Source organism: Gossypium arboreum, chromosome 5, assembly GCF_025698485.1.
Source record: "Gossypium arboreum isolate Shixiya-1 chromosome 5, ASM2569848v2, whole genome shotgun sequence".
Taxonomy (NCBI): domain Eukaryota; kingdom Viridiplantae; phylum Streptophyta; class Magnoliopsida; order Malvales; family Malvaceae; genus Gossypium; species Gossypium arboreum.
Genome location: NC_069074.1, coordinates 20,057,760 through 20,173,243, shown reverse-complemented (window position 1 = coordinate 20,173,243; position 115,484 = coordinate 20,057,760). Strand labels below are relative to the sequence as shown.

The following is a 115,484-nucleotide window of genomic DNA, read 5'->3' as shown; positions in this document are numbered from 1 at the left end:
AGAGATCTCTTCATATTTTCTCAGCCAAAACGACATAGAAGGTCTGGAGAAAGCTTTTTTTTCATATTTTTACATCATGTGAGTTTAATTCTTGCTTTTTCTTGATAATTTTTATGTTTTTACGACATTTATAATTAGGTCCACTCATAGAATTCATTAGTTTTTGAATTTATGGGTGAAATTGGAAGTTACCCTAGATGGGTAAGGGAATTTTATGATGAATTGTTATGAAATTTAAGTTCTAATTTCATACTAAGGTGGTTTTATTAAGTGATTTTGATAGAAAATGGTATTCAGATCTAATTGTGAAAAAGTTGTGAATTGAAGGTTGGTGTTGAAATTCAGAATTTCAAAGGTTTTTAAATAGTTTATAATGATAAAATAAAGTGTTAATTGAGAAAAAATGGTTCAATTGATGGGTGAATTGAGCAGGGACTAAATTGTAAAAACTAAAAATTTTGGGGTAAAAGTGAAATTTTGAAAGTTGAAGAGCATAAATTGTGAAGAGAAATAGAAATCAAATAAATGCTAATGAGTGGAAATATTTTATATTATAGATCAAGAATCCAAAGGAGAACGAGGAAAAGAAAAAGTTGTTGAATAGTCCCTAAATTTTAATATCTTCTACAAATTAGCCGGGTAAGTTCATATGGTTGAATTTTGATGTTTATTTTTGAATGATTGAATGATATAACGTGTTAGTATATATGAATTTGTTGTGGGATTGTGAAAATTTTGTTAATGAAAGAATAAATGTGGAAAATGCAAATTAGGAAAAACGCAGGAATTGAGTACATTCGTATTGTGACATGTGATGAATTGACGGATAAGACCATGGTTGTTCCATGAAAAAGTGTGAAATGTAGGTATGGTATCATCCATACTGAGTTGTGAAATGTAGGTATGGTATTATCAAATCCATACTGAGTTAAGAAATGTAGGTATTGCATTTCCCATACCGAGTTGTAAAATGTAGGTATGGTATTTCAATGAGGAAAACCATACTGAGTTTATGAATTGTGGAACTGAACAACGACGTACTCAATTTCGTAAGCCGTTTCCTAATTTGATAATAAGAAATACAAGAGAAGTGAACCAAATGAAAGAGATTGAGTAGTTGTTAATGTTGAGCTCAACTATGTGAAGTATTATAACAGTGGTTGTGAATGGCAGGAAACTTCAGTAAATGTTTTTATATTGTTTGGAAATATTATGTTTGATAAGCATTACTTTTAAACCTATGAACTTACTAAGCTTCAATAAGCTTACTTGTGTGTGTTTGATATTTTTATGTAGATTGAATTGAAGAGAAGTTGGTAGATCGGATCAACACAACAAATCACACTATCCAAATAAATTCCTGTAGTTTTTGTTTTATGTTTAAATGAATTGAAGTAAAGATGTTATAAATTATATGGCATGTATAGAGTTTAAATGAATTGAAGTAAAGATGTTATAAACTAGTTAACAATATTTTATACTAAAACAGTTTTTTGTTAGTAGCAGTACTTTGAATTTGAAAATTCACCATAAATTATGAAAATCTAATTAGAGGTTGAATAAAATATGAAATTAAATCTTATTGAATCTAGTTTCACATAGAAGAAACGGTGTAACAAAAGACTTTCATATCAAGAGATATTTGAATTTTTGTGAGATAAGGTCAGAGTGATTTTGAGCTCCCCTGTTCTGATTTGTAAAAATCATTAAAAATTGTAAAAAAATAATTAGAATTCATAATGTATATTTATGGATTCCTTATTGAGTCTATTTTTAAGAGAAACAAATAGCATGGTTATTTGAATTCTATATAGGGAGAAATTTGATTCGTAGTGTACAGGGGTCAGAGTAGCCGAACCTTGAAGCAGGGGAGACTTTAACTAATAAACTGTACTAATTGGCCCAACCAAAAATTCTAGAAAAAAATTAGTAACTATATATATGAGTCTAGATTAGGGGAAAATTTATGGATTTGGATTTCTAGTTTTTAACTCAAGATATGATTTTTTTAGCGACCATGATGCAGTTGGACAGCTTGTCTAGAAAGTATGATATAAATTGTCTGAATTTGTTTAAGTGCTCAAATAAGTTTAGTAATGCCTCGTGCTCGACTCTAGCGACGGTCTCAGGTAAGGGGACGTTACATTTCTAGCTTAAAAATCTATCAATTTAATCCCTAATACTAAAACTATTCAACATTAACAACATCCAAAATCTTAATAATTGCTAAAATTTTGACATGGGTGGGGTAGTACTTAACACTGGGATTCCAAAAATATAAAAATTACAAGAAAATAGACTAAATTGACTAACCAATTGAAATTTGAAACCTAAAAACCTTATGGTTGTGCGTGGTTCTTCCTTTCTTTCTTTTTCTTTCTTAATTTTGCATGTTTTCTTTCTTTTCTTTCTTATTTTTTATTATACTTTATTTTATTATAATTATAATATATATACATATATATTTCTTATTATATAATATAACATATAACATATAATTATCATTAATGTCGTCCACTTAATGGAACAAGGCATAATTGCTTCTTTAGTCTCCTTTAATTAATTTTTAATCTATAATTTAACCTTTATCTTATACGCGATTTAGTCCTTATACTCTAATATTTCTTAATTCAAGCAAATTCGCTTAACCAAAACCTAATTAACTATACAACTAACTTTGTAAATATTTATTAAAAATATCACAAGTCTGATTTACAGGAATAAAGTCCCGGGAATGCACTATCTGACACCTCTAACTATCGGGTTGTTACAATTCTCCCCTTAATTAAATTTCGTCCCTAAAATTTACCTGAAAGAGGTGGGGTATTGAGATCTCATCATCTCTTTCGGTTTCCAAGTCGCTTCCTCGACACTATGGCTACGCCATAGCACTTTTACTAATGGAACTCGCTTGTTATGCAACTCTTTCACCTCGCGAGCCAAAATCTCAACTGGTTCTTCTTCATACGACAAATCGGGTTGAATTTCAATGTCTTTTGTCAAAATAACATGAGACGGATCCGATCGGTATCTTCTAAGCATTGAAACATGAAAAATGTCATGCATTTTCTGTAATTTTGCAGGTAAAGCTAAACGATAAGCAACTAGTCCCACTCTTTCCGTGATCTCATACAGTCTAATAAAACGAGGACTCGGCTTCCCTTTCGGTCAAATCTCAAAATTTTCTTTCAAGGCGAAACTTTAAGAAATTCTTTGTCGCCAACAGAATAATCAGTATCTCGACGTTTCAAATCTGCATACGACTTCTATTTATCAAAAGTTATCTTCAATCTGTATCAAATTTTCTTAAAAATATCTTTCATTTTTTAAATTAATTTCGGCCCGACCATTCTTCTTTCACCCAATTTCATTCAACAAACAGGTGTTCGACACCTACGATCGTATAAGGCTTCATACGGAGCCATTTGAATACTCAATTGAAAGCTATTTTTGTATGAATTCGACCAAAGGTAAGTAACGCTCCCAACCCAATTCAAAATCAATAACACAAGTATGAAGCATGTTTTTCAAAATCTGAATAACAAGCTCAGATTGTTCGTCTGTTTGTGGGTGAAAAGTTGTGCTAAAATTAAGTCGCGTACCAAGAGATTCGTGCAACTATTTCCAAAATCTCAAAGTGAACCGCAGATCTCGATCAGAGATTATCAACATAGGGACACTATGCAATCTCACAATTTCTTGAATATAAACTTTAGTTAGCTTCTGAAGTGACCAATCAATCTTTACTGCTATGAAATGAGTCGATTTCATGAGTCAATCAACTATCACCCAGACAACATTTTTCTTACTTAATGATATAGGTAACCCCACTACAAAATCCATCGTGATATGATTCCATTTCCATTCATGAATAGAAATAGGCTGAAGTAATCCAATGGGAACCTGATGTTCTGTTTAAATTCACTGACAAGTTAAACATTTCGCCACATGTTCGACCACATCTCTTTTCATTCTTGCCCACTAATAGGATTCTCGCAGATTGCGATACATTTTCATTTCTCCAAGATGCAAATCAAATGGACTATCATGAGCTTCGCGAAGTATCAACTCGTTTAATTTAGAAACATCTGGAACTTATATTTGGTTATGAAATCTCAAGCAACCACAATCACGAATGCTGAAATTTTCTATTATGCCATTTTGAACCATTTCTCTTTTCTTCGCCAACTTGTCATCATCTAACTGCACTGACTTTGTAACACCCCTTACCCGTATTCAACGACAGAATAGGGTTACATAGCATTACTGGACTTATAATACATTTAAACATACTTTTTACATACATTTCATCAAATCATACAATCGTCATTCAATCTCAATTAATTTGTCCCTAATATGAGCCTACGAGGCTCTAAACATACTTTGGGAGTGGTTTGGGACTAAACCGATAACTTAAGAAACTTTCAAAAACTCAAGTTTTTCTCAATACAGGGGACACACTCCTGTGTGGCCAAGCCGTGTGTTTCACACAGTCACCAGACACGCCCGTGTGACAAGTCGTGTGGACATTCGAAATGGGAACACATGGTCGTGTCCCAGCCCGTGCCCAACCTCTTGTAACGCTCTGACTTGGGTCACATGGCCAACACACATGCTCGTGTGGCTAGCCCATGTTCCATAAGAATGACCACACACGTCCGTGTGCCAGGCCGTGTGCTAGGCCGTGCCAAACCTATAGGGTATACTAACTTATACCATACGGCCAAGTCATACACCCATGTGTGAGGCCGTGTGGAGCATACTGACTTGATTCAATTTCAACACCAAAGTACACACAGTTGTGTACTTGGCCATGTGTCACACACGGCTGAGACACACGCCCGTGTCTCTGCCCGTGTGAACAAAAATAGGCTATTTACCAAGCCATTTCACACACCTACATCATAATTCAACATTAAATCCACCTCAACCCAGTATCATTTAAACCATTTCAATGCCAACAATATACAAGACACATAATATTCCAATTTGACCTTTAGTTCATACCAAATATCAGCTACTTCAAACATCAAAATTACCAAACTCAAATATGCATTATTTGTCCTAATTTCACAAGCATACCAACATCCACAAATCATTAATTTAACATTCATAATACCTATTATCATCAATCATCACACAACTATCAACCAACTCAATTCACAAGACATAATCATACATATATGTACATGAATTAAACATACCAAATATACCAAATTAAGCCATCACTCATGGCTATTTATACATACCAAAACATATACATTTACAAGCCAATTCATTTGGCCAAAATCATTATCAAGTCATAACCAAAATTATCAAAATCCCTATATATGCCATATACTTAAAATACCAAGTTCATAGGTACCTAGAGATAGGTGAATAGTGTGACGATGTCTCCGATGATCCCTGAATCCAAGCTAGCTTTGAATTCACTATAAAACATAAAAAAATAAATAAAGTAAGCTATAAAGCTTAGTAAGCTCGTATGACATAAATTCGATATAATCATAACAAATAATTCAACCATTGATCATAATTATAAGAATTCATATCAACTAACACACCTTTCAATAACTCATTCACTAAACTATATATTTTCTTCACCATTTCTTTGATTCAAAGCTAATATGGTTTATGCACATGCCTGTACCATCTCGTACTAATCTCATACACATTCTCCTCTTTCATTTACCCATTGAACCATTCAGAATAAAAGTTGGATACTCAAGGATCTCACACGATAAGTACATATACCATGGCCCGTAGCCAAATCAAGATAACTTATCTACAACGTACTGATATCATGGCCCATAGCCAAATCAATCAATATGCATGGCCCGAAGCCAAATTGGTATAACTCGTACCCGAAGTGCTATATCATGGCCCGAAACTAACTCAACATATCCCCTAATGACATGTTACTAGCATCCTAAACTGTTCCTAAGGTTCAACCGGGATTTCGAATGTCGAATCGTCGTCGAATCACTATCATTCATGCCCACAAACTCGTATTTGCAATTAATACAATATCAAGCATATGAAATACATTTGTATTGAAATTTATTACATACGAACTTACCTCGGATGTGAAAAATGACGAAATAAGTCGTTTAGTCATAACTTTTATTTTTCCCCGATCCAGATCTAAATTCTGCTTTTCTTGATCTAAATATATTCAAAAATTAACTTATTTAACCATTACTCTATTCAATTTAATCCAAAACACACATTAGGGTTATTTTACACATTTGCCCCTAAACTTTCACGTTTTTACAATTTAGTTATTATTACACAAAATCACAAATTCATGCAAATTTAAAAATACCCATGCTTAGTCAAATTACTATTATGCCCCTAGAAGCCCATAATTTTCATTTATTTCACATTTTATCCATAAATTTTCAATATTTCTCAATTTAATCCCTATTTTGCAATTTCACTAAAAATCACTTAACAAAACTTGTATATCTATCAACAAGCATTCATAATCTATCAAGAAGCTTTAAAATACACATGTATTCATCAATGGCATTATTTAAAATCTTTAACAGTCTTGCAAAATAGTCTCTGGGCTAGCTAGTACTAGTTGCAACGATCACAAAAACATAGAAATCATTAAAAATGTAACAAAAATCATACCTTAATTAACTATCAAAGCTTGGCCAAATGAAAAACCTAAGTTTTGGCTATTCTTCTCTTCCAAATTCGGATAAGATGAAAGAATAAGAATGATAATATGTTCTGTTTTAATTATTATTAACCTTTAATTATTAATTTACCTTTTTAACCTTAATATAAAACAATTAAAATCACATAATGGTTGTCCATAATTGTCCACTCATACCATTAGTGGTTTAATTACAACATAAGGACCTTTACTTTAAGGTTCTATAGCTATTAGATACTTTTAGCTAATAGAACTCCATTTTTACATTTTACGCGATTTAGTCTTTTTTACTGAATTAACCAACCAAACGATAAAATTTCTTAACTAAACTTTCACACAATCACATTATCATGTTGTAGACATTAGAATATAATAAAATAATAATTTTGACTTCAGATTTATGGTTCCGAAACCACTGTTCTGATTTGACTAAAAACGGGCTGTTACAAACTTGATCTAATCATACATAACTGGTTTGATCTTTAGTTCAGCTAACAAACTTTTATCGTCATTGATATTGTGCTGAGCAAATATTGCTTGAAAATCAACTGCTACTTTTCTACTCAACGCATCAGCTACGACGTTAGATTTATTTACATTTAGGTTAAAATTAATTTATTATTATTCATCTCTATTGGGTACGACCCTCGGAGTACTTACTCTCTCCGTTGTAACTATATTACAACCTATACTCGTGGACATCGCCTCGATTCCATATCTTTTAACTGTAATTTTCACACTTTAAACGTTTGTACGTCTAGAGTTAATCACATACAAAATCAGCATTGTCAACCAACCTCTTCCAATTGTAATCTAAGTTTATTTTGTAAATTGGCAGCTAACCACTCGTGTAACCCCTCATATAAAAAAGCATTAAACTTAACTACTAGTATTATCCGAGACCATATTTCCTTAACTGTAGGATAATCGCGAATGACGTGTAAGGTATTTTTAGAAGCCCATCGACAAAGAACCATCCGACCCAACCCTTATCTTCAAACGTTTCGAATTAGTAAGTAAACGTGTTTGAGAGTGAGCCAAATAAAATATTTAACCCCCTGAGAACCTTGAAACTTCAATAGGAATTGCCAAATGGCATCTTTTGAATTCCATGACCCCTCTCAAATTTTCTAATAAGTACTCTTTATAAAAAATGATTCATTTGAAGACTCAGCCTAAATGATTCTATCATAACCTACTTCTGGATGGGGCAAAGGAATACCCATTATGTAACACCCCCTACCCGTATCCATTGTCGGAATAGGTACGAGGCATTACCGGAGTTTACTGAATATTTTCAGATAATTCTGAGTCATTTATTATTCATATTTTGAAAATAATCATAACGTCTCTCTAGTGGGCCCTCGAAGCCCTAAACATACATTAAAAACCAACTAGAATTAAATCGGGATCATAAAAAAAATTTCGCAAAATCTTAAATTTTATTTTTATCTAAGTACTTACCATTTCAATGCTTCTTATAATTAAACATGTTACCATTCAATCAATAGCTTAGCACTTGTCTAAGCGTCAAACAACATCATTGTTAGTATACTAGCACATATTTCATAAAAATTCAACATTAATATACTTATTTTCTCGACATGTCACACTTGAGTTTAATAATTGTCTTTACTTACATAATTTCCTTGTATCAACATATCAAAGACAATCATATGTACATGTCATGAAACATATCATTCTCTTACCGTTTCTTCATAAGTATATATCAATCATTTCATTATATTTATATTTCATGCTCCATCATTTCCATATATTTTATGCATATTAATTCCGATAAAGTTTATATCAAACTTAACATAAATTATATTCCATGTACTTATTCTTATTTCGTTTATCTATCTTCATAATTATTTCATAAAACTATTTTGTACATATATTTCCATATGACCAGTTCTTGTAAACATTTCACAAAACCATTTCATATAACCATTCGTCATCTGATACATATTACCTGAATATCAATTGTTTAATAGATGTCATCGCGTCTCCCATCCACGGTCTTATTTATCTTTAACATGATGCCATAGTGTCTTTCAACTATGGTCTTACTCATTTTCTGTCATGTTGCCATGGTATCTTTCAACCATGGTCTTATTCATTTCATGTCATGCTATCATGGTATCTTTCAACCATGGTCTTAGTCATTTCATGTCATGCTGCCATGGTATCTTTCAACCATGGTCTTATTCATTTCCCGTCATGTTGCCATGGTATCTTTCAACCACGGTCTTATTCATTTCATATCACATTGCCATGGTATCTTTCAACTATGGTCTTACACATTTCATATCAGGTTGTCATGGTATCTTTCAACCATGGTCTCACACATTTCATATCAGAGAGCACACTCCCGCAAACCTTATCCTTACAGTGGGATTACTAGTCCAGGCTAAATCCCCTATAATATAAACTCATAGAGTATTGTCAGGATTACCAGTCCAGGCTAAATCCCCTGCAACGACAATTACTCTAATAAGCTTGGATCCGAATTACGGTCAAAGCTAAATTGAACTCGATTCGGATTACCATCCGGCTAAATCCATTTACACGTATTCTTCGGGAGGGCTATATCAGGTTAGGATCACCCATCCGGGCTAGATCCTTTTTATCGTCAATTCCTTTTCAGAGATCCATCGAATTTTCCTTTCGTTCAACCGGGATTTCTTCCCCTTTTTATCAAATATGTTATTGTTTCATCAATTTTCATACAATGAACATTCAAATCATATTCATATCAAAAACATACATTTCAAGCATTTAAGAATATAATTCAAGTTATACGAACTGACCTAGCGAAATTGCAGAAATATCAAGATTCAGGGACATTTTGGTAATTTACCATTTTCCCAATTTTCACCCGATCTTAAATTGACAATTTCATTCAATTTATTAATTTAGATAATAAAACAATTCATTCCCTTCAATTTGGTCATTTGACATTTTTACAAAATTGCCCCTTAAAATTTTACTTTTATTCGATTTAGTCCTTAGGCCTAAAACATGCAAATTAGCCATGCTAGCTGAATATTCATATATATTTTCCTTCTCCTCCTCTCCATTCCACATCCTTAATGTATATAACACATTTGTAAGTAACATTATCTATAAGCTTTATTATTTACTTTTATGAATATTCAAGCTATCCATTTGCGTTATAGTCACTAAATCATTTATATCTTGAGATACAGAACTCTAAATTAAGATCCGCTAATTTTATATGAAACTATACTTATGTTTCTTATTACCATAAAATTTTCAGAATTTTTAGTTTATTCAATAAGTACATTTTATTCTTTAAAGTTACCCCTGTTCTGCTGTCTGATAGTTGTGACCCTTCTTCACTAAAAATTAAGTATCTCCTCGTACAGAATTCTAATGATGTTCCCGTTTATTTATCTTGAAAATATACTAATTCAAGATTATAAAAATATAAATTTAAGCCCATAATTATTTTTATCCAATTTTTTATGATTTTTCAAATTTAGAACAGGGGAACCCGAAATTATTCTGACCTTATCTCACAAAATTTATTATATCTCATGATTTACAATTCCATTGCTTACATAATTTCTTCTATAAGAAGCTATACTCAATAAGATTTAATTTCATATTTTATTCATCCTATAATTCGATTTATACAATTTTTAGTGATTTTTCAAAGTTAGACTACTGCTGCTGTCCAGAACTGTTTTAGTACAATATATTAATTACCATGTTTATAACACCCTTATTTTCTTTTTCTACACAATTTCTCATCACTTTCTCTTATTTTCTCTTCACTAACATGACAAGAACATAAGACCATATATAAAAAAACTCTAAATCAACATCAATTCCATGCTTTTTCAACAATATTAAACTTAAAAATATATTGAAATCTTGATGTTCTTACCTTTTCTTATTGACTTCAATCTTTAACTTGATTTTTCTCTCTCCTCCATCTTCTATTTCTTGAATCCAACTTGATATTCTTGCTCCCCATCATCTCCTTGCTATCTTTCTCTCTTGATGGCTATGGAAATTCTTTCAATTTTTAGGTGAAAATAATAAATTTTTGGTGGAAGGACTAAATTGTAAAGAAAGAAAACTTATTTTCTTCTTCTTCTCTTACGTTGGTTTGCATGGGAAACGAAAGATGATGATAATTCTTCATCTTTCCTTCCTTTTATACTAAATAAATAATAATATAATAATAATAAATATCTCATAAAAATATTAATAAAATAATATTTATCCAATTAATTAATTTAAAATATCATCAACATAATCATTACATTCTAGAATTCTCTCTCTTACTAATTGACCATTTTCCCTTCGTGATCTTTTAGAATTCCATCCTTGAGTCATCACTTAATTTGGTAAAATTGTGATTTAGTCCCTCATAATTTTTCACCTATTCAATTTGGTCCTAATTTATCAATTTTTCTTGGTTTCTAGATCATTCCACCCTTAAAATATTTGCACCACTAGTCCTTCAACTTTTTTATATTTACACTTTAACCCCTTAAATTTTGAGTATTTACTCTTGTGCAACAAGACTTTTCTCATCTTTGCAATTTAGTCTTTTCTTGAATTAATATATCATAATATTCTTCCCAATATTGACATAACTCAAAATTTCCCTTTTTGTCACTTTATTTCTTTATTTTACTATATCACGGATAATATTTTACTGTAAAAATTTTCGGGGTATTACACATTATATGCCTAATCACATCTTCCGACACCCATAAACAAAATAGTCAAGATTCCAAGAGTCTTGTAATGGCCTAAATTCAAGGTTATCGGAACAATGGTTTCGTAACCATAGATCCGATTTAAAGAAAAATTTATTTTAATATTTTTGCTTGAAAATTTATATGATAGGAAAATCGTATGAAAATATTGATAGGAAAATTTTATCGATTTAGTGATTAGTTCGAAAAAGAAATTATTGAAGAAATTGGGTAAAATAAGGTATCGGGACCTCTATCTCGTAAAACCGAGTCAAAAAATAATTTTATAAATATTTATGAAATGTTATTAATGTGGTATTAAAATTTCGTTAGGAAATTTTAATGTTTGGGTGGTCAATTAAATGAAAAGGACTGAATTGTAATAGGTGTAAAAGTTGCTAGAGTGATTAAATAGCTTATTAGTCTAATGAGAAAGGATTTAAAAGGTAATTAGACCCAAAAGTTATTTGGACTGGCCGGCAAGGGTATGCAATCAGCAGAAAATTTGATAAATTAAGGGTAAAATTGGAATATTGCAAAATTAACTAAATAAAACTAGGACTAAATAGGAAATATCTAGATTTCTCTTCATTTCTCTTCAATTCCAGCAGATAAAAACGCCATAGGAGGGTTCTCTAAGCTGGTATTTCATAATTTTGCACCAAGTGAGTTAATCCTTGCCTTTTCTTGTAATTTTGTGTTTCTAAGACTTTTACAACTAGATCCTACTATTAAATTCATTAGTTTTTGATTTCATGGATGAAATTTAAAGTCACCATGGCTGAGTTCTGTAAGTTTATGATGAAATAGAATGAAATTAAAGCTTTAATTTGTTTATGAGATGATTTTATTAGGCAATTTCAATGGAAATTGATTTTGGGACCTAATTGTGAAAATGTTTGGAATTAAAGTCTATTGCTGAAATTCTGATTCCTAAAGGTTGTAAACTAGTTTAATGTGATAGAATAAAATGTTAATTGAGAAAAATCAGCTCAATTGAGAGGCTAATTGAGTAGGGACGAAATTATCATTTATTAAAAGCTTAGGGGAAAAATGGTAATAAACAGCTTGCACTAAAACAGTTTGGACAGCAGCAGTAGACTAACTTTGAAAAATCACCAAAATTGTAGGAATCGAATTAGAAGATGAACAAAATATGTAATTAAAGCTTATTGAGTCTAGTTTCTCATAGAAGAAATATTGTAAGCAATGGATTTGTAAATTTTGAGATATAATGAATTTTGTGAGACAAGGTCAGAATGAATTCGGGTTCCCCTGTTCTGACTTTGAGAAATTATAAAAAATTGAATAAAAATAATTAGGGACTTAAATTTATATGTCTAGAATTCTGAATGAGTCTATTTTTAATAGAAACAAACAAGAACATCATTTTAATTCTGTATAAAGAGATAATTTATTTTTAGTGAAGAAGGGTCAGAACTGTTAGACAACAGAACAGGGGTGACTTCGAAGAATAAACTGTACTGATTGGCTAAACCAAAAATTCTGAAAATTTTATGTAAAAATATATATGAGTCTAGTTTCAGGGAAAATTAACGGATCTTAATTTCGAGTTCCGTAGCTCAAGTTATAAATAATTTAGTGACTATGACTCAAGTAGACAGCTTTGAATGAACTATAAATAATAGTTGAATTATAGAGAATGTTGCATATGAACATGAAATGTATTAAATTGATAATTAAATTTATTTATTTAGATCCAGAAGATTCAAATACGAAGCTAGATCGAGGAAAGGAAAAAGTTCGGGATTAATAGATTTTTACTGTTTACAATCAAGTATTAAGGTAAGTTCGTGTAACTTGAATTATATTCTTAAATTACTTGAGATTGTATGTTTTTGATATGAATATGATTTGAATGTTCATTGTATGAAAATTTATGAAACATTGATATATTTGATAAAATGGGAAGAAATCCCGTTTGAATGAAAGGAAAATTCGATGGATTTCGAAAAGGAATTGACGGTAAAAGGATCTAGCCGGACGGGTGATCCTATCCCTGATATAGCCCTCCGAAGAATATGTGTAAAATGGATTTAGCCGGACGGGTAATCCAATTAGGGTCTGAATTTAGCTTGACTGGTAATTCAGATCCAAGCTCATTAGAGTAATTGTCGTTAGGATTTAGCTTGGACCGGTAATCCCGACAATACTCTATGAGTTTATATTGCGTGATTTAGCTCGACTGGTAATCCCGCTGCAAGGTTGAGGTTCATGGAGTGTGCTCTCGAAATGGAAATGTGCACATGAATATGAATTGACGGACCGGAATTGTACACTAAAAGTGTACCTCTGAAAATCCACTGAAATTCGATAAATTCAACGGGATAAATATGAAAAATAATAAAGGAATGAAAATCATGGTATTGATGAGTACATCAATCATGGTATATATATATTATTGATACATGGAAATTATTGTACTAACTTGAATGTTGAGTTTGTGCATGTTAGGGTAATAATGCATTGAATGGATATATGAATGTTTATTATATTGTATTGAAAATATTAGGTAAGTATAATTCTTGTTACATGAGCTTACTAAGCACAAAGTGCTTACCCGCTTCCTTTTTCCTGTTTTGTAGTGTTAAGAGCTCTGAGGTCGGATTTGGTGGAGACACATCACATCATCAACCTCGTGGATTTCGGTATATAAAGAAACTTTATTTTGGAAATCAATGGCATGTATAAGCTAACAAAGTAAATGTTAACGTGAAATGAATGTAAAGTTAGCCATTAGTATGGTTAACAAACCTGGTTATAGATATGTGATGGCGTTATTTTATATAAATGCATGAATCTATCATAAAAATATGTTGAATTGATTTGGTTGATGTGGATTGGTCTCGATTTAATATTACAGGGAAGGTTAGATATTTATAAAAGGGCTATATTGAATATAAAAAAAAAAATTAATTCGTAAACTCCGGTAATGCCTCGTACCCTATTCCGGCAATGAATACGGGTAGGGGTATTACAAGTCTTCCTCCGTAACCATTTCACAAAGTATGCACTCTCCTTCCATATTTGGGTGTGTAGGGATATGATTAATCAAATGACCATAATTCGGAATCCAAAGATCTTACCAACAATTGATTAAATTACCATTCCCAATAGACCATAAAAGATTTTCCTGTACCAGTTGCCAGACTTTAGAAAAACTTCTCCAAAGAAAAAAGCATAGCCACCAGTTTAAGGAGTGTGACAATCCATTTGGAACCCCATACTTCAACTTTAGGACTAAAACCCATAAAGTGTTGGAGTTGGACATAATATTAAATCCAAGCTTCATCAGAAATAACATATTATGATCTTTCAAACGCCTAAAACAAATACCACCACAGGACCGTGGTTGACAAACAGTCTCTCAAATAACAAGCGACATCTTTTTTTTTTCCCTCTCGACGAACCCCAAATGAATTAACCAACCTCTACTGACATGAGTTAGTCCCAACACCCTATTTATTACATACTAGGACCGTCATTAGCTTATTATACCGGTTTCAATCAGAGTATTAATGAGTTCTACCACAAAAATTATCAAATCTGAAAATGAAACTTTGGTATTTTTAGCAGCCTTAAATCGCTTTCCACTGTTCATTATAATTTTATTTAAGACCCTATCTTTCTGAACTGAAGTACCTTTACCTATTGAACCACACACTTTTGAATATGATAGACCGAAAATAGAATTAACTAAGTTTCCGTCCTCTAAAAGACTAACGACATTTGGTCCAAGATTTTCTTTAAAAACAACTATCAAGTGTTTCCCAAGATCTAACAAGTTCAAATTTAAAATTTCCCTCGTTTCAATTGGACCCTCAAAAGTAGGATTAAAATGTGAGGTAGCATTTAATTGAAAGCCTCCAGTGAAATTGGACCCTTTCTTGATATTTTCTACGCAATCAACTATATTTTACGAACAACCAACATTTTCATTAGCCAAATTAATTTTGTGAAATGAAGGAGACTTACTAGTTGTGTCTGACGAGTCATTGACCAATTTGAGGTTGCCATCAACTTGGCCATAAGCTTCTAAACCTAGCTCGATAAAAGCATCCTTTTTCCCAACCTTAACAACCCTAACAATAGCTAAGGCCCTATTAACTTTAGCTACCCATTCGGCTCAACTGCCAAATAGTCAACATCCACATTTTAGGATGACCCCCAAGTCTAGAAATGCATCTATGGCCTGCCTTAACGAAACCCCTTTCTTTAATGACTGACCCAACAACCTTATCCTATTTTCCAATTTCAACATGTTTAATCAACTTAATAAAATCCCCCTTCTTAAAATTGAACCTCGATAAATCAGCCATGGTATCTTTTTTCCCTAAATTGGTTATCTACCAAAACTAACGGCCTAAATATGGAGCCATTTTCATCACTACCCAAAATTTTGGCCGTCAATTTATGCGAATCTCTAAGGTTCCAGCGGGATTATCTCTCCACGATCATCTAAGGGCCAAACTTCATCGCCTCCTTCACCGAACCTCTAACCATAGGTTCAACCTCAACCAAGCCCTCAGTTTCTCCAGCGTTCCCTTCAGAATCGGTCGAAAAATAGCAAAAATCCCTAACATGGCTATAATGCCCGCATGAAAAATAGATGGTAATAAGGACCAGTACTTAACTCTTTAAGGTTTGTTGTTTACCAATATCTGTGAAATTAGAGGCTTATCTACATTAAAGAATATTGCCAATCAGGAAAATCATCCCCTCAACCTCTTATTAGTACTAAAATCAAGCTTCACTACCCTCCCTATCATTCTTCCTATCTCCTCCAGAATTTTTTTGTTGTACAGATAACCAAGTAGTCCTAGCAGTCGGATCCAAATCACAACGACCATTGGGAAAGGTTGGAGTGGATTAAAATCCAGTGACCACGGTTGAACCATGAGGTATTGACTAAAGACAGTCCAAGAACCTTGAGTAAACACTTTCTCATATTTCTCTTTACTTTGAAATTGGACGAAAAAATAGCCATTCTCTACATCCATAAATTGAAATGACTTAGACGGCCACCATAAACTTGAAACCTATTCTAAAAAGTAGTGTATCTAATGCTCTACCTTAAAAGTTTAACCACAACGATGGTCTCCGTGCCCTTTAATAGGTATTCTTATACCTGCTTGGAAAAATCGATCGCGGGGTATTCTGTTGACTATGGTCCTAGTGAAATCTCCTTCTTCAAAATCAAAATTTGCCTTCCGTCTCTCCCAGTTCCTTCCATAGTTTTGACAAAATTCCCCAGGAGCAAATCCTTCCAAGATACAATTTGTGTCGATACCGAAGCCGGATCTACTATCAATTTTGGTGCTATTCTCTTTTTTTTCTTTAGATCAAAATTTTTTGATATAATGACCACCCGTCAAAAAAGCCCATTGGTCCTCATTGTTATTGGAAGTTGACATTCCAGAGCTTCGTTTAGCTAGCTTTCTTATAAATGCAGGGTTAGGATTTAAAATATCAATTTAAGATTAAAGGTATATTTGAAAAACACAAAATAATTTAATGAAAGTGTAATTATTAGCGTTGTGAGTATATTCTTTTGTAATTACATATAATTTTAATTTTTTAGACGTGTTTGGTTAATAGAGTGTAATTACATCGTAATTCCTTATGTCATATCGGTAGTACAAATTATAGTTACACACTTACATAATTTTTAAACAAGTAACAAAAAATAAAATTAGGTTGTTATATATATTATGTTAATCTAAAAAAGTAGTTGATAATACGATTACTAAAAATAGCAAGAAAAATAAACAACATAATCAATTTTATGTAATTACTCCAGTTCATATATATTGGGTTATTCCCTTTTTTATATTTAACATATGCTACTTATTATCATCTCTTGGTCCTTAACTGAGTTCATCATCATCATCTCTTTCATGTATTATTCGAAGTATGGATTATCTCAAATCCACCTATTATTAAAGTTATGAAATATGCAACATACTGTTATATCCAACATTGTTTTTTTATGTTATACTAAGGTTATGTTACCTCTCACTCGTATTCAATGTCGAAATAGGGTTATGGAGCTTCACCGAACTTATTGTACAATTAAACATACATTTCATATACATTTTCCATTTCCATACAAATGTCATTCACAAACAATTACATTGTCCCTAATATGAGCCTACGAGGCCCAAAACATGCATTTGGGGTGGTTCGGGACTAAACTGATAACTCAAGAAAATTTTTACAAAAATATAGGGGACACACGCCCGTGTGGCATGTCTATGTGTCTCACACGGCCAAAGGCATGCTCGTGTCACAGGCCGTGTGGACATTCGAAATGGGATCACATGGTCGTTTCTCAGCCCGTGTCCTACACCATGTAACTCTCTGATTTGGGTCACACGGCCAACCACATGCCCGTGTGACCAGCCCGTGTGCCCTTTGAAATGGCCTCACAAGCCCGTGTGCCAGGCCGTGTGCTAGGCCGTGCCAAACTTGTAAGGTATACTGACTTATACCACACGGCCAAGTCACACGCCTGTGTGCTAGGCCATATGTAGCATATTGACTTGATTTTTAATTAATCACAAGGGACACACGGCCGTGTAACCTGACCGTGTGTCACACACGGCTGAGACACATGCTCGTGTCTATGCCCGTGTGGACAAAAATAGGCTATTTACCAAGCCATCTTGCCACCTAAATTTTCAAACACCTACACAAAACACAAATGGCACACAAAATGGCATAATTAGGCATTTAAAACAATCTCAATCAAGCTTAAATCATGCATATTATATACCATCATCCACAATAAACACAAATATCAAAATAACCTATTCCATTCATGCCAAATTCAATATTTTCATATCACCTAAATGATCATTTTCAATAATGCACTATTTGACCTAAATTCACAAACATACCAAATTCAAATCTCAACCATTTAGTATCCCTAATTACCAATTATCAACAAGTATTACATATCCATCATCAAACACATTACTAAGCCATATGCACATAGATATACATGAGCAAAACATGCCAAATATAAGCCAAATCACATGGCTAAATACATAACACACCGTTCATCAATTACAAGCCAACTCAAATGGAAAAATCCATTACCAAAATGACCATAACTCTTATTCATGTCATATAACCAAAATACATAGATTCAAAAGTACCAAAGTAATAGCTTGATAGTGTGATGAGGTCTCCGAGGATTCTCGAATCTGAGCTACCTTTAATTTCACTATAAAACACTAAAAAATAAACAATGTAAGCTATAAAGCTTAGTAAGCTCGTATGAAAATAATAATCAAAGCTCACATTCAATTATCATTCAAAATATGAACATAATATACTACAAAACATTCAACCACAATGTTAACATATATTCAATTATATAATTTTAACCATAAACTCACAACTTTCATATATTCGATGCTTATATAGTTTTCGTACATACTTGTACTAATACATATCTATTTCTCACCGTTTCATAACTTCGATATACCCATTGAACCATTCAGAATACTATCGGATACTCGGGAATCTCACACCCTCAGTGCCACATACATAGCCGAAGCTATCTGAATCTCGTATCACATATAATACTCGCTCTTGAGCTATCAACGGGTCTGCTCACACAAGCTGACAGTCATGACAAAGCTACACGGTGCTGCTCACACAAGCTGATGAGTATCAGCAACATATGCCGGATAACGCAGCCACCGATAGGACGTACGGGCCAGCACCCAAATCACATAATCCCTAATGACATGTTATTTGTATCCTAATCTATTCCTAAGGTTCAACTAGGATTTCACACTTGCCGAATCGTTGTCGAACATATTCGCAAGGTTGTATTCGCAATTCATTCAATATTAAAGCATTTAAAACACAATAATAGTAATGTTTATTAGCATACAAACTTACCTCGAATGCAAAAACGGTGAAATAAGTCGACTAGTCTGAAACCTTGTTCTTTCCCCAATCTAAATCCGTATTTTGCTTTTCTTGAAATGCAAAGAAGTAGCTTGGCTGAAAAGAAGGAGCTTGACTGAACTTATCTTCCCCTTTAATGGTGTCTTTCGGCCATGGTTGAAGGAAACAAGAAAGATGACAACCTTTTCATCTTTTAATTCTTTTACATTTTCAATTATTTATCAAATTACTTTAATAACCTTTTTAATTAAACTTAAAAACACTTAATAATGTGTCCAAATATGTCCCCTTATACTATTTATAGTCTAATTACAACATAAGGACCTTTACTATTTAATTTCATAGCCATTTAATACTTTAAACTATTAGAACATCACTTTTACACTTTACGCGATTTAGTCTTTTTTATCAAATTAAATACTCAAATAGTAAAATTTCTTAACAAAATTTTCACACAATCATTTTGTTATACTGTAGATCTCAAAATAATAATAAAATAAATATTTTGACCCTGAATTTGTGGTCCCAAAACTACTGTTCTGATTTGACTAAAAACGGGCTGTTACATATGTTGTTGCTATGAGAAATATTTTTTAAGAATAATAAATGTATTTTTAATCACATTTTGAGGCTTTAAATGTCTCAAATTAAAGACTTTGTGACTTGTTTATAGTACTTGTGTCTGGCACCATTATCTCAAATGGCATTATATCCCACGATATGGTGCAAAAAAATATCTTTTCTATGCATGATTAACATCAGCCTTATAGTATTTGAGTTCACATTCCAAATATCGCTTTCATTATAAAACATTATATAAACTTAATTTAGAGAAAAATTATCCTTTTCATAATACGTAAATTAAGTAAAAAGTAATATAAAATTTATAATATAATTTTTGACATAACTTTATAAAATTATTTTTCATAAAGAAGTTATAATAAAAAAAACTATAACAGCTTTTTATAAATAGGTATATTATTTTTATAATATATTGCATGAGCACAAATAAAACTCATACTTTGGCCATAACTTTTTATAAATAAATATATTATAACATTTTTATAACATATAATTATTTTTATAATAAAACTTTTGGCTAAATAAAAAATTATGATTTAAATAATATAATTTTTTGTTATAACTTTATAAAATACACAAAAAATTTTATAATATAATTTTTCAGGATTTATAATACAAGGAATTTTTGTCATAATCATCCCAAATACTCATACATATTCATGCTTATAATATAATTTTTATAAGTTGTATAAAAGTAATTATTTAAATTTGAATTTGGGTGTGACTTACTATGTAATTACTCCAATTCTCACCTTCCCTCCTAAAAATTGGAACATTAATTCGGTGAGATTCATCAATTACAATGGTTATCCAAACATGTCATCCTTGTGTAATTACAAGCAATTACACTCAAATCTGATTACTAGTTGACTTTTCAAACACTACCTTAAAATTTAGGATTTAAGTGTTTTAGAGTTTTATAAAAAATGTTAAATTAATTTTTAAAATTATGTTGAAATAAAATTATAAATTATAAGTAAGAAAATAGCAGTAATAGATACTACGAAAAAACAAAATACCAAATCAACCGCGAGGGTATCAATGCCCAAAATTTAAATTGTGTGGACCAAAATCATTAACTCCAAAGTTAGCTCATGACAAATCAGACTTATTGAAGCGGACAAATAATTTAACACCAGAAGATAAATTCGAAATAAAAATAAATTGTAACATACGATAGGGTTAAGAAATTTAGAAATCAAGTTATTAATGAAAGTAACTTAACCTAGAAGGTAAAAACAAGAGAAGATCTGAGTGATAGCAGGCAGGGAGACAAAGCTCTGATGACGTCCTTCCCATATTCCACTGCCTAAAACGCAAGGCTGTGTGTGTGAGGGACCAACTTCCGAAAACGACACTTTGCAATTCGTACTTGAAACACAAAATTTACTCTCCCCTCTCTTATTGTGAAAAACCAAACCAAAAGCTGATGATGTTGCAAAGTTAAGGAAAGCAATGGAAACGATATGACGGTAAAGAGATGGGACATTTGGCTTCTTTCAGACACCATTTTGGAAGGTCCTTTTTAAGGCAAAGGGAACATCTTCAACCACTGTTCTCTCTTACGGATGTTCCTTTAAAGCCGCCCCCCCCCCCCCAAACCCTTTTCTGTAATTATTAATACAAGCAATGCCAATGCCCAACCCTGTGTTATCCATAATAAAAAACTTTCAATGAGATTTGAGAGCACAGTTGAATAACTTTCAGCTACTTTGCAATAATTGCTACAAAAGATTTTTGGAAAGTGTGGATTAGCTACTACTATTGCAAATCTGTTTTTGTTCATGGATGAACTTAATTTTGTAGCTAATTTCATTTAAGCCACATCACAAATTGACTGGAATAATATCATGCCATGGAGCAAGTTTTGGCAAAACTTGTTATGACAAACTTGGCTTATATGAGTCCATTCTTATGGAATGGTGAACCGGGAGGTGCGATCAAACCCAAACCTTGCATCACTCTAGTTCTTCGAGCGCCAGACTTGGGAGATTCTCCGGGTGAAGATCCTTCCTGAGAGATACAATTTAGTATTAAGAACAAAGTAAAAACTTGTAGGGAAATTTTTTGGGGAAAATCAACTGTATACTCACAGAGCTTTGGTCATCAGTCTCCTCTAATAGCTTTTTCTCTTTGGATGTTCTGCTCTTTGAGTCAATGGAGTTCGGCTTATTTCGCTTCGGCTTTTTCTGTTCCTTGCCTTGCTTCGAAGCTTTGCTCTTTTTCTGTTCCTTGGAAGTTGAACTTTTAGGCTTTGCCTTGGCACTTCGACTATTTGGCTCCACAGTTTGGTTATTTTTCTTTTGTTTCTTTGGGGGCCTCTCTTGCTCATCGGCTTTTTTCTTACCCTGTTTATCGGTATTAGGGCTCTTTCGCTTGAGCTTCTTACTAGCTTTCTCCTCGACATTCGATCCTTTTCGCTGGTGATTTTTCTTTTTTGCGGTCTCTTTCTCTTCAGCTCTTGTGTTTGCTAATCCACAATATAAATCTTCAAAATATCAAATGTATACTTGGAGCTAATGAATGTAAACTTCCAGCAAGTTTAATCCAAAATGTTAATTCAATAAACATGAGATGTGAACATCGAAATCTGTTTCGAATATGGCGAACCTTTGAATATTATGAAACATCTTAGAAACAACTCAGTGAGCATATCGTCATAACATGCTGATTTACTCATGAGTCTAAAGTCTAGAGAGTGATGGCTTTATGAAGATTTTATAGTAAAAAAGAAGGCATATTAGGAAGGTATCAACTTTTCTTTATTTAAATATTTGGGAAACAAAAGAGAAAGATATCGGTTCTCTGAAGTCCAAAGTTCCTAAACAGTTGTTAATGACCATGTGAAGAACCAATAGCCAAGTTCCATGGAACTGCAGCAACGGTACTTATTGAAGTCCACAGCAGGTTTCATTTGCAACATTATCATACCGAGGGAATTTGTGAAAGCTGATTATATCAAAACCGGAAAGTGAAGCTGATTTCTGTTTCGGTGAAAAAAGGAAAAGCAATGTCTGTAATGCTTGGTTCTTAGCTTCTATAAGATTCTCTCAGGATAACCAAGCCACAGTATCACTTCGAATATTATACAGAATATATTGACAGTCAAGGTATTTATTGCAATAAAGCTATACTAACTTTATTGCAATAAAGCTATACTAACATATCGTAGAACTGCAGCACAGTACACAATAATCTGATTAGGAAAAGAGATAAGCAAACTAAAGAAGCCAAACCTGTAGCCTTAGATCCTTGGCCCTTTGGTTTACTAGATTTCAGGCGAGAGCGGAACTGCAGCCATATCCAAAATGATGTGAGAACCATATATTACGAACATGAGGAACAATTTGCTAAGTATGACAGGCTTCGGATTGTTGAGAAAAAACAACATGGATAGACAAGAAGAAATCTATTACCTGCTCCAAACCTTTTTCAAGAATGTCATAATAACTACCGTTATTCTGCTCTAGAATCTGTCAATGTAGAAACATCATGTGAAGATAATCATTAAAAAAGTTTATTACAATAACCATGCAATTTAATTAACATAAACGCTTGAATCAACAAAAGACGGAAGTACAAGATGGGTACTTACCGTTTTAAACTCGGAACGATATTTCATAGGGTCTGCATATGAGCTGCAGAGGGGACAAATTGACAGGTTTAAATCCTTACATTTTTTTTAGTTGTCAAAATTGAACAAATATCAAACAGCTTTTTCAATCTTTCTTTCCTCTAAGAACTACAATCTTCAAGTAAGGAAATAGAGAACTAACTACTCATGGCTCCCGTATAGACGCACGAGCACCTCCCCCTTTGATTTTTTTCCAGGTTTACTGCTCTTACTAACACTTCTCTCATCAACAACCTGAAAAATATCGACAAATAAAATCCACAGAACTTTCTGCTCCAAATGCTAATTAATCTTCAGAAGGCCGGAAAAAATAACTAGTTGCAAGATCAAACAACCACTGCAATAGGCATACCACTGCAGGCCACCATGTCTTCCCAAGGAGTTTGAGCCATATTAAATCTCCCAGTGAGACTTCCCCTTCAAATCGCACAGCCGCAGATTCCTCTCCTCCATTGTTATCATGAATTCTGATACCAGCACCACTTTTATGTTCTGCAGGTAGTCTTTTTTGTGACTCAGACACAATCTACTTTCAAAAGCCAGTATGTTTGAAGACATATACATGAACACACCAGGATCAAAAAGAAACATCAGCCTTAAAGTAGATATCCCAAATCCAATAGTATAGTATATTTTAACAGATCATCTAATGGGATTTTATTAAAAACAATAAATAAAGAGTAAAAACTTCAGCGCATGTTGCTGTCTTTCCAAATACTCAAACAGTTTACACATCTCAAATTCAAGTCCAACAGAGTTCACTGAAATGCTGATCCTTAAAGAAAGCGTCACTTCAAAAAATAAAAAAGGGGTTACCGATGAATGTCATAAACCCTAATAATTAAGTAAATTGTATATGCAAACCTCATAGATACTGGAAAATAAGATTCTATCTTTACCCTTTGTTTGGTCAGTAGGAAAATGTGAAACAAAAAGAAAATCAACCAAGCAAAACCCAAAACTTTCAGCTACTTTTTCCTACACTTCCCATTTAACCAAAATCCAAATGAGGAAAAAGAAAGATCAAATGTATAAGACCTTACCGTCTTAGCTAAGATGGAAAATAGGTGCATGATGAAAGACAAATGGATTCGATGCAAGTGAAAAGGGTAAAAAAAGAAAGGAGGAGAAGATGAACAATTTTTAATGGAGAAACCAAAGAAAGTTCTCGAAAAATAAAAACCCAAATAAATTTTCCTTTGGGGTACTGCGTCGATACAGTGACTTGATGACCCTACAGTAATTCCATAATCGCCTTTTTTAAATACCCCATTAAACCTCTAATTGTTATTTTTTTTAAAATTTTCACTTTCAGACAACTCTTTTTTAAAAACAAAAAAAAAAATTGGCTGCAAAAATAGTTTCGGACAGAGCTTGAATTTGTGTTTAATGATGTTTGGTTCATCTTGTTTTTAGTTTATGCGTGATGATAATGATGATGAGACTTTACTTTTCAGAGTAAGAGACCTTTCATTAAGAAACTAAGTTATTTCCAAATTGTAATTTACAGAGTTATTATTATTTCCCTCAAGTATTATTCACTTAATTTTGTATTTTTCCTTTTGTTCTTCATTCCACTCTGTATTACTAAATAATAGTAGTATAATTAAATACAACAATTAATAACTTTTTATTGTTTTAAATTCATATTATTACTGTTGCATAATTGGAATTTGAAGCATCGTGTGTTTAAAATTAATTTCAACAGCAAATAACAAAAATTTATACAATAATCTTAATATATATATATATATATATATATCTATTCTATACCTACTTGCTATTATTTTCATTTAATAAACTCTTTATACTTTTTACAAATAATCAAAAGCCGAATAGGTCATATTTTTACTTGGGTTAGGCTGAGTGGAACAAAAATAGTGTCAAGGGTATCTCTATTCTCAAATGTTTTATAGGGAAAGAGAATGTTTTTTAAACTGGAAGGTTGAGTGATGTTGTTAAATCTAAGTTCTTTGGTCGATTTATCGATTGAATAAATTATAAAAATTAAAAATTAAAAAAATTAATTTAATCGTTAATTAAATAAATTTAATTAGTTCAATCAATTTATGAGTTAAATAATTTAATCCTTTATTTCAAATTAATACTCGATTAATTTTTAATTCAACCAATCACTCTACTTCAAAAATCAAAAATAAAAGTCGTCCATGATCAAATTCGAAATAAACGTCAAACTGACAAATTCCTTGCTACGCTACATATGATTCAAGAGGAAAAAATTTGTACTGTTTAGCGATAGTGTAACAATTTTCCTTTCCAAATTAACGCGTAAACAATATCATGTGTGTTACAAGGTTTGTTGACTCTAAATTCAATGAGTGAAAATTACAAAACTCTCCAAGTTTAATAAATTATGACGTACTAAAATCATTGCCCAAATTATGAATCTATCTTAAATTTTAAAAGCTTAAGTAAGTTCTCAATATATTATACTAATTTAGGTCTTAAATGTCAATTTAAATATGACATAAAACATATTTAAATAACAAGAACCAAACTATGAATGCTATATACCTATGATATAAAAAGTTCAGAATTGATGTGTTAAATAGAAGAGAAGTCAATAAAATTTATAAGTGCTATTTAAAAAAAAAAATTCTAAATTGTCTTAAAATATATTGAATCGACATTTAACACCCATATTATAGCAGACATAAGTATCTAATTCACGTCACATTCATACCTTAAAAGAGATAAATAAAACATTTTGAAGTTCGAAAATTAGTATAGATTTTAAACATAACTTTCAGATGCAATTATTTTTTTTATAAAAACAATATCCACTCCGCTGGGTCCGTTATGGTCTAAATAAAAAGTATCCGATTTGCTTTAGAGAAAGTATGAGCCAAAGATGGAACCACATATCAAATTCGAAGTTAACTGCGCTGTAGGAAACCTACATTTATATATCACGCATATATGCCAGCTGTTGTGTTGGAGAAAGCAGCGATTACTTGTAACCCCCTTCTAGAGTCTTTTATCATCCTCCTCTCCGTGTCATCCTGAGAAAGATGACTCTTTCCGGAAAGACGAATTGACTAGTCTCACTTCCCTTTTGTGTCATAGTTCACACCAACTTACAAACTCAGCACTTCGGCCCATTGAACCTTCCAGTTTTGCATGCAAGGCATTTCAATATATGAACACTTGTGTCCCAAGACCAACTCTAGTGCACAGCCAATTGAAGGACTTGTGACTGGTCTCTAAAACCCTCAGCCAGTCGATAATTATTGATCATCGTATGCTCTACTTATTTTGAATCACATTTTTCAGGGTAATAACAATGTAATAGAAGATTAAAGAGCTATTGCAAATGTAGTTAAGTCTCATGTATCTTTTCCTAACTTCTTGCTTAATTTCTCACCTAATTTTGTCTTATTAGAGAAATATTTCTAGCTCAACCATCGACCTAGAAGCCATATGCTTCTATAAAATTCAGAGTTTTAGCTCAAAGTTCAAAAGTGCATGATCACCAAGTGAGGCAAACATACCTGATCGAACGAACAAAAAGACTGGCTTGGGATCAATCTCGCATTGCTAGGCCAAGGCATTACGAAGTGCTCCGATAACTAACAAAGGCCAAAATATAAAGAAAATGCAATTGGATTGGCTAAAACGAAGATTCACCAATCGAACACTAACAAAACAACCTATGAAATATGGAATGAACACACAATAATTATGGTAAAGTTCTAAAACTTGTCATATTTCTCAATTGCAAGAAGAAATTTGTATCAGCATCACTAAAACTTTAGTCCAAGGAAAAATGCACCGATTTGATCAGATGCCGAGTAGCAAAACCGCTCAAAATCAATGGTGAAAGAACTTGCTGACTTGACATTGCTGAATATATCATAATGTTACAATGATAGCCTATGTGCTAGTCAGTACATAGAAAACAATCTACAAACAAAATAATTAACAACTACAACAATACCTACAAATTTAAGCCCCAACCGTTGCAGTGTTTCAGCTTCGGCCTTATTCTTCTTTCTCGGTTCATCGAAATCCTCTGGTACCCTCTGTTACCACCTCGAAAGTTCCTGCATTACGATCAGGTTCATTCTAAACCAAAAAGCTACAAAAAAGTACCGAATTTCATTACCGATCAAACCTCACAGAGGATTCTTCCTCGGCCTCCCTCTTTTCCTTGAGCCCGAATTCGACACATTCCGACCTGAAACCACTGCCACGTTATTCATATTTTCTACCACCTTCGTTGCGGTGGTCGAAGGAATAAATGAAGGCGGCGTTGGTACTGGTGCTGCCGCTGAAACTGGTGCCGGCATGGGGGCAGGCGGTGTAGCTTGCTCAATGCCTCCATTTCTTTCACTCTCATGCGGCGGCACTGCTGGAAACGTAGGTTGCATCCAATTGGGAAAGCCGGTGGGGGCTTTTCCTTCACTTTCCGGACTGCCAGACACAAACCCTAACGGAAAAAACGCCCAGCAACAATAATAAGCTTCTTTTCCCGGAACCAACGGCGGCAATGTCGGAATATCGACCGCGTGAAAAGCTTTCTCACAATTCTGGCACCTTAAACAACAACTTTCGTAAGCCCTCGGGTACTCAAACAATCTATAACAGTACGGGCAAGCTGTCCAAAATGTCGCCATTCTCGACCTTTGGTTCTCATTTAGGGTCTTTGGATTCGGCGTCCGGCTTTGTCCTTTTCTCGTTACGGGTAATTTTCCAGCTTGATTCGAACGGTCCCCGCCGCCGCTGCTTAAATCAATTCTCGTAAACAAGCTCAATTCTTTGTCGTAAAGAGATTTCTTCGAGCTGTTAGATAAAACAGCCCACGCATCGGCCACAAGCTGGAACGCGTGATCGGCGAACGGGAACTTGTTTTTGTCTGGGTGAAGGAGGAGAGCTAGGCGACGATACTGTTTCTTTATGAGATCGTTGTCTTCTGATCGGCCGTCGATTTGTAAGATGGAGTACCAATCTTGGTGGTTGTTTATTCTCTTCTCGCCTGCGAGGATAACGTCGGCGACGGCTAGGATCTGATCCGACCCGTCCAACAGCGGTTCGGTCTCTTGGGCTAAGATTGCGAAGTCTCTTGAACCGTTGAAATCACGATTCTGGAGAAGCTTCTCGGCAATTCCTAGAAGACGAACGGCTTCGGCTCTGTTACCGTTTTCCTCCATTTTCCAAAAGGGGGAGGGTAAGGGGGTCTGTTTGGAGGGCGAGAAAATGATTGGATCTTCGATTTTGTAGGGTAAAATACGAAATTTAAATTTTTGTTTATGTAGGAAATTTGAAAGCCAGATGGACGAAATTAATCCTAGATTTTTCTTTATATTACAAACAATTATTTGATATTATGAGATTGAAGAGAAGGCTGTTTTTGGTGTTTTGGTCATGAATCATGGATTTTCTGGCGATAATACAATACTGCTTGTTCTGCCTTTTAGGATTTAACTTTCTGTTTTTGTGATTTTGGCGAAGTGAAACGGATTCTTGTGTTAATTTAAGACAAAGATTTTAGCTCTTACAAATAGGATAAAATGAAAACATTATTATTTTTAAAAAATCATTTTTCCATTTTAGAAAAGAAAAATAAATGTTTCAGGGTTATTTGGATTTCTTTTTCCTTTTTACTCGTTGAATATAAATTAGAAAGTTAAAATGTTACCTCTTTGGTCAATAAAATAAAGTTAGATCCTTTTTTTAAAAGCATCACTTTTATGTGAATCCGTTATTAAAAAAATCTGAATTTTTTATTTACAAGTTTTTAATTAAAATATGGTAATTAATAAAAATTAGATTAAAAATATGTCATGAGTTTATACTTTTAAAATTTAGAATTTAATTTCTATATTTTGATTTTTAAGATTTTTTTACTTTTTAAATTTCAAAATTTAGATCTATCTGTTAACATTATTAAAAAATTTTAGTTAAATTTATTAGTATAATATTTTGAAATAAAAAAATACTCAATTAGTATCTATGTAGTTTAAACAATAATATTGTAGTAAAATTAAATTTAACGAAAAATTAACAAAATTAATAGTTTAACCTACCTTTTGAAATTTGAATAATAGAATGACTAAAATTCTTAGACAAAATTAAATTCTAAATTTTTGAAATGTACATGAACTTATAGCATATTTTGACCTAATTTTTATAAATTTTAAATTGAAAATGTATAAATATTTGTATAAGTTAATTTTAAACTTTTATTATCTATTGAAAATGTCAATACTCAATAAATATGATTTGAGCACGCTAAAATGTATTTATCTCTATTTTAAGAGGAAAAAGATGAAACTCAATGTACCAGAGGGTGTTGAGTGTATAAAAAGAAAAAGATGAAACCACATTTACACGAATATTTACAATAAGTCTTTTTTAAGAATAACCATAAATACAATTGTCACGAATTTTCTTATGATATGCAAGTGCACACAATTGTTAACAAAAAACATAGTAGTAAATACCAGAGTTATCAACTCTATAGGGGTTGATTTAAAAACATAAATTGCATAATTAACAAATGACGACTTGGAAAGTAAAGTAAAATATGGTTGAATGAAAAAAAATATGTAAAACAATTTAAAAACAGTAACACAAATTAATGGCAAAGAAATGAAGAGACAGAATAATTATTTCCCCCTAATATGCAACTACTGGTAACAATATTGCGGCATTATAGCAGTTTATTAATTTATCTTGGAGTCACTATATTCAATCATTTAACTAGTTTAACATATGTCTGTAACATTCCGAAATAGGGCCTAAACGGAACAGTGGTTGCGAAACCACAAATTTAGGGTAAAAAAAATATATATATATATATATATTATTATTTTGAGGTTCATGGTATGATTACATGATTGTGTGAAAATTTTGTGATAAAATTCTATGCATAAAGTGCTTAAATTGAGGTTAGGGACTAAATCGAATAATTTGCAAAACTTGCATTCTAGAAGTTTTTAGTATGAAATTATTTTGGAATATTAATTAGGAGATCTTAAATGGTAATTTGACCAATTTTAAGTTCATGGACAAAATTAGGACATGGAAGGAATTTTGAAAGTTTAGTAAGGAGGGCATTTTGGTCATTTGGTTATTAACATTAATAAAAAGGTGAAAAAGATGATAAAATTGTATCATCTTCTTCAAGTTACCAGCAGAACCTTACCTCTCTCCATAGCTGGGGTTTATTCAACTTTCAAGCTTCATAATCAAGAAGAGCGAAATTCGAGAGTAGATCGGGGAAAAGAAAAAGTAAAGGACTAAATTGTAAAGTTTAGTCACATTTTGTATCGAGGTAAGTTTACAGTAAATAAATGCAATATTCTTTTATTTTACATTATTATTGTCAATTTCAGCATTTATATATTTATGTTATGAAAATATTTAAAGTCGAATTTAAGGTGAAGTGACGAGAGGAAAAGTGTTAGAAAGCCGGTTGAACCCTAGGAATGTTAGGATATTAGGGTTGACAGACAGAACGAAATGAGCCATGTAAGTCCATATTAGAAATATGGCTTTGGAGATGAGATTGAGCCATGTAAGTCCATATTATATATGGCATTGGAGCAGGAATAATTCATGTAAGTCCATGTCAAAGACATGGCATTGGCGAGATATTGATAGCGAGGAGCGACCCTAGTATCCTTAGTATTCCGAGTGGTTCAACGGGTCAGGATACGAGTTAAATTACAGTGAATTAACAGCAAAGGAAAAGTAGATTATACTTATGAAAAAGGAAAGGTCAGGTAAGAAATAAGGTAAGGGAATAAAGAAGAAGATAGAAATTGAGAAGTAAAGAAATTTATGATGTTAGATGATATTATGCATAATTAACCATTATGTTGAATGTTGTGATTTATTTGCTTGTAAGCTTACCAAGCCTAGTGCTTAATCTCTTTATTTTCTTCTTCTTATAGTACTTATCTAGCCACTCGGGGATCGAAGGAAGCGTCGGAGGCCGATCACACTATCAAAGAAATAACTTCAGTATAATTAGACGTTTTGTTTTGTGTATGGCATGTATAGAAACTTAGCCACTTTTGGTATAATATGAACAATGAATGATGTGTAAATACTTGCTAGTGATTAGTTAATAAAATTGGCCGATGATATGCATGTTTATTAATATGTATGATTGAATGGTGATTATCACATGAAAATTATGAAAAATGTGAAAGTAACCTAAAAGCAGATTCAAGTAACAAAGAATGACGTAACTTTGAAAAATCACTAAAATTTATAAACATAGTTTGAAGATGAATAATATATGAAATTAAAGCTTATTATGTCTATTTTCTTATGGAATAAGAAAAATAGGTAAAGGTATTATATTTCATGATATATCGAGTTTTAGTGAAACAGGTCGAGCAATTTCTGGAACCCTATTTCAACTTTGAAATTCACCATAAATTGTACAAAACTAATTAGAAGGTATACTTTATATGGTTATAATCCTTGTTGAGTCTAGTTTTAAGAGAAACAAACGGCTTAGTGATATGAATTTTGTACAGGAAGAAACATGGTTCGTAGTAACAAGAGGTTAGTGCAGTCGAGTTTTGAAACAGGGGAAACTTTAACTAATAAACTGTACTAATGGCCAAGTCAAAAATCTATGAAAAATTTAGTAGATAGATATATGAGTCTAGTTTCAGGAAAAATTTACGGATCTTAATTTCGAGTTTCGGAACTCAAGATATGAATTTTTAGGCGACTACGACGCAGAATGGCAGCACATTCTGAAATGCTTAAATAAACAATTTAAACCTATATAAGGGATAGAATAAGTTTAGTAATGCCTCGTGCTCGATTTTGGAAATAGTCTCGGGTAAGGAGTGTTACATTTATTGGTATCAGAGCAGGTTTAGTCGGTTCTCGGAACAGTTAGTGTGAGAAAAAGTCTAGCTATACATGCCATACTTGTATTTTGATAGTGTGACGACTCCTGACGATTTTTTTAAATATTTTGTTTTATAGTAATGGATCCCGGCGCAGCCGGTGATGATGATGTAGAAAGTAATGCTGCTGCTTCACGAAGGCGGCGCCATCGAGAATAGGCGATAATAGTTGATCGGGAGGAGTGACTCGAAGCTCTCTTCCGAGCTTTGAATGATTTATTTGCCGAGTTCGTTTATACGAATCCCAGATTAGACCTCCACCCCTCATGATTCTCGGGCTACCCATGCAGCTCAAGCTTCCCGATCCACAGTGCAGTGGTAAGAGAAAACCACCATTGATAAAATCAGAAACAAGGGCGGAAGAGTTCGAGCAACAAAAGATGATGATGCAGAAAGAGCGAATTTTGGTTAGAAAATACTATCGAGTCTTTGACGAATTATCTTGTACACCGAGGAATGTATGAAATGTGTAGTATCACTTCTTAGAGACTCGACCTACTACTGGTGGAAGACACTTGTATCGGTTGTACCGAAAGAGAGGTCACTTGGGATTTCTTTCGGAAGAATTTCGTAAAAGTACATCATCGAGGTTTATTGACCGAAGAGAAAGGAATTCCTGGAATTGAAACAAGGCAATATGACGGTGACCGATTATGAGCGTGAATTTGTCAGGCTCAGTAAATATGCTCAAGAATGTGTGTCCACAGAGGCTATCTTGTGTAAAAGGTTTGAGGATGGGTTAAATGATGATATCCATTGTCGGTGGGTGTCCTAGAAATAAAAGAGTTCGTTATTTTAGTTGAGAGAGCACTGTAAGGCGAGGAGCTATTAAAAGAAAAGGCAAAGTTGAGACAGAGACACAAGATACAAAGAAGAGACAGATGAGCGAGATCATTTCAGGCTACATCCAAGAGGCCCGAGAGTTTTCTACCGGATCTAGCTTTTCGGCAGGCAATCTAGTCGAATAGAGGTAGCAGATTTAAGGATCCGAAGGCTCGGACCACCTCGACTACGAGTGTAGGTAATGTCGACGGGGTAGATCAGGTGTCCACGGTGTGGTAGACTTCATTATGGTCCTTGTCGGGCAAAGCGAAAATGTTTGCTATAAATGTGGTGCTCCAGATCATTTTGTACGAGAATGTCCGAAGTGGCTAGCCGAGAGGTAACACAGAGTGCTAGATCCTAAATGCTCCTACTAGAGGCGGATCATCGAGGCAACCGGGAGTAGGAGCAAGTAATGTGAGGTACCTCTAGAGATTCGGTGTGAGACCGGATGTTAGAGCCCTGCAAGGACTTATGCTATTTGTGCACGCGAAGAGGCATCCTCCCCGATGTGATTACGGTACATTTTCTCTACATGATATTAATGTCATTGCTTCGATTGATCCGGTTCAACTCATTCTTATGTTTGTATGAAATTGATGCCTAGTATAAGTATGCCTATAGAATCTCTGAATTTGTGATTAAAGTATCGAATCCATTAGGCAAGCATGTATTAGTAGATAAGGTATGTAGAAATTGTCCTTTAATGATTAGAGGCTACTGTTTTCCGGCCGATCTCATGCTATTGCCATTTGATGAGTTTGATGTGATTCTTGGTATGGATTGGTTGACTACACATGATGTGATAGTGAATTGTGGAAAGAAATTCATTGAGTTGAAGTGTGAAAATGGTGAAATTCTTCGGGTTAATTCAGAAGAGTCAGATAGTTCATTTCCTATAATTTCTGTTATGTCTGCTTAGAAATACTTGAGAAAAGGGTATGAAGCTTATCTTGCTTTTGTGTTGAACACTAAAGATCCAGAATTGAAAATTGAATCAGTGCCTGTGGTATGTGAGTTTCTCGATGTGTTTCCGGAAGAACTACCAGGTTTGCCTCCTGTTAGAGAAGTTGAGTTTGGTATTGAGTTGATTCCAGGTACCACGCCCATTTCTATTGCTCATTATAGAATGGCTCTATTGGAATTGAAAGAATTGAAAGCTCAGTTGCAGGAATTAATGAGATAAAGGCTTTGTAAGACCCAGAGTTCACCATGGGTGCACCAGTGCTATTTGTGAAAAAAAGACGGATCGATGAGATTGTGCATAGATTATCGGCAACTTAACAAGGTAACAGTAAAGAACAAGTATCCATTGCCTAGAATTGATGATTTGTTTGATCAACTGAAGGGAGCTACTGTGTTTTCCAAGATAGATTTGAGATCCGGATACTATCGATTTGAGTTAAAGAGTCGATGTCCCAAGACGCTTCCGGACTAGGTATGGTCATTATGAGTTCCTTGTGATGCCATTTGGCTTGACTAATGCTCCTGCCATTTTATGGACTTAATGAACCGAATTTTTAGACCATACTTAGATAAGTTTGTAGTTGTGTTCATTGATGATATTTTGATTCATTCTCATGATGAGGCCGAGCATGCGAGCATTTGAGAACAGCTTTACAAATTCGAGAGATAATCGGTTGTATGCCAAGTTCAGCAAAAGTGAGTTCGTTACGAGAAGTTGGTTTTCTTGGACATATTGTCTCGGTGAAGGTATTAAGGTTGATCTGAGTAAGATTTCAACCATTGTTGATTGGAAACCTCCTAGAAATGTATCGAAGTTAGAAGTTTTCTTGGTCTTGCGGATATTATAGGCGATTTGTGGAGGGATTTTCCATGATAGCTACCCGATTGACGAGACTGCTACGGAAGGATGTTAAGTTTGAATGGACTGAGAAGTGCCAACAAAGTTTTGACAAGTTAAAGGCATTGTTGACGGAAGCTCCTATCTTAGTATAGCCGGAACCGGGTAAAGAATTTGTGATTTACAGTGATGCATCCTTGAATGGGCTCGGTTGTGTACTCATGCAGGAAGGAAAGGTAATTGCTTTTGCCTCTAGACAATTGAAGCCACATGAGAAAAATTATCCGACACATGATTTAGAGCTAGCTGCTATTGTATTTGCATTGAAGATTTGGAGACATTATTTGTATGGTGAAATGTGCCGGATATTTACCGATTATAGAAGCTTGAAATACTTGATGACTCAAAAAGATTTGAATTTGAGGCAAAGAAGATGGTTGGAATTGCTTAAAGATTATGAGTTAGTGATTGATTATCACCCAGGTAAGGCAAATGTAGTTGCTGACGCTTTAAGCAGGAAACTTTTATTTACATTGCGAGCTTTGAATACCAATTTAGCCATGTCAGATGATGGTTCTATTTTAGCTGAATTTAGAGCTAAACCGGTATTTCTTGAAGAGATTTGTGAAGCTCAGAAAGATGATAATGAGTTACAAACTAAAAGAGTTCAATGTGAGTCGGGCATAGAATCGATTTGGATTGGTTCGATGGTTGTTTGATGTTTAGAGACGAATTTGTGTACCAAAGAATGATGAGCTTATTCGGAAGATTTTACTGGGAAGCACATAGCAGTTCTTTATCTATTCATCCAGCGGTACAAAATGTATAATGATTTAAAGAAATTGTATTGGTGGGTAGGAATGAAAAGAGATATTTCGAGTTTGTTTCTAGATGCTTGATTTGTCAACGGTAAAGGCCGAACATCGGTACCCTCGGGATTATTGCAACTGTGCTAGTTCCGGAATGGAAATGGGACGAGTTACTATGGATTTTGTGACAGGATTGCCGTTAACACTTGAAAAAGAAAGATGCAATATGGGTTGTGATTGATAAGCTAACTAAGTCGGCTCATTTTATCCCAATCCGTATGGATTATTCACTTGACAAGTTGGCGAGTTATACATTTCGAGATAGTTAGACTACATGGAGTGCCATTATCGATCATTTCGAGATGAGATCCAAGATTTACTTCACGGTTCGGAAGAAGTTACAAGAGGCTTTAGGTACGAAGTTGAGTTTTAGTACGGCTTTTCACCCTCGGAATCGATGGTCGATCGAGAGAGTTATTCGTACTTGAAGATATGCTTAGATGTTGTGTATTAGAATTTCAAGGTAGTTGGGAAAATACTTACCATTGGTAGAGTTTGCCTACAATAATAGTTATCATCAAGTTTGAAGATGGCACCTTATGAAGCTTTGTATGGACGTAAATGCCGCACACCTTTATATTGGATGAGCTTAAAGAAAGCCGATTTACTGGGGTTGATCTAGTTAAAGAAACGGAAGAAAAAGTGAAAGTTATCGAAATTGTTTAAAAGCGACTTGATGTGCGAAGTCATATGCGATTTAAAAGAAAAGAGATCGAATATCAAGTTGGTGACAAAGTTTTTTGAAAGTATCCCGTGGAAGAAAGTTCTCGATTTGGCAAGAAAGGCAAACTAAGTCCACGTTTTATTGGACCGTTTGAAGTGATTGAGAGAGTCGGACCATTAGCATATCGGTTAGCTTTACCGATTGAGTTAGAGAAGATTCATAATGTATTTCATGTGTCTATGCTACGTCGTTATCGTTCAGATCCGTCACATGTGATTTCTCAAACAGAGGTTGAGATTCACCAGACATGACTTACGGTGAAGAACCAGAAAGATTCTAGCTCGAGAGGTAAAGCAATTAAGGAACAAAAGTATTGTACTTGTGAAAGTACTATGGAATAGACATGGGGTAGACGAGGCTACACGGGAACCCGAAGAGGCTATGCGAAAACAGTACCCATATCTCTTCACAGGTAAGATTTTCGGGACAAAAATCCCTAAAGGGGGGGAGAAATGTAACATTCCGAAATAGGGCCTAAACGGAACAGTGGTTGCGAAACCACAAATTTAGGGTAAAATATATATATATATATATATATTATTTTGAGGTTCATGGTATGATTACATGATTGTGTGAAAATTTCGTGATAAAATTCTATGCATAAAGTGCTTAAATTGAGGTTAGGGACTAAATCGAATAATTTGCAAAACTTTCATTCTAGAAGTTTTTAGTATGAAATTATTTTGGAATATTAATTAGGAGATCTTAAATGGTAATTTGACCAATTTTAAGTTCATGGACAAAATTAGGACATGGAAGGAATTTTGAAAGTTTAGTAAGGATGGGCATTTTGGTCATTTGGTTATTAACATTAATAAAAGGTGAAAAGATGATAAAATTGTATCATCTTCTTCAAGTTACCAGCAGAACCTTACCTCTCTCCATAGCTGGGGTTTATTCAACTTTCAAGCTTCATAATCAAGAAGAGCGAAATTGAGAGTAGATCGGGAAAAGAAAAGTAAAGGACTAAATTGTAAAGTTTAGTCACATTTTGTATCGAGGTAAGTTTACAGTAAATAAATGCAATATTCTTTTATTTTACATTATTATTGTCAATTTCAGCATTTATATATTTATGTTATGAAAATATTTAAAGTCGAATTTAAGGTGAAGTGACAGAGGAAAAGTGTTAGAAAGCCCGGTTGAACCCTAGGAATGTTAGGATATTAGGGTTGACAGATGAACGAAATGAGCCATGTAAGTCCATATTAGAAATATGGCTTTGGAGACAGGATTGAGCCATGTAAGTCCATATTATATATGGCATTGGAGACAGAATAATTCATGTAAGTCCATGTCAAAGACATGGCATTGGCGAGATATTGATGACAGAAGCGACCCTAGTATCCTTAGTATTCCGAGTGGTTCAACGGGTCAGGATACGAGTTAAATTACAGTGAATTAACAGCAAAGGAAAAGTAGATTATACTTATGAAAAAGGAAAGGTCAGGTAAGAAAGAAGGTAAGGGAATAAATAAGAAGATAGAAATTGAGAAGTAAAGGGAATAAATAAGAAGATAGAAATTGAGAAGTAAAGAAATTTATGATGTTAGATGATATTATGCATAATTATCCATTATGTTGAATGTTGTGATTTATTTGCTTGTAAGCTTACTAAGCCTAGTGCTTAATCTCTTTATTTTATTCTTCTTATAGTACTTATCTAGCCACTCGGGGATCGAAGGAAACGTCGGAGGCCGATCACACTATCAAAGAAATAACTCGGTATAATTAGACGTTTTGTTTTGTGTATGGCATGTATAGAAACTTAGCCACTTTTGGTATAATATGAACAATGAATGATGTGTAAATACTTGCTAGTGATTAGTTAATAAAAATGGCCGACGATATGCATGTTTATTAATATGTATGATTGAATGGTGATTATCACATGAAAATTATGAAAAATGTGAAAGTAACCTAAAAAGATTCAAGTAACAACAATGACGTAACTTTGAAAAATCACTAAAATTTATAAACATAGTTTGAAGATGAATAATATATGAAATTAAAGCTTATTATGTCTATTTTCTTATGGAATAAGAAAAATAGGTAAAGGTATTATATTTCATGATATATCCGAGTTTTAGTGAAACAGGTCGAGCAATTTCTGGAACCCTGTTTCAACTTTGAAATTCACCATAAATTGTACAAAACTAATTAGAAGGTATACTTTATATGGTTATAATCCTTGTTGAGTCTAGTTTTAAGAGAAACAAACGGCTTAGTGATATGAATTTTGTACAGGAAGAAACATGGTTCGTAGTAACAAGAGGTTAGTGCAGTAGAGTTTTGAAACAGGGAAACTTTAACTAATAAACTGTACTAATTGGCCAAGTCAAAATCTATGAAAAAATTAGTGGATAGATATATGAGTCTAGTTTCAGGAAAAATTTACGGATCTTAATTTGAGTTTGAACTCAAGATATGAATTTTAGGCGACTACGACGCAGAATGGCAGCACATTCTGAAATGCTTAAATAAACAATTTAAACCTATATAAGGGATAGAATAAGTTTAGTAATGCCTCGTGCTCGATTCTGGAAACAGTCTCGGGTAAGGAGTGTTACAATGTCTATGTCAATTTAATGTCAATAATACTATTGCAAACACCATTCATACGTGGTTATGTACGATAACAATATATGTCTATATCATTACACTTTTAAAATCAAATAAACTAAACATGCATCATTCGAGTTTTACATGCACTAATCACAACATTTTTAGAATCAACAATTAACTCAGTTACCCACTAATGTTGATAAAGCAATAGCAAGTATTAAACATGAAAAACACTTGTTAGGTCAACTCCCTTTTTCTATTATTTTCTTTTGCCTTTTTGGGAGTTTTTAGACCTTTAAAATTTTGCAGAGCTTTATACATTTTGATTATAAGTCATCATCAACACTTGATTAAGAGATGAGTTAAACCCGAAGTTGATGTTCTTTAATTATGAGATTTCCAGTATGTTCCTGTCAAGCTAGATGCTGCGATTTTGCTATAGCATTAAGGTTTTAGATGTCGAATTTCAACATATTCTTTTCTCCACTTTTTCAATGTTCTGTTAATCACCTGTAAGAATAAAATTTAACTTTTCAAGATCTCATTTGATAAAAATACATTATTAAAATAAAAGCTTTAAAAGTTTACTACTTAAACATAACTAAAACAACTGGAATTGGACAATACTTATAGATATTAATATACGATTATAAAATTAGAATTATTGATGATATGGTGCGATATAATTGGTCGATGGTTTTTTAAACAATATTGAGATTTTGAGATGATTTAAGTAATGAAGAGATATAATTTAAGTACCAAATTAAATAAAGAGATGTAATTTAAGGTGCAATTTAATAATTAATATATATATATATATATATATATATATATATATTTATATATGATCCATAGCCTGATTTTTAACTTTATTGGCATACTTCATTGGATCACAAGTCACAATTAAATTATTAAGATACGATCATTGTTGGCATAATAATGATTTTATTGATTAATTTGTTAGGATTTAAACAAATACCCATTATAGCTGATTTATTGGCATTTTAATTGACCGTATGTATTTTCTTATTAGTATTTTAAATAAATAACATTATATGTTATATTTTATAAATTATGTATAGAAATATAATTATTTATGATTTAACAACATTGTTTCTAAAAAAATGTACTTAATAATATATATTTTTTATGAAAAGTAAATAAAATTATATCAAATTAATTGTTTAAAAGTATTATTAGTTTTATTTTGTTGAACGACTCTCGTCACATTATAAAGAAGCACATTGAAAATTTATAAGCTTGACTTCCATAATAATATATGTTTTTCAATCAATAATAATATTGTGATATTATATTATTGTAACTTTCACAATTAAAAATAAATTAATACTTTTTATTTTGAGTAATTAATTAAGAACTAAAGTTACTTTATTGATTAAATTATTAAAAGATTATTGTAGTAAAATAAATATAGTTATTTCATATTTAATGATTTGTATGTAATAAATATTTTTCCAGTTCTATCAATATATTTTAATGTTTTAATTTAGATAAAATAAATTATAATATTATTGTTTACATATATATATATTTATAAAACATTGATTATATTCATCCAATAAATTATTAACACATTTATAAGTTTAAATATTGTTAATTCAATTATTTCATTTAACTATTTTAATAAATTTCTTTTACCTCTTTTAATTTTAACAGAAAATATAATTATGATCATTAAAACTCAAGTTCATATTAAAAATATTTTCAACAGCATTCAGTTAAGATGTAATTTGAAGAATTGTTAAATTACAGAATGAAATTAGATTCTGCTAATATCTGCAATACATTTTAAGTGTCAATAAAAAATTTAATTTTGAATGGATGCGGATATGAATTTTATATGATGTTAATATAAATTTTAATAACAAATGATCAAACAATACTTGAAGAAATGTGGAACATTGTGAGGATAAAGATTAAGTATTCGAAGTATGTAAAAAAAAATCAAAATTAGTGACTAACTTCGTGTTATTTATTTAAAATATTGTTATTAAACATGAACAAGGTTTGATAATTGAGCTTCAATTTTCAAACTTCGCCTTGAATTTTTTTTTGCTAAGATAAATAATGTTACTAATGGTAGTTAATCATATAAAGTTTAAAAAAATTAGGAGCGATCAGTTTCATATAAATCCCTTTTATTTGTCAGATTAAATTCCTATTGTGCAAACCCGACGCGCAAAGAAAAGCGTTCGTTAACTTGTTCTCTCAACTGACCGAATCGTGTTAAGCAATCTCCAAACTTGCGCGTTATTGATTAATCCCAAAGCCATCACGTTTTCCCATATTTTTCCTCCCTCGAGCTGCCTTGTTTCCCTCTAATTGGCTCATTTACTCAAAGAAATTAGGGCATTGTTTCTAGGAAGATCGCGGGTAATTCTCCTCGACGTTCAACTCATTTGAGTTCTCATTTCCAACTCACCGAGTTGCCAACTCCTCCTCCGGTTTTACCTTGAATCGTCTCACGCTCCGGTGAAGAACGGTCTCGAGGTGTTCGACTTGAAGGAGGACGACTGGATTTTGGAATTGGCAGCTGATAAGTACTCGAGCGAAGTGAAAACCCTAATTTGGAAAACCCTGCAACTCTGAGATACAAAATTCTTGAATACGGTACGCTTCTAAAAGAAAAGAAGGGAAGTTTAACTTTATATTTATTATTATTTTATTCGAAATAAGTTTGATTAGTAGCTGAAAAAGCCGCTACTTTATTATCATTTTTTTCTGTCTGATTTTAAATGATCAGAATCCTTTCCTTTTCGGTAAGTTTAAGGCGATATGATGGAAATTATTAAATCTTAGCGATTAATTGTATGATTTGGATCTATATTAAGGTCTCAGTTGTTTCCCGGTGGTTTATCAACGAGGTTATGGGAAACATTTTGCTTCACTTTCTTTCTTTTATTGATTTTAATAATCAGTAAATGTTGAAGCTCTTTGTTCACATTTGAGGTAGCTCGAATGTTTCCATGTTATCAACTTGTGGAAATATTGTGAACTACTAGCTTTATGGATGATTTGATCAAACATGCTTGATAAGTTTTAGTTGTATCCAACACGTCGATGCTCTTATTTCTCACTAGCATGATAACGTGTAATTCTGTTCGGGTTGCTTGTGTTTGGGTTTACTGTTTCCTTACACTGGTAGCTTAATAATCAACATGCAATTTGCAATGGATCTTGTTGTTTTTTCTTCTACTTCATGCATTCAGGTGGTAATGGGGGTTAGATAGTGTACATCATATTCTCTTTAAGGTAATGTTACGTGCAACATTCATCCGCAAATTTGTATTATAGGATAATCATAAGATGCGTGGACTGTGGATGCTCCATATTTATATATAACTCTGCTGTTCTGATAGCAGTTCTTTTACATTTGTTTCAAGTTGGCCATGGTGCTGCTGTTCTAAGAAAGGAAATGGACAACATTCCTTGTTTAGATGTCGATGCAATTGACGGTGATTGTAGTTGTGATGTTACCCCTGTTGCCTCGCTGGGTAGTGATGAAAAGGATTGCATCTTAAAGGAAGGGAATCCCAAACTGAATGTTTCCCCAGAGTCGAAGTCTACGCTTTCTGAACAACAGGCAGACTTAGTAAAAGATAGCCATGAGCCTAGATGTACCTTTTCTGATATGGAGCCAAGAGATTCATGTCCTGAAGTACCTTCACCTGGAAAAAGACAATTAAACTGTGCCCTTTCTAATTCTCCATTAATTGTACTTTTCAAGTTTTTCCTGAACTACATTTTGAATACAATATTTTATAATTTGGCTTGGGCTTAGATTGTTTTAACATTGCAGAATAAGCCAGTTGATATGGCTTCAGATGCTAATGAAAGCATGGCTGAAAGATCTCCAACTAGTCCTTCTTCAGATGTAGCAGAGGATGATGGTATTCTTTCAGTTTTGAAATTTTATGTTCATTTTTATCAATGGTTTGTATGTTCTAAACATAATTATCTGCATAATTTCAGTTTCTTTGAATGGCGACATGTCAGACCATTGCTTTGGCCATATCCCTATGGTAATTTCCTTTTCATATAAATATATTAATTATTAATTAATGGTAACTAGCTTGGAGATGCTGTACAGTGTATTTCATCTTTAAGGAGTTTCATCATATGCCCAGTGTTCATTAACCAATTTATATAATCTCTCTGGTTATTGATTCTCTGAATATTCCCTGTCTACAAGTAATTTTAGGGTACACTTTGGTTGACACACAGTCTCCGTTTACTTATAAAGCAATGTTTCCTTCATTCCTGAAACAATGTTGCTTTTTTAGCATTGAAACTCCAATTGTTATTTGCCCCTACTTTCATTTGCTGTTGCTTGGTCTAAGAATGCTTTACCTCTAATTGTAATGGAATATTTACCATGCTCACAATGAGCTGTAGGTTTCTATGGTTTGGATTTGTGAATTCAACTTGGAGGTTGAGTTCGAAACTTGTGGTGGGTGGCGAGTTTATGAAGAGAGAAATACTTTCTTTGTGCAACCTAAAGGCTCGATGAGCTTCCACATCCATCTGTATGTGGAAAAAAGATACCTTTAACTAGATATCTGGGGGACTTTGTCAATTAAATTGTAAAAACAGTTTCCAGGAAAATTATTTTCCAATAAGATACAAATTAATTACTGCCTGCTATTTGTTCTGTAAGCTTTTCACATTTGTTTTGGTTATCCTTCTTGTGAAATTGCAGGATAACTTAGAGAGGACAGTTGTTATCAGTCCGGATTATGTTCTATATCAAAATGATTATCATACAGGTGTGTCAGTCATTTTTTCTCCTAGTGGTGTCAAAATTGAGGGATCAACCGTGAGTGAACACCAAAGAACCTTTAGTTTTGAAAGCAGAATTGATGATATTATTAGTATCAATTGTCGGTGGTTTCAAAGGGTGAGTCCTAAATTGGAATATTTGAAGTTAGCACTTTTGTATGCTTTCTTGGTATTAACAATAAAATTTTTTCTGTATGGACTGTATATTAGGTTGGATATATGACATTAAAGATGAAAGTCCTATCCAAGGTTGCAATAGAGTCTGAGAATGCATGTGACACTTCAGGTCAGTGGCCTTATATGGCTTATATTGCCTGTGCCGATCTGAGCAAATGATGTATATTTTTTGTTTCCATCAAAGGAGAGGAATGGAAGAACTTGGAGAACTCCATAATGTGATATGAACTTGGTGCAGCTAGAACTAATTTTTCATAATCTGTTATGTATATGATGCATTGTACTGGAAAAAGAATGTTGTTTTGTTATTCAAAATTTTGTCGTTTTTTCACCTAGAAAATTTGAACACAAGTAATCATTTCTTATTGGACATAATGAATATGCTTAACTTGCTTATTTGTTGTAAATTTGTTTCCTACCTTTGTAGAGGGGTGAAGGTTTATAGGATTTGATTTGAACCTAGTTCAATCATTTTTCTTTGTTTAAAGTTACTTTGACCACCATATGGAAGTTAGCCGTCGGCTAACAGTTTCTTTTTTCCTTTTTATCTGACTTTATCTGCTCATGTATATTTCTTCCAGCCGATGAGGAGTTGAAATTTACGGTTATTGACCCCAGATGGTCCGAGAAACATGCAGCAATCATCTCATTAAATTTTCAATACCAGGCCTTATGGAATATTATGCCAGAGTAAGCTTCTAAATCAATGTTTCTTTTTAAAACTATCTTCAATCCTAATTGTCAGCCTGTTCATTTACTTTTTGAAATTTTATGTTGCTATCTATTTATTTATTTATCTTTTAAAAGGCTCTTACATGCCTGTAATGATATTATGTTGTTAAATCTAGAGCAGGCTAAAATATTCTTTTTTTCTTCTTTATATTGCATATGGTCACAGTCCACTTGCAGAAATGGATGGAGATGATTCACTTGTACAAAGGTCCTATTTTCCCAAGTAAGTTACGGAACTATCACATGACCAAAGAAAAGGGAATAAAAGTGTGGTCGTCTTTAATGTTTCCTCAATCTTCTCTTAATTCATGTTCTTGTTGGACATCACGTACTCTAGTTTTACTCAAAACACATATTTTGCAGTTTTGACGAGCCTTTTGAGGAGGTTATATATCCAAAAGGTGATATTGATGCAGTTTCCATTAGCAAGAGAGATGTTGATCTGTTACTACCAGAGACATTTGTCAATGATACTATCATTGACTTCTACATCAAGTAAGATGCATGTAGTTTTTTCTCATTGCATGTCTTTATTTTCAAGGAATGCTGCAGAGTCAAAATTGGAACATAAAATCTAGGGTTTATGGCTTACATATGTAGTTCTTTGTAGAGAAGCTTTAACGAGGTTTGTTTGATAGGTATCTGAAGAATCAGATTCAACCTGAGGAAAGGCTGAGATTTCACTTTTTTAACAGTTTTTTCTTTCGGAAACTTGCTGACCTTGACAAAGATCCATCCAGTATATCGGATGGCAGGGCTGCTTTCCTTCGTGTTCGTAAATGGACAAGGAAATTGGATATGTTTGGAAAAGATTACATCTTTATTCCTGTAAATTTCAGGTAATATTTTTGTCAAACACAATTATTTATTTCTTTGAAGATATAACTTTGAGAATTTGTGAGCTAAGATAAAGTATATATGCATATTGCTAACAGTCTTCATTGGAGTTTGATAGTCATATGCCATCCTGGTGAAGTAGCTGGTTTTGAAGGTACATTCATGTCACTGTTGAATTTCATCCGGGAGTTCTACCTTTCATTCATGCATTTTTGTCATGTTTCAGATGAAGACTTGGACAAGTCATCCAAAGTACCATGCATATTGCATATGGACTCTATCAAAGGAAATCATGCAGGTCTTAAAAATCTTGTCCAAAGGTATCCTAAAGCTTTTACAATTGATTTATTCAACTTAATAAATGTGCGCCCCTGCAAAATTCCCTTACTTTTTCACTGATTTTCCTGATTCACGGTTGGGTCTCTAAGTGGGAAGCACTGAAAGTTTTTCTAGATTACATATAAGAACTTTCGCTTTTGAGGATGTTTATTTTGAGCAACATTTTCTAGTTGTTGGAACTTCAGTTCTGCAAATTTAGTTTCATATAATATTTCTAGAGCTATTCAGTGAGTGGAAAATCTTGTCCAAAGGTATCCTAAAGTTTCTACCATTCATATATTTGACTTAATTTTTCACTGTTATTACTTAATAATATTTCTAGATTAAATGTAAGATCTTTGGCTTTTGATCTCTGAAACTATCATGTTATATCTTAGCTTGGTTAGGATGTTTATTTTGAGCAACATGTGCAAGTTGTTGGAACTTCAGTATTCTGCAAATCTAGTTTCATATAATATTTCTAGGCTTATGTTGGAACTTTAGCATTCTGCAGAACGGTCCTTGTGAGTTTGCCATTGAACATTAACTTTTAAAGTTGGATTGTGTTTTTGTGATTGAAGGATTAGTGTGCCTCTAGTCAAATGTGCAATAGCAAGAGTAGTAGTATTAATAAGGCAACTAATTTTTCATTCACTGAATAGTTCGTACTCTACCTGATTTTAGACATCCGGGTTAGTCTGTGATTGTTGTTCTTTCCATTGAGTTTGTTGTAATATATGCCCATCAGTGTTAAGATGAGTCATCATTAACCATTCATTGGTGAAATGATTGAACTTTCCTTTGTTGTGTTAAACATGAATTAGAGCTTGAGAAAGTTTCTTCACCAAGATTCTAGAAAACATAACCTTCAGAGGCAGAACTTTATTTGAACCCATTTTCAGTTTTCTTTTGTATGGGTTGTACTTTTGCTCATGCATATGTAATCTATATGGAAAGCACTGCATATTGTGTTTTTTTCTGGTCCTTCCACTGACCAGGAAAATGGAGGAATGCACACTGCCTACTATTGAGCTTTAGGTACTCGAGTTTCTTTTTTTCTGTTTTGCATAACATTCAGCAGTATTTTGCACAAGATGTAAGTTGTGTAATCAAAATCCTGTTCAGCTTCGTTGCCATTAGAAATACCACTCCTAGTCTGAGTTTGTGGAGTTGGCTTTAGATATGCTGACCAAGTTATTTTCTTCCCTTCCTTATAGTGAAACACTATAGCTTCGAAATCCTCTATTGAAGTTGCATGAATTTGTAATTTCTTATTGCTAATACCAAAAAGAAAAAAAGACAGTAAAAGTATCATGTTGAAATTTGACTTTATAAAGTAGCAAAAAAGAAATAGGAGGAGAATACATCAGAAGTGACTAACATGCTTTAAATTGCATCAAATAGTAGCCTTTAAACGAAAGTGGTTCAAACCTTATTTGTATTTACTGGTCTTGTCGTATCTTTTATTTTGCTTTTCTCCATTTTGGTCATATACAAATTAATTGAAGAATTTATAGATTTATTCTAATCCTTCATGATGAATCTTTTTGTTTACATCTTTAATTTCATGCTTGTTCACTTTTGTGAGTCTTTTAACTTTGTTTTATGTCCTCCTTTAGCTGGTATGCATTTTTGAATACTAAATCTTGCAAGTTCTTGGCATGGCTTTTGTCCCTTAAAATGATAGTTACCTTTGGGAAGAATGGAAAGAGAGGCACAAGGAGACATCTGAAGATCTTTCTTCAAAATTCTTGAATCTGCGGTTTGTCTCACTTGAGGTATTGTTAATCTCAGTTTTAATAGCAGCTATTTTAAGGTACAGTCTTGGAATAAGAATTTCCTTAACTTGTTGCACCCACGTGGGGGGTTTAAGAACCAGTCAGAACTGCTTTAAATACCATGATATCTTGTCCCATTTGATTATTTGCATTGAAATTTATCTGATAATCTTGTTTTAGGGGAGCTCCTGGGGTTGCCACTATTTTTTATTTGCACTTTTGTCTAGCGTACAGAGTGAAAATACTTCAGTAGTGCTGCCTCAAGTCACTCTATGTCATGATGAATGCTATGTATTTATTTGCAATACAATTATTTTTACACTAAATATGCCAGCTTATGAAGAACAAAGCTTCATTTCACTAGGCTGATGGCATATTACATAATCCTTTTATCTGACATTTTGTTCATTTATTATTAGCTGCCACAGCAGGAGAATTCATTTGATTGTGGTCTGTTCTTACTCCACTATCTGGAGCTCTTTTTAGCTGAAGCTCCTTCTAACTTCAATCCATTCAAAATAACCAAGTTCTCCAACTTTGTAAGTGGTCTGCGCAGTTATTTTGATGCATAGCTCAATTGATGCTCAAGTTTGTAATTGTTATCCAAGCTCCATCCTTTTTTATATTTATTTTGTAATTTTGTTAAATTTGTACCTTTTTATATTGTGCTCCATATCTTTCCAGTTTGCTATTTAAGTGAACTAAGGTTTTCTATTGAAGTGTAAATGGTTTAATATGAAAATGTTTCCGAGTTTGTTCTTAGGAGTTAGGACCAGGAAATAAGTTAAGATGTTTCTTTAAGATAAGCTGGTAATAACATTGTGACTATCTGTTATCAATCTAGTATTGTTATATGCTTTGTGTAATCAGCCTTAGTTTTGTAATTTTGTTTTGTCTTTGTTTTCTTTCCCAGCTTAATTTGGATTGGTTCCCACCTACTGAAGCATCTCTAAAGCGCACTCTCATCCAGAAGTTAATCTTTGAACTCCTAGAGATCCGTTCTCGGGAAATGAGTTCATCTGATTGCAGTGATGAACCTCATTCCTCTAGATTTCCAGAAGAGATCGGAAATGGAGGTGTGGAGTTTGTTCCAAAGAGTGTCAGCCCAGAAGTGGCTTGTCATGGGAATTTAAATTCCCAAGAGAGCCAAGGGATTGAAATGACTCTGTTAGCATCATCTTCTATGAGAAATGTGGAGACTGTTAATGATTCTGGCTTGGTTCTTAGGGAGTTCTTTGAGCCTGGAGTTACCGCAGGATCTTTGCTTGGACAATTTCAATCTTTTGACCAGCAGCCGTCATATTACAATATGAATGGAGCTGTATCACCTAGAGAGGTATTGAATCATCATGTTTTTTATAATCATTTGTTTGGTCCAATTAGGTCTAAATGCATTTGCTGCATTATATTTATATCTACTTAATTTCTCCCTTGCTACCTTCTTGCTCTATATATTTAGACATTCTTATGCACAAGATAAAAAGGGGAAATGCTTCTATTACAGTGAGAAATTGGGGAATAGAGGAGGGGCTTCTCCCTTTGTATCATATTCAGTGTTCTAAATTGGCTTGGTAATTTAGTATTATGTCGGTGAATCTTCTATTTCTAAATTCAAATAAGAGAGAGCTGTGTTATTTTCAGCAAGAAGACGTGCAAACTGGTCAACAGTTTGTATATTTAGCTTCTGGAGAAACCAGTTTTCCGCAATTCACTGGAATCACGTCTCAAGCGTGTGAAGTTCCATATTCATCGAGTGGTTTTGTCATGGGCAGTTCATGGAATCCTGGAATTTCCTTGATAGGAGAGAACAAAGTTGACACATCGCATGAAACATCTTGTACCTCTGATGATGACGATGATATTGGGATTATTGAAAATAACCCGATTGAGAATAGTGTAGTTCTGATTGAAAAACGGGATACAGATCAGGAACAATCTCAATCGGTAGAAAATGTTGAGTGTCTGAAGAAAGGTTTCATGCCCGCCTCCATTGAGGTGCTGGAGACTTCCATCACTGATGTCCCTGGAGCTTCTGAGGACACTGACAAGATTCATGATAAGACTGAAGATGCGGATCTTCCTTCCAAAACTCACTCGTCTGTTGTGTTGCATCAAAATCCTGGTGCAGCAGTGAACGAGTTAGATGTGGATCCCAAAATGGTTGAGAACATGGAGTCTCAAGATAATAAAACTGTGTCATCAGATCAAACTCTCGGTACGGTGCTGAACCAGTTGGATCGGGATTCCGACATGATTGAAAATGAGGCTAGTTGTGATGAAGTGCAAACAATTATTGACGACCTACCGTCTAAAGATAACTCAATGTTATTATCAGATCAAAATCCTAGTATGGTGGCTGAACCATTGAATCAAGATTCTGAAGTGGCTGAAAACAAGGAGGCTATTGTCAATGATTCTCTTACAGAATTATCTGAGCAACCGGCAGCAAAGAGGATGCAACAATTGAATCAAGATTCTGAAGTGGCTGAAAACAAGGAGGCCATCATTGTCAATGATTCTCTGGGAGAGTTATCCCAGCAACCAGCAGCAAAGAGGATGCGGCTTACGCCATCCCTTGAGGAGAAAGTGGACTCCTAGGCAGCCTGTCAAAGAGGGCATTTTGTTTATGCAAGTAGAAGTAGGACAGGATGAATTTTTCCTCTTATGATGCTAGGAACCCAAATCTAAGTGAAATAGTATTTGTTTGTAATTTGAGCTATGAAGGTGAGACAGCAGTTGAGTAGTTTTGGATACATTTGTTGCTTCATAGCTAAATCATACAAGAACTAACGAAATTCCCTGCCTACCAAATTATATAATATTAAATTCAGAAAATTTAGATTGGAAATGATATATTTCTCTTGCATGGAGCTGCTGCAGATTTTGCAAAAGATTTGGTCTATAAGCAATAAGCGTTTTGTGTTTTGTTAATTGAATTTAAAATTTGTCTCAAATTTTCTTTAAAAAATCAAGTAAATTAAATTTTACAGTGTGTTATCATTTAAAATACTTCAAAGTCTGAAAGCTTATATAATTCAGTGAATAAGATGTGAAGTGTCCTATGGATTCTACTTCTCTTTTTTTCCCCCAATTATTTGCGTGAAAAAACAAAAAAATAATTCGAGGCGTTGGATTGTACTACTTTGACGATCGCAAATGCATTATGAGCCCTCAGTTACAAGGCGCCCGCAATAGAACATGGCTCTTATTATGTGCAAAAAATAAAACAATTTTTACGATCAACAGACCGTTCTCAGTCTCAGCACACTGTCGTTTTCCTCTGAATCATCGCCATTTCTGATTTCACTAGAAACCCCATCCCAAAGGTTCTGATTTTCATGATTAGGGTTAGGGTTTTAGCATTTTGCGCGCACACTAAGAAAAAGGGAAAGAATGAGGCAGCCCTATAACTACAATCACCAGGTTCATCAATCTCAAAGAAGTGCATTTGCCGCGCTTTTCCTTGTTCTCTTGCCAATTTTTTTCCCAAATCTCTTCGCCCCTCTGGGACGCGCTTCTCCCTCTTTGTTCTCCGTAATTCTTCATTTTACGATTACTGTTTTCTTTTTTTCTTTTACCATGATTTGTTTAAGAATTAAATAATTAATTGAAAGAACTGTTTCTTTCCAGGAATGGAATGCTCCGAAACCAAGGCACTTGTCTTTACTTGAGGTCGCTTTACATTGGAAAACTGTTAGTATCCTTTCTAGTTTGTTTTTAGTTCAATGAATTTGTTTATTTACTGGTTAAAAGTCTTCGAATTTCAATACTACGTTTCTTAATGTTCTGTACTTTCAGCCGATTAAACAACAGTTCGATCTCTGGTCTCCCTTGCCAAATCAAGGATGGAAACCTTGCATCGACTCTGCCGATACCCCATGTAAGTGTTTGAAGTTTATATTATGAGATTCTTGGATTTGATCATTAATTGGACCTCAAAAATGAATGAGATGGGAATTTAAAAAAAAAAAAACTAATAATAAGCTTGTTTCCACTTCTTGAAGCACTGCCAGAGAGATCTCAGGGGTATATTCAGGTATTTCTTGATGGAGGATTGAACCAGCAAAGAATGGGGGTGAGTTCATGAATAGCTAATGCTAATGCATGTCTTTTTCTGTTTAATTTTAATGCTTTAATTTTTTTTACTTATTTATTTATTGTTACCAAGATATGTGATGCAGTTGCTGTCGCTAAAATATTGAATGCGACACTGGTGATACCGCACCTTGAAGTCAATCTTGTTTGGCAAGATTCAAGGTATTTCATGAGCAAGATATTCTGCCTCTTATAGGTTTTTTTTTTTAATTATTATTATCTTATCTTTTAATCTGATGAGATTTGGTGGTTTGCTTTTGCAGTTCATTCACAGATATATTTGATGTGGATCACTTTATCAATGTCCTTCAAGATGAAGTTTCTATAGTTAAAGAGTTGCCTAGAGAATATTCTTGGAGCTCACGGGAATATTATGCTACAGGTATAAGAGCTACTAGAATCAAAACAGCACCTATTCATGCTTCAGCTGACTGGTATCTGGAAAATGTGTTGCCTGTTATGCGAAGGTAAAGCTTTGAGCACCAAATACCATTTTCTTTGGTAAATTAGTAATATTTTCAGCCCTTATGTGACATATCCACTTGGTGACTAATAGTCCTGGAAATCTCTGCACTTGTGTGTGCAGTTCAGCTACTTCAAAAAAAACAATATTGTTTATGATAGTTGACAAATCTTTATGGATGCAGTTATGGGATTGCTGCTATATCGCCATTCTCCCATCGGCTAGCGTTTGACAAGTTGCCTGTGGAAATCCAACATTTACGTTGTAAAGTAAACTTCGAAGCTTTAGCTTTTGTTCCTCGGATAAGATTAATTGGAGAGACCCTTGTTAATCGACTCCGTGATCCTTCTGGGAAGCTTCAAGCATCAGGCACTGAGGTTCTACGAGAGAGAACAGATGATACAGAGAAAGAGAGAGCTGGAAAGTTTGTTGTATTACATCTTCGCTTTGACAAAGTATGAACCCCAACTCTTTTAAATAATTAGTAAACCGATTTATAATCTAATTTGTAGTGTTCCTAGAGCCTCTTAGGCTAAAAGTAGATGTTGCTTAGTCCTTTTATAACTGAAAAGAATGCACTCTGATTAAATAATTTCTCGGGATTGTTCATTGGTGCCCTACATGACGTTGCAGTTGGTAGGATATAAATAATATCAAAAGCATATTTACTTGTATATATCGAGTGCTCTTTTATGGTAGCTTCTGGGTAGGTGATTTATTACACCATATGGTTTGATGAGTGTTGAATCTATGGGTTATTATTGCTTTTTATCAGGATATATATATGTTGTAGCAATTGTAATTACCTTTCTAATTAGACTTTGTGCAGGACATGGCTGCTCATTCAGCTTGCGATTTTGGTGGAGGCAAAGCTGAGAAACTGGCCCTAGCTAAATATCGCCAAGTTTTATGGCAGGGAAGGGTTTTAAACTCTCAATTCACTGATCATGAGCTGAGAAATCAAGGGCGGTGCCCATTGACTCCGGAGGAAATTGGATTGCTGCTAACTGCTTTGGGCTTCAACAATAATACTCACCTCTATCTTGCTTCACACAAAGTCCGCTTTCTTCCTTCTTTCTTAGTTCGTTTGATCTGTCATGTTCTCTAGGTTACATTTGAAAGCTTTTGTTTTCAGTGGGACTATAGTTTAAAAGGAGCATTCCACCCCCCCCCTTTCTTTTTTTCAGGTTTATGGAGGAGAGGCAAGGATCTCAACATTGCGTACAATGTTTCCCCTCATGGAAGATAAGAAGAGCCTTGCTTCAGCGAATGAGCTCGCTGAGGTTGAAGGTAAGGCTTCTTTGATGGCTGCTGTTGATTATTACGTGAGCCTTAAAAGTGACATCTTCATCTCTGCTTCTCCTGGAAACATGCACAATGCTCTGGTAAGAATCTCCTTTTAAGGTTCCCTTACAAATTTCTGCTTTTTTATTGTATTTGAGTGTCCTACATAGGACAAATTTCATAAATGAGAGCTCGTATATATCTGTTTTCAGCTTGGACATCGAGCTTACTTGAACTTGAAAACCATTCGACCGAACATGTTACTGCTGGGCCCACTATTCCTGAACAAAACCATAGAGTGGTCTGAGTTTCAGCATGCGGTTATTAATGGACATAAAAATAGGCAAGGCCAAACGAGGTTAAGAAAGGAGAAGCAATCTATATATACATATCCAGCCCCAGATTGCATGTGTAGAGCTTAAACTTCGTAAACATTATGGTATGAAGCTATTTTATGTGTCTTTTCTGTTTGCCAATATTTTCTGATATTTTTCATCGTGCTTTTTTTAACCCAGATGAGTTTTTATGGCATTAAAATCAAATGATCATGTATTTTTTATACTCTGTATTGCACATTTGCTGAGAGTATAGGTCGAGGAAGTGATAATATTCTGAATTATTCGAGGATTATGTTGAAACATAAGGAAAACCAACCTTAATTCTTTTATTTATTTAATAATTTTCAGTTAGCAGTTATTTATTCACTGTTTTTTTTTCTTTGGTCAGTCTTAACTTCAAATTTTCATCTTATCTACTTTACCCTTAACGTTCGATCACATTTGATTCGCTATGATAGTGTTAGCAAGAAAAAGGAAGGCTGACTTGGGGAAAAGCTATTAACCGTTTGTGTTTGATTCAGCTGCCACTTGGGTTTCAATAAAATGGCTTAGAAACGTATTGGGTCAATAGTAATTACATTTTATTCATATTATATTAGAAGCTTAAATGCAAAATTGGCGTTCCAAACTCTATTGCTTTTTTTCACTTTTAAGGGTTTGTTTATTAATTAATTTTGTCTCATTTTATTTCATTACTTGATACCAATCAATAAAAATATCAAGGCAAATGAGATGAGATTAATAGTTTTAGTATAGTGTTCAAGTGAGAAAAGTGGTGAAGTTTTAAGAGTTTATTCTGTAGATTAAGGCAAATATAATCTATGAGTGAATAAAATAGTAATAAAAATTACGTGAGCGACAGATAAATAGTGTTTTTTAAAAAAATAAAATACTAATAAGATAACGTGGGTGAGAAATTGAAACCGGAAATTTTATTTAAAAGGATAGAATATTAAAATTTCTATGGAACTAGAATTGAGGAACAATGGAAAGTTATAGGTGAATTGTTTTATTATTTAAATACTTGTAATATATTTAGCGTTATTAATAACATTTACATATATATATTTTTAAATATATATTTTTAATTTTCAATTAAGTTGGTGTCTCGTTAATCACGTGACACCAACTCAATATTAGTATTTTATGTAAATTTTTCTTATATAATTCTTAAATATCCACGAGAGTATGGGGTAATTTGCTATTTATTTTGAAAGGTAATGATATTTGTACTATTATTTAAATTTATAATTGAGTTAATACGTAAATGATTAGATTTTAAAACATAAGTCATGTTATATAAATAATTTATTTTATTTTAAAATAACTCTCCTAAAAATTTTAACTTGATTGTACAAGGTTTCTTTTATTTTAACATTGGGAGCATAATGGAAATTTAATTAATAAAATTATTTACATATTTATGACTTTATTAATGATTACTATTTAAAAAAAAACATTGCTTAAATATTTCTTTATTCTTTTCACCCATTAGATTGTATAATATTAATGTGTTTGCCTTCACTAATAAATGAAAACCAGATTACAAATGATAGAATTTAAAATATTTGTTCTTTTCAGTTTTCTTCAAATATAGCCTTCTATTTACAGGAAAAGAAACCAAAACATGTAATCAAAATTCACCAAACAAGAATAAAAAAACAGAAGGAGTGTAAAACAAAAAGGATAAAAATCGTTGGCACTATATTTATAGTGTAAGAAATTGCTCAAATATATAAAGCTCCTCAACGAACGACCCCCAATTTTAAAGCCAAGCCCAGTTTGCATTGATGGACCCTACGTTCAGACTTAAAGACGTTATTATTTATTTAATAAAAAATAATCACGTGGATTTCACGTGACTCAACCCCCCTCTCTCTCATCGAACAAATTTGAATTCGGACCTGAGCGCCTTTTCTCAAATCCAGTTTATTTTTTCAAATGCTTAAAAAGTTTCCCCATTTGCCTCGATCGTTCAAATCCCCTGCCCCCTTTTTTGTCCCTTCCAAATTCAAATTTCAACGTCTCAGAAATCAAACCAAAAAAAAAAAAAAAAGGAAATATCTCAAATCTCCTTCAGGTAATTCCATTCTCCTATCAAATTAATCTTTTCTGTTCGTATCTCTTATATTCTTCGTATAATCTCCTATCAGATCTGATGTGTTGATTTTGAGTGATTCAAAAGATGATTTGATAGTTTATTCTTAAAGGTTTTCGTGGCATTGTTTTCAGATTTGGATCGCATTACATTAAGAGATGGATAACTCGGAATCCGTGAGAGTCGCCGTTAATATTCGGCCGTTGATTACCACAGAGCTTCTCAATGGATGTACGGATTGCATCACTGTCGTTCCCGGCGAACCTCAGGTATTATTAATCTGTAACATTTATCTCGTGAATTTGAAATGAAAATGGATGTTTGGAGTCTTATCTTGATGAAGATTTGTTTTTTAATTCTTTTTTATCCAAACACTTATAGGTTCATATTGGATCACATGCTTTTACCTATGATTATGTTTATGGTGGAGCGGGATCGCCTTCTTCAGCTATTTTTGATGATTGCGTTGCTCCATTGGTTGATGCACTTTTTCATGGTTATAATGCTACTGTACTTGCATATGGTCAGGTTAGTTTCATCTTGTTACAGTCGGTGCTTTATTATTACTATTAGTTTTCTTTTCTCCATCACATTTTATAATTGACTGACAATAGTGTTGTATTTCGGGGGGTTTTTAGACGGGTTCTGGTAAAACTTATACTATGGGAACCAACTACACTGGAGAAGGAAGTAATGGTGGGATTATACCCAAAGTAATGGAAACTATGTTTAAAAGAGTCGAGGCAACCAAGCATTCCACGGAAATTTTGATTAGAGTATCATTTATTGAGGTAATTGGATAAAATAATCCTTGTACTTGTTTTTTCTTAGTGATTTGTTAATTTGCTTATCTGTGATATTTGAATTTGACAGATATTTAAAGAAGAAGTGTTCGATTTACTTGACTCAAATCCAGCTACTTTGTCTAAAGCTGAAGGGGCGCCTTTTTCCAAGCCTACAGCTCCTGGAAGACTTCCGATACAAATTAGAGAAACAGTGAACGGAGGAATAACACTTGCTGGAGTGACTGAGGCAGAAGTTCGGACAAAAGAAGAGATGGCATCATACTTGTCACGAGGTTCTTTATCTCGTGCAACAGGAAGTACCAACATGAATAGTCAGTCAAGGTGAACGTCATAACGCTAAATCTTTCAGCAGCCTTTACCTTTCTTTTTTCTTACCAGGAATAGTTTTCTGTTTGATTTAAAATAATTTGCTTCTTTGCAAATTAGCATTTTTTTTCTTTTTTAAATAACAAAATATATGAACATGTTCTAAAATTGTTTTTTGATAAGGATGGAATGATTATTTTATTTACATGTTTTACATAATCATATATCGTTTTTCTTTATGAAATAATGAAAGGTATGAAGTTCTGCAATTGGCTTTTTATCTTGCTTTACTTAATTCTTAGATAAGGATAGAATGATTATTTTGTATACTTGTTTTACATAATCATACATCAATTTAATTCCATTATATTTTGTAAATTTGTTCTCATGTCAAGTTCATTGTTCATTATATTGTTTCTAGTCGCTCACATGCCATCTTTACAATAACCCTGGAGCAAAAAAAGATTGCTAGTTGCCCAAATGGGGTAAATGATGATATTAGTGATGACATCTTATGTGCAAAGCTTCATTTAGTGGACCTTGCTGGCTCAGAACGTGCAAAAAGAACAGGTGCTGATGGCATGCGCTTTAAAGAAGGTATCTCTGATTTTCCATTTTCCAAAGCTTCATGTATTAAAATAGCGATAGGTTCTATCAGTAAGTATTGGCATGAACTTTGTGCTTGTTATCTAAAACTTTGACATTTTGTTTTTTCAGGCATTCATATCAATAAAGGTTTACTAGCTCTAGGGAATGTCATTAGTGCCTTGGGTGATGAGAAGAAGAGGAAAGAAGGGGGACATGTCCCATATCGTGATAGCAAGTTGACACGCTTGTTGCAGGCATGTCCATTTGTTATTCTAATTTCAGCAATTTGTTTCAAATGGTGATATATCTGGTTGTTTGTGTATAATCATTCAAACTAGTTGTTTTAATTGGATCGTTTCACTTTTTTGAAGTAGACTGTCTTTTCAGAAAAATTGGACAACATAAATCAATTTGTTATCAGTCAATTCAATTAGTCTTTAGGTTTAATGCATTGAAATGTTCAATAAATCTGTAACGCTTAGACTTTTGTTAAGCAACAAACAATTGGGAAGTGAGCTCATTCTACTTATAGTACATTTTATACATTAACAACTGACAACATTGATGACTAGAAAATTGGTATTTGTATGTCAAGCAAAAGACGAACACATTCAGTTTTCTTCTATAAGACTACCACTTGGATGTCGTGATTTTTGTGTTTCCTTGGATCTGGAATGTGATTAGTCTTGCGTTGTATGGCTATAATTCTCCCTTTTTTTTTTAACCAAATTCTCTCTCTCTCTCTGTGTGTGTGTGTATTATAGATGTCCTTAACTGAAATACCTACTCCAGAAAGAAATTTTACATTTGCTGATGGAAATTTAAATTCACAGGATTCACTTGGTGGAAACAGCAAAACGGTGATGATTGGTATGCAGTTAAATATTTTAGAGCGTTAAATAGTTGGCATTATTGTTATATGCTAGTACCAGATTTTTGCTTTGAATTTCTTTACTTCGTTTAAGTATTGTTTCTTTCTACATGTGATTGCAGCTTGTGTTAGTCCGGCTGATACCAATGCTGAAGAAACCCTAAACACTTTGAAGTATGCCAATCGTGCTCGAAACATTCAGAATAAGGCAGTTGTAAGTACTAGTGTTTACCTGCTTTCCAGAAGAAAACCTGTTTTATTGGTTTTATAAGTCTCATTCTGACTATCTCATCACTTTACTTGATCAGATAAACCGTGATCCAATGGCAGCTCAGTTGCAAAGAATGCGGAGCCAAATTGAGCAATTGCAAGCTGAGCTTTTGTTTTATCGTGGTGATGGCCAAGCACCATTTGATGAACTTCAGGTTATATCATATAGAAATTGAAAATACTTCTATTGACTTTCTTAACCTAGATGCTTAAAGTAAGTTTCTTGGTTTCTAGATTCTCAAGCACAAGGTATCTTTACTTGAAGCTAGCAATTCAGAACTACAACGAGAGCTTCAAGAACGTAGGCTCACTAGTGAACAATTAGCCCAGCGTGCACTTGATGCTCAGGTGTCTTTCTGTTTTCTTTTTTGTTTTCAAATGTATACTGGTCAAATGCACTATTAAATATCATGCATATTTAATATTTCAGGTTGAGAAAGACAAACTAGTAATGCAAATTGAATCTGTTCGTAATGGTAAATCGTGGGAGGAGGTTGACTCTAATCAGAATCAGGTAACGTCTTTGCTTAGCTATTAAATCTAGCAGTTGAGGAACATAATCTTGGTTGACATGTGTATTTGCATTATTGCAGGATCTTAATTTAATGAAAACTTATGTGTTGAAAATTCAAGAGTTAGAAGGAGAACTGATACGCTTGAAAAGCGTAAATAGCTCAAAGCGTAGCCGGTTTTCGGACTGTGTTGATTCCGATGATGATGGAACCTCAAAAAATTCATTATTTTCTTCTGAAAATGGTTATTTATCTTCAGGTATATTAGCAAAGTAGCGACCTTGCTGCTAACTGTTCATTATTTCTGTTGATGCTCACTTCATTTGTTTGTTAAAAATTTTCTACCTGTTCGTTACAAGATGTTCCAAGTGTTATTACATTTTTGAAAAGCAAATAAATAGTATAGTCCCCCTCCAAAGTTTTTCTTTCTTCCTTGTCATTTTCTTTTCTCACGTCTAAATCTCATATGGAAGTTCTAATTGAATTTCACTTAAAACACGTTTGTCTTATCCCTTGAATTTAATGGTTTTGTCCATTCACATAACTGATTACTATAAGAAGCCTTAGTAAGGATTGACCTTGATGATTCTGAAGCATCAATGCGCATCTTGTCATATTGATATTCTAATGGTTATTGGGCACATATTTATTTGGAGAATGTAATCTCTTCTACGAGACATATCATTTAAGCATTTTATATCATATAAGTTCATCCCTGTTGCTCTTCCAATCTATTTCCAACTTCTGACGATGAGCATACCACGGCTCTAATGCAGATAAGAATAATTCTTTCTTCCTGTGCAGATGAGATTGAGGATAATCAAGCGGAACTTGAACATACTTCCCTCCAAGAAAAATTGGACAAAGAACTTAAGGAGTTGGACAAAAGACTTGAACAGAAAGAGGTACGCGTGGCTTGGATTATTAACCAAAGATTTGGTACTAGTAGTCGTAAATATTCAAGAATATCAGTCAATACATTTCTTTCTTTTTTTTTTTTTTTTTTGGCTTCCTCAAAACCATCAGTATTTCCCTAACATCTTTCTATTTCTTCAAGGCTGAAATGAAGCGTTTTGCAAATTCTGACACCTCAGTTCTTAAACAACATTATGAGAAGAAAGTTAATGAGTTGGAACAAGAGAAAAGGGCTTTGCAGGTTAGTCCCCTACTGAAAGTTATTGTGTTACTTTTTGATTAGGGTCATCCTATAATATCAATTCCTTTTGTTTCTATTTGTCAATCGACAGAGAGAAATTGAGGACCTCAGGCACAATCTTGCTGATATTTCTTCTACTTCTGATGATGGTACTCAAAAGTTAAAGGAAGAATACCTACAGAAGTTGACTGCCCTTGAGGCACAGGTGAGTTTTGGATTTATTTCTCCCTGTTAGCAGCGGCTGTCAGTTTCTAGATTAATGTTCTGCTTTGCAGGTTGCCGAGTTGAAGAGGAAGCAAGATGCACAAGCTCAACTTTTAAGACAGAAACAAAAAAGTGATGAAGCAGCAAGGAGACTTCAAGATGAGATTCACAGAATCAAATCTCAGAAGGTAAATCCCAATCCCCATGCTCTCCAATTTTAATCTTAAAAACTCAAATTGTTTCTGCAAAATAGGGATAAGATTCTTGCAACCAATACCCATGCAAATGTCCATTTTTAGGTTCAATTACAACATAAGATCAAGCAAGAATCTGAGCAGTTCAGGTTATGGAAACAATCACGAGAGAAAGAGGTTCTTCAGGTACTTGCAGATATGATATAATGCATATTTAATTTATGGTTATGTTATGTGATAGACGTTTCTAATTTGAATAGATCTTACGTTTGAACCGCAGTGCTCCTCTTGCACCATAATATAATATAAAAATATACATATAATAGGAGCTGCTTTCAAATGCTAAAGGGAATGTGGTTGCTACTTGTTCCTAAGGCTTACGGTTATCACTAAGTAGAAATTTAGTGTTATTACTCTCTCTTTTTGAAATTTAGGGTGTTCTATAATTTAGATAATTATAGCTACAGTTTTTTAAAAATATTTTAACTATAAGTTTTCTCTTTTTCTTAATAACTAGCTTAAGAAGGAGGGAAGGAGAAATGAGTATGAGATGCACAAGCTCTTAGCTTTGAACCAGAGGCAAAAGATGGTAAGATTTATTTTCCACATGGAAAGTCTTTTGATCATTCTAATTCTAGTGAACTTATCTCACACTTTGCATATATGGTGTTAGGTTTTGCAAAGAAAGAGTGAAGAAGCTGCTATGGCTACAAAAAGGCTAAAGGAGCTTCTAGAATCTCGAAAGACTTCCTCACGTGAAGCTTCCAGTTAGGATCTTTTTTATGTCTTTGCAGTTTATTTTTGTGAGTACAACTCAATGACAATAAATGTTTCGCATGCAGGTGCTGGAAATGGCAATGGTCCTGGAATTCAGGTATATAACTGGAAACAGATTCAATTATTTTTGCATTTTCTTCGATTGTATTTATAACTGGAAATGGCTCTCTTTTTTATATAATAAGCTTTTCTTCTTTTATAGGCAATAATGCAGACAATTGAGCATGAACTTGAGGTGACAGTGCGTGTACATGAAGTACGTTCCGAGTATGAAAGACAAATGGAAGAGTGAGTTCTCTTGATGACTGGGACAGTTTGTTTAGAAAAAGGCTTTCGGGTTTGGTATCTATTAATTTCTGTAACATAAGATTCCAACTAGGAAGTGGAATCTTTCTTTTGGTACTCTTATTAGAATGTTGTTAAATCTATTAAAATAATGTTTTGTATGTACTATAGGAGGGGGAAGATGGCCAAGGAGGTTGCAAGACTGAAGGAAGAAGCTGAGATACTTAAGCGTGGTGATTTAAGGTTAGAACTTTTGCTTTAGTATATGCTCTTCATAATTTGGATAGTTTTCTTGTTTTTCTCCATACAAGTAAACCAATGGTCAAATACTGACTTTATGCTACCAAATGCAGAGATCATCCCGAGACAATGTCTCCTGGTGCAAGAAACTCCAGGATTTTCGCTCTAGAAAACATGCTTGCTGCTACGTCTAGCACTTTGGTCTCTATGGCCTCACAACTATCCGAAGCTGAAGAGCGTGAACGTGTTTTTAGTGGAAGAGGGCGTTGGAATCATGTCCGCTCTCTTGCTGATGCAAAAAATATTATGAATTATCTATTCAATTTAGCATCAACCTCAAGGTAATGCATCTTTCCAAGTAGAACACTTGCATGCTAATCTTTCCATTTCTTCAACTAATTATTTTGCTGCAACTTTTTGCTTTTGTTATCACGATTGTTAACATGGGTTTTGATGTTCTTTCTTTCAAGGTGCTCATTACGAGATAAGGAAGTTAATTGCAGAGAAAAGGACGCTGAAATAAGAGATCTAAAGGAAAAGGTGGTGAAACTTAGTAGTTTGGCTAGACAACTGGAGGTACAAAAAGCCGATCTTGTTCATCAACTGAAAGTGATGGTTAGTAATTTATTATCGGAGTTCAAGCTATATCTTCAAGGGGAATGTATCATTTGATACATGTTTGTTTATATTATCGATTCCCTTTTCTATGATCTTGATTCTTATTTTGTGTGATCTTGCAGCAGAATGTAACCGCTAAGCATTCCATGAAAGTAAGCATGGATTATTCTGGCATCCCTGACTTCAATGGCGGAAGACATAAGTATGAGTTGCGTAAGCCGGTGGGTGCCACTCCTTTACAACTTTCTATTGCCATTTGCTTGATACTTACTGTAGAACTATTGTTACAGGAATATCGAAGCTCTATGATCTTCACAGAGGACATGGATATATCTGATTCTGAGCATTCAGATATAGATGCACTTGATGATGACGATGATGACGACTGGGTGCAGTCGGACAAAAAGCAAATAAGGAGACGAGCTTCTAAATCTAGGACTTCAAGTTTGGGAGTTCATCAACCAGATACCAATGGCTCAGAAAACAGTAAGGGATGTACTGATGAGGTTACTGGGAAAATTGATGGGATATGCTGCACTTGCAGCCACAAGTCTTCATGCAAAACATCGAAATGCCAATGTAGAGCAAATGGAAGTTCTTGTGGACAGTCATGCGGTTGTACATCAATCAAATGTTCCAATAGAGAAGCAGAAGCAAACAGTGCAAATGATGCTGGAACTAACGAAACGAACAACCTCGTTTCTCAAGGCGCTATGCTGCTCCAGAATGCATTCGGGAGTGAGAAACCAGATGAAACAAATGATGACTTCACTACAAAGCGGAAAGCACTTTCTGATATTGGAAACACAATGGTATCATTTCTAGTCTTCTATGATAAAAACATACGCATCATCGTTTAGCTATGTTACTTCGATTTTTCATTTCTTAAATGTATTCAGGTCCAACACACCCTTGAACATAACATACCAGTGTCTCAACACACCTGAGTCTTAAGTAACATAGTTGTTTTTGTATAATTATCTCATTTTAGTTAGTTGCTTATTTTCTCGACAGCCTAAACCCGATGTACCGAAGCCTAATCGGAGGAAAAAATGGGGGAAATCAATGATTCAGCTGGTTCCTGTTGCTCCACCAGCTTCAGAGCCAGAGAATGCTGCAGCAGCTGATAATCCAGAAAAAATTGAACCTCCCAAAAAACCAGACAATTCGTGTCCAAGTGAATCAGATACCATTCCATTGAAGTTACCAAGAGCAATGCGATCCAATGGCAGCAAATTACTGAGAGAAAGAAATGCTGAGGATGAATCCACCAACACCACCAAGGAACCACCTGCCCTTGTTCCGACCAGTCCTGTTAGACCAACAAGAACCTCGGAAGAGAAAGAGAACTGCCGCCGTTAAAAAAGCATTCACCACTACACTGTCATTAACCGGCTTTGTGAATTTGCGATGCATATCATTTCCATGAAAATGCATTTATTTTGTTTCTTGTTGGAATTTTTTATTATTTTGGGGTTCAATTCTTATAGTCCGTGTACAAGAAAGGATCCAACGTGTAAAGTTGGAATCCTTGAAATGTGTTGATTAATTTGACGTTGTTCACAGTTAAAAAAGACAGATGAAATTGCTGAGGAGTTAAAATCTTGATTGCGAAAAAACGTACTTTGTGTGCACGAAAAGTTAAAACCTTTTTTTATGTAAATCTTCAGATCTGATTTAACTATTTAATTAAAATTTAATGCTATTTTAATTTTACAACTACATTCATTTAACAAATTTGATTTAGTGTATTAATATCAGCTTGTATCTATAATAATATTATGCTAAATAAAAATATTTCACTTGAATTTTAATTTAATTGTGAAACTATCAAAAGTTCTTTTATAAAATGAATAAATATTATTTTGAAATTAATGTGAGAATCATGAACTTGAATACAAACTATCAGTATAACAAATTAATCGTTTCAATTTAACTCATCTTTAATTGTTATTGCCGAAACCATTTTTTTTAAAACAAAAAAATTGACTTTGTTTGAAAATAGAAATTAAAACGGGAGTCGCCACCGATCTTTATTAGGTGTGATCGGATTACTTTTGTTTTAATAAAACATTTTAGTTCACTAAAACGACATTTTTGGTCTACGAAACTTGAAAGAATGGGTTCGGGAGTCGGTTACGTGCAAGGAAGGATTAGCACCCTCGACACGCCCAAAAATTGGTACCGAATTGATTAGTTAGTGTCTTAATGTCGAAAACGAAAAAAATCAAGAATGAATTTGAAATACGATCTTTTCTATTAATATTGATTTTAAAATTCTTCAATTAGCTTAAAACAATTTGTTTAAAAATTTTCTTATCTCGAGATATCGGAGTATCACATCCCGTAAGTTAGGACACAATACCATGAATTCCCGAGCACAAGGTCATCTTTTAATTTAAATGAGAGTTTCGTGTGTTTTAAAACTCGAAAAGAATATTTAGCTATTTAGAAATAACGAGAAAATCGAAACCCCGTAAGTTAGGGCACAATTCCTCGATGTCTCAAAATGCATAACATTGCCTGATTTGGAAAATTTTGTTTTTGAATAGTAGCGAATGTAATATTTAAAACAACAAATGTTATTTATTTAGGTTAAAATCAAACGATTTGTTGGATAAATGTATTGGGGTCTAATTTGAGGCAATGATATGAAATAAAATACAATTAGCATGAGACGAATATACATGGATACAACATTACACGAATAAATAATAATGCAAAAATGCGAGATAAATGAATTAAAATACATACAATGGCAATAGTCAAACAATGTATAAATATTAACGCTAACAATTAAATATTAACATTAATAATTAAAAGCAATGAAACGAACATCATATATAGCAAGCTAAAAATATTATGAAACCAATTGAAGTGAATATGACTATAAAAATAATGACAACTTAGTTGAAAACAAATGATGCAAAAAAAAAAAAGTTTTCAAATCAACAAACATAAAGTAATTTAAAATGGATATAATATACCTATAAAATTTAATTAAATAATTTACAAAATAGTAAGATAAATAACAAACTTAATATGAGTAATAACGAAAGGAAAAAATTTTACAATAAATGAACAAGGTTTGAGATAAGTACATAAAATGATTTTAAAATGAGTAATGTATAAATCAATTTAGAATAATATTTAATAAGTTCAAAATGTATAATATGTACAGCATTAAAATTGACCATGTAAATATATTTTGTGATGATAATTTAAATATAATGTATAAAGAATTATTTGAAATATGTAATATGTAATAACTAAGAAATAAACAATATAATTTGAAATAAATAAAAGGCAACAACAGTTTTTCTAAAGAATAACAAATATATAAAAAACTTGAAATAAATGGTATATATACATATAATGGGCAAGGCGTATAAAATAAACAATACATGTAAAATAGATTAGGATAAAATATACACATAAAGCAAAATAAAAGAGATAATAAACATTTGAATAAACAGCACATTAAAATAAGTTAAAGTTGATGTAAAATAAGTAACCTATAAGATATTTAAAACCATATAATAAAACATTTTTAAAAAAAAGAAGTGATTAGTAGATGATTTAAATAAATTTAGGATGTGATTGAAAACAAATCAAAATTTGAGGTATAGATCATACATAACATAAAGCTGCCAGGGACCTCAAATAAACACGCTTAAATTTGTGAGGGCAAAATGGGACAATATCCCAAGCCCAAACGTGCACTTGAAGCCCCACAGAACAGAGGATTGATTTAAAAAAAAAAAAGCAATATCTGATGGTCAAATTAAGAGAAAAAGAGAAACTAAAATAGGGCTTGATCGAAGGACACTAAAAGATGGAGGGACTTCATGTGCAGATATCCCAATAATTGAGGATGCACAAGTCCACATCCCACCAAACACGTTCTTTTTCATTTGATTTTTTTTTTTAAAAAAAAACAAAACCCCTTTTTTACTTCACTTTAGCCAATTTTTTTTACAAAATCAAAAGCCCCCCTATTGTCCATTTATTCTCTGCTAGAGTTTCTTTTGAAACCCCTCATTGCTGCCATCTAACTGCCATACCACCACCACATCTGGTGGCCAGCAAGGTGTTGAAAGGGGCCCTTTTCTAGCTCCCGTTTGGAGCATCGTTGAAAACCATGAAACCAAAACTCAAAGATGCCGAAAGAGAGGAGATTTTCAGCCCCTCTTGGACCCGATTTCAGCGACGGCGAAGGAGAGGAGGGCTCCGACGACGCGGCTGCGGGAGTCTCCGGTAAGCTCTTTCCTTTTACTATTTGTTATTTAAAATAGATTTTTACAAACACAAAAAAAATAAAAATAAAAATAAAAATAAAAGAAGGAACAGGAAATCGAAAGGTGAAAAAAAGAAAAGAAAAAAAGAAATCAAATCCACCTTTGCCTTTGCTTCTGTTCTGCTTTTTTATTGCTTAATCTGTGTCCAAAAAATACAAAGAGATCCGAAAACGTTCTTATAGCCGAAAATCAACATTTTCGTTTATGTTCTTTTGTTTTTTTTGCTATTTACTTCACTATTGCTTTGTGTTAATTTCCCTCTGCAGGTGTCAGAGGCGTGGAAGGCTGGTGGTTGGCTCGAGGGGAGGCCAAGGGTTTGGCAGCATGCGTGGCTAGGTAAAATTGGCTATAATAGGGTAATTGATTAGTTTAGATAATGGGCTAATAGGGTTTTGATTTATTTTTGGTTTTAATCTATAATGAGCCATTTATTTTGGACTTTTAATTTGGGTTTTATTATTTTGTAGGCCAGACCAAAATTGGCTATAACAGTTATTATAAATTTTTACACGATTTTTCACTTATATAATTAGTATACCACCATAATCTAATCTATTTAAGTGTTTCATTAAGTTGATGTCGTGAGTTTAGACACTGATTTAATTATAAAATTACTAAAATACTCTGTAGATGAAGTTATATTTTATGTTCTTTTGTCTTCTTATATAATAAATCAATTAAAATTTAAACTTAAAACTTCGTCATGGTAAACAATTAACTTTTTCATTATATCAAAACATCAATTGATTTTTATGTAAAACTTCAACAAATATATTTATTAGATTATCATAAGTTCAGTTCAAAGCTCCATACCAAATTGAAGGATAAGGATTGAAACTACTGTAGCATGTTATGCCAGGCTACTGAGTAGACACTACCTTATAGCTACAACAATTAAATCATAAGTTTATAAATCCTAAAGTTCATGGTCTAAGTTTTATTGTGCAGGATCCATGAGAATATAGTAAACACAGAGCATACTCAAAGCTCATTAGAGATTCACATGCTTGAGAGAAAAACATTGGATATTTTGTTCTCATACTTGTTCTGCCCTTCATTTACAAACTTCCTCTGGAGCATTACATATTACAATTTTAAAAACAGTAAAAATTCCTGATAGATAGAATTCTTGATATATTTGAAATACAGTAAAAATTCCTGACATATTAAAATAAAAGTAAAATAAAGAAACTACTAAGTTATCTGAGGTTTCATCATTCAGCTAGATTTTCCTCCATTCCTTTTCCATTTTTAGCACGACATCCAACTCTACATCAACATTTGTTTTCAAGGTCAATATCTTCATTTTTTATTGGGATAATGATTTATCTATTTTATCATTTTAAATATAAATTAATTATAATATTCTTTGTGCATCACTTTAATTCATATTTTTTAACTACTCATTTACTCATCACAGTTGCTATTGGACAGCCAGCAAATACCGGCCGCATTGATTTCTTCTTCTCGGATAGGGTAAATTATACATATAGTCACTAAATTTTCATAAATTTTCATTTTAGGCACTTAAAATAAAAAGTTTACAATTTAAGTGCCCACGTCACATAATTTGATCATTTTGATTACTGCCTTTAAAATCACAAACAGCAAGCTGGTGTGACATTCAAAAAATTTATAATAACAAATTTAGTCCTCAAATTTTATATATTATATCGATTTAGTCATAATTTTAAAAATTAACTCTCAAAATTACAGATGTTCTTAATTTAATCTTAATTCTAAAAAATTAAAAATTATATATGCAAATAAATAATTTTTAAAAATATAGTAATAAATTTAAATTTTATATTAATATATATATTAATATTAAATAAAATAAAATCCCCACATCACCGTCCCCACTCCCCACTCCCTCCCCCACCACCATCCCTCCCCATCCAGAACATGACAATAAAATAAAATAGGTGAATTGTCCAAGTTTATAGCATTGCTTTTTCTCTCTAAATTTTCTCAATAAGCTAAACAGACCATGACGATGACAATTAAAAGTGAGTTATAGGGCATTTGTCTTAGTGAAATAAGTTCGAAAATAATTATTAAAAATAATTTTGAGTTTAGTAATGTGTTTAGTTAGACTTTAATTAAGTCAAATTAGTTCAATTTAGAGAAAATAGTAAAAAGGATTAAATGAATAAGAGATAAAAATTAAATTATAGATTAAAAGAAAGTATAAAGGGCCAAAATGAGAATTAAGCCAATTCTTAAATATGAGGCGGCATAAGTTTATTGAATTGAAGATATTACATAATATTTAATTAAAAATTATTAAGGTTTAATATTAAATAATAATAATAATAATTATTATTATATTATGAAATAAGTTAAATAAAGACAAATGTATGGTAATGATTTAATACAAGTGTATTAATAGAAATATATTTTGTGATATTTTATTTAATTAGTAAAAGATATTTATTAGATAAAATAATTAAGTTGTGAGATTTTTTTGTGTAATGAACAAATTAGATAGTGACATTTATAATAATGTGAATATATACATTTGTATTATATTTATTTATTTACTTGAAAATTAGATAATTAATAATTAAATAATTATATTAGGAGATTTTTATCAGTAAATAAATTGAAAGTATGACAATTGTATGGTATTGATATTGTAAAATGTACAAAAATATATGTGTACAATTTTAGTATTTATACTTGTTATTAAAATAAATTATAATTTATATTAATTATATTATAAGATTTTGTATGATAAATAAATAAAAGAAAGACAAATGGATGGTCATGATAATATACAAATGTAACAATATTTATAAGTGTACGTTTATAATATATGTATTTGTGTATTAAATAGATATTTAATATATTTATTATTTAATTAATTGATACTATATTATATTAATGAATAAATTAATAAATTGAAAAATGTAAGGTGATAGTAAAATACAAGTGTAATAAATCATATACATATAATTGTAATATATTTATTTATTTACTTATTATTTAAGAAATAATAATATTTATTAAGTTAATATAATAAAATAATAAACAAAAGTAAAATAAAAAGTAACAAAGTAAAAGAAACAAAAAGAAACAAAAGAACATTCGAACAGGGAAGGAAAGAAAGAAAAATAACAAACTAGGGTTTTAAGGTTTGAAGCTTTAAAAGGTAAGTTAATTAAGTCATTTTCTCTTGATTTTGATGTTTTAGAAGCTTTAGAACAAAGTTTTGTTGAAATTAAGTTGAAGTTTTGAAAGTTCTTCGGTTTTTGAACATAGTTCATGTTGAACAAAATAATGAATTAGGGATTTAATTGAATGAATTTTAAGTTAGAATTGATTAAATGATTAAATTGTAAATTAGGCTATAAGTTTTGTGTTGTAGGGAATAAATTGAAAGAAGTTTTAAATTAGGGTTTTATTATGAACATTAGATAGTTAAGTAGAATATGGAAGGAAATTGAATAGAAATAAAATATGAATTGAGTTAGAAAAGTAAATGAGTTAATTAGGATTAAATTGGAATTATGGTATAAATTTGATATAAATTCAGTTATTATTATTAATTAATGCTGTAATTAATAGTGTAAATTATTATTATTTTCAGTAGCTAACAAAGAACCCGAGGCATTGGCACAAAAAGGAAAGGAAAAAGTTATCGAGGAGTAATCGCGAAATTGGGTTTGTATTACTATAATTCAAGTTATTTATTATTAAGTATTAATTTTAAATTTATTTATTTTATAGTAAGTAAATATTGAGGTAAGTAATTTTATTGAATTGAATTTAGAAAATTGAATTGAGCGAGAAATACGTGTTAGTATTACTATAATTCGAATTTAATTATTATTAATTGTTGAATTTTAAGTTAATATGCATGGTAAGTATTAGTATTAAATTGTATAAAATTAAATTGAATTGTGATTATATGTGAATAACTGAATTGCATATTGAATTGAGAAAGTGTATTAAATTATGAATATGTGAATTGAAAATTGATTGAAAAGTGGAAAATGATTAAATTGAAAATGTGAGAAATTGCGATTGAATTGAATTGAGATTTATATGTGATTCGGAAATCCTATTAACTAGTCGGGCTGAGTCGGATATAGTTGGCATGCCATAGGATTGGAAGTGTTCAGGGATACTTCGACCTCAAGTCGATGAGACACTGAGTGTCATACTGTTACTTCAGATAGATTCGATGAGCTACTGGGTATCACTTTACTTCGGCTAGGCTGATGAGACACTGGGTGTCAACTTTGCTTCGAACTATCCGATTAGGCACTGGGTGCCAAATTGGTGTGTTTGGTTGGATCCGTGTATTCGTCAAAGTCCGAGTCTGTTAATAGGGGTAATTAAAAGAATAGTTAAGTTGAATAAAATGAATTGGTTGAGCCACTCAAAGAAATGTAAAAATGGAACATGAATTGAAAATATGATTTTAAATGTAAGTATGAGAATGGAAAGCATGAATTAATGGTTCATGAATTAGACAATGCCTCAACATGAATGTTTATGATTTTAATTGACGAATAGCTAAATTAAAATTGTATGAATATATTGAGAATGACAAATTTATGTTTGAATTGGTTTAGTAAGTATTAATGTTAGATGATTTAATTTACATGATTATTATGCTTATAATTTGAATTATGGTAATACCACTGAGTATAAAATACTCGTGTCACGGTTGTTTAAATGCTTGCGAGTTAGTAGGTATTCAGAGTCTCGGTTCAGCATCCAGGCGATCCCGACTCTAGTGCAAAACTCGTTGATGTATTCTTCTTTTGGTAAAAGTGGCATGTACATAGATGTTAATTTAGTCACTTTAAAATGTTATATAATTTTTATTGTACAGAATGGTATTTGGTATTTTAGTGTTTAAACTAATGAAATAGTATGAAAATTTACATGATATGCATAGTATAATTGATGCTAAATTTAGAATGGATGAATGAAATTCTAATTCAATTTTTAATGGTAACATAAATGTTCATAGAGTAAATTATCAAATTATTGTTATAGGTATGATTTTAATACGATTAAACATGAAATTGCATTGGTTGAAATATTGATTTTGGATTGGTTCGGTTTAAAATTGCAAAGAAGGTTAAATATTTATAAAAGAGGTTATATTAAATTTTTTTAAAAAAAAAAAAAAAAAGAGATAATTAGTAAAATTTATATGAATTTATAATCATATTATAATATGTTCAATAATTATTTAAATATTATTAAGTAAATTGTCCAATTGTTCGGTAATATTAATATCTTGTAACCCTATTCCAGTGACGATTTAAAATTAAAATGTATTACAGATCATTTGTAGTTGTTTTAGAAACAAACATATTAGGGTTTAAACAAAAACGACATAGTTTTCATGGTACAAAAATGGTCTGCTTTAGTTTTTCTCTTCGACTCGAAAAGTGACGTAAATCCAGTTTTATTGTACAAATTTATTTATTTATGTCAGTACAAAGAGTGGAATGATGCTGACAATCCAAAATATTATAACCTACAAGAAGTTTTTTAAATATGTTTTTCACATGCTTGTAAACTAGCTATATCACACTGTTCCTTATTACAACTTCAAATGGCGGGGCAAAGTCTAAAAACAATTGATCCTTCTATTTAGAGTATTATTTCAAGATTTAGAAAATTTAAATAGAAAAAAAAAAAGATCTAACATCTAGCAGATCTTCTCCCAATATGAAAAACCAGTTTAGCTTTCTGCCATCACTATCAAACCCAACCGTTTTTTCTCTGAGATGAACTGGTGAAAGAACGCTACAAGAAATTATACCCATCACCACACATCTCTAAGGTATCGTCCGTCCATCTGGAGTTTCTTCACCATAGACTCCGCCTTTGATGAATCCACATTTTCCTGAATTTTGTACACAAGTTTTTTGGAAATTTATGTTACTACGAATCAAGAAGTGCTCTCAGGGTGTTGTGATTTGAGTTAAAATGTTGATTACAATTAAAGTTGAGAGAGAAGGAAACCAAAAGAGACAATGATCAATACCTGCTCCTGAATAATAGTGTGCAAAGTGCGATGAACATCTCTTGCCATACCCTTGGCATCACCGCAAACGTAAAGATATCCACCCTTAGAAATTAGGTTCCATATATCTGCAGCCTGTAAGCCGAAAGCAATGGATGTTATAAGGAGGCACTTTTATATCATTGACTACAGTCCATGTTCTTCCTAATGCTACTACTTACTTTATCCATCATTTTGTGTTGAACATATTCCTTCTGCGGACCTTCTCGTGAAAATGCAAGAACAAGCACAGAAAGGGCACCTTGTTCCACAAAGTTATTGAGCTCATCCTCATAAATGAAATCCTACAAAAAGTTGCCATAGATGAAATCCTAAATATAATTATCAACATTGGCAGCTAATTACAGTAAGACATGCAATATTGCTGCTACAAGATTATAAGATCATTAGCATCAGAACCAGATCCTAACCATTCGCCGATTCCTACATCCAAAAAAGAGTAGAGAAGAGCCAAGTTCTGCACCATCTTCTTTGAGGACCAATCTTTCCTGTAAACAGCTATTACTTTAAATTACTTTCTTCCTTTTTGCAAAATAAAAGAAACGTGTATAAACATAAAGTAACAGACCTGTAGAAAACCTCTGAAAGGTGCCAATCCAGTCCCAGGTCCAACCATGATGATTGGAACTGAAGGATCTGCTGGTAGCTTAAAATTGGATTGCCGAATAAAAATAGGAGCCCAGCTACAATCATTGCTTTTCTCTAAAGGAACTGCATTCTGAATTTTTTTCATTAGAGTAGGGAGTTAGATGTCACTAAAGCCTAAGAAATGTCTAGCACATCACAGATATCAGCAGGCTTTGCATAAATGCCAACAAGAATGAAGTAGAAAAATATGGAGTAACTGAAAAGATTGCAATCACTACCTTCATCCATGTTGAGCACACACCCCGGTGAATTCTTCCAGTTGGAGTTGGACCATAAACTAAAGCGCAGGTTACATGAACCCTGGCAGGTACAAACCTGCTCAAAAGTAACCAACCTTCTTACAAATCTCATGTATAAGGTAATGCTGCATACGGGTAATATAGCTAGGATAAAATCAATAACCTAGGGGAGGATGAGATAGAATAATAACGAGGCTGTAAACGAGGAGCTACTGCAGCAAAAAATACACCAAGAGGAGGTTTTGCTGATGGGAACTCAGCCATAACCTCAAGAAGACTTCTCTGACTTGCAACAACCCATTGTGAGTACTCATCCTGGAAAAAGGAAAACATATTTAAAAGGAACAAGAGAAAATAAACAATGAGGAATATAAAAAACAAGAATATCAAACATAAGCAGAGAAAAAGGGAGAAAAACAACAGCAGCACTTATCAACCTTCCCCTGTGGTGACGATAAGAACTTAAGCTTTTCTGCTTCACTGGGTTCAGTGGCATGAGCAGCCAAGGCAATCAAAGCAGCCTGACCACAAAAACAGTTTTGAAACAAAGAAAAAAATTACTTAAGCAACAGAAGCAAACAGAAGATATGGCAGAAATCAGATGGAAACTTTCTCCTCCTTTTCAAGAAAAAGAAAATAGCTGGGACATGTGGTTTTACCTTCCGTGGAGGGTTTAAAAGATCTGCATATCGTGCCAATGCCATTCGCAGTGTACATGGACTGGCAAAAGGAGGTGGCAATGAGCTTCCAGCAGATGTGCCGTCCTCGTTGTCAGTGTGTATAGAAAATAGCAAATCCAGAGGTTGACCCAACAATCTTGCAGCTTCCTCAACAGTCTCAACACAATTATCCGCGTAGACACCAACATGATCTCCGGTTTCATATCTGGGACAGTGGAACTTATTATTGCACAAGGTCATAAATCATAAGCCAATTTTATCTATTTTTGCAAAACAAAATCCACGGGGCCAAAAGAACTTAAACACAGCAAAATATTAACACTAATGTCACAGAGATTGACTCAGAAAATCAATTATAAATTTATAGTAATAAACATTACAAAGTATGAACTTACGTGATACCAGTCCCTGATATGTCAAACTCCAAATGTATACAGGAGCGATCAGATTCAGGCTTGTGGAGCTCTCTCTGAACGGCAACATTAACTCTGTGTGCAAATCATGTAAAAGTTACCTCAGAAAGGGAAATAGAAGCAGGAAGGAAGGGGTTTGAAAACCATCATAATGCGCCTATTACCTGCATGGATGGTGGAGGTCATATGTAGCATTCCCATTTGCCTTATTTGAGTAATTCTCCTCTACGTGCATCACAGCAGGATCATGAACCACTACTCTATATTCAGGAATAGCTGCTGTATACGGGGTAGAGGTAGCATTTTCATCATCTTCATCTCTAAGCAGTTGATCTAACTCTGGCCAGAGCAGTTCTCTCCTAAGGGAGGAATAAAAATGTAAAATTAGAAAAGAATTACAATTAAGCTAACAGAGCACAAGATTGAAACACAGTCCCAAGAAATCTCCATCATCACATCGTTAATATGGCTATAGGGAACCGCTTCAAGTAGATTACATACCATGCAGTAAAATCATCTTCAATGCATTGATCATCATCTCCAAGACCAACTTCAATAAGTCGTTTAGCACCTGTTCACACAAGAAAAAGCAGTACAGTTATTAATCATTCCTTCCAATTTCTCAACGCCAAAGCTAGATTCAAAGAAAAGCATGGGACAAGCTTTTTAATGAAAGGGTATGAATCGGTTATAAATATATTTTTCTAACTCTTATTTTTTAGGCAACTTTAAAAGACATTCATGAAAGTATGCAAGGAATATGTTTTATATGTATAGTGCCCAAGCCCTTGAGCATTAGCTTTCATCCTGAACTTCCAATTCATACCTGAATTTGAAATTTTGACACCACAGTCATTAGTAAGAAAATGCCATAAATTAGATCAGAAGGGTGGAATTTAAAACAAGAAGGAAAAGTACCTTGTTCGGAAAGTTGCCCATCAAGCACCTTTGCTATCTATTTCCAAAAAAGATCAGCAAACCAGATTAACAGTTGTAAAAGAGGGAAAACAAGTAAGCAGCTTTGCAAAATTGAGTAATCTTAAAGTGCCTTATTCAGTGGACGGGTATAGCGTCTGTTTGTCAATTTTACCTTATTAAAATGTTCGTATTGACGGTTACCCAGACCAAATACACCATATGTGAGTTGTTGAAGCCACGGCTGCCTTTCATTTCCCTAAAGTAGAATAAAGAGTAATTATGAGTGTCAATTTTAAAAAAGGGCAAATGCAAGCATAATTCAAAGTCTAAATTTGAATCTTCTTTTGACGTAGCAACCAACCTCAGTAAACCATTTGTAAAACCTAGCAGCGTTATCGGTTGGCTCCCCATCTCCATAACTGCAATGTCATGCTCAACCATATTAACCCTATTCTTTATGTAACTCCAGAACAAATACACAACCAATATTAGCGCCATTAGAAGCAAGAATTTATCTTACGTGGCCACCATGAAAAAAGCTAAAGTCTCCTTTTTGAACTTCTCTTCGTATTGTTCATCATCCATGGCATAATCATCCTAACATAGAACATACACAATTTAGCGGACCTATTTGTAAATACTAGAACATATTCTCAAGTAAGAAAACAAAGTAACAAAATAGTTCCCTATACATTACCAGGTCAACAACTTTGACAGCAGCTTTCTCATATCTTGCCTTGATCTCTTCGGCTAAAGCCTGCAATACGAAATTCTCGCATGAAAATCTAACATTTAAATACAAATAGAAATCTCTTTCAATCATGCGGGGCAACGTCCCAAGCACACATCAATGTTTAGCCCAATGTAACAGAGAGTAACAGGATAAAAAAGGACACTGCCCAAAAATTATTGATGCCACGTTTCTATCAATTGTCATGTCTCAATCTCTTTGAGCTTGGGGTGACGACAAAATCAACAGACACAAAAACTTAGCAATTCCATGCTGCCTAAATCGCCAGCAAATTAGAAATCGACCATAACTAAACATACAATTAAGTTCCAGAATTCTAGGGAAATTGAATGAAAGGTGCAGCAAACATCTAATATTGCCTTTAACCCTAAATTTCTTCATAAAAATAACTATAAAAGAAACCATTCCCCTAATCTCTTGGCTAATTCTTAATCCAGATCTGAACATGTAATTAGTTATACCAGCAGCCTAATTTTCCACAACGAATCAGCGATTAGAATAATAAGCTTATCAACAATACAGACATCAGTTATCTTCCGATTTTCAATCAACAAAAATGTTTTCATTTCACTCAACCAGTCAAAAGGTCAAAGCCCAACATATTCAACAAATTAGTCAAATCACCACGCTCAGTAATAAAAAATCAGAACTTCAAAAATCAGTTTATTTTTATCCACCTTAGCAAATCCCTCGGCCGTTCCCGTCTGTGTGCCGTAGAAAATGGTAACTTTAGTTTTGCCGGAAGCGATAACGTCGTCGTCGTCTTCCTCGTCCTTGAGTGAAACAGGCTTAGGTGCCACCAACGGTTTGACATCACGGCTCCGTTCGGAACCCGATTTCTTCCAGAAAAACAACAAAAGCCCCAGAATCACCGCTAACGACGTCGTCGCGATCACTATCATAGAATCCGTTACCAAACCCTCTAACGACACTCCCAATACCGATTCAACAAAACCCACCAAATCGGAACTCGAACTCATCTTTAACCCCCCAAAATTTGGAAAAAAAAAAAAACAATTTAAGTGATCAAAATTTTATAGGGAACAAAAAATGGGAAGATTTGGGGATGAGATTGGTCAGGGTTAAAGATGGTGGTGGAGTTGAAAAGAGTGTTTGTTTTGGGGGAGGGACCCAAGAGAAAGGATTGAGCTTGACCAGAAAATTTAGGGGCAGAGCAAATGAAGGGGGTCCGTCCGGGTTTTTATTTTTATTTTTTTGTTTTACCTTTTGGAGATGCACTTTTTATGGTAAAGGATAAAAAAAAGGAAAACTTGTGAGAAAGTTTATTTTTTCGTTTCCGTGTTCTTGCAATTAATTATTTCAGCGGAATTGTTGACACAGCCCAAACCAAAAGGACAAAAATAATAGGCTGTCTTTTTCTCTTCTCTTCTTTTCTTTTCTTTTTCTTTTTCGTTTTTAGTGTTTTTTCATTGTGTTAATCATCCGTTTAGTTTTAATGTTTCTGTTTTGGGTTAATTAAAGTACAATTTAATATACCTCGTATTCCAATACGTGTATTTAACCGTTTGAATCTTACCTATTCAAAAAAAAAAAATTCCTCTTAAACTTTAGGATAGTGTGGGGGGATTTCTACATTGTTGGATCGCAAAAAAAGAAGAGGGGATTGTAACATTGAGATCCAACTCGTTACTAGCTTCAATCACTAGATAAATGATATAAAGGTCTCCATCTACATTTTGTTTATTCCAACTATTTGTGAAACAACAAATTTTGATTTATAGCCATTTAAGAAATCAGTTTTGTTCTATCTTCTATTGGAACAAAATTTAAGATGGAATTTAGAGAGGTTGCATAATAAATTCAAAATTAAAATTGTGAGTCAAAAAAATAAATAAAGATAGAATCAACACATGATGTTCATTAATGAAGTTCGAATTCACCAATCCTATATCTGTGAAACATTGCTTAGACAATAATTTTATTCAACAATTACTTGAATCACCTCTATTGTAGTCCAATTTACCATCCCAAATTACTGAAGAAGAAAGTTGATTAACAGCATATTTATAGGTTCTCCTTCAACGTGATCATCACCTTAGAAAAAAGTATCATTATCCTTTAACGTGAGTAAAGCCATTCACAAAACAACTTTCCATTAGCTTTAAAACTCTCAAGAGATAAGGATAAACAAGTTTTCGTAAGCTTGTATAAACCCCGAATAAGGTATTGTCTGCCTCCCAACATACTAACATCAAAAGTGAGAATATTACTTCAAAAGATAGGAAATTAGGTGGTTTTCACAAGTATACGGTCAAATTGTAATATAGTTTGTTAGTAAAATGAAGTACTAAGAGTATTCTGAGGGTTGTACCTAAAGGACTGCAATTTGAGGAAAACTACTATTAAGCCAATTACTGAAATTAATTACTAATCTACTCGAGTCACAAATTAATAAGGTTAATCTGGAAGCAAGATGATAATAATAACTAATTAAATTGAACTAAGTCTAAATCTAATCCTAGGTTAATACATCAACTTTTCCTATTCCTTGTTTTGACTACGCAAGTTCCTTTAGCCTAAATCCAATTGCTTTTCCTAATTAATTATTGATGTAGGGCTCTATTCAACCAGTTGGTCATCAGCCTAGTTACACCTCTTGGCGTCCAACTAACCTAATGAGTTGGTAATAACTACTTATTTCTTGATGTCACAAGTCAGACCTGGTCAAGGTAAGGTTTTCACGACAGGCAATACCAATTTTGGGTTCATTCCTACCTCATGACTGCCTTGGGTCATCAATTCTAGGGTTTTAAGTTCTTCCTTTCCCAACCAACTAATCCGCTAATAAACTTGGGTATGGGGCGTTACAGTTTAACCATTAGTCCAATAGATTTTTAACTTGATTCGACTGGTTCATATCAATTTATGAATGAATTGATCTGATTCCTTTCCTTGGACCAATTCTCAGCCAATTCCTGGTCCAATCAATCAGTCTCATTGAAACAACCATGTGGACAACCATCTAGAAACTCAATTGTCCTTTGAAAATGCAAGTGTTTATATGGAGGAGTTGGAAGAATGTTATTGAGCATAAAGATAACCTTATGAAATGACAATTCCACGACAAATGACACAAATGTGATAATGTAGTGGAATCTACTGAACACATCTGTTTCTATGCCATTTTGCTAAAATGTGTGAAGTTACTTTAGGTGTGGTTACATGCCATCCTCACTATGCTTTAGCTTTTGCTTTAACTATTGAACGTGCATCATCTACATACTCATCAAAATCAACTCGATGATCTGGCTTTCATCATCTTTCTATGTTAGGAAACATGGAAAACCTACAAAGAAAGGTTGTAAAGGTTGTAAGATTGTTCCATTTTAGGTATGACTCAAAGCAAGAAAAGGATTTTGTGAATATAAAATCTAACACTCTCCTTCACAACGCAATCTAGACAAAACCAACACTCTTGAATCTTGGAACCCACCACTTCCACTTTGAAATTCAACTGTGATTTAATATTTATTAGGATCTAGTGCCCTAAATGTAGTTTATTTGTCATTCATACTTGTGAATTTTTGAACAAATTGATTTAAATAAAATTTCATTATTCACATTAATATCATTTGTATATGTTATCAATGGTTTTGCACACAAAGCATAATGTAAGCAAATATAGGCTCATTGATTACCTAATGTTTAACAAATACTAAGTTGCATTACGTAGTTAGATCATAATGCAAGAAGACAAATTGTATTAATAGGTAATATAAAATGTTCATATTCTGATAAATCATATTTAGCAAATCAGTTATAGGATTATTACATCGTCTATCAAGTCCAAATATGGAGATACATTATCTTAGGTATTGAAGTGGTTTACTCCCATAAGATAGAGACATAAGTGTAGTTGTCTGGATTGATAATACATAAAAAAATAAAAATAAAAACCCAAGTTAAATTAATCTTAGATTCATTAATGGACTAATTCACGTATGACGTTCATAGTGTGGCTTACATCAATCCTAATAAGTGACTGACTATGTGTGCGTGACTCGTTTACTTTGATGTATTAAAAGCTCGAGTTCAAATAACTAAAGAGATTAAAGCTAGTACGTTAGGTATACAACTTCTGCATGGCATAACTTCATTTACAATATTGGAATTTGACTGCGCTTCGACGTACATACATTGGGGCTAAGAATCAATACAAAAACAATCAATAATCTAGTGGTGTACTATAAGTGTGACAAGTCGAGTTGTAATATTTTTAATATTACAATAAACCACTCGAATATTCCAATGATCGAACCCAATAAAGTTCAGGTAGTAAGTGATTCCTAATTGACAAGCATGCAAAAAATAAGTCTAACTAACTACTTGTTAAGTTCTATGTTACGATAATTCATGATCGGGGTTAATTAAGCTAAGCAACTACCTAACACTAACAATGACCAAATTGTAAAACTATAAAACTACGAAATTAACAATTCAATAAACGACAATGGTTGGTTGACTGTTATGTTGATGATTAGTCTTTAGATTAGGGATCTGAAAAGCCTAAACTAACCCAGGATAAACGAATTGATGCTCAATAGGATCTCATCTTGGTCTCACCTATTTATGTGTTCCCTTATAGGCATCAATTATAAGTTTTGAAGTTTATTCAATTTAGCCCAATTTTTACAATCTAATCATTGTACCAAAAACTAACCAAACAACATTTCCATCAAACAACCACCATAAATTTAGCTACTCATCATCATTTCCATACAAGCAATAACCCAACATACATTAAAATAAGCACAAAAAGAGAGTTGAAAAAATCTTAGAGTTTTCTTGATAGTTGCTTGAAAAAGATGAATATGACAACAATGGTGATTAAAAATAACACTAAAGTTCAGATTTTTATCTAAGAAAAGAAAATGGGTTGAGCTATATTAATGACTATAGATCAAACTGAAAATACAAAGAGAGTTGTAGTACTAAAGTGAAAATAAAACCAAGCTATAGTGAAAACTAACTAACATTAAAACCAGAAAAAACTTAAAACTTAAACCTAGAAAGGAAGAAGAAGTTAACTAGAAAGCTAAAAAGATAAAAAGAAAGTAAAGTGAACAACCTCCTTTTTTTCTCTCGGCCAAAAGTGAATTTTAACATCTTATTACAACCCAAAATTTTGGACCAAAATGCCTCTAGACGTTATATTTTGATTGGTATTGGTGTTTGAAAAAAGCTACCCTTACAATAAATTTTCTCCCTGTCGGGTAACGGTATCACGAACCCCAAGCTTCGGTGGGTGTCATGATACCCAAAACAACAGCAAAATTAGGGTCTTGGGATCTTGGTGTTGCGATACCACTGGAAAATGACTCAATTTCTTCACTTCAATACCTTCAGTGACATCAAGACTTCCTGGCATTGGTGTCGCATTGTAACACCCCTCGCCCGCATCCGACGCCGGGACGGGGTTCGAAGTGCTACCTGACTTTTACTAACACTTCCATACTAAACAGGGCCATGAAATCTCAAATAATTAAAAACTTTTCTTTTCACATGCAATTTGTCCCTTATGCGAGCTTACGAGGCCCAATACATGCATTTGGGGCGGTTCGGGACCCAATCGAGAACTCATGAAAAACTTAGAAAAATCTCTTGCGTTAAGGCTTCACACGCCCATGTGCTCGGCCGTGTGGCGAAATAGTCTAATTATCAAGCCTTTTGTCACTCTCACACCACATGCATAGATACATACTTATCCAATAACATACAACGTGGCATAAATGAGCTCTTAAACATCTACAAACATGTTATGCTCGAGTTATTTTCTTATGTAATAAATATTATAGAATTTGCCCATATCATTACCACATACTAGACATAACTATCATTACATCACAAACCATTCATGAAGCATTATTAACTATTTACCAATCACTTAATCCTGCATTAGTTACTAGCTCATCAATGAATCTCAATTCAATCTCTAGGCATACATGTTGTAAGCCACATCACAAGAGATAATAACATACATGCATAAGAATAATCATATGGGCCCATAATGTCATTAGCGACATAGGCCAATTTACATGACTAATACTACCTTAATAACAAGCCAATGCCTTTGGCTAAATCATAATATTACATACTCACATTAAAACCCTATACATGCCATAGACTCGAATCACTTGAGTTTACTTACTCGATAACGTTAACTCGATAGGGTGATAATATCTCGACGACCTCCAACCCGAGCTAACCTGGAAACTCTAAAAACATGGGAAAGAAGGGGTAAGCTTTCGCTTAGTAAGTTCATATGAAAACAATTAGCAACTCATTAACTTGTTTTATCAATGTTTACAACATATTTTCAAGTTCACTACAAGCTGTCTTTCTGAGCAACGGTCACTAAATTATTTATATCTGGAGCTACGAAACTCGAATTAAGTTCCGTTAATTTTCCTGAAACTAGATTTATTTTACTTTCTTTCATAAAATTTCCAGAATTTTGGTTAAGCCAAATAGTACAGTTTATTAGTTAAAGTATCCCTGTTTCAGGGTATGACCACTCTGACCCCTGTGCACTACAAACCAAATTTCTCCTGTACAAAATTCCAACGACCATGTTGTTTATTTCCCATAAAATAGACTCAATAAGGAATCCATTCATGTAAGGTATAACTCTTAATAATTTTTGTACAATTTTGGTGAATTTCTAAAGTTAGAATAGGGATCTCGAATTCATTCAGACCCTGTTTCACAAGAATTCAAATATCAAACAATATGGAATTCTTTTTCTTCCTCTGTTTCTTTCATGTAAAAATAGACTCATTAAGCTTTAATCCCATATTTTATTCTGGCTCTAACTCATTTTTCACTATTTTTAGTGTATTTTCAAAGTTACACTACTGCAGTAACTCAAATCTGTCAAGGCTAAATTACTCATTCATGATCATTGTTCATAATATTAATACAACACCATTTTATCCATCATGGTAAGAACACATATTATGCATCATAGATCATCACATATCAAGGCATTCTCATAGGATTAGTATATATACTTGCACAACTCGTAACATAACTCGAGTGCATACTCACCAATGACTTACCTCATTGGGACCATCATTAACTCTTTCCTTGGATTGCCCGTTGAACACTTGGAATACTAATTAGATACTCGGAAAAGCCTTTGCACATAAGTGCCTCAATTGTAGCTAAAGCTACCTCATATCTCATGACATTTCAATGCTCACTCTCGAGCTAGTCATCTAGGCTCATAATTCCTAGTGACATGTCACTCGTATCCTATTCTATTCCTAAGGTTCAAGCGGGATTTTCCTCGTCTATTAAGGCTTTGTCTTATCATATTTCTATTAATCACATACACATTAATATCTGTACAATTCATGTAATGATAACATTTAAATACATGTATAGCATGGTATTGTTTACATACTGAACTTACCTCGATATCACAAATGTGAAAAGGACATACTAGTCCATAAATCGATTTCTTTCCGTTCTAGGTCCAAGTCTCAATTTTCATCATCTATAACATCACATTTAGCCTACTAATCAGTCACAATATTCATATGGGTCTAAAAATCATATTTTTACAAATTTTCATTTTGACCCCTAAACTTTTGCATATTTGCACTTTTGCCCCAATGCTCGTAAATTAATTTTTATCACATTTATTTACTCCTTGAGTCTAGATGAACCATTTTCATAACCATAGCAACTCATAGTTTCAACTATTTTACACATTTACAACTCATTTTACAACTTAGCAATTTAGCCCTTTTTAAGGTATTTTCTTGCAATTTCTTTCACAAAAGTTGTTTATTAGACAACTAGGACTTATAATCTTCCATAAAAACACAGCAAACAACACATATATATTCATGGCAAAACCCTAGACTCTTTATCATCTTGCACAAAAGTCCCTCATATGAAAGCTTATGCTTTAGGAGTTCCAAAAATACAAAATCATCAAGCAAAGACATTAAAATCACTTACAAGCAAGGAAATATGTTGCTGAAATTTTCCAGCTTCAAAACTCTTTCTTTGCTGCATATTTCGGTGAAGGGAAGAGAAAATGATAGCTTTTCTTTTCTTTTTTTTATTTGTTAATAATAAAACTATTTTGTCTAATTTTGACTTTTCAACTATTTTGTCTCCCATGGCCGGCCATCACACTTTCAATGGCCTAATTTCACTTTAAAGACCCTAATTTAAGATACAAGGCAATTTAACACCTTTAGGTATTAAAACACAACTTTTACTTTTTACGCGATTTAGTCCTTTTTGAAATTGGACTAGAAATCGCTAAAATTAATATACCAAAATTAACATGCACTTATAAAATCATATTATAACACATAAAATAATACTAAAATAATTTTCTCTGGCCTTAGAATAGTGGTCCCTAAACCACTGTTCCGACTAGGCCTAAAATCGGGCTGTTACACGCATACTCATTCTGAATGTGTTTTCATTGAGTTTGAGCCCTTATCATCTCCCTACCCGAACTCAATCACATTTTTAGGTTTCCCATGGCACGTTTAGCCAATTTGAATCACAAAAGGGTGTAAAACTAAACAAAAACGTTTATATCAAAATTCATAGCCCAATAAAGGGTAAGTGATATCCTCTCATTGGCATTACATGATAAATGAAAAAATAACATAGCTACGAGTAATTTGTCCAAGAAAAATAATTTAATTACTATTAGATAGTAATTGATTTTTTCATGAAGAAAGATGTAATGGATACTATGAGATAAAATAATATTATATTAGGTGAACATAGAACAAATTTGACCTAAAACGATTAAGGATATTGTTAAATATGACTCCTATTTTTAGTCAAATTTGAGAAATAATCTTTCAGTTAAACTCTGTTTACTTGTTTCAATCAAACACTGATTAGTTTATATTATTTTATTATTATTTGAACTATGAATTTAGCCTATAAATAGGCTCTTTTACAACCTTAGAAAAAATACTCATTAAATATTAGAACTCATAACACATTTAGAGAATTTTGTGTTTACATTTTGAGGGTTCTTTGTTTTCAGGTTTTCGAGGTTTAGTTTTTATCTCCATTTTTTTTACTTTTCGATATTTTTCCATTATAGTAAAATTATATTTGCCCGTGGCTTTTTATCCTCTTTGGAGGAGTTTTTCCATGTTAAATTTGTGTGTTCAATTTCTCAATTTATTCCGCTTTTTTTTTTACTTGTTGCTTAATCGGGTCAATCCTCAACAGATATTATACGAGAGTAACATACTTATGACAAGGTCATTGGAAAAACACTTATTAAATTGATTTCATAATGGTATTTAATAAGGAAAGCTCAATCGTGGTGCTTTAATAAAATGAATCCATGATTAGATAATGTCATAATTAATAGATGAAGAGTCAGAACTTAACTACAAATTATTTTAGCCCTAATTATATATTTCAATTGGTCCATCTGTTAGCTAGATATAAATCCAAAATAGATTACAGATAGAATCGATAATTTAAAAAGAATAAAAACGACGATTAATAGAAACATATCACATGTATCATTATCTAGAGTGATTACATTATCTCGCAAAGTACAAAAAATGACTTAATAATTAAGTTAATTTTTTTGGAATTATTGTTTAATTGATTGTAATTAAATAACTGAAGTTTGAAGTGAGAAATTTTTTATTCAAGTTAGAAGTGAGAATTAAATTAATTAGTCGTTATAGTAATTAATTAATATTTTGGAAAATATAAAAATAGTTATTGGGTTGAATAAATTATAAGGTCGGTTACTGATTTGCCATAATTTGTTGTGGCAAATTAAGCTCTTTTCAACACTTAATGTGCTTGTATTCGAGTAATTTGATGTATTTTTTATTTAGTTTATGGACTTAGTAGTTTTTACCTTTGAATTCAATAAAATGAGCTTTCTAATTTGTTTTATGACTTGTTAGGTCAATCTAAGCCTAAGGAGGAAACTGACATGTTAATTAAGTATGTAGGATGACATTTAAGCCTATGAGTCAATGGATTGTTCTGAATGTAGCAACATTAAAAAAGGATGTCATGATAATGAATTTTAAACCTAGAGGGGGAATATCCAGCCTTCAATGTCATGACAACAGCCATCCAATGTTGCGACAACGAATTTCAAACCTAGAGGGGAACATTCAACCTTCAATGTCATGATAACAACTACTTAATGTCGCAACATCAAACTTCAAACCAAAAAAAGGGGTATTTGATGTTCAATGTCGCGACAATAGCCATGGGATGTCGTGACACCAGTTCGATGAGGTCCATTTATCAGCCAAAAGCATTTTTCATCCGCACAATGATAATTAACGTGTTTAGCAGCTTGTAATTGACCTTATTTGGTCATCTAACAACAATGTTCTAAAAATTAGCTTTTACAACCTGTTAAGGGATCTTCTTTTGATTATTTGAATTTTTTGTCTTCTTAAATTTAGGGTTTTAATTTAGTTTTCCATTTAAACACTTTGTGATTTCAATTAAAGTTCAAGTTTAGTTTTTTTCGCAATTTCATTTTGTTTATTTGCGTTTATGCTTCATTTGAATCAAGATTAACATCTATCTAAGGGTTCATAGATTTAAAGCTTCAACAAATATTTTCAAATCTAGATTTCTTTTCTCATTTTTCTTGTTTTTATGTTTAATTTAAACGTTTAATGTTCAAGTAGGGAAAATTACATCTAGTGTGGACATGAACTAAGAACCCTAGGAAGATTAACGAGTGGAAGTGGGAGTGATTGACTAAGGGTTCAGGGTTTACCACAAATTCGTTTAAATAGATTATGTGAGATTAAACCATAGGATTGACGACCTTAAGAAGTAACTTAGGTAGATGAGGCTGAAATGTTAGCACTAACTTAATCTAGCTTGGTTTAAGCTATCAGGTCGAAAGATAAGTAGATTAAATCGATCAATTAATCTGGTTATAGGCCGAAAGGTATTAATTAGGTTATTTATTAACTAATCTGTTAAAAACCTGAACCTAAAGTTAATCACGAACACGGATACGAGTTAATCTTCAGTTTGCTTAATTTGATTGAAATTTAGTTATTTTATTTTAGTATTTATTTTTATGTTATTTTATAAATTCTCTTTTTATTGTTTGCTTTGCCGTAATATTATTAGTATGTAAGTAGTATTTAAACCTAGTAGTGTATGAATTTGCAATTTAGTTTAGGCAAACCTTTATTGGGTACAATCCTTAGAATACTTTTCAGTGTTTCATTGTAACGCTTTACTATATTACAATTTGACTAGTATATTTGCAGATATTGTGCTTAAGATTTATATTTAATTGCATAATTACAAGCTTCGGTGCACACGCTAGGGCCGGTCAGTTAAAAGTTTAGATAACACATATAATTGTACCCAATAAACGAAATAGGCCTGATAACTCATTACATAAGAGAGGGGTGGCAAATCCTAGTGCACAATAGGGTTGTATTTTTCTATTAAAATATTATTATTTAGTAAAGTTAAACTCTTGTACTATTTTTCTATAAATAGAAATTATGAGATCTCCTAATTACAAAAAGCTATTGAGGGTTGTTACTCTGTAAGGAGATAGTGGTAATTTATTTACAATAATAAATTTTATTTTCTGAAAAACCCAAAGTTTTTCGTTTCCACGTAGAGAAATTAACTTTTCTACTAAATTTAATAAAGTTTTTATTTTGTGCATTTTGAGCTCACACCCAAAGTAATTTGAAGGGTTCAAAGATAGTAAAGAAGATCATTTAATAGAAACTCAATGTAATTTGGGAATTTTAAAGATAACGAAGAAAATCGTTTAGTAAAAGATTAAAAAACGAATTAAACCGCTTTACATAAATTATATATAATATTTTAATTTAAAATTTATTATTATAAATATCACAAGAGTCAATTTTAACTATATTTAAAAATAATATTTTTAAACTGAATTTTCCAACGACTTTTAATAACCATAGCAAAGATAAGAATTGTTGCGGTGGTGCAAAACCATAAAGGACAAGTCGTTGATGGTGAAAGCATGGAAATTTTTATGCCCAGCACTTGGCTGCGAATCGCAATGAAGATGCACTTGCTAAGAGAAATGGATGGTCCAACTCCAACATAATTATAAAACTAAAGATATTGGGTTTATTTATCAATGCATTAGAAGCCACAACTAGCATACCATGGGAAATTGTCTCCATCGTCCACAGTATTTGGACAGATTTATCTTTATGCATGGATACGTCTTTTGTTCATTGTAGACGCAATTACGATGTTGTTGTTGGTTGGGTGGCAAAAGCCATGAAACTTGCCAGCCGAACAAACTAGGTGGAGAGGCCTAACTCCCACTGGCCTATTGTAACCAATTTCCTTTAGGGTTAATATGCAAATTGGTAGCTGAGCTATACTTCATTCATCAATCTGGCACTTATGGTTTTTTTACTCCTAATTTGGTATCTGTGATATTATTCGTTACGAAAAATGACGTGTTAATATTAGGCAAATCAGTGATTGACACGTGGTATTATATATATATATATATATTCCAATTTTTTCTTTAGTTGTTTTATATTTCCTTTTTAATTGTTCATATTCTCTTAAACATTTACGAAACTCCTCCTAAATTTCTAGTTTTCATTCTAAAATTTAAACTTCTCAAGCATCAATTTTATAGTTTTCATTCTTGCACAAAATTTCTTGGACAACCCATCGTCATATATATAACCCCCCAATTGTTCCATTCTTTCATAATAAAACGGGAAAATTGCAATAGAGATCGAAAACCTATAACTATCTTCATTAGAATTAATGTTTTCGCCGGAAAAATCATAATTTTTTAGATTCCGGCAACAAGTCTCAAATTCCGGCATTGCGATTTTTCATTTTTAATACTCAGTTTTGATTTTTCTATTGAATTTTCCTCACCATTTATGGATTTTCACTTTTACCCAAAACGCTGTTGCCTCTCCCAATCTCCCTTCTCTTAAAAAATGGAGAATCTATAACGAGCAACAATAAGTCAGGACCCGGATCTGGATGGCTACAAAGGCTTGGAGTTCCAAACCAACCCAGAACGTTTCAGGTCAGCAAGCAAAGGCCCTGTTCAAGATATCCTCAGTTTCCTTGACGGCGAGGCAAGCGCCGACAGAAAATACCTTGCGCGAAGAGCATCGACGACTTACGGAAGCCAGATCCTTGAACCCAACTTACCTTGCTTCAAGATGAACCAGCGCCAATGGAGTTTCTGTGAAAGAGAAAGAAGAATCTTGTGTGAAAGCGAAAGAGGATTAGAAATTCAAAGGGAATATTTTTTTTTAAGGGAACCGTTTTTCCACGTGGAGATTAGAAAGGAAATAAAAAAGAAATAAAGTGGTTAACGAAATAATACCACGGGTACTAAATTAGTAAATTGGGAGAAAAAGAAAAATCATAGATACCACATTGATGAATGACAAATAATTTAGATATCAATTTAATTAGTAAATTTATGTGTCAGTTATTTAATTTTAAAAAATTATAAAATGGCCATTAAATTATTTAAAAAATTTTATTTAAGTCATTGAGTTGGCTAAATTATTGTTGTATAGCATTCTTTATTCGCATTACCTATATTAATCGAAAGCTCTTATTCCCCCTATTTTACAGTTTAGTTTTTTTTTTATGAAACAATTTTGAACATCACAAATCTGTGAACCGAAATCCAAACAAACTTTTTCTTCGGTCTTTGACATTGACTACCAAATCAACTTGGATCTAAATTATTTTTTTTTACTGGTCGATAGATACTGATCCACCCTACCAATCGTCAAATGGTCACTTTGAGCTCTCTAGCGGACTTAAAATAAAAATTAACAACCTGGTAACTTAAATAAGAACTTTCAAATAATTTTGTGACTTAAATGAAAATTTTTGAATAGTTTAGTGACTATTTTGTAACTTTTTAAGTTGAGCGACTAAAATATAAACTTACTAATAATTTGATGACCATGAATGTAGTTTATCTAATAATTAATTTGGGTTTAAATAATAAATTTTAAATTTTGGAGAATTTTAAAATGCTATTTCAAAATACATAAATTAAAAATATTTGTATTTATGATTATTTTGTTTGAATAAATAATATTTTTAGAAAAATAAATTAATTGAATTTAGTCGGTTAAAATAATTATAAAAGAATAATAATGATATTAAAAGTAAATAATGTAAAAATATATAATATGTATATCATTTTATTTGTAAATGAATAACTATTTGGTACATTGGTGGGGAGACAATATTTTAGGAGGAACAATTACGAAATTTGAATATAAACCGTAAAATAGATATAAAGAATATCAAAATAAAAAATATGATATATGGTAACTAGTAAAATCTTAATCTCACTTGTAAAATTAAAAATTTTCATTGCTTATGTATCAAATAATTACTCTTTATAAATATATAAAAATAATATTAATAATGTAAATTATAACATATTATAAAATGATGTTTTGAATTTTAAAAGTTTTTATAAAAATGAGATAATGTATATTAAATTAAATCAAATTATGAGTAATTTTCGAAAAGTTACTCAATTCTTTTATTGAATTTTAATTTTTAGAACATGTATCACTAATTGTTGACCATCAATACAAAAGTCAACAACATTAGTCGCTTGCTCAAAAGAATATTAACTTAGCTTTGATTAATAATCCGTCAAAAACTAAATCAACATAAATTGTTAGTGATATAATTTTTAAATAAGTTTAATATTAATAAATATATATTAAAATTTTCTATAAAATATATAAAACCAATACGTAAATAAGAAGCTATTTATCACGTAATATAAAATTTATTAGATTAATTTAATTTTAAAATTTTAAACAATTTAATTATATTTTATATTTAATTTGATGTAATATAACAAACAACGCTTCAATCAATAAATTTCAAGTCGAGAATAGTTAAAAAAACATAAAACTTTAGATAAGTTATCAAGTTGAAAGATAAAGCATATATTAACCCATTATTTTGTCAAGGAATATATTCAACTCATTATTATTATTTTGATACAACACATAGATTTAGTTATAACCTTCCTCAATTCTTGAATAGGAAGGAACATCATTTAGTGTATCTGAACTTATGTATTTCTATATTAATAATAATGTTTATATCAATTAAGTTAAGATTTAATTAGTTGAACTTATTATTATATTTGTATTTCTCGTTGAAACAAATAAACTAAAGATAAATTAAAATAATAGTCAATCAATTATTAGTATATTTTTTCATTCAACTAAAAATATTATAAAATAATCATTTAACTATTGATAATTTTTTTTATCACTCAAAAATTAAAAAATATAAAATGATCAGTTAATTATTCAAATTTATTTTTTACCAAAAATTAATAATGATAATTTTAAAATTAATAACAACATTAAATCTTAATATTTATAAATTATGAATGATAAAAATCTAAACCTAATCAATTTGCTTTTCTTTAAAAAAGTTTATGATTTTATTTGTTTTTTTCTCTTTTTAAAGAAAAGAAGAACTTTTCAGTAGCCGTGCGATTAACCCCAATCTTATACGTTGGATGGCGTTGATCTCTCACCTTCATTAACACTCTCATGGACTCTAGTTTCCATAAACCCTTTCATCCAGTGTCCTGCAAAGTGCAAACTGCTAGGAAAGTTTCACCGCCTTTCGTTTCAATTTCTCACCTAAATACATTCATATCGTGTTTTTTTTCCTTGAAAGTTTCAGTTAAGCAAAAAAAGCTCACGAATCACTTCAAGCCATGCCCACCAATGTAAACTTCTCTGGTAATATATATTATTTTATTTACTTGCTGGAAATTCCTTGCTAAATAACACTGATGTTGATCTATCTTCCAAATTTAATGAAATGAGCATTCTTTTGAATCAAAATCATTGTTTAACGGAGCTTGGATTTGCTTCAGTTTATAATTGATGAGATGGTAAAGAGTGAATTTTGATTGTGAAAAAGGGATTTTGTTCTGGTAATCCGAGTGGTTAATTGCTATGATGGATTGCGAAGCTTATATTCCTGGTATTCGTTCAAATATTTTCAAAGATTTCATTCCTTGATATTGGATGATTTTCTAGGTTATTTTTTCAAGCTTTAGAATATGGGTTCGGTGTTGGAATTGTGTTTTCATGGCTGATTGTTTTAGTAGGGATTGTTCCTTTATGGTATTCATGGAATTCTTCATACCCATTTTAGTATCTTCAAAGATCATATTGCTTGAGACCTTGCATGGCATTATAGGTTCAAAGCTGGGATTGTGTTTTTCTGATTGATTGTTTTAAGGGATTGTTCCTTAGAATTCTTCATACTGCATGGGATTGTAACTTACATTTTGTTTCTTTTTACTCCAATATTGCTTCCAGGTGTTTCCAATTGCTATGTTTTCAAGAGTCAATTGCAGGAATATGCGCAAAAAGCTGGTCTTCCTACACCTGTATACGAGACTATCAAGGAAGGTCCTTCCCATGAACCGTCATTTAGATCGACGGTGATAGTAAATAATGTTAGATATGATTCTTTGCCTGGATTTTTTAATCGCAAGGCAGCAGAGCATTCGGCTGCTGAAGTTGCTCTCATGGAGTTGTTCAAGACTGGTGAAATCAATGAAAGCGTCTCTCAACCCGTTGTAAGTTTTTACCATGGTTTAGTTTATATATTCACTTAGTGCTAGGCATTTTCAACTATTACTTACGGTTCAGAAATTGAGTTGTAGCTTGTAATAATTAATTCTGTAACTTTGTTTTGAAGTTGCTAAACCTTCTTGTGGTAAAATAACTATTTTCATGTAGTTTGTGACTTTGGCTTATCATTAAAGTATTTTCCATGGTTGACCTTCTTCTATGGATGTCTGCTTCAGCACGAGACAGGCTTATGCAAGAATCTCCTACAGGAGTATGCGCAGAAGATGAATTATGCAATGCCAGTATATCAGTGTCAGAAGGATGAAGCATTGGGGCGGTTGTCTAGCTATTCATGTACTGTTGAGATTGGAGGCATTCGGTACATTGGAGCTGCAGCAAAAACCAAAAAGGAAGCAGAGATCAAAGCTGCCAGAATTGCTTTACTGGCTATTCAATCAAGTGCATCTGAGTTACCTGATCAGTCATTTGGCAACTCTCGGCTTATGGTTATTCCTTGCAGAAAGAGAGCATCAGAGACGGCTACGAGTCCTGACGAGACTGTGAAAGTTCCCAAAGCAAAGAAAGCCCGGTTCAAGAAGAAAATGTTGAAAAGAAAACTCTCTGGGAAAAATACTGATCGTTCTCACGACAAAAGAAATGGTATTTCAGTTACTGGTTCGGATGATCTGCTAAAATCAGAATGGGCTCAAACTGATTCTTTTAACATATTGAGTTCAGAAACTTTAGGTACTGAAGTTATGGGGACTCCCCAAGATACAAAGATAGAGACTGACTTGAGCGAGCGAGATACACCTTCTGCAGATGTTGCATTGGCTCACCATGTTGCTATTGATTCTAAAAATGAGCATTTAACCTCTCTGAATTCTATTTATAGCAATCACGAGTTTCCATACATGGAACATTCCATTGTTTATGATGATCTAACTGATTTGGTTAAATTGACTGATGGTGATGAGATGGCTTCAATGGTTAATGATCCCTCTCTGGGTCTGGCATAGGCTTCAAAAACCATTCCTGGTTTAAACCAAGCAGTAGACAGGATCTGTGCATACGCAGGCCAAGGCTAGGTCCTAGAAAAAGTAGGCGGTATCTTTGTCGTGCGGATTTGATTTTGCTGTTAGAGAAAACAAAGAATGGAAGGAATAGGGTGAACCAGGTCCCTTACTAGATCTTTCTTCTAGTTATTATTATTATTTTTTACAGACATCTTGAGAATTTTGCACCATTAGTAAATTAGAATTTGTCTTCATTATTAAAATAACTCATTGTAAAGTAGGAAACTTTTAGCAGGGTTCAGATCAGAATGTTGGTATTGTGAGTTTTGAACATTTTAAAGAATGAAAATCAGCTTCATGTTGTTGCATTAAGTGTTAGTGTCTATTTATCCCCTCTCTCTCTCTCTCTCTTTAAAGGTTTTTGCACTGTTGTATGCTTTAAAACTGGGTTTCTAAAAGTCAAAAAAGAGAAACTAAAATATAAAAATTCACCAAGTAATGGCTGATCTCATTGTTGATTTTCATTGAAATTTAACCATGAGAAATAGTTTTGCCTAGCTTTGCATTCTCAGAAACTTGGGAGAGTGGGGGCTATGGTGTTACAGTAATTTTGTTTATAACCCAAATTCATGCACATCATCACAATGCCAATCCAACCTTCAACTTTTTGCTTCCTTTCTTAGTCCTCTCTCTAACTTAATCCTTTTATCAGAGAAAAATGGAGATGAAACAAAATTTACTGCAGAGGGTTATCCGGCATGGATGAGATCAATCGAGTAAATACTACCCAAAACAACATAGACATGGTCTGAGGCGCCGGAAACAATGCCGGTAAATATCTCAACTTTAACCACCTTGAAATGAAGAAATGGAGGAATTTAACTGTTAATGTAACAAAACCATCCTCAATTCTTCTAAACGCACTACTGCATACTTTATCTGCAAATCCCAATTACCAAAACGAAAAATGTTAGTACAAAATCAACCAAATTGACTCTATTTTTCAGACAAAATAATGTTGAGTGAATTAGTTTAGGAACTATGAACGTTAAAAAAGAAAGAACTCACCAAATTGTTGTCTTACAGTCTCTTCCTCCATACTCTTTTGCAGCCCCTCAACACATGAGCGAGCTAAGACACCAAGAACCAGCCCGAGTAAGGCTACCCAAATTATATCTTGGTTCATGCTTTTCAACTTTGACGCCATTATAAGACACTAAGAACCTCAATTCCCCTCTTCAACCTTTTTTTTCTGTATTAACTTTCTGGCTTATTCTGAAACAGGAAAGAGTTGTGCCTTTACCATGATCCCACAGCCCTCTTATACATTGTTTCAGAAACCATTTATTATTAACAAATGTCATTCAATAAATAAAAAATGGTAGTAGGAAAGCTTATTTGGTCAACACTAATGGGGGGTCAACATGGTATTATAATTATGTTTTAGTTGTGTTCAAGGTGTTACCAATTAATATAAAATTTGATACATTAGCAATTAATAGTATGCAATTTTTATATTATGTTTTTTTTTGTTATATAGTAAACAAAATTATTGATTCTAAACTTGCAAAGCACGTAGTCAAACCACTCCGTTTTGTTTTGCAGGATACGTTTATCATCTGAAATTTCCTTGGACCTCAATCTCCTCATTTCCTATCTACTTCGCAAATTTTGGTTGTGTCAAACCAAAACCATCCAAAGGTGTTTTGTCCAAGAAAAAAAAAACATGATTTTTTTATTATTAAGAATTTAATCTTATTCGTACATTCGCATCCAAATTAGAAACAAAGATATTCATTGCTCATTTAATATTTCTTGACTTCCACTGCATCTTATGGTTTGTCATATAACAAAAGACTATAAAAACTTTTTATTACATAATTTTAGCTTTTTTTTGTTTTGTCATTTTGACTTTTATGTTTTTTTGAATTATTTTAACTCTTAATTTTTAAATTTTAGTAAGATTACTTTTTAATGAGAAAACTAATTGATTTTTAAAATTTTAACTGCATTGACATGGTTACTTATGTGATCGTCTCACGTATAATTCATAAAATATTAATAAAGTAATAAAAATATTTGAAAATTTAATAAATTAAAAAATCCTAAAACTTTTTAAAAATAATCCATGTTAATAATGAAATATATGTAACTTGTTCTGCTGGTGACACATTAATGTTATCAAAATTTAAAGAGTTCAATTAGTTTTTTTCCAAAAGAAAATAATCTGAATAAAATTGAAAATTAAAAATAAAAAATGATTAAAAAACATCAAAGCAATAAAATGAGTAAATATTAGAGACTAAATTTTATTTTATGCCTTTAATTAATTATAACACAACTGTTTATAATTAATTATGTAATTTGATATATAAAATAAATGGTTGGTTAGTTTCATATTTGAGTTTCGGCAATCTCGAAAGAGTATAATAAATTTAATTAATCATTGGTTGACTTGTAAAAAAAAAAAAAAACTTGTTTAATTTTCATTCTCCAAAAATACAATCATGTCTTGAAATTCTTATCACAAAGACTGATGGAAGATTGATAGCATAAAGGCTAGCCAAAACGTGATGGGCATGAAAGGAACCGGTTGGTGCAGCACCAGCACATTCGAACTGTAACAATTTCGCCACCAAGAAATGAAGAAACCGGATTGCCAATGCTGTAAACCCATCTCTTACGCTTCTTACCACCAAGCCTTGTCTTTTAACTGCAAATAAACAAGAAGTATCAATTTTGCCGTAGTTTATAAAAAGAAAATGACAGTGTTAAGACCCAACTCGGTTATTAATTTTCTTTTCATCCCTCGTTTGCTCAAAAGAGTTTATTGAGAGAAAAGGTTAATAAATTGTATTACTGGCCCGAGTTGTTGGCGAGGTTGACTTCGGTATGTTCCTCCAAATAGTTATGTAATCCATGGAAACAAGTGGTTAAAGTAACATAGAGAAGCACTCCAAGCAGAGCAGAGATATAATATCCTTGCTCCACCTTCTCAATTTTGATGCCATTTTTATGTTTACAGGCTTCTTTTTAAAATGGATTCGCAAGGGAAGTTAAGTAAGCACCAAGCCAAGCTCTCATTGCATTAAAGGAGGAGAAATTTATCTTTTATCATTCACCGAAGTAGAAAAGTTGGCCAATTTCTATACCACCCGTTTTCTAAAGGTGAATTTAGATGGGCGGTGCGTTTACTTGCGGTTAATATAAAAACAGTAATAGCGGTAAGATTAAATACTGTAGCGATACTATAACCTGAAACAAAAAATAAATTAAACGTACCGCAACACATCACACCGTCGCCCCAAACGAAGCCTAAGTTAACTAATCTTATTTTTCTGGCAATACTAACATGGGAAAAAACGAAGACCTTAATTCCTATGTAGACTTTCGCCTCTGCTTAGAATTAAGATATGTGCAAGTAATGTATTTTTATATTCTACTTTTAAAAACTCGTCACTTTAATTTTATGTCATAAATTTATTACTTTTTTCGTCACATTGAAATTTAGATATCGAAAAAAGGGTATTATAAAAACTTGATTTTAAATGTATTTTATATAAATAAAATAAAATAAATAATACATTGCTCCGTACTATAGTACAACAACGTATACGACTTTTCCTTAATTCCTCTAATTTATCAAATATTCCTTGTAACAAAATTGAAATATAAATCTCAATAAATTTCAGATTTATTTTTATTAAAATAGCGGCAAATTCATTGAATTGAGAATGTTCTAAAAACATCGAAATAGTGAAATACACAACAAAATGATACAGGAAAAGAAAATCTGAAACGACGGCGTCGAGAACAAGGTGGTGAAGAAAATAAAGGACCTGACTACGAGCCGAGTCGATCAATGGCGGTGCAAGCGACGATTGAGGTAGGCTCGACCTTAAGAGCTTTCTCGAATGCCGATTTAGCTTCCGATTTCATCTTCTTCATTTCATAACATTCTCCCAACAGACAAAAAGCCTTGGCGTTATCTCCGATCAATTCTAGAGCCTTGGTCAAATCGTCAATAGCTGAGTCGACGCGGCCGCCGCGCCGATTCATGCTCATCTTCAACTCGGCCCGTTTAAACAGCGCGTCGCCTCGTTCTTTATCAGTCAACGACTTGGCAGCAATAGGGGAGAGAGCGACGTCGAGGGAGTCGAGAGCGGAGGTCTTGAAGCCCTGGAGATCAAGGGCTAGGGCTTTGAGGATGTAAGCGGCGGCGTCTTTCCGGTCTAGAGAAATGGCTTTGTCGGCTTCGGCTTCGGCTTGTTTGGCTAAAGAGGCGGTGGATGAACGAGACTTGGAGGATCTGGCTTGAGCCAAGAGCTGGGCTCCGAGGACGAAGTGACGCTTCGCCTGGAAGTCGGCTCGATTCCGGTAACGGATTTTGGTGAAGATCTTTTTGGGAATATCGTGCATAGCAAGGAACATAAAGATCGTAACGAGAATTATAGCGGCTTGCAAAAGTAGATCCGTCCACATCTTTAACTTAATCCCTTTAGAATTTGAGGAGGGAAAAAAAAAAGGAACGGATTAAAGGGAGGGTTTCTCAAGAAGACTACTATGGTGGTTGCAGTTATGATTGTTGTGAATTAGCCGTCAATTTGGTTTTGAAATTGAAAGTTTTTTAATAATAATAATAATATATATTTTTTTAATTCTGTTTTCTAGCAATCGAGGGTTATTTTATTTGTGAATGGAAATATTTAAAATGGTAAAATCCTAATGATAGTCCCTAAACTTTTAAATTTATACGAATTTAATCTTTTCTTTTATTTGCTAAAAAATAATCTCTTTTCGAATGGCTCTTTTTTCAATCTTTAATAAACTTTTTCGTTAACTCTGTTAAAATAATGATGCGAATTTTTTTTGTTTTAACTTTTAGATCTAATTATTAGAGTACTGTGTGACATACATAATTAGAAATGACGACAGGGAGTTCTGTCTTTCTACTTTCAAAAGCTTCTCTTGTCTCACAGAGCATCAAAGGAGCCTTCCATTTCTAGATTTCTTGTTATACGCAGGAAACAATATTTGTTCAATAACAATAGTGTGAAACTCATATTACAACCGTAAAATCATATATAAATATTAATAAATTAAGATTATGAACAAATCAATAATAAAAGTAAATAAAAATGTCCCTGAGTTCATTGATATTTTAAAAATTGTAAGTCTTATGATTTTGATTTTTAAATTAACACAATTAATTTATAATTTTGATTTTTAAATTAACACAAGTAATTTAAAGAATGTGACTCTCTTTTTTATTAAGATGGGATGCTATGTAATTGGGGACCATGGCCTTAATACATATATAACGTTGCACATTAATTTTAATTTTAATCAACTCATCATAAATTAAAAATTAATTACTAAATTATCTACACATATTTGATTCATACTTTATTTAATAATTGAAACTCAATCAACCTTAATCAAATTAAATTACTTTTAATTTTAAGCTAACCTTTTATGATAATAAATAATAACACATAATCATTGTTATTATATACATGATTATTTTTTTCTTTCAAAATGATTTTTACATGAATTTAATTCTTGACAACTATTAAAAATTCAAAGTTTTAGATCGAATAAAATTTAGGCAGTTCAATTGATTTCAAAGGAGGGTCTAGAAGTTTACTCAAAAACATTTTCAACTTTCTTTGCTTTAATTATTTTTAATAGAATTCTACCTTTTATCTAATTAAATTATGTGGTATCCAACATGTAACTCACATTATACTCTAATAATCACATGTAAAACAAAAACGTAACCTAAAGGTTATTGAAAGGATTGATAATTAACAATTCGAAAAATAAAAGAATTAGTTTTAAATAAATAACAGTAGAGGATTAAATCCACACAAATATCAATAAACATATGTACTATCTTCAAAATTTTACCTATAAAAATATATGAACAGATTCTAGTAGGGGTTTAATTTTGAGAGAATTACTTGTAATGGTATTGATTCTATTGAACATACATTATGAACTTTCGGATACTAGTTTTATAAACAAAAAATAGTTTCAAGATTGTTTCCTTCTATTAGAGTTTAGTTCCATTCGGATATAATTAGAGCTCAAACAAAGAAAAAGTAAATAAATGAGTTGATTAAATTTTTATATTAAAAGTAATTTATTCGATAAAAATTATTTTTAAATTAGTTAATTAAAATTTCATTTTAGAAGAAATTTCTTTTGATACGTTTTTTAACTTGACTGTCATGCTAAATTTAAACCTAATTATTTGAAAGAAAAAATTTAAATAAATTTCTAACAGTGTTAATATGCATTTAGAATGCCACGAGTTTGAAACGTCACATATTTAAGCGTATTTATTTATAATTATACATTTATGGTATTTTTATAAATAATTATATTTAAATTTAATTACTCTATGACTTTTTAAACATGTTAGTAAGTGATTTAAGTTATAAATATTATTTTTATATAAAATATTAGTATTTTAATTTTAGAATATTTTATTTCTAAATATAATTGTATATTATTTTATTGATCTAATTTAAATAATTTAAAATTTTATTAATTTCTTATATATTTTGACCTACAAAATAATTAACTAAATTATATTGTATATGTTATAAATTATTTATACTAAATTTAAGCGAGTTACATAGCATTTACTATTTATTTTGTGTACTTGGTTAAAGACCAACCGGTGATAACAAAGAGTATATTCTTAGTGTTAGGAGAATAACTTAACAAATGTGAAATGCTAGAGTAAGATAAAATTGTATGTAATATGTATTTCTTTTGTTAATTTATTAGTAATCGTATTTATTGGACTAGCGTATTATAAAAGATGATTCGATTTTAGATTTGTTACTTGTTTAGAGTATTTATTGAACTAATGTATTATATTTTCATGTAATTACTTGTTTATATTATATCAAAATTAAAATATAAGATATCAATTTTCATGTTTTATTTATTTATTTTAAAATTACAATTATATGAATAGTTCTAATTACAATCAATCATTAGAAGCACTAAATTAAATAATTTAATAATTAATTCAACTCAAATTATCTATTACAATAAATAATTATAAACACTAAATTTAATTACTTAATAACTAGCTCAACTCAAATTGTCTAAACTAATAAACTCACTCAAATTGTCTAAACTAATAAACTCACTCAAATTTCTCATTCACACTTAATATCCCAAATTAAATATACAATACAAATATAAAAATTAATTGTAGTTATAAAAAGATATTCAAGGATTATCAATCTTAAATAAATTTTTTGGGACATAATATATTCATTATAAGTCAATTAAGAAAATCAATATCAATTTCTTCAACAAAAAAACAAGAGGGAGAAAAAGATAAGATAAAAAGAGTCAAAATAGACCCAAGGTCCAAAACTTGAAAGCCTTCAACATAAGGTCCAAAACCATCTCTCCTACACAAGGCTCATCAAACAGAACTATATGGTAGAAAGCATATATATATATCATACCTTCAAATTTGGTTCTTTTGACTGATTACAGCCCAAATACAACCCATGGTTTTACAAAGGAAAATACAAAATAAAATTATTATATTATCAAAGGTAAATTTCCGAAATTTTAAACCCCTTCGGATTTACACATTGAATATAGCCATTTTATGTTGGAAAGCATTCAATCCCCCATGGTTTTCAAAAACAAAACCTGTTTTTAGTTTTAGCACAGCAAAGTCAGGTAATAGTTTGCTGTGATTTTTATTTATAGGTTTTTTGTCTTTTAAGATGGGATGTTAACTGCCTTCCAAACGGGTTAGTAAGATAGGCATCTACAGTTGCAGCTCTGTTAGTGGAATAACATTATACAGCCAAGTCCAAGAGTTGCTTTGCTGCAAGGTTAAAAAATAGATCCCTGGAATCGGCTTTATTCGAACTATTTCACAGTAGGAATGGCCTTTAAGGGCCACTCGGTCACTGAGTTCCCATTTCCACCAACTGCAATGGTGACTTGAGAAACTTCTTTAGTGCTTCTACTATGTTAGCAAATGACGGCCGTTCAGCCGGATCGCTGCAATCAATCAAAAGCAACCATCATCAACAATAAATGGTAGCCTAATTTGGACATAATATGAATTTAAGTGCAGCGAAATGAATCATAGTGACTAAAGCATACTCACTCGGCCCAACAAGATTCCATGAGGGAAGCCAACTTTGGAGAAGTATTCGGAGGAACGGCCAGCCTTCTGTTTTGGAAAGCAACAGCACCAACCACCTATAATTTTATACATGCACCACAATTAGCAATTTGTGTTTGACAATAACTTTTTTGTACGCTGTAACTCCGAATTCTATTGTAAGAAAACATACAAGAAGGAACTAGTATGCGAATAAGGAAAAAAAAAGCATATATATTATTCATTCACCTGAGCAGGACTGAGTCCACTCCAAGGTTGTTGCATGGTCACAAGCTCCCATAAGATTACTCCGAAACTGTAAACATCGGATTTTTCATTTGAAGGCTCTCCACGAAGGAATTCCGGAGCCATCCACTCGGGCTGAAAAAAACAAACTAGTTATTTACGTGCTGTTGTTGCAAGAGGAAGACATATTCTTGAACCACAACAGATTGACAACTTAAATGGAATTGACCACCTATTGATGTGTGAATATGCTAGTTTGTTTCAATGCAAGAGGAGGTAATGGAGTACTTACTGTTCCGGCAACAGATTTTGATGATATAAAAGTGCCCGCTTTGAATCTGGACAGTCCAAAATCACACACCTAGGAATGGCATAAGAAGATAAATTCACGCTTTTGAAATGACAATATATATTTACGTGCAGAATTGGCAAAATGAGAAACTCTTTCCATAGTACCTTTACTGTCCAGTTCTTATCAACCAACAGATTCGGTGATTTAAGGTCCCAGTGAACTATGGGAGGACGGAGGCAATGTAGATAGTTGATCCCCTTGGCCTGTTTCCAATGCAAAACTTTAATATTGTGTCAACATCAAGAAGCATTAATAGATAAAAATGAGTGTGTAGAGAATGTTACAAACCACATCCAGTGCCATCCGTAATCGCCTCCTCTGATCCAGTGTTTCCCCAGCAGTTGGCCTATGAATGAGGCGGTATAAACTACCCCTATTTGGCAAAAACCAAGCCTTAGTATATACATTTATTGCAAACACCAGTTCACTATCATGATATGAAATAAGTTGATTTTACCTTGGCAGATACTCTGTCACTATTGATAGATGAGGACGCTTTGTGACAGCACCCATGAAGAGGACCACATTTGGATGTCGAACACGTTTCATTATAGCAACCTAAACAAAATGCATCAGTAACTTGAGCTGTAGTCGTATCAAATGACTATATTCATCTCAATCAACGACATGCACGATAACTTGGCCATAGGATGCATATATTGAATTTACAGAACATGGTAGGTGGATGCATCGTGAAAGTGGAACCGGCCAAATGAAATATGTAATGTTAACAACATACGGATGATAACAATTAACTACTTTATCAGGTTTATTCCAGTACAAACCTCTCTGAGAAACTCCTTCAACTGATCATCATGAAAATCTTGGACAGTCAAAACTTTGACTGCAACATCCTGCATAAGAACAACAATAGTTTATTTTAGGCGATAAAATATTATGACAAAAAAAAATCCAAAAAATAAACTGATCATGTAACAAACAAAGCAACAATTAACAATTTGCTCTCCATTGCAACAGTGTGTCATATATCAACTAAGAATCCTACATGATGCCTTCGGTACAATTCACGTAAGTTCATTTATTATTCAATTCCAATATCAAATGTAGACAATATTTCTCACCCTCTCCTTCAATTTAACAGAGTTTAAATTCGTGATGTGAACTAAATTCCTTAGGATGAATAATACGAGATCAAGATATTCATCAAGCTTAGTTTGCTAAACATTGCAAAGCATGCACAAGAGTACTACATTCTATATCGGATTCATCAATTAAAGGCAAATCTTGATATCATAATCATTCATCATCCAAGAAATTAGAAAACCAATGGTTTTCAGTCACAAGGGGAGAAAAGTTACTAACCGATCCATGCCACTCAGCACGATGTACTGTTCCGAATGAACCTGCAGAAGGAGAGTTTAAGCAAACAATGTTAGTACTAACAGATCTAACATTTAAGACGCTTAAAGAGAAAAGGAAACATGTAGGAGTTATATCATATAACGAAGAACAAAGAGAAGTACCAGCACCGACGCGTTCCTTAATATGCAATTCATCCCATGAAATCTCAAGCCAATCCATTGCAAGAGAAGGTTCAAGATTTACATATCTTGGAATGGTCACAGCAGAGAATCTACCTAGGCTATCAAGTTCAACACCGATCTCCTCGAGATCCGACTGACTAGGCAAGTTACCTTTCAATTGCTTCACACTTTTCACCACTGAGGTACCAGATATAACAATCTCATTTCCAAGAGTTTGTTCTACGGCGACTTCGTCTCCACGGGGTTTAGAACTTTGATGCACCGTTGTCACGGCTGTAGCTTCAAAAGTCATCAATGACTTTCCAAGACAGTCTTGATCAATTGGTGTAAACATTGGTGCCTTTTGACTTTCAAGCAAGCCGTTGCTCTTAAACTGTTGAGATTTCTCAATGCCACCTGCAGGAGATTGATCTCCACGGTTTTCAATTTGGTTTAACAATTTTGTGACTAATTTGTGTCCAAAATGTACCACGTACCGGAAAGTAGAGGATTCTTACAAAGAGAATGTGAATTCTTCGAATCTTTTATCTGACAACACGGTGCAGTATCCATGTCAGGTTGCGGGAACTCTTTTAGATAAGAAATTTGAAATGGCGAAGGCATTGAAGAAAGGAATCCTCCATTGATGGAGGAATCCGGACCGTGAATATTTCCTGGCTCCCCAACTAGATCAACTACATATTCCCTGCGAGACAACCGATTCGTCTCTGAGCAACAACGTATCAAAACAGAACTAGAAAAATTTGAAGATCAAAGAATAGCTAATATTCTCAATGCAAGAAATTTTTAAACAATGAATATTCTCAATGCAAGAAATTTTTTAAACAATGGCACAAAATTATTCCTAATTATTTTATCAACTTTCAACATTTCATTAGCAAATATATGAACTAAAAGTTGTGGATCTTACCTTGGTGATTGCCGGTCATCTTCGATTTTGACGAGGCATGAAGAACGATGATCGGCAGCACAATATTTGCATCCTCGAGCAATCCTGCATGGTAAACCGATATAGTCCGCCAATTTCTGTGTATTTAAACAATACACTATGTTCAGTAAGATCATCATATATTACATCTATATTCAAAGGCTGATCTGTCCTAAAGAATGCAAATACATTTCACACATCAACATTTTACAGAGAAATCAGTGATCTCAAACGCTCATCTTCATATGATATGCTGGTATAGCAGCATAAGCTATGTTTGGCAAGAACATTATTCATTAACATCTTTTACATCTTCTGAATTGTGAAACAGAGAAAATATTCAAAAGCTTTAGAAGTTCATTATTTTAACAACCGATTTCAGGGGGGGAACATGGAGATCCCATATTTAAAATAAAATAAAATAAAAACTGTCAATTCACCATTGCAGGATACAAGTATCACACTGTATGATGGCTTTAAAAGATTCTTGTACTTCGAACTCGCAGTCCTTTTTTACCAAGAACTTATATAAGAGGGACATTTCCTACACCTTAAATAACTTTTGAAACACTTAGGAACGAACTGAAAACAAAAATGTCAATCCAAAATCATGTACAAATTAATATAATATTTATATCAGAAAGCCTTACATTCCATATATAAGTATTTCTGGCTCAAGAGATGGAATAAAGAAACAAACACATAAAAAAAATCCTTCCTTCATCGTGTCGCGTATATTTTAACATTCTAAGTTCCAATAGGAGCAGATCCCTAAACTACGTCTATCGGTTTTATTTTTTTTCCTGGTGTGTGCTAGTGGATGGATCCTAAGAGTAGAACGAAGTTGGTGAGAACATAAAGTAAAAGGCCAATGTTTTGGCACCTTAAAGAGGATTGCACGATGCCTGCAAAGTCCCATTGATAGGCTACCAATTGGGAGCACAATACACTTCTGCAAATCCCTCAATCTCCTACTAACCAATTTCCAGTGTTTGTGAAGATCCCCTTGTTCTTCAGGAAAAGATCCTCTATATATAAAAAACAATTCACACAGTGAAAATTCGATAGAAATGAATCATCAGGGAAAATAGATTGAAAAATAAAATAAAAAATTGTACCCCATGTATATAGCAACAAGCTTTCCAAGCTTCTCGACCAACATTAAGGTATTTTCTGAAGCACAATATAATTCCTGTGCTTTATCTTCAAGCTCCTTGAGGCACGAATCACCGCGTCTGTCAACAAGTACAACCTCCATTGACGTCTCGCTTGGTTCAATTTCTTTAAGAGACATCAAAGGTGGCAAGCGTCTGCCTTCTTCCAACTCATTACACATTACCCATAGATATGGATTCATCCCAAGAATATTGTAAAAGCCATCTGATATCTTATCGTTGTATGATAAACAGCCACTAACCTGCAAATCAAATGTAAATCCATTAGAGATTTGTAAAGTTTGAATATGGATAAGAACTTGGAAGAGAAACAAAAATATATTTCAAGCGAAAAACGACGAGAAGAATACCCAAAGACGATAAGAAACAGTTTCTGCATCGACGACACCCGGTCCACTGCATTGTAAAAGCAAAGGTTCGCCGAGTAGACTTGCTTGAGAAGTAAGCCTCCTAGCCAGCATAACCTGTAAATAATAACTTTCCTTTGACTTGAGCGCTAAGTTATCTTTAGCTTCCTCCACCTCCTGTGCCTCGACTTCCCCGGTCTCCGGCACGGTGGTCGATGATGTCTCCTTAGTCCATGTATCTTTAACATCACTCGACAAGTTGCCATCCAATGTCGTAGCGGAAAACAAACTCCCAGCATAGCTACTACCACTCGAGAACCTTGGCAACGATACCTGCCGGTCAAAGTTTTGGTCAACACTACGGTCGTCAACGACGGGTGTGATTTCAGTGGCAGGCGCCGGAAGGGGGGAAGGAGGGGAAGGCGTCGACGGCAGAGCTGGTTCCGGAGCTAATAACAACCGGCGATCTTCATCTTCATCATGATCAGTAGTACTCGAAGGGACACGTCGAGAGGACCGTTTCACGTGACGTGGTCGGTCGGTACTCGTTTTTTTCTCGACGAACCAATCGCGGAAAGCGGCGAGCTGCTGCTTTTTTGCGTGCAGCTTTTCGTCCGTGAAAAGATCAGAAAGCGGGGAGTAATAGTCGTCCTTGCCGTTGGTCTTAGCAACAGCTGGCGGCTTAAAGTCTTTGGGAGCTGTCCTTGAGATCGTGTTATTGCAGTTATTTTCAGCAAAGTTGCTCGTTACATCTGCTGTTGTAGTGGCTGATGTTTCCTTAGCGAGCTTTTTCTCGTGATCCAATAGTTGCTTCGTAGACGCATCGAACCCACGATCGGGAAATTGCCTGGGGAAGAAGTAAGTCGCTCGATGAGGCATTTTCACACCACACGGGACTCACAATATCACACTTTTTTTTTTTTATCTCTTTTACTTCCTCGGTTCTTCCCTCCTTCCCCGTTCGTACCTATGGACCGAACTAGTTTCTCATTCCGTACAACTCCTGCCAATCAAAGGACCCCGAGAACTAGCTCTAAAGAAGAAAAAAAACACGAAGAAATCAATGAATCGACATGAAAGCAACGTAACGTTTTGGCTTTAGTATCGAAATATATTGATTCAGTCGAGGCAAAACCGCGGGAACAAACAGTTTTGGAAGTGAATGGAAGGGGACAGTAGTTTTCAGTAATTTTGATTGCAGACTGCAGGGAGAAAGAATACAACTGAAATATCAATATTATAACATGATGAAAAGAAGGAAGACAGCCAGTGGGGTTGAGGCTAACGAGCACGGAAGGGTGCGTAGAGGCACGCGCTTCCTATAAGAGTCACACGTAAGAAGGAGAAGGAAGGTGGTGGCGACACGTAGAGACGAGGAGGAGGCGGTGCGCACCTGAGCGTAGGATAGAGAAGAGCGTTATGGGCGTATAGGGGAAGCCGCGGTTTTTCGTGATCACAAAAACAAACACTGACTGGGAACTGGAGCTTCCGTTATACAATCTTGACTTTGGCTCTTAGAGAGAGGAGAGGGGGGGGGGGGGGGGAGGAGCAATGGCCGAATGGGATGATTATATCGGCATCGGAAAATCTCCTTGGTTTTTGTTTTTCAGTGAACCGTGACGGCATTGGATTGGGCAGGTTTTCGGTAGTAACGGAAGCACGTGAAATATGTTTTCCTTTTGGATATACTGAATCGTTTTTTAGTTTAACAATTAGCACTAGAAAATCATCATATACGAAGGAGGGCGATTAAAATTTATGGTTATTACTTAACACGTATAATTATTTTTAATATCAAATGTAGAATTAAAAATTTTATATTATATATATTTTAGGAAAAATTTATTAGTGTACTCTTTTGTAATTTTTATAATTTTTATATTATTATTATTTTAATAATTGAAATTCTAATCACATAAATTAAAAATTTTAACTATTAAATTTGTAGTGAAAATTTTTAACCGTTAAATATATATTAATATATACAATATGATAAAAATATATATAAAATTGAGATAAAATTTATAAGCATCATAAGTATAATTATTTTAATAAATTTAAAGATTAAATTATTAAAATATTAAATTAATAAAAACTACAAAACGTGAAACTACCTATTTGAATCTCTCTCATATTTTTAATGAAGACTTCCATATTTAGACCGTTGGATTTGATTTGTTGTTGTCTAGGGGCTGACGATCTCTTATTTTATTTATCGTTTTGCTATTTTGAGTAATGGTTAACTGATATTTTGAATTTATTAGGCTATAAATAACATTTCATATATTTTATATGGTTCTTAACTAATATTATATATTTTTATCACGGGATCAACTTTTCTTAACAACATTTTAATCCAATCTTAGTTTTTAATATTAATTTATTAAATAGAAATTCATCATAAAGTAATATTTAAGATGTAACATTTAGGGTTAAAATCTTACTCTCTCTGGTTTTTATATTTTATATATATAAAAATACCCTCAAAAGTAACATGAAATATTTTATTAAGAATATGATTTTTAACATTTCTTTTTACTTACTTGAATGGTCACGTTGCTACTAAATTATTGGCTTTTCTATTAAAATACGGTTAATCATTTTGATTTTTATATGTTGTTGCTTTCCCTTTCGGGGGATTAGCCCATTAGGGATTGTTTATAGACTTGAATCTAGATTATGGTGTTTAATAACTATTGGACCAATGGAAAAGTTGGTAACTGAGACCAATTATTAATGTAAATTCTTTAACTCAAGGTAGATGGTGGACTTAGATGAATGGTGCGTTTATTTGTGGTTAGTGTAAAAATAGTAGTAGTAGTGAGATTAACTATTATATTGATACTATAGCATGAGATAATAAGTAAGCTAAATGCATCGTACCGCACCCCACTCCACTATTGATCTAAAAGCACTCTCAAACTGATAAATTCACGGTCTATGTCTATTTCAAGGTGTAGATCTTATACTAATCTTGTTTGATGTGTTTTTCTTCTTCGAACGAAACTTTTATTGTGAATAAAAAGAAAAAAAAATTCATGGCCTTTTTCGAATAACGATAATTACAACAATTTCATTTGAATTTATTATGTCAACATGTACATTTGACGATGATTTAGCATCCAATTATTGATTTTTTTAAAATATTTTAAGATAAATATAAAGATTTTTAAATTCCAAATTAATTGTTCATGTTATGTTTGGTAATAATAGTAGGAGAAAAATTTATAATAATATTAATATTTATGTTATGTTTGGTAGAAGTTTTTTTTTTACATGTTTTAGTCAGAGCTAATTATAAACTAATCACAATTGATAATTTTTAACAACTCACATAATTTGTTTGTGACAAAGAGAAGGAAAACTTTTGTTTATTTTGAAGATGCTTATTTTTTTAAGAATTTTTATTCATCCTTTTAATTTCAAATTTGTATTAATTATTATTTATTTTATGTCTAACAATGTTAAACACTTATTATATAAATTTTTTCCCTCATATTATTACAATAGTAACCAAAACATCAGATAAAACTTATTCAATACATGTGTTATAAATTTAAACATAACATAAAACTTATTTAAGACGTATTACAAATTTACAATGAGGCGTAAATGTCATATAAACAAAAAACTTTTCTTAATTTCTTATCCATCTAAATTCCATTTTAAAAGAAAGAATGTAAAACTATTTTTTTTCAAAAATTAACTTAATCATATTACAAAAAGAAGGTTAATGTAATTTTTACCCTAAATTTGGCAAATAAATTTACTTTAGTAATTAACTTAGATTTCGTAAAAGTGTGATGACATGATACTTTAAAATTATAGCATATCATAATCTAAAAATTAATATATAATTTAAAATTTAAAGATTATTTTTAAGTTTTAGATAATGATATGATACTGATCTCAAAGTGTCACATTATCATAATTTTATGAAATTCAAGTTCAAAAATCAAAATAAAAACTACCAAATTCAAGTATAACATGGACCAACCATGCAAATACAAATATTAAAAGCGACCTAATTACTAAATTTGAAAAAAATTACATTAATCCTAAAAATAACAAATTACTATTTTTGTTTTAATCACAAGTGAGATATAACATCAAATGAATTTCCATTCAAAAAGTTTCGAAAGAACTTTGAGAATATTAAGTAGGATCATTTTCATAATAATATCAGTACAATTTTAGAGATAATAACAGTAAATCTTTTTAATGCAAATGGACTTTCATGAACTTCAAGAAAATAGAGTGCACGTTATAGTTCACTCTGAAGATTATTTCTTTTCTAGATTTCTGTAATTTAGAATATTTTAGTACTAGTAATGAGTAAAATAATTGTATTGTTATAAAGTATATTAATATATATGGATTGTTATCCTATCCTATATTTATAATAAAGTTTAAAGACCACAAACGAAATCACTAAAAGGATAACTATAGTAAAAATAGAAATTAATTAAAAGACGAAGTACGACAGCTTTTAAATTTGCATAGAGATTTTAATCTCTATCTAACAATAAATCTAGCACTAAAAGGATTAATTGCACCTAATATCCCTAAACTATACTTGATTATAAAATAATTTTCACTTTAAAATGTTTTAATTGAATTATCAAAATATTGATATAGTATAATAAAGTTCTTTTATCGACCTACTTGTCGACTTACATATTAAATGCTAGCTTAAATATGATGGGAGAATATATATATATATATATATATATCGAATTTTAATCAAGAGTGTAGACCTATTGAATAGATAACTTGATCGAGCGTGTAAAAAATAGCTTTCATAATTTTAACAAGTTGTATCCTAATTGTTGATGCATCAACTGTACTTGTTTAAATTCGATTCACATATTTTAAATATATTTTATATCATATTTATATTGACATTTAATGCCTTAATTGGTTACTAAGCAGATGAAAGGACCTGATTAAAATAATATTAATGCTTTAAAATTTTAATTATAGTATTTTAAATTTTAGAAATTGATTAAAACCATAACTTAGAGATGTTGGTTACGATTTAGGGTCTCTTTAGATGGGCAATGCATTTACTTACTGTTAGTGTAAAAATAATAATGACATTGAGATTAGATACTGTAATGTGAAAAAAAAGAAAGCTAAACGCACAATACTAAATGTAAACAACTATTCATAAACACTTATAGTCATTTTAAGATAAACAAAAATAAATCTTTAAATATATATTTGAAATGTGATAATTTAGCGTGTATGGGGAAATTACTAAAAATTCAAAGTTAATATGAAATTAATATTTCAAACAGTAAACAAGATTATATATAAAAATATATTTGATGGTTAATCAGGATAGTTCTAGTGACGTCCCTACTTACATATGATAGTGATTTGATTTATCCTAGTTTAATGAAAAGGGCCATCAAGTCGCACATGAATTGAGTGACTTTTCTTTTGGAGACAAAACAAAGTGTCATTACTGTCTAAAAGTTGGTTCCAAATTCAATATGTTTTTCCGTTTAAAGAAATGGTAATAGAAATAGAGAACAGGCAGGATCCACCACCCTAAAGAAAAAGGAAAAAGGAAAAAGCATGAAAATTCATAATAAAAACAATTATTTAAGTGACAGCATATAGACACGTAGTTTTATAACTTAGGTTTTAAAATACTTATATATATACTTAAAAATAAATTTTATTTGCCTATACCTACATGATTTTTAATAAGAAAGATACTCTCTATAAAATAATTGTTTTATTTATATCAAAATATCATATAAATAAATTAGTTATTAAATTATCCTTCCAGATCACGTATATACCTTTGTTTGTTATATCTTGTTGAGCCTAACTAAATTAAGATATTCGAAATTAACCTAAGAAATCTAAGGCAGAGTACAAGCCAAGTGGCAGATATCCAGCCTCACAAGTGTCCTCGCATTTTAATAAATTAACTACAATTTGCACAACCCTTCATTCACATAGTTAGTTCCTTTTAGCAAAATATTTATCTTTAAGACAAACATCCAATTTTTTGTTGACTTTTTAAATTTAAAAATAGGAATTATTTTCTAATTTTTCAATAAAAATCTATCTCAAATCTACTAAAAAACTAGGCATTATTTAAAAATAGGCATTATTTCTTATCCATCCCATTTGCTTGTTTTTTAATATTTATTTGGTAAGAAAAATTAAAATTAGTATTAATTTAATTATATTAATATCTTAAAAAGATGTTAGGCCTCCAACTGAGCAGGTGAAAAGAGGGATATAAGGTGAGTTACAAAACGACGTAGTCTAATGCGGGTTGACCTAACCAAAATTTGTTGATAAATTAATGCAGGACGGTCCTAACCAAATTTTGTTGATTCACTCCCACACTACCCGTGAATAAAAATTGTTTTACTTATGATTTCTTACATTCAATAAAAATCCCATTAATCTCAACTTGACTTGCTTCCCTTTTTCCTTACCTGCGTGCGTGCATTTTGGTGGATATTATCATATATTCATTATTATTTGGGTGAAATTTGGGAAAATAAAGATTTTGTGGTCCAATATTTGTACGTACCATTAGTTGATAGTCACGTCAAGTTTTTAAAAAATAAATTGAAGGACAAGTTGTATAAAAAGATAATATGAGAAGCTCACGTTTATTTTTTTTTTTTTTTGACAGAAGAGAAGCTCACGTTTTTACGCTCATGCTTTTGGCCAAAAACCGCTATTATCTGATATATAAATTGTTTCTTTGTATGCTCAAACATATTAAGCTTTGAAAATATATGGTTTCATTAATTGTTCAATGCAAAATAATAATAATAATAATTTGAAGGTAATTTCTTACTTTCAAATAAATAATAATATTAATTTATTAATTCAAATAAACAACTTAGATGTCATTAAAGTTATCCAAATTTTAGAGTAAACGCCTTCAAAATCGACAATAATCAAGCATATACATCACTTTCTGAAGAATGTTAAAAAATGGACAATTTAACATATCCCTAGAGAAGATAATAAAAAAATCGATTAAATGACTAAGATAGCCTTTAGCAAGGGGGAAGGGTTGCATTTATATATGAATAATCCTTTTTTCCTAGTTTTAATTGACTGTATTTTTAATTTTTTTAAAATTCTCTTTTTTTTTTTCTAGCAGACAAAATGGGTTATTCGCCAACCTGACATGGAAGTCAAATTGGGGCAAATAGAGATTTGGTTGTGATGGCTCCCAAAATATAGGGGGAGTAGCTAGCTGGAGAGGGTGAGGTCCAATCATTCATGTTCTTAATATTGAAATATTGCTTAATTAATACAAGATTGAAAGGTGATGGAATAATGCGCAAACATATTAATTATTCTAATGCAACTTGCATATATGAGATAACAAGAACCACAAAGTTTCAAATTTGTTTTATTAAAAAAAGAAGCACTTTAATTTCTAAAAAGAAGATGTAGCCAATAAAGGAAAATAATGATCTAAATTTAGTCTGTCGGCCAAGGCGCGAAGCGGTGAGCTAATATAAGTAAAAGTCAGCTAAATTTATAGTACATGGAGATTTATAATGTCAATGCATCCATGGTCTAAGATTTCATAATTTTAAGGGCAAATGCATCGAAAATTTATTTTTATTTTGCGTAATAAAAATTTTATCTTTACGTTTATATTTTTTATCAATTTGATCAGTTAAACTTAATCAGTAATTTTTTAAAAGAGTTAATTTATTTTAAAATTAAAATAAAATATGATGAATAAAGCATTATTTTTAATGTTGACTATGTAGCAACTCACATGACAATTAATATGCATAACATGTTAATATAACACCATTTTTTATGTCACATCTACAAATAATTCAAAAATGAAAGAAATGAAATTTAAAATTTAAAATATATAAAAGTTCATAAAATTAAAAAAATTAACATAAAATACATGTGAACTGTTAGGCTGTCATGTTTAAAAGTTTAACATTTTAGTTAGCTTTCTTGTTAAGAAAACATCATTTAAACTATTTTTCAAAAGGTTAATGGTCAAATTTGACTTTTTAAAAAGATTATGGGTCAAATTTAACTCAAAAAAGAGACCAAATTAACAAAAAAATATAAATATAAAAGGCTAAA

At 32.5% G+C, this 115,484-nt stretch overlaps 9 protein-coding genes and 1 long non-coding RNA gene across 21 annotated transcripts; 5 read left to right on the top strand and 5 right to left on the bottom strand.

Moving 5' to 3' along the window:
* Positions 1-21,666: 21,666 nt before the first annotated feature.
* On the bottom strand, positions 21,667-24,967 carry LOC108453869 (uncharacterized). Of its 2 annotated transcripts, none has more exons than XM_017752222.2 (8): positions 24,610-24,967; positions 23,919-24,092; positions 23,709-23,800; positions 23,528-23,570; positions 23,349-23,405; positions 23,169-23,223; positions 22,026-22,402; positions 21,667-21,945 (listed from the first exon to the last, which is right to left on the bottom strand). In XM_017752222.2, exons 1-8 carry the CDS (start codon positions 24,637-24,639, stop codon positions 21,829-21,831), a joined length of 945 nt encoding a protein of 314 aa, XP_017607711.1. In that variant the 5' UTR covers positions 24,640-24,967; the 3' UTR covers positions 21,667-21,828. The 2 variants fall into 2 exon arrangements, with proteins under 2 accessions (XP_017607711.1, XP_017607710.1); XM_017752221.2 differs by having other exon boundaries at positions 22,026-22,420; positions 24,610-24,962.
* A 2,434-nt stretch (positions 24,968-27,401) lies between these two features.
* On the bottom strand, positions 27,402-29,090 carry LOC108449931 (J protein JJJ2-like). Of its 4 annotated transcripts, none has more exons than XM_017747320.2 (2): positions 27,693-29,090; positions 27,402-27,630 (listed from the first exon to the last, which is right to left on the bottom strand). In XM_017747320.2, the coding sequence occupies exon 1, from the start codon at positions 28,735-28,737 to the stop codon at positions 27,703-27,705; it is 1,035 nt and encodes a 344-aa protein (XP_017602809.1). In that variant the 5' UTR covers positions 28,738-29,090; the 3' UTR covers positions 27,402-27,630; positions 27,693-27,702. The 4 variants fall into 4 exon arrangements, with proteins under 4 accessions (XP_017602809.1, XP_017602810.1, XP_017602808.1 ...); XM_017747321.2 differs by having other exon boundaries at positions 27,402-27,609; XM_017747319.2 differs by having other exon boundaries at positions 27,702-29,090.
* Positions 29,091-30,701: 1,611 nt separating this feature from the next.
* On the top strand, positions 30,702-38,542 carry LOC128292583 (uncharacterized). Its single transcript, XR_008282569.1, has 2 exons — positions 30,702-30,863; positions 38,339-38,542. It is a non-coding gene; the product is annotated as an uncharacterized LOC128292583 (long non-coding RNA).
* A 2,728-nt stretch (positions 38,543-41,270) lies between these two features.
* Positions 41,271-50,737, top strand: LOC108452957 (probable ubiquitin-like-specific protease 2B). Of its 3 annotated transcripts, none has more exons than XM_017750776.2 (16): positions 41,271-41,878; positions 42,652-42,983; positions 43,068-43,158; positions 43,241-43,290; positions 43,968-44,165; positions 44,258-44,333; positions 44,806-44,914; positions 45,123-45,179; positions 45,320-45,451; positions 45,595-45,795; positions 45,892-45,947; positions 46,020-46,113; positions 47,799-47,889; positions 48,309-48,428; positions 48,803-49,225; positions 49,531-50,737. In XM_017750776.2, the coding sequence occupies exons 2-16, from the start codon at positions 42,684-42,686 to the stop codon at positions 50,485-50,487; spliced, it is 2,955 nt and encodes a 984-aa protein (XP_017606265.1). In that variant the 5' UTR covers positions 41,271-41,878; positions 42,652-42,683; the 3' UTR covers positions 50,488-50,737. The 3 variants fall into 3 exon arrangements, with proteins under 3 accessions (XP_017606265.1, XP_017606267.1, XP_017606268.1); XM_017750778.2 differs by having other exon boundaries at positions 41,415-41,878; positions 42,631-42,983; XM_017750779.2 differs by lacking the exon at positions 41,271-41,878 and having other exon boundaries at positions 42,817-42,957.
* Positions 50,738-50,932: 195 nt separating this feature from the next.
* On the top strand, positions 50,933-54,427 carry LOC108452958 (O-fucosyltransferase 31). 2 transcript variants are annotated; one of them, XM_053028258.1, is made up of 10 exons: positions 50,933-51,312; positions 51,520-51,582; positions 51,688-51,769; positions 51,894-51,964; positions 52,058-52,146; positions 52,248-52,451; positions 52,632-52,902; positions 53,277-53,504; positions 53,635-53,832; positions 53,944-54,427. In XM_053028258.1, the coding sequence occupies exons 1-10, from the start codon at positions 51,283-51,285 to the stop codon at positions 54,151-54,153; spliced, it is 1,446 nt and encodes a 481-aa protein (XP_052884218.1). In that variant the 5' UTR covers positions 50,933-51,282; the 3' UTR covers positions 54,154-54,427. The 2 variants fall into 2 exon arrangements, with proteins under 2 accessions (XP_052884218.1, XP_017606269.1); XM_017750780.2 differs by having other exon boundaries at positions 50,933-51,423.
* A 1,536-nt stretch (positions 54,428-55,963) lies between these two features.
* LOC108453649 (kinesin-like protein KIN-4C) lies at positions 55,964-64,689 on the top strand. 2 transcript variants are annotated; one of them, XM_017751882.2, is made up of 28 exons: positions 55,964-56,149; positions 56,302-56,436; positions 56,549-56,695; positions 56,806-56,958; positions 57,041-57,294; positions 57,701-57,876; positions 57,997-58,121; positions 58,701-58,737; positions 58,861-58,952; positions 59,047-59,163; positions 59,243-59,356; positions 59,439-59,522; positions 59,602-59,779; positions 60,325-60,425; positions 60,578-60,676; positions 60,768-60,881; positions 60,952-61,068; positions 61,180-61,260; positions 61,592-61,663; positions 61,748-61,841; positions 61,917-61,948; positions 62,054-62,139; positions 62,308-62,379; positions 62,490-62,717; positions 62,847-62,991; positions 63,120-63,215; positions 63,285-63,806; positions 64,009-64,689. In XM_017751882.2, the coding sequence occupies exons 2-28, from the start codon at positions 56,326-56,328 to the stop codon at positions 64,354-64,356; spliced, it is 3,795 nt and encodes a 1,264-aa protein (XP_017607371.1). In that variant the 5' UTR covers positions 55,964-56,149; positions 56,302-56,325; the 3' UTR covers positions 64,357-64,689. The 2 variants fall into 2 exon arrangements, with proteins under 2 accessions (XP_017607371.1, XP_017607370.1); XM_017751881.2 differs by having other exon boundaries at positions 63,117-63,215.
* An 8,032-nt stretch (positions 64,690-72,721) lies between these two features.
* Positions 72,722-78,285, bottom strand: LOC108453257 (NADPH--cytochrome P450 reductase). Its single transcript, XM_017751263.2, has 18 exons — positions 77,674-78,285; positions 76,943-77,002; positions 76,766-76,842; positions 76,607-76,664; positions 76,418-76,501; positions 76,246-76,282; positions 75,829-75,898; positions 75,492-75,686; positions 75,310-75,402; positions 74,894-75,119; positions 74,672-74,755; positions 74,398-74,549; positions 74,214-74,310; positions 73,916-74,065; positions 73,758-73,835; positions 73,509-73,631; positions 73,309-73,422; positions 72,722-73,167 (listed from the first exon to the last, which is right to left on the bottom strand). The coding sequence occupies exons 1-18, from the start codon at positions 77,974-77,976 to the stop codon at positions 73,087-73,089; spliced, it is 2,082 nt and encodes a 693-aa protein (XP_017606752.1). The 5' UTR covers positions 77,977-78,285; the 3' UTR covers positions 72,722-73,086.
* A 14,278-nt stretch (positions 78,286-92,563) lies between these two features.
* On the top strand, positions 92,564-96,548 carry LOC108450687 (double-stranded RNA-binding protein 1-like). 3 transcript variants are annotated; one of them, XR_008283223.1, is made up of 6 exons: positions 92,564-92,805; positions 93,394-93,656; positions 93,888-94,828; positions 95,380-95,498; positions 95,779-95,822; positions 96,273-96,548. XR_008283223.1 is itself a non-coding variant. In XM_017748420.2 (3 exons), the coding sequence occupies exons 1-3, from the start codon at positions 92,781-92,783 to the stop codon at positions 94,668-94,670; spliced, it is 1,071 nt and encodes a 356-aa protein (XP_017603909.1). In that variant the 5' UTR covers positions 92,565-92,780; the 3' UTR covers positions 94,671-95,039. The 3 variants fall into 3 exon arrangements, 1 of the variants encoding a protein (XP_017603909.1); XR_008283224.1 differs by lacking the exon at positions 95,779-95,822; XM_017748420.2 differs by lacking the exons at positions 95,380-95,498; positions 95,779-95,822; positions 96,273-96,548 and having other exon boundaries at positions 92,565-92,805; positions 93,888-95,039.
* A 1,812-nt stretch (positions 96,549-98,360) lies between these two features.
* On the bottom strand, positions 98,361-99,310 carry LOC108451821 (uncharacterized). Its single transcript, XM_017749512.2, has one exon. It carries the CDS (start codon positions 99,147-99,149, stop codon positions 98,511-98,513), a length of 639 nt encoding a protein of 212 aa, XP_017605001.1. The 5' UTR covers positions 99,150-99,310; the 3' UTR covers positions 98,361-98,510.
* Positions 99,311-101,977: 2,667 nt separating this feature from the next.
* On the bottom strand, positions 101,978-109,106 carry LOC108450341 (serine/threonine-protein kinase CTR1). Of its 2 annotated transcripts, none has more exons than XM_017747912.2 (15): positions 107,379-109,106; positions 106,972-107,270; positions 106,737-106,881; positions 105,836-105,951; positions 105,402-105,610; positions 104,905-105,321; positions 104,744-104,784; positions 104,206-104,274; positions 103,878-103,978; positions 103,709-103,793; positions 103,525-103,623; positions 103,361-103,429; positions 103,072-103,203; positions 102,826-102,920; positions 101,978-102,716 (listed from the first exon to the last, which is right to left on the bottom strand). In XM_017747912.2, exons 1-15 carry the CDS (start codon positions 108,252-108,254, stop codon positions 102,620-102,622), a joined length of 2,850 nt encoding a protein of 949 aa, XP_017603401.1. In that variant the 5' UTR covers positions 108,255-109,106; the 3' UTR covers positions 101,978-102,619. The 2 variants fall into 2 exon arrangements, with proteins under 2 accessions (XP_017603401.1, XP_017603403.1); XM_017747914.2 differs by having other exon boundaries at positions 105,423-105,610.
* Positions 109,107-115,484: the final 6,378 nt, after the last annotated feature.

Excerpts from the sequence above, each read along its gene's own strand:
- LOC108450341 (XM_017747912.2), bottom strand. The coding sequence starts at position 108,254 with ATGCCTCATCGAGCGACTTACTTCTTCCCCAGGCAATTTCCCGATCGT. Across the intron at positions 104,785-104,904 it reads TAAGGAACGCGTCGGTGCTG|GTTCATTCGGAACAGTACAT; the intron begins GTACTTCTCTTT and ends CTCCTTCTGCAG. Across the intron at positions 102,717-102,825 it reads ATGGAATCTTGTTGGGCCGA|CGATCCGGCTGAACGGCCGT; the intron begins GTGAGTATGCTT and ends GATTGATTGCAG.
- LOC108450687 (XM_017748420.2), top strand. The coding sequence starts at position 92,781 with ATGCCCACCAATGTAAACTTCTCTG. Across the intron at positions 92,806-93,393 it reads CACCAATGTAAACTTCTCTG|GTGTTTCCAATTGCTATGTT; the intron begins GTAATATATATT and ends TATTGCTTCCAG. Across the intron at positions 93,657-93,887 it reads AAAGCGTCTCTCAACCCGTT|CACGAGACAGGCTTATGCAA; the intron begins GTAAGTTTTTAC and ends TGTCTGCTTCAG.
- LOC108449931 (XM_017747320.2), bottom strand. The coding sequence starts at position 28,737 with ATGGAGGAAAACGGTAACAGAGCCGAAGCCGTTCGTCTTCTAGGAATT.
- LOC108453869 (XM_017752221.2), bottom strand. The coding sequence starts at position 24,639 with ATGCACCTATTTTCCATCTTAGCTAAGACG. Across the intron at positions 23,571-23,708 it reads CTATACGGGAGCCATGAGTA|CTCATATGCAGACCCTATGA; the intron begins GTTAGTTCTCTA and ends TCCCCTCTGCAG. Across the intron at positions 23,224-23,348 it reads TTGAAAAAGGTTTGGAGCAG|TTCCGCTCTCGCCTGAAATC; the intron begins GTAATAGATTTC and ends ATATGGCTGCAG.
- LOC108452958 (XM_017750780.2), top strand. The coding sequence starts at position 51,283 with ATGAGGCAGCCCTATAACTACAATCACCAGGTTCATCAATCTCAAAGA. Across the intron at positions 51,770-51,893 it reads CGACTCTGCCGATACCCCAT|CACTGCCAGAGAGATCTCAG; the intron begins GTAAGTGTTTGA and ends CACTTCTTGAAG. Across the intron at positions 53,833-53,943 it reads GAAACATGCACAATGCTCTG|CTTGGACATCGAGCTTACTT; the intron begins GTAAGAATCTCC and ends ATCTGTTTTCAG.
- LOC108453257 (XM_017751263.2), bottom strand. The coding sequence starts at position 77,976 with ATGAGTTCGAGTTCCGATTTGGTGGGTTTTGTTGAATCGGTATTGGGA. Across the intron at positions 76,843-76,942 it reads CTGTCAAAGTTGTTGACCTG|GATGATTATGCCATGGATGA; the intron begins GTAATGTATAGG and ends GTTCTATGTTAG. Across the intron at positions 74,311-74,397 it reads TCTATCTCATCCTCCCCTAG|GTTTGTACCTGCCAGGGTTC; the intron begins GTTATTGATTTT and ends ACTTTTGAGCAG.
- LOC108453649 (XM_017751881.2), top strand. The coding sequence starts at position 56,326 with ATGGATAACTCGGAATCCGTGAGAGTCGCCGTTAATATTCGGCCGTTG. Across the intron at positions 59,164-59,242 it reads CACCATTTGATGAACTTCAG|ATTCTCAAGCACAAGGTATC; the intron begins GTTATATCATAT and ends CTTGGTTTCTAG. Across the intron at positions 62,992-63,116 it reads TTCATCAACTGAAAGTGATG|CAGAATGTAACCGCTAAGCA; the intron begins GTTAGTAATTTA and ends GTGATCTTGCAG.
- LOC108452957 (XM_017750776.2), top strand. The coding sequence starts at position 42,684 with ATGGACAACATTCCTTGTTTAGATGTCGATGCAATTGACGGTGATTGT. Across the intron at positions 45,948-46,019 it reads TGAAGTAGCTGGTTTTGAAG|ATGAAGACTTGGACAAGTCA; the intron begins GTACATTCATGT and ends GTCATGTTTCAG. Across the intron at positions 47,890-48,308 it reads TGCGGTTTGTCTCACTTGAG|CTGCCACAGCAGGAGAATTC; the intron begins GTATTGTTAATC and ends ATTTATTATTAG.
- LOC108451821 (XM_017749512.2), bottom strand. The coding sequence starts at position 99,149 with ATGTGGACGGATCTACTTTTGCAAGCCGCTATAATTCTCGTTACGATC.